Genomic DNA, 144,179 nt, shown 5'->3' on the forward strand with positions numbered 1-144,179 from the left:
ATAAAAAGTCACTCTTTCTGGAGGTGTTCACAGGGAGGAAAGTGACCAGAGTTCTGACCCCTTCTTGTTGAGGGACAAAGATGTTAAAACACATCTGAAGAGCCTCCAAGGCCTGCTCTGTGGCCCAGTGCCAAGATGAGGCCCCAGAAGGAGGTCTCTGTGAGAGAGCAAGTCTGGGCTGGGAAGTTGGGAATCCCATCCCTCAAACTCCCGGTGATGTCGAGGCAGGTTCTGGAGCTAAAAAAAAAACAAAAAAAAAAAAACAAAAAAAAAACAAACAAAAAAAACTATATTGCAATGGAAAGAACTGGCCCCATGAGGTGTGGGCAGGTGGCAAGGGACACCTCTGATTGACCCTAACTCTAACCATACTGGCCACATGAATCCAATTCCATAGTGAGGCCTGACTCAGGGTTGTGTGAGAGGGAGAGGGGATCCCCTGACTAGTACTGGAGCTCCAGGTGGTGACGTGGGCAGGGACACAGGGACTTTGTAGGTGCAGATGTGGTCTCCTTCTCTCCACAGGTGTGTGGGGACTAGGCAGCCAGGAGTGGCAGCTGTGGGGAGGACAGCGAGGCACTCAGATTCAGTTGAAAACATGATCAACTCTGAGTGTCAGGAAGACTAACCAGAGCATTGTTTTCTTAGGCAGTAAGATGCTAGTTTCTTAATTTAATTTTTAGTTAAAGGAATTTTTTAAATTGTATTTTATTTTTGAAACAGACAGAGAATGAATGGGGGAGGGGCAGAGAGAGAGGGAGACATGGAATGTGAAGCAGGCTCCAGGCTCTGAATTGTTAGCACAGAGCTCCATCCGGGACTCGAACCCATGAACCTTGAGATTAAACCTGAGCCGAAGTCGGATGCCCAACTGACTCAGCCACCCAGGCGCCCCTCAAACTAATTCTTGATGAGAAACGCACACATCCCTTATAAGGACTGTGCCCACGTCTTGTGTCCTGTGAGGCCTGAGCAGTGTTTGGTCATCAGCAGGCTGCGTGCTAACAAAGAGCGGACAGTCTGTGGGTTTGTAAATGGACAAGAGACAGGAGGACAGGTACCATTTCCCCACTTGAACTTCTCAGATGCCATCTGATAGCAGATTGAATGAATGTACCTCTTGTCTGACCCCAGGTATTGAGCAAACTCCAGCCTCCTTTGTGAGTTAGTCTGCAGGGTTGATGGGCTCAGAAAGCCTCTGTTCTTCCTCTAGTGGCCAGAAAGAGAATAGCAGGCCCAGGCGTTTCTGTGAATAGCCCTCCTCAGCCATCCCTAGTGAGCCCTGGGACTCAATGAGCACTCCCAAGGGGCTCAGGAAGGGTCCAGGCTATACCCCACATGGGAGACCACTAGATAAGATCCTCTATTTGTGGTGAGAGTGAGAGATGCCCAAGTTGTCCCCTCTGCCCCTGTCCAACAGGCCCAACTTCAGACCCTTGCAGGAGGGATGGAGAGATGCACCTGTTACAAGATCAGTTCCGGGCATTTTGGAAAGAGAGAGGAAGAGAACTCATTCCTGAGCGGGGGTGGAGCATGAGTGGGCTGTCCAAGGCCAGAGGTCAGGGGATAGAGGCACACCCTGAGCAGTGCTGTCCAGGTAGAAGATGGAGACCACATCCGGAGGAAGGTGCCTCAGGTGGGAGGTCATGTGTGGGAATGGGGAGGGGATGAGATGTTGGCGTGCAAAGTCCTGGGACTAGAGGGGCTGTGTGCCAAACCTCTGGGAGCCAACTAGCTTTCTGTGGCGAGTTGAAAGGAACAATATAAGAATCCCTATATAGTATTTGTTGTTTTTTTAAAGGGTACAGTCCCAGATATGAAATGACTCCTCCAATCAGTAGGGCATTTTTACATCTCATAGTACATAAAGCCAGATGGCTTTCTACAAGTATGATGTCATATTCCATTCCCATTAACCATGAGGTGACTCTTTTCCCCCCAACTGCACCCAGAGTTATTACCTTAAAAAACCAACAATCTGGGGCACCTAGATGGCTCAATCAGTTGAGCGTCCAACTCTTGATTTCAGCTCAGGGCAAGATCTCAAGTTGTGGGATCAAGCCCTGCATTGGGCTCCGGGCTGAGTGTGGAGCCTGCTTGAGAGTCTCTTCCTCCCTCTCTCTGCTCCTCTCCCCTGCTTCCTTTCAATCTTTCTTTCTCTGTCAAAAATAAAAATAAATAAAATTAAAGAGAAACCCTAACAATCTAATAGGGGAATGATGTCATCTGTTTAATTATTGCCCTCTGATGATTAGACATCAGGACCATGTCCTTCCAGTGGCCTCCAGGCCCTATGGTCTAGATCCCAGCCTTACCTCTGCAGGTCCTCTGCATGGCTGTTCCACCCAACTTGGGTCCTTTTCATGTGCTCACCCCTCTGCTTGGAAAGTAATCCGTCTGCACATTTCATTTCCTCACCTTGTGATCTGCATTTGTTAACAAAGCCTTCCCAGACCACCTTGCTTAAAATTGCACCCAGCACTTATTATCCCCCTTGGTTGCTTTTATTCTCTTCCAGTGTGAATCCTCATATGCATAGTTTACAGATTTTGTTTACTATCTGTCTCCCCTCCCCAGAATAGATGCCCCCGGAGGACACATGAAAAGGGGGAAAACTGACTCGTGTTTGGTTGCAATATCCTGAGTGGGCATCAGAGTTACCAGGAGGGCTTGTTCAAATGCAGAGTACTAGGCCCCACCAGTTTCTGAGTGGGTTTGGGAATCTGTATTTTTAACAAATTCCCAGCTTTGTTTGCCCTTGCCTGAAATTATCTTAGACCGTTCCTGAACAGGCTGCTGGTTCTGAGACCGTACTTTGAGAACCACTGGCCAGTTTGATTCCATTACTGGTATTTGCTGCCACCGCCTGGTGACTCTTGAGAATGGCACACTCTTTCTCTCACGTGCCAACTATGCATCCATTCACTAGCTCTTGGTTTTAATGTTTATTTCATTGAAAGTATCTTCACTGGGATGAATTATTTTCTTGAAAATTCCTTGATGATTTTATTTATTTTTTACAAAAATTTTTAAATGTTTTTATTTATTTTTGAGAGAGAGAGAGAGAGAGAGCAAGCAGGGGAGGGGCAGAGAGAGAGGGAGACAGAGAAACAGAAGCAGGTCCAGGCTCCAAGCTGTCAGCAGAGAGCCTGTCATGGGGCTTGAACCCATGAACCGTGAGATCATGACCTGAGCTGAATTTAGATGCTTAGCTGACTGAGCCACCCAGGTGCCCCAAGATTTTATTTACCCACTGGGCTTTAATAATCCATATCAAATTTCACCAGTATAACTTCTACCTCTGTGAATTTTCTTTAGGGGATGATTAATCCATTCTTTAATCAATTAAAATTTTTATCTATGTTGTTTTACCAATTGTATTTTGTGTTGACTATTTTTCAAAAATTTATCCCCCCCCCCCTCCGCCGCCAGAAATTTGGTCAAAATGTTGCTGAAGTTAGGGGCACTTGGGTGGCTCAGGCGGTTAATTAAGTGTCCAGATTCAGCTCAGGTTATGATCTCACAGTTTGTGAGTTTGAGCCCCATGTCAGGCTCTGTGCTGACAGCTTGGAGCCTGGAGCCTGCTTCGGATTCTATGTCTCTCTCTCCCTCTCTCTCTCTCTCTCTCTCCCTCTCCCACTTGTGCATTCTCTCTGTCTCAAAAATAAATAACTTTAAAAAATGTGGCAGAAGTAAATAGGCAGGGTCAAAATGTTCTGCTTTGTCTGGGTAATTTCAGAATTATAAAATGACCTCTTTCTGAGATGACTCAGGAAATCTGAAATCATCACAGTTGGAAGACCTAGTTTTGAATTTAGGATCTGCTGTTTGCTGGTGTGATTTTGGGTGAGTTATTGATATTCCATTTCCTGAGGATTTAGTAAGATGAGGTCTGTAAAGCCCTTGGCACATTGTAGGTGTTTTAGGATCTGCAAAGGCCTGGACTGTGTCTGTCCCTGCCCGGGCTGGGCTATGTTCTGATGCTTTGTTCTCCCAGAAATGGAAACAGCGTATCACCTGGAGACCAAGTGTAGTCTGAAGTTGTCACTCTTGTGTGCCCAGACATACATAGTACCATGTAACATCCAGGCATTATCTCCAGGGACAGCTCAAATTCAGAGACAATCCACACACATGGCTCTGGTCTGCAGAACTGGTCGGGGGGGTTGCTTGGCAATGGGCTGGGGTGGAGGGACTCACTGGGTTTTCCTGTAGCCCTAGTCAAGCCCCTCTAAGCAGCTGTTTCAGCAAAAAGTGGGGATTGTTCTGACCAACATCACCTTCTCTGGGGCAGAATTGTAGGTCCACAAAGACAGCTATGAGACATCTCCTTAGTTCTATTAGGACCATAAAGAAACAAGCTCTTTCCCTAATTTATTTAAGACATATATCAAAAGAGTAAGCAAGCATGTTTTTAAAAATGGATTATGTATGTCTTTATTATATGTAACACATTAAACTAGTCTTTAAAGAAAACAAGCGGAGTTTTTAAAGAAAGGAGCTTTCAAACATCTACCTGAAACAGAAGATATGTGTCCTCCTCCCTCAGAGCAGATTCGTAGACCACTTTTCTTTCAGAAATCACAGAGGTCTTGGTAGGTGTGCTTTGATGAAGGACAAAGGACACTCTACTGTCCATCTATCCCCATGAACGGGAGGATCACTTCCCAGCTGTGCTCAGCCCCAACCAAGGCATTTTCCCAGGCCTCTCAGAGCAAGGACCATATTATTTTATTTAGGCTTGGGGAAATGCTGACACTAAATGCCCAACTATTTAGTGATTGAAATTTGACTTTTGCTTGCCTAATTTCTAATTCCCTAAGTTCTTCAACTTCTGTCAGTGGGTGCATCATTTTATGAAGATATTTCAGATTGAGAATGAGGAACAGGGTCCTGTGCTACATTAAACAAAGTTAAACTTGGATTTGGAAGTCTTACTCTTACTGTTGTGATGTATTTTACTGCAGAACTTCTTGGAAACCTTAATGAACTAATCTACTGTCTTCTTTTTTTTTGAGAGAGAGAGAGAGAGCGAGAGCGAGTGCACCAGTGAGGGAGAAGGTCAGAGGGAGAGAGAGAGAGAGAGACAGAGAGAGAGAGAGAGAGAGAGAGAGAGAGAGAGAGAGAGAATCTCAAGCAGACTCCACGCTTGACACAGAGTCTGCCATGGGGCTCGATCCCACAACCCTGGGATCATGACCTGAGCCAAAATCAAGAGTTGGATGCTCAACCAACTAAGCCATCCGAGTGCCCCTAATCTAGTGTTTTCTAAACTTATTTGATCGCTAAGCCTTTCTACTTTTCTTGAGGATCATTTTAAGGGATTAAATGTTGGATAAGTGTTGGTGTGTTAAAAAAAAATGACTTGGGGATTGTTGCTCTGGGACCCTTCTGTGTTCTGAGGTTTCCAGTTTGATCCATGACCATTCATAGATCATCCCCAGCTCACACCATGGGGCTCTAGGGAGGGTCTCACACTATGGGAGAAGGTCAGAGGTTGGGCTTCAAAGGACAGATGTGCTTGATGGTCCATGAGGAATGAGTCTTCCCAAATAAGGAGCAGGACTTTATTTGCCTTTGTCTGAAAGTATCTTTTACTTTCATAAACACACCATGAGCAGAGCACTGAGTTAGGTGCTGGGGGCGAGGGTGAAGGTCAATAAAAGTGTGTGATGTGTATATCTCTTCACACAGTCCCACCATTTAGTGGGGTTGGTAAGACTAGCTCTTTGTTGAATTCTGTGTTTCATGGTACTATTTATGAACTGTCTTCCCCCATCCATTCTTGTCATGGCTCGCTGGTAGACTGTATTTCTCTGCCCACCCTGAGGTGAGGTTTGGCTGATGGAACTGTGATCAGAGGCTTTCATGTGCTTGCATGATGTAGTTGAGAATCTTGTGCTTCTGTCTTCTTCCTTGAGAAAATTGTGCCCCAGTGACATTTGTCCTAGTCTGGAGTCAACCCTACCCAATCCCAGATAAGTCACAGATGCCCACCACCTGGAGGGAGAAATAAATGCTTTATGCTATAAGCTGCTGAGCTGGGCTGTTGGTAAGCAGAATGGCTGTGATGGAAGATGCTAACCCCTCCTCTCCATGCGTCCTTGGAAGTGCGATGGGAAGCACTGTTTCTTATGAACCGAGAGCCCTTGGTCTCACTTTGAATCGACTGTGGTCCAGATCCTGGCCATGCCACTCAGAAGCTGTGGGATAGGTGCTCAGATGCAGAGAGCGAGTTGTTCTTTGAGTACCAAGGAAGGGGCAGCTACTGCAGTGTGAGAGAATCATGGATGGTTTCCCTGAGTTGAGACTTGGTCTGCACTCTTAAGTTTCTAGTTCTGTCTGTTATGCACTCCAAAATTTATTTTCTAACAAATTCTCTGATGATGCAGAAGCTGCTGGTCTGGGGCCACTTTGAGAATGAATGCCCTAGTTTCATAATTGAAGCTGGATCCCTGTCCCATCTGGGTTGCAGTCTGTGGGAAGGTGAAAGAGCGATGCTTCCCCTGATCCCAAGGCCCCAGTCTCTCTCTCTCTCTCTCTCTCTCTCTCTCTCTCTCTCTCTTTTTGCCATTATTCTCCACGCCCCTGTTGGGCTCTTAAGAGGATGGTTCTTTCCAAAAGGGGACTGCCCATGAACCTACACAATCCTCCAATGAGAGAACACATTGGCAATTACACATCTAGTATTCAGGGGTCACTTTTACTAGATGACCAGGCATTTTGTACCTTCTGTTAATTATCTCTCCTTTTTGGTTCAACATAGTCCAGCCATTGGTGGTAGTGGGTGCAAAACTAGGAAATATTGAAGATGACTACGTTCTTCTCTATGTGAACCTCATCTTTCAGGCTTCCTGTAAGTTCTTAGTTTGGAACAGGTAGGGCCTAAAGTAGAAGGCAGTTTTAAATTGGATGACTTCAGAGGTGCCTGGGTGGCTCAGTCAGTTAAGAGTCTGCCTTTGGTTCAGGTCATGATGTCACGGTTTGTGGGTTTGAGCCCCACATCAGGCTCTCTGCTGTCAGCACAGAGCCCACTTCAGATCCTCTGTCTCCGTTTCTGTCTGCCTCTCTCTCCCCCTCTCTCAAAAATAGATAAATAAACTTAAAAAATAAATTAGATAACTTCAGAAATATGATTGTTTCACTGTAATGAAATGGACTGCTGGGACTTATTTTATAGCCCAGAATGTTTTGGTAAATAGTTCCATGAGCACTTGAGAAGAATGAATACTTTGCTATGGAGCATTCTATACATGTCAACTAGGCCAAGTTGGTTGAAAATGTTCAAGTTTACTGTATCTTTGCTCATTTTCTGTCTGCTCGGTTTATCAATTATTGAAGGAGGAGTATTGAAATTACTGAGTAGAATGTGGATTTATCTATTTCTCAATAAAGTTCTATTGGTTTTACTCCACATATTTTGACTTCTTTGTATTTATGAAATGACCTTCTCCACCCCTGACATTATTTGCTCTGAAATCTTCTTTGTTTGATATCGATATAGCCAACTGAAGCTCTCTTTCATCTAGTGTTATCTTGGCATATATTTTTTCTCACCTTGATCTTTAATCTATTTCTGTCTTTATATTTAAAATGCATTTCTCTTAGCATGTAGTTTTGGTATTGCTTTTTACCCAGTCTGACAATTTCTGTCTTCTAATCGGAAGTGTAAACCATGTACATTTCATGTGATTTTTTTTATGTGGTTAAGTTCAAGTGTATCATCTTATGATTTGTTTTCTAAGTATTCTATCTTTGTTCCATTTTAACTCTTTTCATGTTTTCTTTGGATTGAATGTTTTCTAACATTCAATTTTGTCTTCTCTGTTGGCCTATTAGCTCTTTGTTTTGTGACATTAGTAGTTGCTCTAGGGTTTATAATATACATTTTTAAATCATCAGTACCTTCAAGTGATACTAAACTATTTCACATAGAGCGGTGGTTTTGAATGAGAGGCCATTTTGTGCGCCAGAGAACAGTTGGCAATGTCTAGAAGGTAGAAGACAGGATGCTAAAAATCCTTCAATGCATGTGAGGAAAATCCTTACAATGAAAAATTCCCTGGTCCAAAATGTCAATATTGGTATGATTGAGAAACTCTGACAGATGGCATAAAGAATCTCATAACAGTGTATTTACTATCTCCCCTAGTCTTTGTGCTATTGTCATATACTTTACATATGTTATGATTATTATAATACATTATCATCATTTTTGTTTAAACTATGTTATCTTTTAAATCAACTTAAATAAAAGAAAAAAAACATTACACATATAGCCATATAGTTACCTTTTATGACATTATTTGTTTCTCTGTATAGATCCAGATTTCTATCTGGTATTATTTTACTTCTGTTTGAAGGATACCCTTTAAAATTTCCTATATTGCAGGTCTACTCATGATACATTCTTTAAGCCTTCCTATGTCAGAAAAAGGCTTTATTTCACTTTTGTTTTTGAAAGATTCTTGTGTTGGGTATAAAAATCTAGATTGATGTTTTTTTCTATCAGTACTTTAAAGATGTTCTCCACCGTGCTCCTGTTTGCATTGTTTCCAAAAGTAAATCTTTGGTTATCTTTATTGTTGTGTCTCTGTACATAACATGTTTTTGTTTTCCTCTGACTGCATTTGAGATTCTATCTCTCTCTCTTTTTTTTTTTTTTTTTTTTACTTTTTTGAACAATTTGATGATAATATGTCTTGGTGTAGTTTTCTTCATATTTCTTGTGCTTGGGTTTGTCAGGCTTCATGGATCTGTGGGTTCATTGTTTTCATAAAGTTTGGAAACTTATCAGCCATTATTTTTCAAATTTTTTCTGCTCCCCCACTCTTTCAGTGACTCCAGTAACACACAGATTAGGTTGCTTAAAGTTGTCCAATAACTCAGGGCACCTGGGTGGCTCAGTCAGTTAAGCATCTAAGTTCAGTTCAGGTCATGATCTTGCAGTTCCTAAGTTTGAGTCCCACGTTGGGCTCTGTGTTGACAGTGCAGAGCCTGGGCCTTTCTTCTCATTCTGTGTCTCCCTCTCTTTCTGCCCCTCCCCTGCTTGCACTCTGTCTCTCTCTCTCTCTCAAAAATAAATAAACATTAAAAAAAAAATTTTTTTTAATGTTCCTATAAGTCAATGATGCTCTTTTCATTTTTAAAGTTCATTTTTCTCTGTTTTATTTTGGGTAGCTTTTATTGTTTATAAGTTCACTAATCTCTTTTCTTTATAATTTATATTCTGCCATTAATCCTACCCATCGTATTTTTCATTTTACACATTGCAGTTTTCCTCTCAGAAATTTAACTTGGGTCTCTTTCTAACTTCCTTATCCTCATTACGGATCATGTTTTCCTGCTTCTTTGAATGTCTGGTGATCTTTGAATGTCAGACATTATGAGTTTGCCTCCTTGGGTGCTGAATGTGTTTTATTATTATAAATCTTCCTGAGCTTTGTCCTGGGATGTAATATAATTTACTTGGAGACAGTTTGATTCTTTAAGTTTTGATTTATGATTTGTTTGGTGGATCTGGAGTAGTACCCAGTCTCAGATTAACTATTTGGCATTATGAGACGAGACTATTATCAGTACTTCTATCGTGAATTATGAGGTTTTCCAGTCTGCCTGGTAGGAACAGGCGCTATTCCAGCCACTGTATAAGCATAGGCATTATTTCCTCCAATCTTTTTGGATGGCTTTTTCCTCAGACCTGGGTAATTTACTTACACAAACATGCTGGTCAACACTCTGCTAAATACTCAAAGGAGACTGTAAGTCTGTAAGTCTCTGTAGTTCTCATCCTTTTCTGGTATTCTGCCCTCTAAATTTTAGCTGCTGTTGTTGTCCCAGATTCTCAGCTCCCTGTTGTCAAGAGTCTTCTGGTTCTCTTTGGGTCCCTCCTCTTTGTATTAAAGGCTGGAAATGCCCTCAAGGTGGAAAGCTGAGGCAAGTTTAGGGCTCACCTTGATTGTTTGCCACTTCTTAAGAATTTCTATATTTCATTGCCTGGTGTCCAACGTATTAAAATCCATTGTTTCTTGTTATTTTGACTGGATTTTTGGCTGTTCCATTTGAGAGGGTGAATATGGTCCTTATTACTCCCTCTCAAAATCTGGTTTTGTCATATTCTGATTTTCTCATTATTTCTGACTTCTTAGCGTCAAGTATAGGATCTGGAACTGAGAAAGTGATCAGTAAATGGTCACTGGATGGACAGGTGGGTGGATGGATGTTGTGTTGTGTATAGGTTAGTGAATAATTGGTTGACTAAAAGCAGAACATGGTCCAATTGAAATGCCAGGACCAGCACAGGGTGACAAAGCTGAGAACCAAAGACTGGGAAGAGGCTAGAGAACACTGGACAGTCAATGGAGTCCAGTGTAATGTCAGAGAAAAAGCCCACTCAGACCCAAAGAGCTGGCATGGACATGAAAACTAGCCAGGTAGCTCTGTGGTATTTAACAAAGGAGCAAGGCAAAGGAGCAAGACCATGAGAGTGTAAAGTCTGTGTGAAGTTCTGATGTGATGGGACTGTTCCACAGGCACCTCTGTGCTCCCTCTCAAGGTGATAGTCAGGTTAGCATCAGCAAGAGGTATAAACCAGCTACTAATTCTCATCTTTGGCCTTGGTTCTTTTATTTATTATATTTTATTTTTTAAGTTTTATTTATTTTTTTAGTAATCTCTACACCCCACATGGGGCTCGAACTTATGACCCTGAGATCAAGAGTCATAGGCTCTTCCAACTGAGCCAGCCAGGTGCCCATGGCCTTGACTCTTTTTTTTTTTTTCAACTTTTTTTTTTTTTTTTTATTTATTTTTGGGACAGAGAGAGACAGAGCATGAACGGGGGAGGGGCAGAGAGAGAGGGAGACACAGAATTGGAAACAGGCTCCAGGCTCCGAGCCATCAGCCCAGAGCCCGACGCGGGGCTCGAACTCACGGACCGTGAGATCGTGACCTGGCTGAAGTCGGACGCTTAACCGACTGCGCCACCCAGGCGCCCCATGGCCTTGACTCTTTTAAACAGATCGTATACTGGGGCTAGCTTGGGGTCTATGAGAATGCAAAAGAATCTGCATTATTTAAAAAAATAACGACTTAGGGGCACCTGGGTGGCTCAGTCGGTTAAGCATCTGACTCTTGACTTTGGCTCATGTCATGATCTCACCGTTCATGGGATCAAGCCCTGCATTGGGCTCTGCACTGACAGTGCTGAGCCTGCTTCAGATTCTCTCTCTCCTCTCTCTCTCTGCCCCTCCCTTGCTCTCACTCTCTCTCTCTCAAAATAAACACATAAACTTAAAAAAAATTGAATGAAAGGCTTTAAAAAATAGCAATTTATTTCTGTTTTCTTTTTTACTTAGTATAGGGAATACGATGTAGGACCTTGTTTAGCCAGAAGGAGTTGTATCTGTAATGTCAAATTTTAAAAGCCGTCGTACTTTGAGAAGGAGAGAGAGAGGGAGAGAGGGGTAAAAGATTTAAGCAGAAACATCTTACACAGTATTTCACACAGAAATAGGTTTTCAAAAGATTAATTTATCCCCCAACTTGACTCTCTTTTGTGAATTTCCTCCCCTCTCCTGTACACACACACACACACACACACACACACACAGACACTCACACCACACATGCGAGTCAAGTACTTAAAGCTCATGGGTGTTGTTGTGAACAACATGTGTTGTTAAAGCTCATGTGTTGTTGTTTTCTTGTGGTTTGTTCAAGACATGGGGGAACAATAGAGATGTTTGGAAATGACTGGGCTATTTTACCTGTTGAAATAATGGTTTCAGATTGCATGCTTTTTAACAAAATGTCCAAAAGTTACTGACGTCTCTGTCAACCCAACTACTTTATAGACAGCCTATTTTATCAATCAATGGGCAATCAGGACTAATGTTTGGTCTCAGTGTCTTAATGAGGCTTAGAATGATCCTTTACTCTTTCTTTGGCAAAATTTGTTTTCTGCATCCTTGGGGAAAATTCCGGTTCTCTGGCATGATCTTTGAATTTTTATGTATTTCTGTTTTTATTTTTTTTATATTAAATATGATTTATTGTCAAACTGGTTTCCATACAACACCCAGTGCTCATCCCAACAGGCGCCCTCCTCAATGCCCTTCACCCACTTTCCCGTCTCCCCCACCCCCCATCAACCCTCAGTTTGTTCTCAGTATTTAAGGATCTCTTATGGTTTCAGGCATGATGTTTATAAATTCATTCCTCTTTCCATTCTCCTCTCTCATTTAAACCTTCTGGGTCATTCCACTGAAAGTTTCTTGTTATCCGATGATCACTACAATTTCTTGTAGTCCTGAGGGAAACAGTACTGTGATTGTCCTTCCTTGCATAAAATCACTGGCAATTTGGGACAGAGTGGCCCACAGGGACACAACAGGAACCTCATGAGAGGCAGACAACATAGAGCCTTTTAATAGTAAAAGTGGACATTTGGGGCATGGCCCATAGGGGCTTTTGCAGACACCGTTCAGTTCTTGAAGCAGTACTATGAAGTGGGTGCTATAAAAACAATGGACCAGTCCCTAATTCTTGAGATACTCTCTTTCCTGGCTTTTGTGACATTTTCTCCTTCCCATTTTTTCTCCTACCCCAGTTTCTCAGTCTCCTTCGCTCGTTTGTCATGCTTGACCTGTAAATGTTGGAGGCTCTAGAGCTTGAGCCATCTTTTTTTTTTCTTAAATTTTTTATGGTTTGTTATTTTTGGGAGAGAGAGAGAGAGCGAGCACGAGCGAAAACAGGGGAGGGGCAGAGAGAGAGGAGACACAGAATCCGAAGTAGGCTCCAGGCTCTGAGCTGTCAACACAGAGCCTGATGCAGGTCTTGAACTCACGAGCTGTGAGATCATGACCTGAGCTGAAGTTGGATGCTCAATGGATTGAGCCACCCAGGCAGGCACTCTGATCCATCTTTTCTATTTATATATTGCTTTAGCGCCCTCGTGTTGGATCTCCTGGCTTCACTTTCCATCCACCACTTGAAGACTTCCAAATTTAAGTTTCTTTCTATTTCAGACCTCTTTTCTCACCTCCAGGGAATCAGAGATTGTATCTTTGTTACTTGCTGCTGTCTCCTTAGCGCCTAGAACACAGCAGGTGCACAGTAGGCATGGTAAATAGTCACTGAATGAATAAAAGATGAGGAAATCAAGGTTCCAAGATATTAACTCTTTTCCCAGGGCACACATCAGTGACTGAGTCAGGACATCAGGCCAGTCGTGTTGTCATATAGCCTCAAAGTCTGTGCCTTTTTATATACTCAATGACTGTCATGAGGAAGCGTCCCAGAAACCCCTCCACTAGTTGCATGAATGGACAGGGAGTGTGCACATGCCCAGGAAAGTGGACCAGATCTGATGTCCTTGCTAAGGATTCTGGGACCGGCCACTGGAGGTGGGGTGGTGGTGTGTGCCCAGAACGCTGCGTGCTGCAGCTGAGTCTTGCGGAATAAGCCAGGCATCTAGCCACACACAGCATGGCTGGCAGTGTGTGCAGAGGACTGGAGAGGTCAAGGTACCGGTTCAGATGCCAGCGCTGGAGTGACCTGGTGTGGTCCCTGCAGGGAGGACACCGTTCCCACAGAACCTAGCTGTGCATAGCAGAGGGGCCTGGCTGTTCTTTCAGGAGGCTTTAACCACGGAGGGACTTTCTAGGACTGATGGGAGTGTGCGGTCCACCATCAGCATGGAATCCGTCAACAGAGAAAAGGTGGATTTCAGCTTTTCAAACCGGGAAGTTTGGAAAGCAAAGAAGCTTTCCAAACCAGGAAGTACCTGGGGAGTGTATGGTCAAGAGGCCATGGTCTGGCTTGCCATGAAATCATGATTCCCTGAGGAGGAGGTTTGGTATTTTGATGGCTGAGGGTGGCAGGCGAACGATACCTGTGGCACAGACTACCTTCCAAAACAGCCTGCGATTTCCAGACAGCACATGGCCCTCAGCTTCTTCCTGATTGAGTCTGGGAATAATCAGACTGCAAAGGGAGAGATGTGAAGAGATTTTCGGGCTCAAGGGAAGCAAGGCTGTGTGTGAGCAGGTGTGGGTGCACAACAGAAAGGAAGGGCTAATTCTAGGTGGAGGCCGCCCACAGGATCTGATGACAAATGGGAGTGGAGAATCGGCAGCTCGGTTAGTTAGACACAAGGCCGTGACAAACCCTTTTCTCTGGGGGCTGGAAACTTCTGAAGGTCCTGCCTCATGGAGATCCTGTCCTGGCCATGCTCTGTGACCCTCCTCTCCCCAGTCTCCCAGAAGCTGATGCTGCATCCCAGGAAATCCCGGGGGATGATGTGTTTGGATGGAAACACTGTCTCCCTGGGAGCTCCGTGTGAATAGAAGGAAAGGGATCCCTGAGGGTAAAAGGTGCATGAACCCCCACAACTTTGATTTTCTCCACCCCAGCACCCAAACCCAAGTCTCCATAGAAACAGACCTAGGCAGTCCCAATGCAGCCCTTTTTCTATTTCTTCTGCTGTGCTAGGCCAAATATACCCAAGAGCTTCCCACCACCGTGCACTTGGGCAGCCCCCATTTTGCTTCTTCCGAGCATGCACAGATCTGACAAGCTACAACCTTGTATTTTTCAAGTTTTATGATGTCAAAGATGACTCATTAGGTCGATGCTGGCTTTACTGATTAATCTTACTTATGCACATGTCTTAGTTCTCCCTGAAGGTTTGCCGGGAGCATTTATTTCTGCTACACTAGGAACAAAATCACAGGCAGGTCTCTGGAGCATTGCATATTGCAGACTCCATCTCTTTGGCCCCCACATTAATTTCCTTCAAATGACACCAAGGGGCCAATATGTTGCACACACACCTTTGCTTTGACGAAATTTTTGCTTTCATTTCTAATCATTTGTGTTAAAAGCTCTGGTTTGGGTTTGTTTAGACCATTTGGGCAGGGAATTGATCTCCAAACCATTTCCAAATTGCTTCCACTTTGGAATCTTGCTGAGCCTGGCATTTTCTCCCCTGGACCAAAGGCCTCAATGCCTCTATCAGTCAGAAAAAAAACAAAACAAAATAAAACAAAAAAAACAAGACGCATACCACTCTGGCTGTGATTCCCAACTCCCATCCCCAGTAAGGATTTAAAAATTACAAATTAAAGCTGTGATCCCAAGGCAGTAATTGTTTGAGAGGGTTTTGCATTCTTTTCTTGAATGTTATTTTGTTAAATCTGGGATTTGCCCTGGGACCTTTGCTAATTTCTGTACCTTTGTTCCCTGGATCCCTACCTGTATCAGTTCTGTACTGACTCAGGCAGGAACAGCCAGCTACCAATAAAACACCACATCTCTTGAGTGGGAAATGTGACACAGTGTAACTTTGTGAACCATATTACCACTGGACTTCACAATAGTTTTTCTGGTGTGATAGGAGGGAGATAACCCAGAGATGGGGGAAAATGTGAGGAAAGAAAACAGCCAAACATGGGAGAGTCTCAGTGAGGATGAGAATGAAGGAGGAGAGGAATTTCCCTGAGGGTGGAGGGTTCAGAAATGGCTCCTCTGGTCTGGAGCTCTGGAAGCCACCACTCAGCACGTGCCAGGAGCCACAGGAGCCAAGGAGCTGGGAGACAAGCCTGTTGCCAGCCCACTCCTGGGGATTCCAGTTCTGGTGGCCTGAAGGGAGCCTGGGAATCGGCCTTTAACAGCTACATCCACGATGCTGATGCAAGTGTGCCTCACGCTACATTTTGGGAACCACTCTTCCAAGCTAAAAGAGTGTGCTAGACCCAGGAGGCAGAAGGAAACCCTGGCAGACAGACCCCTTTGGGACCCCACATGCCAGCTTCACATCCATCCATCTCATGAACACTAAACAGAACCACATCTGAGGCATGATTAGGCAGGGAGGATGTGGAGGTACAATGGGTTCTTTTTGTCCCTGCCTTCAGGCTGAGTAAGAAAGGAACACATTTGCAGGCCTTATAACACAGTGTGATCCATGCCCACACTAATAAAGCCATCATGCTGTATTTTTAAAGTATTATTTATGGGTCATGGAAACAACTATTAATCAAGAGAAAAAACAAGCGCCATGCTTATCTCCTCTGTTTCTTAAAATCTAGACTTCCAAATACTTGAAGTGTGAGTGGCAGATAGGGATATGGTTTGGAGCGTTTGGCAGGTCCCAATGGGTGAACTGAAATGCAAGCCCTTGGGATTTGGGGGCAAAGCCCTGCCATCCTCCACAGATAACTACTCTCTTCTTGAGAGAAAGCTCTTGGCCTGTTACTGGGTCTTAGCAGAGACTGAACACTTAACCATGGGCCACCAAGTTAGCATGTGATCTGAGCACCTAGTAAGAGCCAACCAATTCCTTGTCTTTATAATCACTACTTCTTTTGAACTTCTCAGAAGCCCTAGACATTGCACCTGTCATATCCTTTTCCCACTGTCCCATTCCAGTGCAGGACTGGTGAAATTTAAAAATTGCACTGAGTGAGCATACTAGGGACTGTCTAATCCTCCTGACCCAGTTATGGGGTCCTCATTGTCCTAAGATCCCGTTTTCAGGTCTGCTTCCTTGAACAACTCCTGAACCTGACTGTTTTAGGTCATGATCCCTGGGAACCAGACTGTCAGGCAGAGGAAGTTTATTGGAAAGTACTCTTGGTAACCCCACAGTATGGAAGTGAGGGAAGCAGGCAGAGGGAGGCAGTTCAGCTGGAAATGCATTTGCAAGAAAGGCAGCACTAATCCCTTCAGAGTCCTGGAGGTGGGCTGGCCCTTTGCAGATGTTTTGAACTGTGGCATAGAGGCTGCTTTCTGTGCACCTGCATGAGTCAGTCATTAGACGTTGGACAAAGTAGCTCCTGTCAACTAAGCGAACTATTTTTGTGGAAGGACTCACAGGCCCACCTGGCGGTTATTTCCCTAATCCCCAAATGCATATCTGGGAAGCATATACTTGATGGTTGATGAAATTCCCACAGTGGTTCCTTGGGCTATGGAGTACTAAGAGCTCTTGCAAAAGGGAAGGCCAACTAGGGGTTTCTGGAACCACTGCCCTCCCACCTCCAGGCAGGACAGTAAATCAAAAACAGTGTTGTTCCCTGAGGGAAGAGGCAAAAGGTAGCGTCCCAGGGCCTCAATCTGGAGGGCTATGCCAACTGCAAAGCTCCATGTAGAATAAGCCAAGGCCCATGTTGACACTGCACTGTGGTCCAGTTTTTCCCTCTGCCCAGTCTGGTTTCCTTCATTCTCTGTAAGTCTCCAATGCACAATCTCTGCTTTAGCACCTATTTCCTGCAGGACCCAACTTAGGATACCGCCCATGACCTTTTACCGAGAAAAGCAGTTTGTATAATTGCACCCATTGTAAAATCCCGTTTATGCGGGGCAGTAGAGAGGTAACAGTTAAGACTCAGCTTCTGGAGTCCAGCTGCCTGAGTTCCAATCCAGACTTGCAGCCGAGTGACCACGGGAAAATTATGCAGTTTCTCTGGGTCTCAGTGAATGTGCTGTAAAATGGGGATAAGAGCTATCCTTCTCATCGGTACATATGAATACGTAAGTACTCCTAAGTGTGGTAAGGATTAAATGTTAACATGTGTAAAGCGTTTTGCATAGTACTGACCCATGGCAAGCCTACAACTAAAATTAATTGTAATTATTGTGTCAGATTGTTTACTTTCATATTGCATAGATACCCGAAGGGTGTAAATGAAAGTTGACAATGGTTGTCTGTCAGGGTTGGGATTTCTGGGTTTTTCTTACTACTTTTTGGTGGTGACTTTTCTATAATAAAGGAAACATTTTATTTTATTTTATTAAGTTCATTTATTTTGAGAGACAGAGAAAGTAGGGGAGGGGCAGAGAGAGAGGGAGGAAGAGAGCATTCCAAGCAGGCTCCACATTATCAGCATGGAGCCCAACTCGGGCTGGATCTTACAAACCTTGTGATCATGACCTGAGCAGTAACCAAGAGTCAAGCGCTCAATGCACTGAGCCACCCAGGCGTCCCTAAAAGGAAACACTTGCAAGAGAACTGACCCCTGCTTGTACCCTGTCAGTGTGGTATACATTGGCTGGTTCCCCTCCACCTCCACCACAACTTGGACCTTCCATCTTCCTGGCCTCTGGTTTCTGCCTCCGCCAGGTGTTGACTTGAACTCCTCACAGGCACTACTTTTCAAATCCTTCTTCAAATATCTTGCTCTGTTGTTGTCAGGAAAATAGTGCCTGTCTGCATTAATTTCCTATCGCTGCACAAAAAATTACTGGATTTCTAGCAGCTTAAACAGCATCAACTATCAGCCACTTCTGTAGGTCAGAAGTCTGGCACAGCACGACCAAGAGAGCATGACTGTGCAGAACATCAGCCACTTCTGTAGGTCAGAAGTCTGGCACAGCACGACCCAAGAGAGCATGACTGTGCAGAGCATCATGGGCTGAAAATCAAGGTGTCAGTGGGATGGAGTTCTTGTCTGGAGGTGCTGGGGCAAACATCCACTTCTTTTTTTTTTTTTTTTTTAATTTTTTTTTCAACTTTTTTTTTGGGGGGGACAGAGAGAGACAGAGCATGAACGGGGGAGGGGCAGAGAGAGAGGGAGACACAAAATCGGAAACAGGCTCCAGGCTCCGAGCCATCAGCCCAGAGCCTGACGCGGGGCTCGAACTCCTGGACCGCGAGATCGTGACCTGGCTGAAGTCGGACGCTTAACCGACTGCGCCACCCGGGCGCCCCGCAAACATCCACTTCTATGCACATTCTTATTCTTGGCAGAATTCAGTTCCTTGTGGTTGTAGGACTACAGTCCTTGTTTCCATGCTGGAAGTCAGCTGGAGGTAGCTCCCAGTTCCTAAACACCACCTGCATTCCTCAACATGTGGACTTGTCCACATGTTGGATACAGTAGTGGCAGGTTGGGAATCTCTCCAACCAAAGAAAACACTGCTTTTAAAGGGTTCAGGTGATTATATCAGGCCCATATACAAAATCTTTCATAATGTCAGCTGTGCTGTATAACATAACCTGCTCGCATGGATAAAATCCAGTATACTCACAGCCCCGGGGACTATGCAGGGCATATCCAGCAGTGTGTTGGGGGAATCATGGGGGTCATCTTGGAATCCTAGCCTGTCACATTGTCCTGGTGTCCAGGCTCAGTCTGGGACTCCTACCTCTATAACCCCAAACTTCTGGACATAATAATGAGTGGAAAAATAAGGAAAACCAAGTAAAGAACATTCTTGGGCTTCTTCAAGAGCCATGGGAGCTGGATTGGGTGTAGGGCATGTGGGGAGAGCGCTGGGGAAAGAACCGAGCGTGGCAGCCAGCTGGATAGAGAGTTTAGAGTTGGCACTACTTGCCAGGCTGACGAGTTGCTCCAGGGCCTTGGAAATGACTTCAGGAAGTGTCCTCAAACTTGAATCAGCTCTGATGAGGTGGTGGGGACAGGGAACAGAAGGAGCAGTGGGAGAGACACTCTCCAAAATTCTCTCAACCATCTTCACACTCACATGTTGGCAAGAGCAGTGGTTCTCAGAATCTCAAACTCATCTGATCTGAAACACCCATTTCTTTTTTCTAATGTGTATTTATTTATTTTTTGAGAGAGAGAGAGAGAGAGAGAGAGAGAGAGAGACAGTGCTCGAGCAAGCATGAGTTGGGGAGGGGCAGAGACAGGAGGAGAGAAAGAATCCCAAGCAGGCTCTGCACGGTCAGCACAGAGCCAGACTTGGGGGTCCAACCTATGAACTGTGAGATCATGCCCTGAGCTGAAATGATGAGTCAGACGCTTAACCAACTGAGCCACCTAGGCACCCCCAACGCACCCATTTCTGTAACAAATATTTCTTCACACCCCCTACACACAGTGTTTAAAAAATTGGTATAACGCCCAAGCTGGGTAAAATACAAGGGAAGTAATTCATAATAAGTTAATATTCATTTCAACATGGAAATACCCCGGCAGGCCTACACTTGGACACAAACAAATAGTAACATGCTTATACCTGTGTGTGGAATCGCCTTAAAAGTGACAGGCTACAGGAGAACTCATGTAGGTGTTATACTTGAAATATAGAAATTAAGAGGGCTGTTGCCACTGGGGATGTGACTTTTAAAATGCTGCCAAGCAAAGTCCTAGCTTACCTCACTCACATGGTGGTAGCATGTCCTCAGTAAAATTGTCCCCAAAAAAAGGACTTTATGTTTACATGGAGCTCAGGTAGAAACCCAGATAATTATAAATAGCTTTTTTTTTTTTAACCTACACAAATCTTTGGGAGTATATTTGAAAGTCAAGTGGGATGGGGCGCCTGAGTGGCTCAGTCAGTTAAGCATCTGGCTTCAGCTCAGGTCATGATCTCACTATTTGTGAGTTCGAGCCCCATGTCACACTCTGTGCTGACAGCTCAGAGCCTATAGCCTGCTTTGGATTGTGTGTGTGTGTGTGTGTGTGTGTGTCTGCCCTCCCCCCACTCACACTCTGTCCTCTCTGTCTCTGAAAAATAAATGTGAGAAAAAATTTAAAAAAAAGAAACTCAAGTGGGATGTAGGACAATTCTCCCTTTTATGTCCCACATGCTGAGAATGTCAGAATTCCAGATCCCTGCCCCTGAAATGCCTGTCGTGCCCCCTGCTCCCCTCCACAAGGACCAGGACATTAAGGAGTGCCCTGTGAAAGCACGTGCCAAGGACACACAGAATGCGCATCCTGTGTGTTACTCTGTTCTTTCTTTCTTTTTTTTTTGAAAGGCCAGAAAACTGGAGCAGTTTCTGCAGAATTAATTAATAAGACACACTAAAATGGGGTTTCCACCAACTTGCAAATTGCACCTTGGGTGGAGGAGCTCTCTGTGGCCTCGTTTCTGCTGGCCCTACACTTCTGCTAAAACATCTCACTCGCTGTGTGACACTTTCATTATTTACTGCTCCGAGGCTCAGAGAGCAACGCGGCCAGGCTGGTCTCTGCTCACTCATTCATTAGTTTTAATTAAACCCTCTAATTTTATTTATGCTGCCACAAACTGATTAACAATTTGCCAGCCAAGAGCAGGAAGTCTTAAAAAGCATCTTGAGGAATCTGTGGGTCTCTAAACACAGACCTCACAGAAATGAGGTGGGTTGTGGGTAGGGGCTCTGCCAGGCGGGAGGAAGCGTGTTTTTGAAGCTTCACCACTTCCGACAACCTGAGAACAGCTGTTGGCTCTGAGATCTGTGGTCCCCAAGGGGCTGCTGCATTGAGAGTCAGCGACCATGTCTCTTTATCTGTAGCACCTGACGGTCCTTGTGGCTCAGAGAGAGAGGACAAAGCTGGGAGTGGCATCTGTGTCCCTGGAGGGAAAGGGTCAAAGTTGCAGGAGCAGCTGAGATGGAGATCTTGGGAAACGGATGGTGACCTGGCCAATTACAAAGCTATCTTGGGGGGTGGGGCGCGGGCGGCGCTGTGCTGAAGTTGAGGACAAAGAACAAGGAGAATTTCCTGCAGATTGAAGTTGGGCGTCAGGAGAGCTTTATGAAAGGGCTGAATTGAGCTAAATCATGGAAGACTCGTAGAATATCCATCACCACAGAGGAGAAGGACATGAGCAAAGACTCAGACATTTATTCCTCTGCTTTCCAAGGGCCAGGCACATGGCTAGCACCACATATTAGGGAGAGAAAAATGAGTGACAGAAGGTAATAGGCTGAATTGTGCAGTTTTAACTTAGCAAGGTACAAATGTGATTTTTGCTCCCCCTCTGATCACCATTACTATCAACTTTGCATTTTCAGGTTCTTTTGCTGTTCCTGAAAGTGGAGAGAAAGAGAAGGTGGTCTCTTGCCAGACAGTATTACCCAGGTCACATCTGGCCAGTATTCTAATGTGGCGTTAAAACCGTTGCGTCCTTTCGGGTAAATATGCAGGTTATTTGGGTGTTAGGATTCTCTGCCCAGGTCTTCAGAAGGAGCGGGCTGCTGGCAGAGGAAAGTACGTAGCATCCCTCCCTTCCGGCCTCCCCTCCCGGCCCCAGGTGTCTGCGCCCACCAGGCATGGCACAGGCATGTGCCTGTGCACGGAAGGGCCCCCCTTAAGGACCACCTGCTCTCAGTAGGGGAGGAGTGGTTCTCTTATTGTTTGCTCATGCCTGCATCCCCTTAGAATGTCAGCGATCTGTGCAGCCTTTGGAGTCCCCGTGGGTATGCTTGCTCTATAGGTAACAGTGCAGTGACCTGCGGGCTGCCTGTGCCTTTGTGTAAATGACACGTCCTCTCTGCTATGGTGAGCCCTCAGAAGCACAAAATTGTGCAAACATTACCATTACCACTAATTTCAGAACATTTTCATCACCCCCAGAAGAAACCTGTACTCTAGCAATCACTCTCCAACTCCCCTTTCCCCCAGGCCTTGGCAACTACTAATTAAAATGGTTTTGGGGGCACCTTGGTGGCTCAGCTGGTTAAGCATCTGACTTTGGGTCATGATCCCATGATTCATAAGTTCGAGCCCCACATCAGGCTCTACACTGTCAGCGTGGAGCCTACTTCAGATTCTCTCTCTCTCTCTCTCTCTCTCTCTCTTTCTCTCTCTCTCCCCCTCTGTCCCCTTTCCCCCCTCTCAAAAATAAATAACCATGTAAAAAAATAGTGGTTTTGATTTGCCTTTCTGAAAGGACTAATGATGTTGGGCATCTTTTCATGTGCTTCTTGGCCATTTACACATACATTTTTTGAGAAATGTGGATTCAGATGCTTTGCCCGTTTTTAATTATTTTGTTGTTGTTGTGTTGGAAGAGATCTTTATATATTCTGGATTCTAGTGCTTTATCAGATATGATGTGCACATATTTTCTCCTATTCTGTGGGTTGTCTTTTTATTTTCTAGACAGTGAGTGTTCTTTGATGCACACAAGTTTTACATTTTGATGAAGAGCAATTGATCTAGTTTTTCTTTTGTCGCAGTGTTTTTGGTGTCATATCTAAGAATCCATTACCAAATCTAAGGTCTAAGCTTTCTTCTAAGAATTTATAATTTTTGCTCTTACCTTTAGGCCTTTACTCCATTTGAGTCAACTTCTGTACATGGGGTAAGGTAGATTCCAATGTCATTCTTTTGCATGTCAGTATCCAGTTCCTCAGAACCATTTGTTGAAGAGACTATTCTTTGCCTATTGAATGGTCTGGGCACATGTGTTGAAAATCAATTGACAGCAGATATGTGGGTTTACTTCTGGATTCCTGATTCTATTCCATTAATCTATATGACTGTCCTTATGCCAAAATAATACTTTTAAAATGTAAGTTTATAATGTCACTTCTTTACTTAAAACCCTTCAATGGATTTGATTTGAATACAATAGAAATTCGAGTCTTTAAATTTGCTAGGTTTGTGCCTGTCTTAGCCTCTTTGCACTAATGCTTCCTGTGAAGAATCCTCTTCTACCTAATACTCAGGTAGTGATGTTTGTTTTGTCATTCAGATTGCAGCCAAAATGTCTCCTATTCAGAAACTATACCCACTAAAGAGGTATTCCAGTCACTCTCTCACACATAATCCTATTTTATTTTCCTTAATAGCATTTACTACTTTGTATTTTTATCTGCTTAATAAATTTATTGGGTTTTTTTCCCTCTCTGGTAGAATGGAAGTCTCAGGAGAGCACGGCCCTTGTCTGCCTTGTGCACCTCTGTGTCCCCCACAATAACAGAACACCTGGCTCAGAGAAGCCGCTCCATAAGATGCATCTCTTAGAAATGACATTACTCTAACCCATTAGTTGGTGTTCTGCTTTCCCTAGTGGCCATTTGTTGAATAGCTCTCTCTGCGAGTTGGCTGCTCAAAGGGGGCTTCACACATAACGAATAAACAAGTGCACTGCCCCACAGTATTCAGCATACTAAGATCACGTGATTCTTCTTTCTTCCGACAGATTTTATCTGGAATTAGATATCCTGTAGACATGTCCACATCCTCAGGTTATTCTTACTATTGCCAAATTCTTCTTTGCGTTATACTCTCAATTAGTTTCCACTCTTAGGAAGACTAGGTCAGCAATAACTTTTATTCTCATGTGTTCAGAGTCGTCATGATTCCTGTCAAAATCTCCTTAATGTTCAACTGCAGACCTTAGTTACAATGCTGGTTACTGCTGATAAAATTACACGGAGCTAGTGGAGTCTGCTAAAATCAGGGCACGCTGAAATTTTTTATTTTTTATTTAAAAAAAAATTTTTTTAACGTTTATTTATTTTTGAGACAGAGAGAGACAGAGCATGAACAGGGGAGGGTCAGAGAGAGGGAGACACAGAATCTGAAACAGGCTCCAGGCTCTGAGCTGTCAGCACAGAGCCTGACGCGGGGCTTTAACTCACGGACCGTGAGATCATGACCTGAGCCGAGGTCGGCCACTTAACTGACTGAGCCACCCAGGTGCCCCAGGGCACGCTGAAATTAACCTGTATCTTTTCCTAAAGTTTGAGCAGAGCGTTGTTCATACATATCTGTTCTTTTCTTCTTCTTTCCTATTTATTTTTCATTAATTTTATCATTTTTGTTTTTAATTTTTAATTGAAGCATTGTTGATATATTAGTTTCACGCATACCACATAGTGATTCGACAATTATATACATTATGAAATGCTCACTACTTTAAGTGTAATTACCATCTGTCACTATACAAAGTTATTACAACATTGTTGATTGCATTCTCTATATTGTACTTTGCATCTGTGTGACTTATTTTATTTTATTTTTTTAACTGTTTATTTATTTTTGAGAGAGAGCGAGCCAGCAGAGAAAGAGGGCCCAAACCCACAAACCGTGAAATCATGACCAGAGCTGAAGTTGGACACTTAACCAACTGAGCCACCCAGGTGCCCCCTGTGTGACTTATTTTTTAACTGGAAGTTTGTACTTAAAAAAAATTTTTTTTAAATATTTATTTTGAGAAAGAGACAGAGCACAAGTGGGGAAAGAGCAGACAGAGGGGGAGACACAGAATTTGAAGCAGGCTCCAGGCTCTGAGCTGTCAGCTCCCTCCCTTCTAGCGACCACCAGTTTGTTCTCTGTATTTACGAATCTATTTCTGGTTTTTCACTTGTTTGTTTTGCTTGTCTTGTTTTTTAGGTTCCACATACAAGTGAAGTAATATGGTACTTGCCTTTCTCTGTTTAACTTATTTCATTTAGTGTAACACCCTCCAGGTCCATCCGTGTTGTTGCAAATGACAAGATTTCTTATTCTTTTCTTTTATAGATCAGCTCTGGAGAGTAAGGTGCTTGCTGAAGACTACTGAAATGGCCCTAAAAGGTTAGGAAAAAAGCAGTGCCCAAAAATTAATCAGGGAGGGATTTGAGGAAAAGTCAGGGCAAAGATGAAGTTGGACAGAACATATGGAACAGTGAGACTAAGAGAGATAATGACACAGAATGCTATGGTGGAGGTGTGACCAAAAAAGCAGGGAAACTGTTACTCATCTCCACTCTGTACTCCCCCACCATATATACACATGCACATAAACACACATATATACATATATATTTCAATGGAATCATATAACCATTGTTCATTGTTATATATTATTCACCTTTAAAATTATTTGTTCATTTATTCAACATATATTTAACATTATTTTTTGTAGTGTTTGCTAATATAATTCTAAATAATATGCTTTCACTGCTATTTTTAGATTTATCAATTTTGCACAGTGTTCAATGCACTTCCAATATATTTCTATTGTTGTTTTCATTAGTTTTTCCATGTTTATGGGGGATGGGGAACAAAATTGGGGCGTTGACACTACCCTGAAGTTTTGAAAAATGGGAATCAACTTAGTCCTTCTGCTTTGTAAGCATAGGGAGAGAGTTTCTTACACTGAACACTAGATAGAAAGTAAAGGCACAATGAAAATTCTGGTCATATTTAAATGAGTTAATATTTGTAAACCATTCAGGACAATCTGGCCCATAGTCAGGGCTGTAAAAGTGCTTGTAACATAAAATGTGTTAAAATCCAAAGTAGTAAGTGCTACAGTAGAAATATTGAAAATACCGGTTCAGGGTGCGGAGCTGCTACAAAGGCCTATTTCTGTTTAGAGGGTCAGGGAAAGCTTCAGAACAAAAGAAACTTTGGGCTGAGTTTGGAATGGGTGAGAGAATTCCAGGAAGAGAGACCCATGTGCAAAGTCACATTGACCTGAAAATAACAAGTTAGGGTAGGCTGGGAAAAAATAAACTGTCCTCCTCCTACCAAAGCCCCTGGTTCACAGATTTTGGCTATTTCTGTAGTGTAAATACTCCTACATGGCCAAGTTGGAGTTTCCAATGTGAGGCCACTGATTCACACGTTGAGGCCCTAACCTCTAATGCGACTGTATTTAGAAGATAGAGCCTTTAGAAGGTACTTAAGGTAAATAAAGTCTTAAGAGTGGGGTGGGTTCTAATCTGATGGAGCTGGTGCCCTTATAAGAAAAGGAAGAGACACCAGAACTCTGTCCACCATGTGGGGACAGTGAGAAGGTAGCTGTCTGCAAGCCCAGAAGAGAGTCCTCACCAGAATTGAATTGCACTTCCCAGCCTCTAGAATCGTGTGAAAATCAGTATCTGTTGTGTAAGCCCCCTGGTGCATGGTATTTTGTTATGGCAGCCTGAGCAGACTAAGACAGTTGGGAAGAGGTGCACACAAACGGCTGTCTAGCCAGTCCAGCCGACTGCAGCACATCACAATTAGAGTAGTAAATACTTCCTTAAATCTTGAGCATAGGCATCCAGAGAGAAAAGGACAGAAAAATTAGATTGGGCAGGATAATGAAACGGCTTGGACAACATGTTAAACAGCTTGGGTTTTATCCTGTGGGGGTGAATCTGAGGCAGGGGAGAGACGTGATCAGAAGTGTCTGAAATCCCTCTGGTATTGGCATGCATGTGTATGGGTAGGGAACAAGACTGGAGGTAGGAAACCGGTAGCAGCAGTCAAGATTGAACAGAGGGGATGGAGAAGATGGGATAGGTGTGTAATCTAAGGCGGAGGCAAAAGCAATGGAACTTGGGGACTGAGTGGATATAGGGGGAGAGGAGAGAGGTTTTGGTTGACAAAACCACTCAGGCACCTAAGCTCATAAATGAGTATTATAAGTAAGTTACTAAAACCCTCACTTCTTGTATTCTTATGCCTAGCCCATCCAAGCTGCTAACAAATTACCACAGAATGGGTGGCTTATAAACAACAGAAATTTATTTCTCACAGTTCTGGAGGCTGGGGAGTCTGAGATCAAGATGCTGACAGATTCAGCGTCTGGTGAGAGCTGACTTCCTGGTTCACGGACATTCTTTTTTTTTTTTTTTTTTTTTTTTTGATGTGTCCTTGCATGGCAGAGGGGGTGAAGGATCTCTCTGGGGCCTCTTTTATAAGGGCGCTAAATTCCATTCATAAGGGCATGAGTGAAAAGAGTAATCCTGAGTATTCAGGTGGGCACAGGAGTCACCAAAATCTGAGTTGTTGCTGCTAATGTGACCTTATTACTACTCTCAGGCCACAGAGGTCAGGAGAAACTTGGCTTAGAGAAAGCGCATAGATCCTTTCATTAACTAAACACAAATTCATCTAAAAAGCTTTACTGAATTAATAGTAGCTCTGTCTCATCACACCTTCTCCAAATTAAAGGGATACTAAAGGGATAATTACAATTGTGTGGAGTATGATGCATATTTCAGTTTGATGCTCCAAACCTTCTCTCTGTCTCTCTCTCCCCTGCCCTGGGCTCTAAGAAGCTGATCTATACAGAGTGGCATCAACAGGCTCTGTTGCCCTCCGGCTTTGACCAATGGGAGGCAGCAGCAAATGAAATAATGGAAGAGTAGTGAGTTTAGCCTATTTATTTCCCTTGTTCCCCCCCCCCACCGAGTGACCACGGGTTGGTGCATTTCTCTCGTCAACTGGTTTTTCTCCATTTAACCATTCTCTTCTGAACCTATGTCTTCCCATTACGCTTTTCATGCCTAGCGATGATGTATTCACTTGTTAGTTCTGCCAAAAAATAGTACCACAGACTGGGGGACTTAAACAAGAGAAATTCATTTTCTCACAGTCTGGAGGCTGAAAGTCCGAGATCGAGGGTTGGCAGGGTTGGTCTCCTCTGAGGCCTTTCTTCTTGACTTGTAGATGGCTGTCATTTCCCTGTGTCTTCACATGGTCTTTCCTTTGTGCATGTCCATGCCCCAATCTCCTCTTCTTATAAGGACACCAGTTACATTGGATTAGAGCCTACCCTAATAACCTCATTTTAGCTTAATAAAAGTTTTTTAGGGTTTTTAGAGAAACTTTCTCCAAATACAGTCACATTTGAGCTACTGGGGTTACGATTTCTGTGGAATTTGGATGGATGCAGTCCAGCTCATAACATATAGGAATAGCTCCTGAGGTCTTGCTGGCCCCAGGGTACTGTGCAATCTTGAGTTGTTTTCCTAACCCTGTCCACACCTTTGTAAAAGTTATTAATTCTCAACTATCCAGTTTGAGTGTACCATCTGCTTCCTGTCCAAATTCTGATTGATACGTATGGGCTCAGCAAAATAATGCCCATTGAAAAGAGGATCTCATTCTCAAAATGGTTGGGAACCACTATACATCTGGGAGAAACAGCTTTCATACTCAAGCATTAAAACTAATATTTTATGAATGCCTTTCTATTCTCAATTATTGTATTCAGGAGATCACTAGAATTCTTTATTCCTTTTTTTAAAAACTGAGGTACATTTTCATGTGGGACGACTTGAAGTATATGTAAATTAACCTTGCTAACGGGAGTGATATGGGGGTATTACTGAGCATTACCAAGTAGTTTCCTAGCCCCCTTTTGCTATAGCCCGACTTCAGGCTTCAAAACGAAGAAGGCACTTCCCTACCCAGGACCCAAAGATCCTTCCCTAAAACAAAACAACAAAACAAAACACACACAAAAAAAACACACGCAAAGATTCTTACTCCCAGAGGACTTTCTGGCTTTGGTACCCTCTCCCAGCACTGGGATCCCTGGGCTGAGATGCTGCCTTGTTTGGTACCGTTACCACTGCGGCCAGACTACATCCTGGGCTATTCCTTAGGTAAAGATCAGTTTCCTCCCTTCCTTCCGAACCTAGGTGTGGACATTTTGTTTCTTCAACTGCTCCAAACAAAACTTCTCATTTTGGCTCAAAATTCTTTTTACCGCTTTGATATCAGGACAGATTATTAAACGATTGACTCATTAATGCAATGAAGACATTCATGTAAGCCTACTGTACACCGTCCCAGCCCAAGTATGTGTGTGGGAGGTGGAGGGGCAACAGAGATATACAAGCCCTCTCCCTATTTCTGGCGTGCTAACAGCTGTGCCAGATGACTAACAGGGATCACAACGTCTACCGCGCGTGGCTATTGAAAAGTAACACTCAAGCCAGCTCCCTTCCCAAGCTTACTTTCTTTGGACTTCACGGTTAATTGCAAGCATTTACATTCTTGTGGCACACGTGTACCTTTCTCTTTCTCTCTATGGAAACATGTCTTGTGTTTCTTATAATCGCCTTCCTAGAGCGGTATTTTTTTTGACCACGAGTGAAGCCCGGGCCCAAACCACACAGCCGACCGTTTGCCCAGACGACACTCAAGAACAACTCCAAGTCAAAACTGAAGGCTATACCGCACCCTCAAATCACGTGACCTCGCCCGCTGCTCCAGGGAGCCTGGCGCATGCACAGTAGGCCCCACCCGCGCACGCTCGTCGGGTCACGCTTGGGGGCGGTGCTTACGGCGGACTGAAGACGCATGCGCAGCAGTTGGCCCCAGTCTAGTTTCCACGGCTGTGGCGGTGGCGGCGTCTACGTTTCCGTACGGGTGGCCGCGCGGCCCTGGGGTGAGTGTTCGGATGGCCGGGCTAAATGTCGGTCAGGGGATGTTTGGGCCCTGCTCGGACTCCCAGGCACCCACGGCCTCGCCTCGGCCATCTGGCCGCCTTGAAGGATCCCATCCGCGGGGGCGGCCGGGAGCTGGCCCTCGGGCCTGACGCGCGCCTTCCGTGCCGGCGCACCTGCGGCCGGAACTGACGAAGTAGCGCGCGCCCACCTGGGGCGGCGGGAGGTAGCAACCTTGGGGCCGCAGGCTAGCCGGCCAGCCACGGAACATCACTTCTGAGCTTTGTGTGGGCTCCGGCGCGTAGGGTCAGCGCGGCCCTGTTTGGAGTTTGTTACTTGAAAGAGAGGATCGGGGTAAATTCAAGTCAGGCGCTTTGGGCATTGACATAGTCAAGTGGGAGTATGTGGAGGAGGATTGAGCCGTCCACATATAAATACTGTTACATTGGTTTCCCACGTAGCATCCATCGTCATAGCTGTCATCCTTCTCCAAGCTGCCGTCACTTTTCACCCGTGTGTCTCCCATCATCTCCTTGTACTGTTTCTTCTAATCCATTATCCATACAGTAGCCCAGGTGGTCTCTTACAAGCGTGAAATAGGTCATAACCATCATCACCCTGTTTAAAACCCTTAAAAATCATTCCATTGCTCTTGGAATAAAATCCAAGTTAATGTTTTCCCAGGTCCTTTGTGACCCAGCCAACTCCTCCATCTTCGCTTATGCCCCACTCCATCCCCAGTTAGGCATGGTTACAATAAAATATGCATACCACAATTCAGCTCTTCCCACAGAAGCCCCAGTGCTCAAAGGGGAGGATAATGAAGATACCGTTTTTCCAAGATGATTAAGGGTTGCAGAGTGTTAGAAGATATTCTGTAAGATTTACACAATGAATGGAGTCCTTATCAGCAACTTTAACTCAGTTACTCATATAGGATAAAGTAAAAAAGTTTCACTGTGTTCCACCTTTCTTTCATTTTCCCAAATGCCCCAGCTCACCAGCCTTAGAAATTACACATTTCTTTGCAATATGTTCACTCCACTTTTGGCCTGATTAATCCTGTTCATCTTTCAGATACTGGCCCGAGTATCACTTTATCAGCCTCCCTTCTCACACCTACCTCTGCCCTGTCAGTTAGGTTCCTCTGTTATTTTGTCCTGAAAAATCCTGTTTGTTTATAACAGTTACTGTAACTACATTTGTGTATATAATTTATATATGAGCATAGATTTTGTATGTGCAAATATGTATACGTGTGTATAATTCTTAAAATGTATGGTTTCCCCAAGAGACTCTAAAGTCTATGGGGACAGAAACTAGTTAACCTAGTATGTTGCCTGGCATAATTGAAATTGTTGAATGGATGATTTATTTCACTTCTGAAACCCTTTATCTTCTGATGAGAACCTCCTGGGTTCAGCTCTCATTCCCAGCTTGCCCTTTGGTCCACAGTCATTCTTCAAGTGGCTTCTTGATGTCTCCCTCTCTCCTTCCCTGTCTTCCTATTCCAGTCCCTTCTGGCCTCCCCCCACCCCCAGCTTGGACCCCAAGTTCAGTTACTTGAACTAGTCTCCTCCTCAGCATCTGTATCTATGCCCTTTTGTCCTCTGCTACTTCTGCTCAGAAAACCCCCAACAGTGACATTTCCCCTGGGACTGTTATGTTAATTACTGAAGGAGGAAATTGTACAGCCTTGGGGATTGTTTTGGGGGGCCCTCCACACCCATCACCAGTGTTTGTTCCCCATCAGCTTTTCTCTTCTATAGGGCATTTATTCCAGATTTTTATTCTTCTCCAGCCTCCATCCCAACTTTGTCCTTTGGCTCAGGAGATGCCCAAACTTCCTGCCTTGCAGGATATTTTCTCTGTGGTCCACCTCAGCTTTCCTCTTCTGCACTTACGGATTTAGATACATTAAGATCATTCTTCTGCCAGAGTTGGAGAAAGATGTTTCTTCTGTTTACATCTATACTTGGTCTTTCCCTGCTACTGTCTCCTGTACAACCTTCTCTGTAGGTTATCTCCCTATACAGCTCCTTGCCCCTGTTGCATTCTATAGTTTTTCTTGACTTAATTTCCCTCCCCCAACCCATTATTACTTTGTCATTCCAGCTGTCTCCCTTCCACAGCCAGGTTCCTTAGGGGGGGTAGGTTACCCACTTGTGGCCTCCATTTCTTGATCTACTCACCTAACTCACTGCAGTCTGGTTTTCGTCCCCATTGCTCCACTGAAACTTATTTTACTAAGATAATTAGTGACCTAATTTCCAAATCCCTTCTGGCTTCCTTACATGAACTTGCCATATCGTTTCCCATTTTTAACCATCCCTTCTTTTCTATTATTAGAAGTTTTTTCCAAACATCGTAATTTTAATTTTGTTTTTGTACTACAGTATTATTAAGATTTGTGATTGAATTAATGTCTTTTTTTTAAACTAAAAAAGGAATGTTTGTATATGTACAAATAAGAACAGTGACAACGGAATTATTAATTCCAGCCAGTATGAAGGCCCTGAGCCACGATCCTGCCCTCTGTGTTGAAAATGCAGGCTAGCTAATGATAGAGCACCAAGTTGATCCTTTCTTCTGAAATAATCAGAAGGCATAAAAAAGGAAGAATTTTTTACTCTGCTGTTCACTTTTAACCTTTGCAGTGTTAGCGTCTTACCCTCTGAAAGGATTTCTGGTACCTGTCATAGTCTTAGGATTCTTTGGGCTGTTTGCTCCGCTGATACACCCACATCTCCTTCAGACCTTTCTCTTGAGCCAAGATTTGCATTTCTGACTGCGTGCTGGACATGTTACCTGTGGCTTATAAGCTCTCTACCAGCCCCTCCTTCTGCTTCTCATCTGCTTTCTTTCTGAGATTCTCATTTTTATGACTGAATTCACCAGTGACTCAGTTGTCACATTGGACTTGTTATTTTAGACTCTTCTCTGAACCTTACTTCCATTCAGCACATATGGAGTATGTTCTGTGTATCAAACTTTGGGCCAGGTGTTCAAATTTTAGCTTGTATATGTTTGGTTTTTTGTTTGTTTGTTTGTTTTTGTTTTTGTTTTTAGTTCCAGACCCAATGGATTGTCCCTTCCTCTGTATCCAGGTGGCCTCTTGTTGGTGGCTCTTCTGCAGACCTGCCCATGTTGTTGACATGTTTCTCCTCCCCTAGAAAGTGAGCTACTCTGGAGGGGATGGTGCTAAGTTCCTGGCATCTTTGTATCCTAGTGTTTGGCCACTGGAATGGTTTTATTTAATGAGAAATCAGTGGGGCTTACTGGGAGATCTTCTGGTCATTTCATATGAATAAAATTTCAGTGGTGAAAGATACCTTCCTTTATTCACAGTTAAATAAAAAGCAAGGCTGTTGGTTATTGGATTGTTTTTTGATGTATTTATTAGATAGTTACGCAGTCAATATGGTGAATACATTTTCATTCAAGGAGTTCCTGAGTATGTGGAGTAAAATATAACAGCTTCTTTTATTCCTCCCTATTCCTTCTGCTTCCCCTTCCCCAATAGTTTAATATGTATCTCCAGATCACTTTGGATGCATTCCATACACACACATACAGATATACATTTTTTTGACCAACATAAATGTGTTCGTCCTAGGGGAATTTTTTTTCACTTTACAAGACTTTTATATCCTTGTCACTGAAAATACTTAATGCTTGTATTAAATTATTGACATGCTACAATACACATTCTTATATACATGTGAGTACTTCTCTGGAATAAATACCTGGTCATGTGCATTTTAAATCTTGATAGATACCGTTAAATTGCTTTCCAGAAGAGCTTTAGTATATCCCTACCAGCATTGTGTGAGGGTGGATCTTCCTCATCTGTACTGGATTATTATCAGGCCCAAACTGTTTTTGCCAACCTGATTTGCAGCAAATTGTATTGCACATTGAAATGGGGTTATTTTTGAGAGTATTTAATCTTTCTCAGATTCAGATTTGAGTGGTGCTCTTATGTCTTGTTTGTAGTTTGTGTTTATTAGAGTAAATGTTTAGCCTAAAAATTTCTAGTGTCAGAGTCATAGAGAAGCTTGTTCCTTACTTCACTAAATTTGCATATCACAGTTAATCATGCCACTGTATTGGGAATCTTTTGTGCCATAATGCAGTGAAAATGCTAACTTGGAAAGCAGCAGTCAATGACTTCAGTTGATTTGGAGAAGACACTCAGGGTGTCAGTCAAGATTTTGGTTGCCAGCTTTATTGGCTGGTTCTCCAAATGTTTTTTGTTGCTGCTACTGCATTTTTTCTTACTGGTTTGTTGCCGTTGTCGCCGTCGTTGTCTTCTTCTTCTTCTTTTTTGGTTAATTTTTTCTTATTTATTATCAAATCTCAAGAATATGTATAGCTTGTACCCTTTTAAGAAAAGTAGTATTTGGAAACTTGAATTTATCTAATTGGAGGATTATTATTTGCTCTTTTGAGAAATCAGGCTTCTTTAATTATAATTTTTTTTTTTAATTTTCCTTTTAAATGTTTATTTTTGAGAGAGAGACAGAGTGTGAGCAGGGGAGGGGCAGATAGAAGGAGACACAGAATCTGAAGCAGGCTTCAGGCTCTGAGCTGTTAGCACAGATCGCGACATGGGACTCGAACCCACAAACTGTGAGATCATGAGCTGAGCCGAAGTCGGACATTCAACCAACTGAGCCACCCAGGCGCCCCCTGTAATTATAAGATTTTTAAGAAACTATATAAATATCAACTCTTTATAACCAAAAAGCTTATTACATACCTTTTTTTTTTTTCCTTTTAGATAGTCTGTAGAGGATGCAAAATGCAAGAATCCCCCACTCAAGCCAAGCTCAGGAGCAAGACTGTTTACAAAGTCAGTGTGTCAGTGATAAACAAGAAATGACAATAAAACGAGAAAATGACGGCAATGCAGAGGTGGAGGAAAACCTCCCCTCTTGTTCCTCTGCCAGCGGACCATCCACTTCTGCCGAGGGCTGTTCATCAGAAGTTCTGAGGAGAGGGCCAGCCCTGCTGCACATCGACAGACATCAGATACAGACGGTGGAGCTGAGTGCGCAGGCTCTTGAACTGCAGGGGTTGGGTGTGGATGTGTATGACCAGGACGTGCTGGAACAGGGTGTGCTTCGGCAGGTGGACAGCGCCATTCATGAGGCCAGCCGTGCGGCCCAACTTGCTGATGCAGAGAAAGAGTATCGCTCAGTCCTGGATGACCTCACGTGAGTGTGGACCGTCTTCTCTGATTGCAGAATTTGTGTTTACATGTGACAGAGAAATTCAGATGATAGCTGTAGTATTCCAGAAATTTAGGAAATTGATAGAACCTCTAATTTGAAAGATGAGGTCAATTAGGGCAGTCTTTGGCCTTGTGTGTGAACCCTAGCCCTTTCCCTCAGGAGCAGCACTGAACATGGTAGTTAGGGTCCCAGTCCAGCCAACAATAGCCTGTGTATGCATAACGTCCTAGAGAGAAGTACTGTTCCGAGTGCCCCAAAACTCAAAAGCATGTGCACAAAATGGTTCTCAGGAGAAGTGTACCTAAAGGTGTGATGTGTCCTACTCAAGACACCAGGAACACACCCACCTCCCCTCGCATTTTTCTCTTGTCCTATAGTTTCTTTTCAGTTTCCTGTGTCTAAACCAAGTGACAGTCTTTTGGTAATTTTTCAGATTTGTATTTCTAGAAATAATGAGAAACAACTCCTTGTTTTTCCTTTCTTCTGTCCTACTTGTGACTCTGTAGGAAAGATGATGTCCTGTGGAGACTTCATTTGTGTTTTAGAGGAGAAACAGGCCCTGGACCTGGGCTAAAAGGTGGGGCAGGTGGAAGATTGAACTTCCTCCCCATTGCCAGTTTGCCCTGTCATGACCAGTTTTCTAGGCTGTGTCAGGCAAGCAGGAAGGAGGAGAGGAATGGGTGGAGGAATGGTGCAGTTTTGGATGTGGGTGGCTGGGGAGGGGAGAGGTGGGACTGTTGGCTGCCCTCAGTGGGGGAGGCTGAGGTACAGATGCTGTGGGAAGTTAAAGGACATGTTTTCTGCCAGCAGCTTCTTGGTGTGTTCTTTTGGCCTCTTGAGTAGCAGGCATTCTGGATTACTTGTACTCTGACCTCCATGTGTGAGGAGCTCTACTCCTTATAATGAACACACCTTTACATTTGACCTACTGCTTGCATAGGTGACGGCGGAGTGCTGCAGAATTACAACACAGGTTAACAGAGCGATGGTGACACGTGGTTAGACTGCCAGTAACTTGCATTGATAACATCTTTTATCCTGAAATCCACAAAGGTTACAAACAGCAAATTACCTAAGTGTCAAGATTGAATTTGTGTTTTGAAAATTGGGAGTTTACCATTCTGTGGTGTGTGTTTTAGGAGCAGCGTAACATAGGTTGAGTTTTTCCCCCTTCGCACTGTAAAATGTAATGCTACAGCAAGTAAGTCTTCCAATATTGTGAAAGAAAAATAATTGTCACAGATACCTGACTTGTATAAGAAAATGTATAAGCATTTCTAGTTCTTTCCCAAACTTTGGGTGCCTTCCATAATGGGACTTTAAAAACCCATGTATGGCTTGTTGATAATGGGAGAGGGTGTGTGTGTTTGGGGCAAGAAGTATATGGGAGTCTCTGTACCTTCCTTTCAGTTTTGCTGTGAACCTAAAAGTGTTCTAAAAAAAATAAAATCTTAAAAAAAAAAAAAAAACCAAACCATGTATACGCATTTTTTCGTCTAAAAGGGTAACTTACTGCACACTGTTTTAGCACAGTCTCTTGAATAGAGTAGACCCTTAGAATGCTTGTAGAATGAATGAAACAGCTTACAGATGGGAATGTGCTGGTTTAAATCAGCCAGATCAAAGAAAACGCTTAGCAGTTATCTTACCTTCTAACAGCCCTTCAAATTCAATATGTGGCCAAAAAGAATATGGATTCTGGTTTAGTTTCTTTTATCTTTTAGTTAATAAGTAAAAGGACATTGTTTTAGCATTTCTGTCATCTTACACTATTAAAAAAAAATGTTACCAGAGTGGAAAATAGACACTGTATCTTATTTTTCAGGTCGTGTAGGACATCCCTAAGGCAAATCAATAAAATTATTGAACAACTTAGCCCTCAAGCTGCCACCAACAGAGACGTCAACAGGAAACTAGATTCTGTAAAACGACAGAAGTATAATAAGGTGAATCCAAATAACACATTTAAGTATTGCATTTTTGAAAAAGTAATCATTTCTGTTCATTTAATATTTAGGAAGTATTCAAAAAGTAGTTAAAATATGTGAAGCATGTGTCTGTAATAAAAAATTTTGAATTCCTTTTGTATGTTTAATTTTTCAGCTGTTTCCCTTTAATATCTCCTGTTAAAGAACATTTTTTAGGGGTACCTGGGTGGCTTAAGCTGATTAAGTGTCCGACTCTTGATTTGGGCTCAGGTCATGATCTCATGGCTTGCGGGATTGAGCCCCGTGTTGGGCTCTGCACTGAGAGCTTGGAGCTTGCTTGGGATTCTCTCTCTGCCTCTCCTGCATGATCTCTCTTTTTTTTTCTCTCTCAAAATAAATAAATAAACGTTAAAAAAATATTTTTAAAAATACACATTCACACATGTTTGAGAAAGTGTTCCCTTCTTGGTGTTGCGTGCTGCCTTATTCATGTTTAGGATTATGGTCTTCCTTGCTTTGCCACTTTCTTTTACCCAGCTTAGACTCCTGTTTGGCATGCTGGCCTCTCATCCAGTCTCCTTGTGTGGTGTGAATTTCCTTTTTTTCTTCTGCTTAGCTCCTGCTTGTACTGATTGTGTATGCTGTGTTTCCTGTTGGTATAGCCATACTCCTCTCACACTCATGCTCACTGTTCTGAGAGGCCAGCATTAGGTATTGCAATCATCACCCAGCCACACTGATGGGTCTGCATTGAGGGTTGTACAGCTTCAGGCAAGGGAAGATCTGAGATTATGACATTGTTTTTATGAGGTTTGAAACAGCTTTTAGTATTTACTTGTGTTTTATGAAAATATATTGGAGTAGATAGGAATGACTAGTTTTGATCATTTGATCCAAAATGTCATCCAAAATGACTAGCAGATATTTTTGTGCTTGCAGTTGACCCACTGCAGTGAGTAAAGTTCTTACATATCTTATTTAAGCTCCACTAGTGGACGCATATAGACTCGGTTCCTCCTGCTTTCTGCTCACCAGTCCATTATCTTCACCACCCCATCTTCTCTCACCAGAATAGCAGCCCAAAGGTCAGAGCTCGCAGTGGTTTCAGGTAGCCAAGGTCTCCGCTTTGGGGACATCTGGCCTCTTGTTGGAATATGCAAATTAATGTGCAGAGACCTCTAATCTTGGGCTTCTGGTGAGCTGAGGTTTCAAGGAGCAGCGAGGACCAAATGTTGGGCCATTTTAGGTACTAGTGTAACTCAATTGTATATTCCTATCTTTCTAAAGTAGTCCTTTGATGGTTAGACTATTCAGAGAGAAAGGCTGTTTGTTTTGTTTTGTTTTTTGAGAATGGCTATCTTTGTGTGTGTGTGTGTGTGTGTGTGTGTGTGTGTGTGTGTGTTTAGAGAGAGAGAGCTGGGGAGATGGGCAGAGGGAGAGAGAGAGAGGGAGAATCTTAAGCAGGCTCCACGCTCACATGGAGCCCAATGCAAGGCTCTATCCCATGACCCTGGGATCATGACCTGAGCCAAAATCAAGAGTTGGACACTCAACTGACTGGGCAAGCCAGGTACCCTGAGAAATGAGATTTTCTCATTTTTAAATGAGATTTAACCTAAAATCTGTTTAAATGAGATTAAATGAGGGAAAGACTAAAAGAAAATGAAATGCAGTTTAGTATAACGTGGCATTTATATCCAGTGTTTCTCCTTGTCCTATACTCATATTTGGTGTTTAAACATTGACCTTGAGAAGAACCAGGTACCTTAGGCCTAATTAATTGGAGCGGCCCTAAGAATGGCTGCATAGCTGAGCTCTGGTGGTGTAGAGGGAGAAAAGACAAAGAGGTGTCATGGGTGGGAGGGTAAAAGGGTATATCAAAATGTGTATTCCTTTTTTTTTTTTTTAATGTTTATTTTGAGAGAGAGAGAGTACATGCATGAGCGGGGGAGGGGCAGAGAGAGAATCCCAAGCAGTCTCTGAGCTGTCCGTGCAGAGACTGACATGGGGCTTGATCCCATGAACTGCAAGATCATGACTCAGGCCAAAATCAAAAGTCAGAGGCTCAACTGACTGAGCCACCCAGGCGTCCCTATATTCCTTTTAAAATCTTGTGATTGGGTAGAATACTATAAAGGACAATCATAAGTATGGTAGATTATCAAAGGGGGCTGACTGTTTCAAGTGTTTGAACGTTTGTGTTTATGTTTCTTATTCCAGAGAATATTATTGACCTCATAGCCTGTTAGTTAGTAAGGTCAGAAACAAAAGTTTAATAATTTGCCCTGTGTGTAATGGGGGAAAACCGAGTAGAGCAGCTCCACCTCCCAAGTCAGTGGAGAGCCAGTGCATGTGAACATAGACAGCTGTGCTGCCCAGCCAAGAGAGGAGGTACAGACAGGGATGCCTGCCTGATGGAAATGCTTGGAGGCCTGCTTCCTGCTAGAAAAGTGGCAGTAGCTCAAATGAGGTTCTATCTAATAATAGTAACATACGGAATTTCTGTTTTATTTTGCTCTTGATTAAGGTTTTTACATTTATCTTTGGTATTTAGCAATAAATCATTTCTGTTTTCTGTATTCAATATTTACCATTTAAGGAACAACAGTTAAAGAAGATCACGGCAAAACAAAAACGTCTCCAGGCCATCCTTGGAGGAGCAGAGGTACAAGTTGAAATAGATCATGCTGGTCTGGAGGAAGAGGATACAGGTGAGGAACAGTGTCTCCTTGTTCTTGAATTGGTGCCTGATGCCTGAAGTTGGTGGAGGGTATCTCCTCAGTCATGGCCAGGGTTCCCCAAAAATGTGTTTCTTTGCCTTAGTGTTGAAACAGAATTAGGAAAATTTTATTCTCTACTTCTGCAGAACCAAATCTGTTTTAAGTCATGTGGGGTTTTTAAAGAATGAAAGTAAATGTTTAACTGCATCTACTAGAGGCTGCTGGTGCACATAATTTATTATGTTTAATAAATTAGGGAGCTTAGCCTTCTTGTGTAGTTAATTTTGTAGAGACAGCTAACATCTTGATCAAATTACATTTTTAAGCCCAACATCATCAGTCAACATTCATAGAATTGCTTTTACATATCTTTTTGGGACATGTTTGGCAGGCTTTCCAAGCATCACTTCTCGTTAATGAAAAGGCATCTTCATTCAGGTTATACTATGGCTGTAATTTTGTTTTAATTACTGCGTAGGATGAATGTCTTTTGGAAAACCTTTTGGGAAAATGCGTAAGCTCTGAAATGAAATATCTTTGTGGTCTGTGTGTATGTGTGGGTGTGTGTTTAGAAATTGTTGGTAGTGGCTCAGTCATTTAATACTTGAAATATAGATTGAAGCTTCTTAGCATTTAAGCTTTCCAAGCAAATGTCTTCTACCAGCTCCAGAAACTTATTCAATAAGACAGGGGAATTTTTATGAAGAGTTAGGGCAGTAGAAAAAAATACGAGACTGGGACACCTAGGTGGCTCAGTTGGTTAAGTGTCCCGACTCTTGGTTTCAGCCTAAGTCATGATCTCATGGTTCATGAGATCAAGCCCTGTGTTGGGCTCTGAGTTGACAGTGTGGAGCCTGCTTGGGATTCTCTGTTTCCCTCTCTGCCCCTCTTGTGCTAGTGTGCACGCGCTCTCTCTCTCAACAAATAAATAAACATTGAAAAAAAAATTAGAGACATGGACTTTTAAAAGTTCAGTCTCTGAATTCGTTGGGCTTGTAACCAAGGCTTTCTCCTGCTGAGGTTCCATGTTCTCGTTGTTCCTGTCCGGCTGCCTAAAACCTGCCACTGCATTGTACCTTCTCTTGCTTCTTTGGTAAAACTGCCCAGGATTAATAGACTTCCCCAATTCCAAAAGCCCCTTTTCATTCTTGTTCCACCTGGCCTGTCTGTAGCAGCTGATACTTCTGTGCCTTTTGGCCCTCTGACCATTTCCATAGTGGTTTTTTGTTTGTTTTGTTTTTGTTTTAGAGAGAGGGTGTGGGGTGGAAAGTATAGGGTGAGGGTGGGGGCATTAACAAGCTAATTCTAAAATTGATATAAAAATGTATTGGGCCAAGAAAAGTCGATTTAAAAAAAATTTTTTTTTTGATGTTTATTTTTGAGAGACAGAGCATGAGCGGGGAAGGGGCAGAGAGAGAGAGGGAGACACAGAATCTGAAACAGGCTCCAGGCTCTGAGCTGTCAGCACAGAGCTTGATGTGGGGCTCGAACTCATGAACTGAACCACGAGATCATGACCTGAGCTGAAGTCGGACACTCAACCAACTGAGCCACCCAGGCACCCTTCCCCCCGTTCTTTTTTTAAAGGTTATTTATTTATTTGGAGAGAGCGCATGAACCTGGGAGAGACAGAGAGAGAGGGAAGAAAGAATCCCATGTAGGCTCTGCACCATCAGCACAGAGCCCAATGTGGGGGCTCTATCTTACGAACTGAGAGATCATGACCTGAGCTGAAATCAGGAGTCAGATGCTCAACCGACTAAGCTACACAGGCATCCTGAGAAGAGTGTGTCTTGAAGAGGAACAGAATATCAAGGCCCGTGATTAAGGTGCAGTAAGTAAGACAGTGGGTATTTGCACAAGGAAAGACAAATAGATCAGTGGGACAGAATATAGGGTCCAGCAGACAAACCCACCCATATGTGATTAGTTGGTTTATGATGCATGTGGCAGTACAGTGCTATGGGGAAGTGTCGTCTTTTCGGTAAGTGGTTCACATGAAGGTAAAATGAGTCTTGGCCTGCTACTCTATGTAGAAAGATACATTCTGAAAGGATTATAAAAATATAAATGTGAGTGGTAACACAAAGCTTTTAGAGTATAGCGTAGGAAAGTATTTTCATGATTTTGGGGCAAAGACTTAACGAGGCACAAAAATGCTTTTTGTAAAGAAAAAGATTTGATAAGTGACCTATATCACAACTAAACTGTGCATCAAAAGATAGCATTAAGAGAGGAAAAAGACAAGCTGCAGAGTGGGAGAAGATATTTGGAATACATGTATAATTGAAGGACACAAATCCAGAGTGTATTAAAGAACTCTTAGGAAAGGGCTAAAGACTTGAACATTGTCTTCAAAAGAAGCTATTCAGAAGGTCAGTAAACCTATGAAGAGGTGCCCTAGTTCATCAGTTAGTAGGGAGACACAAATTACAACCACAAAGTGGTACCATTACACAACTACCAGAATAGCTAAAATGGTAAGAATTGAAACTCTCAAACACTGTTGGTAGAACTTAAAATTAATAGGACCACTTTGGAAAACCATTTGGCAGTGTCTGCTAGAGCTTAACATACCCAAAGAATTATGTATAAATGTATTTCTGAAGGAGGTGTACTGGAATATTCATAGCAACATAATTCATAGTAGCTAAAACCTGGAAACCACCCAAATGTCCATTAACAGTGGAATGGAAAAATTATAGTATACTTGTATAATATAATACTAACAGCCATGAGAATTAACAAACTGCAACGATATTCAACAATAAGGATGACTCTCACAAGCATGTTTATAGCAAAAAAGCCAGACGTAAGAGTACAAACATTTCCTTTTACATAAAGTTCAAAGCTAGGTACAGCTTGTTTGTAGTGTTAATGGTATGGTCAGTTATTAGGGGGGGTGGAGACTGGAGTGTGCCATGAAGGGTGGTGCATCTGGGGGTAGTAGTGATTTCTGTTTCTTGATCTGGATGTCGGTGTATGGGTATGTTTTTTTTTCTGAAAATTCACTAAGCTGTACATTTAGTATTTGTGCCCTTTCTGATGTGTATTGTTCTTTACTGCAAGTTTAGTGAAACACTGGTTACAAGAAATGTAGATTTTTAGAATATGGATTCTTCCTGTTCAGCCTTACTTACGTTTGTATTTTGGCTGTGGGTGAAATAATTTTGCCAGAGATTAAGTTCAACTAACGAAAGAGGGATGATATCTGGGTGACTTTATATTGCTCGGCAGAACTTCCAATTTTAGTTTCTCTTTTCTGTTAGTTAACTTTGCACATTTAACACAGTGCTGTCCAGTAGACCTGTTTGCAATGCTGGAAATGCTGTCTGTGTTGTCCATTATGGTAGCCATTAGCCACATATGGCTCATTGAGCACTTGAAATATGGCAAGTGCATCTGAGGAACTGAATTTTCAACTTAAAAAGCCACATGGTGACTATTATATTGGGCAGTGCAGAGTGAATGTTTATGTTTTACCTATGTAGGTGCATGCTGATTCTTTATGTTTTCTGTTTTACTATCTCTTGAATTTAAGTCCATGTGAATGTTGGTATTTGAAGTGACATGGAAACTTGGGAGATTGCTTCCTTGGGGGCTACTCTTTAATTGATGAGGAAACACAGAGAAATGTGTATGTTGTATATGAGTAGCTCTGTCTTTAGATACACAGAGAGTGTATTTATAATGCATTATTTTAGAAAAAGTTATTGAGAAACCACCTTTTTTTTTAAAATATGAAATTTATTGTCAGATTGGTTTCCATACAACACCTTTTTGACTAGGAGTGTATTGAACGTGGTATGATGAATGCTATAATAAATTTTATTTTGTTCTTTTATATACAATATGCTTTAGTACATCACGGTATGTTTTTTAAATGTGAGTTGTTTGTAGGTGCTGTTTATTGAATAAGTGAGTCCTTGTGTCGTACTCTTGGAAAGGTTCACACTAGTGCCCAGTGCATTGTCGTCCCTCTTTCAGAACCGGGGCCATCCTGTCTCGGCAGCATGCTCATGCCTGTCCAGGAGGCTGCTTGGGAAGAGCTCATCCGCACTGGCCAGATGACACCTTTTGGAACCCAGATCCCTCAGAAACAGGAGAAAAAGCCTAGAAAACTAATGCTCGATGAAGCATCAGGCTTTGAAAAGTATTTGGCAGATCAAGCAAAATTGTCTTTTGAAAGGAAGAAGCAAGCTTGTAATAAAAGAGCAGCTAGGAAAACTGCGGCCTCGGGCACCTCTGAGCTGAGCGCAACACTCAGTGAAAACAAACCAAGTGAGCGAAGCAAAGTTCTCTCGAAAGCAGATAAGCGCTTGAGGAAGCACATCAAGAAGCTGCAGAAAAGGGCTCTTCATTTCCAAGGGAAAGTGGGCTTGCCGAAAGGAAAGAAGCCTTTGGAGTCTGACGTGAGGCCGAAGGCAGAGGGCACCTCTGAGAGCGAAGAGTCCGAATACTTCCCCACGGAGGAGGAGCAGGAGGAGGCAGAGGGGGCTGAGCTGACCGGAGAAGGCCCTGACTCCGTGCTGAAACCTGTGCTCAAGCACCGGAAGCGGCAGAAAAAAGTCACGGTGCAGGAGATGGGGGATGACTTTTTTCCAAGTTCTGGGGAAGAAGCAGAAGCCACCTGTGGAGGAGGAGGTCGGAAAGTAGTGAGATGCCGAGATGATGGAGATGAAGATTATTATAAGCAACGGCTAAGGTCAGTCTGCAGAGATTGTAAAGAGATTGTACTGCTTGCTTTGTCTTAGGCAGCAGGTTTATTAAATAAGGATTCTAGATTCAGGTTAATGTATTAGACCCCCGTTTATCCAAGGTTGGACTTCCTGCATCCTTAGCCTCCTAAACCAGCAGAACCCCCAAGTCCCCAGAGGAGCTGATACGGAATGCTTCTAATTTCTTCGTTCAGATTTGGGACGAGTCTCAGAAGAAAAGCTTGGGGGAGGGCCAGGGCAAGATGCATGCAGAGGACTAAAGTCTGAGATGTATGCCTTTATACTCAGAGAGGTCACCTGTAACAAGGGTCAGGAGAAGACTGGCTTGTATAGTGGTGGTTTTTGTTTTCTTTTGAAGCAGGGAAATGATTGTGGAGGACTTTGTCCCAAAAAGAAGCTGAAATTTAAGCTTTGGTGTATGAAAGAATAAGCTTGTTTTCTTAAATCCCTCCTTCCTTGTCTTGAGAAAGTAGTCACCTACAGAATTATAAACCCGTCATGCTGCCAGAAGTGTATTTCATGCTCATTGCATACCCTTCCTTTTCACGGTCATTTTTATGCTGGAGATTGACTTTGGCTTTTTTCCATGGCTCTCTCAGTATAAGATGCAAATAAGATAAAAGGGAAGGTGAATGTGTTCATTCAGGAAGTCAGCTGCCATATATTTTTTCTGAGCCCCGGAAAAGGGTCTGTATGCTGCAGATACCAGTGTGTCCCACTGAGCACGACCCTGCCATGCCTCAGGTCTCCCACATGAGCTTACTAAGCACGAACAAGGTCCAAGGGAAAGGGGATCTGTTTGAAAGATAAATAAAACAGGTAAATAAGATAAAAAGATCCCCTTATTTATTCATTTATTTATTTATTAAAATTTTTTTTTAATGTTTATTTTTGAGAGAGAAAGACAGATCCAGAGTGGGGAGGGGCAGAGAGAGAGGAAGACACAGAATCTAAAGCAGGATCCAGGCTCCGAGCTGTCATCACAGAGCCCGATGCGGGGCTTGAGCTGTGAGATCATGACCTGACCAGAAGTTGGACGCTCAACCAACTGAGCCACCCAGGTGCCCCAGCAGATTACTTGTTAAGTGTTTGCTCCTGGGATGGCTTTTTCCCAGTCTTCCACAGTTTTTTCTTCTTTTCTATGTAGGGAGGTCTAGTTTATTGTTTCTTGTAGCTTTCCACGGGCCTTTATGAATACAGATTGTCCTGATATTTTTTCTTCTGTTACTTAGAACTGATGACCCACATCCAGATTGTCTCATACACTCCCTAACCCTTTTATCTATCTATCTATCTATCTATCTATCTATCTATTTATATTAAAAAATTTTTTGTAATGTTTATCTTTGACAGAGAGAGACAGCATGAGTGGGGGAGGGGCAGAGAATCTGTAGCAGGCTCCAGGCTCCGAGCTGTCAGCACAGAGCCTGATGTGGGGCTTGAACTTGTGGACAGCGAGATCATGACCTGAACCAAAGTCGGACGCTCAACCGACTGAGCGACCCAGGCACCCCATTTATTTATTTTAAAGTTTGTTTTTATTTATTTTGAGAGAGTGTGCAGGGTCAGGGAGAGAGAGGCAGAGAGGGTGAGAGGGAAAGAGAGGGGAGGATCCCAAGCAGGCCCCATGCCATCAGCACAGAGCCAGGACTTGGGGCTCGAACTCCTGAACCATGAGATCATGTCCTGAGCCAAAACCAAGAGAAGGATGCTTAAACTGAGCCACACACGTGCCCCTGCCTAACCTTTTAAAAGCAGAGGTGGCATAGTTTTTTTCACACGGTTTGAGGACCTGTGACCTAAATCCAGTTCTTAGAGCTGTTACACTTAACTGTGGTAGACCTTAAGTAGCATCCTTGAGGAGTGGCTTACATTTGTTACTTCTCATTGCAACTTTAACTTTACTTTGCACATTTAATATCTGTAGAGGTATTTGAAGGATATCACTGGATGCTCTTGAATGCTGAGTGGTGTCAGTCTCTTTCTAACTACTGTAGAGAATTAATAAAAGTGTTAATCTCAACATATTGATTGTAAATGAAGCAATACTTTCTTCCCATTCAATATTAAATTAATTTTTAAATGTATTAGTATCTTGATGAGAAGCAGTTTATTTTGATTGAATTTTAAATATGGGTTTAGTTTAAATTCATTGCAATGCGTTTTTCTTAATAATGTTAAGATTGTAGAACAATTATTTCCAAAGCCATACCAAAGCCAGTTTTTTGCTAAAGTTACAGTAAAATCTCAGATGAATTTCAGAAATATCAATAACTCTAATTGCCACCAAAATACTATAGCTCTTAAAATTTTATGGCCACAGTTATTACGGCTGTTAAACTGCAGATACCACATTGAAATGTTTGTTTTGCGTCTCCTTTGATACTCTTTGGATTGGGGGATGTTAAAAGAAAATGCTTTGGACTGAGAAGCGTTATTAAGAACATTTTAGAACTGCCAGTTGCTTTTTATATTTTGTTACTTCTTGTTGCTGATCTTTGTAGACAGATTGAAATTGTAATGGTATTCCCTTGAGTGAAAAAAAAAAAAAAGACTTTAGGTTTCTGTATCTTAGCAGTGGTTTGAGGATGGATAATCAGAGTAAAGCCCCATAGAGTTTGCAACACAGAAAATGAGTTTTTCTTAATGGTTAGAGTTTAGAAATGTGTACCTAAGCTAGGTGCCCTTTTTGAACTTGTCCTGGTTATAACCCTGTTAATTATAATGGTCATTTAAACTTAGAAGTGAAAGTGGGTCACTCCTAGACATCTCATCCCCTTTCTTCTCTGAGCTGGAGGGAGCATCTGTCTGAGGTCTTCCCTTAGCTCTAGTTCAGTCCCAACCTGGTAACTTTGTGTTTAGGTGTTGCTAAGTGCGAGTTTCCTATCAAGACTTTTCTACAACGTAACCTTTTCTGGAACAGGATAATAACTGTTAGGATCCTTCTTTTCTCTGACTTCGCCCCAAGACCTCAGATCAGTCTTGGAAGTGTTACCATTTTTTAAACTGCTCATGTGTCTGTCTCACATTTGTATCCTGCTTCTGTCTCTGCACTAAGTTGCATTTTGAGGCTGCCTCCTCAGTGGTGTTCCCTGATTTTCATACTTCTGGATATACCAGGAAGGATGAGCCAGTTCTTTGAAGTAAATATTCCGTCGGTTCCTATTCATGTCATTGGTGTGCAGATCCCAGAAAACATCGTTATTTTTTCATTTTAATTTTGTAGCAGCAGAGTTTCTATTAGGCTGTTGCTCTTAGTTGTGAGGTTTAGCTTTTCTTAAAATACATCGCTGTTGTAGAAAGCTAGGGCCTGGGAGCTCCAGGAGCCAAATAAAGACTTAATAGGATTGACACACATGCAGTGTTTGAGTGATAGGTGTCTCTGGTGAACACTTAGGTGTTACTTACCCACTCTGTACAGCCGGAATGGGTCAAGGGTGGCCTAGAAGACCAGACATTTCATATGTGCACCTTTCCCCTTGAGGTGATCAAAGATCAGCAGCCCTCGTTACCTCGGTGTTTCTGATTGATTTCCAGATGAGATACGAGGCAGCTCTCATTGTGTCATCTTTGCTCTCACTGCATGAATGTGTGTGTGCGCTCTAGGACTGGTGCTAGGGTTTCCGGAGAGGAATTTGTCTTTTAGGGGACATGGGCACAGATGGGCCCTAAGCAGTGTGAAGGGAATAATGAATTCAGACAGGTATTTGGGGAAGACTTTGTGGAGGAGATTCATCCCAGTGCAAGGCCTGGTCTGTTGAGTAGTTCAGATATGTTGAAAAAGACCCTAGGGTGCAGGTTATTGAAAAGGAAAATACATGCTTGCTTTGCTTTGGAGACACATTATTTCTCATTTGGATTGCCTTGGATAGTGGTGTGGTGGCTGTGGTCTGCAGAGATGTCTGGTTTCTAAGCAGTCACTGTAGGAAGGTAGGGCACAAGCCCTCACCTTACCAGACAGCTCCCATTTTAGGCAGTGGCAGTCTGTTCAGGGGGGGAGACTGAGGCCCTGTTTGGATTCTCTAGGAAAGAGTGCTACAGTCCGTTAGTGATGTCTACCATGGACACGGGGGCCTCAGAGGGAAGCAGCAGCATTCATGCCAGTTATATGCCAACCTGAGAGATAGCACAGACAAAAAATGTCACCAACTCTGGCTTCCTTCTCCAGCTGCAGTGAGCACTGCTTGGGTCAGACTTGGGTTGTAGGTCAGGTTGTATCCTAAGTGAGAGGATGTCCTTCCAAGTAAGTTTTGTTTCCTGTTGACACAACTAGGGCTAGCATTTATAATTTGACTTAAACCCATACCCTGAAGCTCTTCTTTCTATTTGTGTGTGCCAGACAGTATATAATAGTAACAGGCTTTATTTTCTTGGCAGTGAGCATAGACTGAAGCAGAGGTTCCCAGCCTACAGGCTGACTTTGCAGAATCACCTGGGTGCCCTGCCATTGGAGGTGTTGATTCAAGAAATCTAGCATGGGGCTTCAGGTCGTAATTTTTAAAAAGCTTCTCCAGGTCGTTCTGATGCACTGTCAACTTTGGGAATTACTTAATGTGTATAAGTAGGTTTTATATACTTTTCCTTTTTGAGGTGGTAGCTTTTGGCAGATTCAGTTTTTATACGTTACTTTTAAAAAAATATAATTTGTTGTCAAACTGGCTTAGATACAACACCCAGTGCTCATCCCAACAGGTGCCCTCCTCAATGCCCATCACCCATTTTCCCCTCTCCCCCACCCCTCTATCCACCCTCAGTTTGTTCTCTGTATTTAAGAGTCTCTTGTGGTTTGCCTCCCTCCCTCTCTGTTTGTAACTATTTTTTCCCCCTTCCCTTCCCTCATGGACTTCTGTTAAGTTTCTCAAGATCCACATATGAGTGAAAACATATGATATCTGTCCTCTGACTGACTTATTTCACTTAGCGTAATACCTTCCAGTTCCATCCATGTTGCTGCAAATGGCCAGATTTCATTCTTTCTCAATGCCAAGTAGTATTCCATTGTATACATAAACCACATCTTCTTTATCCATTCATCAGTTGATGGACATTTAGGCTTTTTCCCTGATTTGGCTATTGTCGAAAGTGCTGAGGTGTATATGTTACTTTAAAATCCTCTTTTGGGGCGCCTGGGTGGCGCAGTCGGTTAAGCGTCCGACTTCAGCCAGGTCACGATCTCGCGGTCCGTGAGTTCGAGCCCCGCGTCAGGCTCTGGGCTGATGGCTCGGAGCCTGGAGCCTGTTTCCGATGCTGTGTCTCCCTCTCTCTCTGCCCCTCCCCCGTTCATGCTCTGTCTCTCTCTGTCCCAAAAATAAATAAACGTTGAAAAAAAAAAATTTTTTTTAAAATCCTCTTTTATGTACCCTGCACAAGTGGGTTGTGTTTATATAGGAAAGGGCTTGGAGAGGAACTTTGAGGTCAGTTCATTCAGCTAAGTGCTGTGTAAAATAGATCATCTGCTTCTTATCAGAACATATGCTTCAGAATCATCTGGAAAGCATCTTCAGGACTCAGCTTGCAGTGTCTGAGGCAGCAGGTCAGGGGCGGAAGGAGCTGAGTGCTGTGCTCGTACTTTGGGCTCCCACTAATTCTGAGGCGAGGTTGGTGGCGTTCCTCAGTATTACAGGCCCTTACTATGTTCCCATTTAGGAAACCCTTGATGCAGTTGGAAAGAATTGTTGGTTAAGGACATTGGGGTTTGAAAATGTGATGCTTTTTTCTCTACTCTAGCCCAATGTCAGCTTGGTATTACCACTGCAATAAATCTCCCCCCTACCCCGCCCCCATTCCACCTCCACCTCAGTAAGTGAAACAAGGTAACAGACTTTTCAGTAGGTGATTCCTGAGTCTCCTCATATATCATCTAGTGGTACTCTAAGCTGCTGAGATCACAGCCTGAAACTGATTTGAGCTGCTACCTGCAAATAGTTTGAAGGCTTTCCACACCCCCCACCTTGAACTTTGGATGATTCCTTGTTTTTTTAAATAATGAAATTATGACAGTATTAAGATGGAAAAAAAAAAACTACTTACACCTCTTTTTTATGTCATTTGTCTACATTTCATTCTAGGCTTTGATCTTATGTATACGTACCTTTCATTTATTATAGTTATAGTAGGCTATTCAAACACTTGATCATGCCTTGTTCAAATTGATCGACTTGCCAATATGATCTGTTAAGAGGTAGAGCTGGGATTTGAAGCCAGGAGAGGGTTTTGTAAATGTCATTTTCCTTGCATTTGTGAATTGATGGAATGTGTAATATCTAGATGTGACCACAGGGTGGCACTAAGAATCAGCACTTAGCTTCTTCCCCCTTCCTGTAATGGAAACCAAACCAAAAACTTAAACCAGTTGGATGGGGACTTGGGGTGATTGTAGGGAGTCTAGAAGACTTGACAGGTATGGTGTGGATGGGGATAGAATTTGCCTCACGGTCTTGTGTAACCTGCATCTGTAGTCACGCCTGTTGATGTAACTTTTTTTTTAATGTTTATTTTATTTTTGAGAGACAGAGACAGAGACAGTGCAAGTGGGGGAGGGGCAGAGAGAGAGGGAGACAGAATCCGAAGTAGGCCCCAGGCTCTGAGCTGTCAACACAGAGCCCAACATGGGGCTTGAACTCGTGAACCGTGAGATCATGAACTGAGCTGAAGTCGGGCACTTAAACAACTGAGCCACCCAGGCACCCCTGTAACTGGCTTTTAATAAATACAAATATTTATTTAAATAAATATATTTATTTAAATCTTTAAACCTTAAAGATTTTTCTTTTCTGCCCCATTTTTTTTTTTACCTTGTTTTGTATGACTAACTTTGAGTTAGAGAAGGCTAATGACTCCATATATTATGTAAATCTTACAGATTACCTTCTAACACTGCAAGGCTTAATCATCTGGGTAAACAGTACCTCTGTTGTCCTTCCCCTTAAGCACTGGAGCTACTGGGGCCAGAGGCGATTTGGATCCTGGTTTGGAGGGTTTGGCTGTATACTTGCATAGTTCTAGAGGAGAAAGGCTGTCAGCATTTTCAGGTGCTTAGAGGGGTCAAGCCAAGTAGGATAAATGTTGGAGAAGTCTCTTGGATTTGGAAATTTGGAGGCCTTGATGGCTTGAGCAAGGGTGGCATGTGGGGGTTGGAAGAAAGGTTCTATGAGAACAACTATAGGTAGCATCACCTAACGCTTACTACTTAGGCAGTGCTTTGTGTCAGATGGGTTCTTTGGTTTAATCCTCACAAACCCTAGGAGATAGGAACCTGAGCCCAGAAAGCTGATATAATTTGTCCAAGACAGCAGTAAATGGAGAAGGCTGGAGAAGAGAAAGGGATCCGAGGAGGATTGGGTCAGGTGGGAGTGATCTATCAGCTTGGTTGGTGTGATGGACTGGGAGGAGCGTTGCCTCAGCAACAGGTTTCTGCCTTCACTTGATGGGGACCAGTTCCACACTGTTTGTGGGTCCCATTCCATGCCTGAAATGCTGCTGAAGGCTGTGCCTCCTAGAACCCTCTCCTAGCTGCTCTGTCTCCATTTTATTATCCCTACAGAGCCTCTGTGTCTTGTTTTGCCTAGAGCTGGCTCCCTTTGCACTGGGATTTTCTCATTTATTCTTCAATTGGATCTTTGTTTGCACTGGATGATGATTTAGCACTTTCAGGAAGGTCACATGTAGGAAAGGCCAAATTACATTGTAGAGCTTATAACTTTTTGTAAAAAGCATTTGATCTCCAAATCATTTGATGTCTAAGATCTGAATTTTTAAGTTTAATCTAGATTTATTCAAGAAACCTAAACATAATGATTTGAAGATTGTTCTTACTACCATCAGTTTCTAGGAGTTAATGTCTCAAGAAATAAACCTGTGTTCTTTTTCTCCCCCCCTAGGATTCTATATTTTAGACAGAAGGAAAAGTTACTCCCTTAAAGAGTTTTCTTAGAATCTTGGCTTCTTTGAAATGACAAAGCTAAGACACAAATGAAGACTAATTCTGCTTCGTGCTCTGCACACACCTCTCATTCCCAGTTTCAGTGCATAATTGTCTGCATCAGTCTTAATTTACTCGGTGAGATCTGGACTCCTAACTGAGGGTATTTCATCTGCTCAGATGTGCCAATTAAGTCCACCCAGATAGACCATAAAAAGGCAGATAAGAAAAGTAAAACACTGAGTATCTCAATTTAGCAAATTAGACTAATCTGTAAGGGATTCTTAGCTGTCTGAAATAGAAAACCTATTGCACTACAGAAATGCAAACTATATTAAATACCCAGCTTGGTGCCTTGAATATATTTTTAAAAATCAAATTGTACTCATTGTGCTTCTGTTGTAGATTTCTTTCATGGATATTGCAGTAAGTGCAGAATGAGCCAGAGATTGAAATTTCACCCTGTATTGAGAATGATTTAACAATATGGTGTGTGACTTTTCCCTCACAGTGCAGGTCTGAAGTGCTCCAGGCTTGGTGGCTCTTGCAGTGTAAAAATGAAGGCAGAGCAGTTAGGTCCCTTGTGAATTTCAAGCAGCTCAATATATGACTTCCTTGGAGTTTTGGAGCAGGCATGTTCATTTTCTTACTATACAGTCTGAAGCTACTAATGTTTGACAATTCCTATTGATAGGTATATTTTGCCTTTTTTGTGGGTTGGTATAGGCAGTTCATTGGTTTGTCTGTTTATTAAATATGTTTTATGTGTTTGCTCAGTCTAGATTATTTGTAGTCAAAAGAATTGCTAAGCTGATTTTACTGTTGAAAAAGTTGGCAACTGTGCAGTGAAGAGGGAGTTTTGACTCACTTTGTGCAATATTGAGTTTGTGCAATATTGAGGTAGGGAAGGACATCTTTTGAGACATCTGTGAATTGGACTTTTAGAACTTGGTTTGCTCTTGTACAGTTGTTTTCATTGTGTAGCCAGTAAACAAGCGATTATTGACTCTTTGGCTTGCACTATGAGAAAAGAGGTGGTTTTAGGGAGTTTGGAAAATACGTTTGAGAGACAAGATTATGTAACAGGAGTAGACTCTAGAGGTTGATTATCTGAGTTTGAATCTTCATGTTGGTGATCTTGGCCAGGCTACCTAATCTGTCCCTATTTTTCTTTAACTGTGAAAAAGATTAAATATAGTATCTGCCTCACAGGGTTTGCAAGGAGTAAATAAATTAATACAGGTAAATTGCTTAAAACAGTGCCCGGCACATGGTGAGCATCAGTAACTATTAGTTGTTGTCATTCCTTAGTATTTGTTTTCTGACTCTGAGTTTAAAAAATATATACATAATATGGATGTTTGTATGTGTAGTTTGAAAACACAACTGGTCCAGAGCTAGCTGTTGTTACTCAAGGAGGTGATATGTGACATAGGGGTTAGAAATCACAGGCCATGGAGTCCAGTGCCAGAGTCTCACCTAGTAACCGTGAGATTCTGTACATCTTTTCATCTGTAAAATGAGGGTCATAGCAGTACTTTGTTCACAGATGGTATGAGGATTACAAAAGATAATATGTCTAAGATATTAGGCTTATGTCAGGCGGTCAATAAATATTAGCTGTTCTTATTTGCATGCCCACCAGGTAAAACATTTACTACAAAGATTTCAACAAGTTGGAAGAGGTCTGTGAGAATCATGAAGAGCCTATAAATAATGGTATCTATGAAAAGGTGTCCTGTTTCTAAAGTAAAAGGCAGTTTAACAATTGGTATTAGTATGCATAGCCAGATCATTAGCTATTATATACTTAGTTTTGTTGATATTAGGCTTCTTTTCCCTTTTATACATTTTTTATTAATATGATAAGGTCCACTTAGTGATAAAAAAGTTGTACAAATATAAACACATTGTCAGTAGTTGTTTTGGGAGAAATCAAAAAATATTTCTCCTTTGAATGCACTAGGGGGCACTAGACCTCTGCCCAGGGGGCATTCTTCAAACTTCACAGCCTGCTCCTTGCTTCTGAGTGTGGATAGGTGAGGATTACACTTTGCTTCCTCACAGGTTTCTCTGTTCTAAGGTCCGTGTTCCAGATCATTCTTTTGTGCCTTGTAAGGCTTGATTTCCACACTCCTTGCTGTGCTAGATATGCAGGACATTGTTCCCTAAGTGGACTGTGATAATCTTAATCTTTGCTGATGGTATGGGTGGAATAGCGTGATGGCCTTCTAGACTAAGGAGCTACACCTAATTCCTGCCTGCCCAAGATTACAGTAGGTGTTTTAACAGTTATTTTGTATTCATATATAACCTGCAATTAACAAAAATTTCTCAGTTTTACTTTTTTTGTGTGTAATCTACCAATAATTAATTGCAAGATAGCATCTGATATGCATGTAGTATATAAAAAAAGTAGTTTCCCAAGGGTGTAGTACATATGTTACCATTTAGTGCTGTGTGAAACTTTTATTTGATTCATTTTGTGCCAGAGGAGACAAATGCAGTGGTGTTAAATGATGCTTCTAAAGTTCACACCTCTCCTTGCCAGTTAGAGACCTGAAATGCAGCTCTCTGCCCACATCTGGTTTTCACTTCTCAGTGGGTATCTTAAATCTGTGTTTTTTACTGGGTTCTCCGTTAGGGGCTGCCACCGAAGTCTGAGGAACTGTAGGAGTTAGAAAACCTCCCCAGTGAATAACGTACTTCATTTTATTTGGTTGCAGCTGTGATTATTACATATGTAGATTAAAGAAAAAGATGGTGGGACCATCAAAAACATTATTTCCTTTCTAGTATTGTCATTGTAGTTTAGGGCTAGTTAAATTTTTTGTTTTCCTCTCTCAGAAGATGAATTCTTTCATTAAAAAGTTGAATCTTTTGCCCACCCTTTTCCACCTGGTCCTAGGGAAGCTTCGATGCAAACTTGGGGCTTCTGATTCTTCCCAAGATCTGGTGTGCAGAAACCAGTGTTGTTACAAAGTGAATCCACTGGAAAACCCAAAACACAATTCAGGACTTGAAAATAACTTACAAAATTTTTATTAATAAAGGAGTTTCCTTTCCTTTCTTGTCCTTTTTTTTTTTTTTTTCCTCCTTATACAATCAAGAATTTCTCTGACTTTGTCCTTGTCATGCCTCATTCTTTGTAGTGGACCTTACTCATGTTTACCCAGTGGATGTATCTAGGAGTAGTTCTTTAACATCATACATGTAGAAAGAGCAGGAATGCAGCAGGAGGTAGGCTGTAAATGAGATAGAACAGGACACTTCCTAGAGTGCTTGGGTGGCTCCATTAGTTAAGTGTCTGACTTTGGCTCAGGTCATGACCTCACGTTTGTGAGTTCAAGCCCCACATCGGGCTCTGTGCTGCCAGCTTCGGATTCTGTCTCCCTCTCTCTCTGCCCCTCCCCTGCTTTCTCTCTCTCTCTCTCTCTCTTTCTCTCTCTCTCTCTCCCTCTTCCCCCCCCCAAATAAACATTAAAAAAATTTAAAAGGAACAGGACTTTTTTTTTTTTTTTCTGAGAGAGAGAAAGAGGGCACAAAGTGAGTAAAGGGCAGAGAGAGGGAGGAAAAGAGAATCCCATGAAGGGCAGAGAGAGCAGCAGGGCTCACCCGAAGCAGAGTTCGTGTTTACCCAAAGCGGGGCTTGAGCTCACCTGATGCAGGACTTGAACTCATGAATTGTGAGATCATGACCTGAGCCAAAGTCACATGCTTAACCGACAGAGCCACCCAGGCACCCAGAATAGGACAATTCTTTTTATTTATTTATTTATTTTTTTTTTAATTTTTTTTTTTTTTTCAACGTTTATTTATTTTTGGGACAGAGAGAGACAGAGCATGAACGGGGGAGGGGCAGAGAGAGAGGGAGACACAGAATCGGAAACAGGCTCCAGGCTCTGAGCCATCAGCCCAGAGCCTGACGCGGGGCTCGAACTCACGGACCGCGAGATCGTGACCTGGCTGAAGTCGGACGCTTAACCGACTGCGCCACCCAGGCGCCCCCAGAATAGGACAATTCTTAAACTCATTCTTGAATGACCCACTTTGACCATTTTCAGGCCATGCTTCTGTCTGTGATGTCTTCCTTATTTCCAGCCCAATTCTGAACCTCATTCATTCATTCATTCATTCAGCATTTACTGAGTATTTGTGTTTAGGTGGGCATTACACTGGTCTCTAGGAGTATGACTAAAACAGTCTGTGGCCTCAGGTGTCTCCCAGTCTAATGGGGAAGATTAGATACGATTTTCAAGTGGTGCTGAACACTTGGTGAGTACTCTAGTAGAAACACCAGGTGTGTCCAAGGTGCTGTGGGGTTGAGAAGGCACCTGGACGACAGGACACCTAACTCTGATCGAAGAAGGCATCTCTGGAGTCACGGCTTGGGCAGAGGTCTCAATGGTCCATGTGGGGTGGGGATATATGTGTTTGGGGGGAGCCTGGGGACAGTACAGGAATGCAGATAGCACAAATATGAGGAAACTGCAAGGTATGGCATAATGGCAGTTAGCTGTGTTTTTCCACTTACATATTTTAAACATTCTTGGTGTTTGGGAAATTCTTTGAAAATAAATAACCTTAAATGGTGGCAACTAGCTCTCAGGTGTATTCTTAGGGTTCTGTTGACAAGGTGCCCTAGCAACTGGAGGAAGTGTTGTTCCTGGTGTAGTTCAACTGGTTAGCTGTGCCTTGTTGCCAGGAGCCTGGCCCTGGGTCCGAATTGCTTCTGACAGATCATTATTGTGGTATCAGCCCCAGGCCCCACAGCCTGGGCCAGGTTCTCATTCTTGCATGAATGTAGCAAAGCCAGGGAGCATTTTCTCTGCCTGCATCTGATTGGAATTGTAAGTTTATGTTTATTACTGGGTTCTTTTCTAAGTGGCTGCCAGTGGAGTCGCTAGCAGGCTGACTGTGGCAGTCCCGCAAAGAGTTAGAAACCCTGCCAGGGAACACCAGGCCCACTTGCTTTTATGTGGCTGCAGCTGTGACTATTACATGTGCGGAATGTTTTTAAATGCGAGGATAAAAAACATGGAAAAGTTATTTCTTTTCCAAAAATGTAAATATTGGACTATTTACTGCCCCCTTCCACTTTTAAAATCCATTATCTGCCTTACTTATTGAAACACAGAATTTAGACGTTTTGGGACCATATCTGATTTTTAAGATTTTGAATCACTGGAGCCCAGATCTTAATCTTGAGCCATCCCCAACCAATTTAAGTCATTCTGTATCAATTTTTTTGTTACTGTCATATAAAAGGCAGCCATACTTCATGACAGTTTACTGTTTACAAATCTGTTACAGAATTTTTAAATTGAAGTATTCCAGCAGGTATCTTCTGATGGGTAAGTGTGTTTACTCATGTTGAGCATGGTACTCATAATTTCTGAGCATCCATTTGATTAATAAACATGGTTTTTGTTCACACATACTTGTTGAATTCTGTTAATAAACACTGGTGGTGCATTACCTTATCACAGATGAATTATATTGGGTTATATATTGCCTCCACTTCCTCCTCTGTACGTGAACATAGTAACAGCTCTGAGGATTGTGTTTGTGTGAGGATTTCAGTAAGCAGATATGATTACGCGTAATAGTGTAGTTATTTGTTAAGCACTTACATTCTAGGCTCATGCTAAGTGCTTTACATGTGACACCTCATTTAATCCTCCCTAAATCTAGGGAAGTAGATGCCATTGTTCTTCCCATCTCCTACTTGAGGAAACTTAGGTGCTGAAGAAGTGAAGTTACTTGCTGAGGGTTAAAGAACTAATAAATCACAGTCAGGATTTGATTCTAGACCATCCGGGTGCAGACTTCTGTGTTTTGGCCTGTGGTTATTCTGTGTGTTAAACCCAGTTTATTCATAGCACAGAGATCCCTTTACACCTGCTGGCCAGACAGGTCGCCCAGCCTGCCAGGTTGCAGGACAAGCAGGTTGAGAGCAACTTTAAGACTCTTGATAGCATCTAGGATGGGAAAGGCATCAGGTGAATGTGATACTCCTCCACCACCCCCTTCCCCCCCCCCCCCCCCCCCCCCCCCCCCCCCCCCCCAGTTTGCCATGTGGTCCTTCTTGTCCATCAGCACTAGGTGCTGCACTGTTTCAGTGGGCACTGGTTAGATGGTCAGAGGTCTGTTCTGGCTCCAAGCCCCATGAGGAATTACAGCTTTATATAACAGAAGGATCGCTTAGACTGAGCCGCATATGCATGTGGTTTTATAACTCTGGTATTTTCTGTCTTTAATATGTGTGGATGACTCTGCTGGGGCGATTTGTCTTCACAATGGTACAAATACTTGTAGGCAATAATGATTTTTCCCTACCATCTTTAGTCATCCTTTAGCCAAACTGAATAAATGTTTGGCTCTTCTCATCTTTATGAAGCGGAAGGTACTGGAATGCAATAATTTCTGTGGTGGCTAATGTGGTTTCCTAGGTGCTGTGTGCTGTGGAGACATGATGCCTGTACATTTTAGGAGGGAGGAGAAGGAGGAAGCTGAACCCTGTTGACACAGAGTGATGCAGTGGGAAGCTTAACAGCCCCAAAGATTTACTGGCTGAGTTGAAGGAAATAGCTGTTATCTATCAGTGGAGTTAAATATGTGATACTCTTGTATGTAAAATATTCAATGACCTTATGCCAAACTTGTGAAACCAGTATCTTCTGGTGTTTTTTTTTTCTTCCTGTAAAATTATCTTTGTGTAATTGCAAAGTAGAGTATTTTTAAGTGGATATAATTTTTGTGATTCTTATGAGTTATCTTTGTGTAATTGCAAAATGGAGTACTTTTAAGTGAGTATGGTAATTTCTGTGATTCTTATCAGTTTTGTATTATTCATAAATTTACTAAATAGAAGTATCTTTTGTTTTGCAGATGTTTGTTTTTGAGTTCTGATGGTAAGGAATTTGGATACTGAGGAATATCTCATGTGAAATTGCTTGCTTGCTAAATTTCACATAGTAGGTAGCAAGAATCCAAATATATACACAGGGAAATGTATGTACATTATTTTGATTTCTTTTTTTTTTTTAAGTTTATTTCTTTATTTTGAGAGAGGGAGAGGGTGTGCATGTGCACTTGCGCAAGTCGGGGAGGAGCAGAGAGAGAGAGAGAGGAGAGCAGGAATCCCAAGCAGGTTCCACGCTGTCAACACAGAGCCTGATGCTGAGCTCGAACTCATAAACTGTGAGATCATGACCCAACCTGAAACCAAGAGTTGGATGCTCAACTGACTGAGCCACCCAGGCACCACCCCTCATTTTGGTTTCTAAGTTCCAATAGTGGGTATACTGATCTACCAGGGTTTTTTATTTAGACTTGGCACTATTGACATTTGAGACTAGGTCACATTTTGTTATGGAGGACTGTCTTGTACATTGCAGAATGTTTAGTAGCGCACCTGGCCTCTACCTGCCAGATGCTAGTAGTATATCTCACTCCTCACAGCGGTTGTAATGACCAGATATGTCTCTAGACATTGTCAAATTAACTTGGGGTGGGGGGGAGGATGGCCAGATTGCCCCTGGTTGAGATCCAGTGCTGTATACCATTGCACTTAACTAAATTTGTGGATAATAGGAAACTCAGAAGAAGATCAAAGCCGATTATAGCCACTAAGGCGTACTTCATTTCGTCAGTTGCATGGAGATAATTTTTAAGGAAGAAAAAAAGAGAGGAAAAGATTGCCTTTAGAAGTTAGAGCACAAAAAGGTCATTACAATTTTTGTATAAAAAGACTATCTTACATTAAACTTCATGGCTATATGACCATTATTAGGCTCGGCTATAAGCTGCCTCTTAAATTTGCTGTTCTTCTCTGGAAATTACCAACAGTGCTTATTTGTTGGTACTTGTAGTGCCCTGAAGGAGTTTCAGATCATCAGCTAGTTCTTCCTTATTGATCACAGTTAAACTTCAGGTAGCCCCTTTGTTACTTGAAGAGTTAACATCCTCAACAAAGCAAGAATTTATCAGAGGATGTACTTGAAGGTCCTCCAGCAGCTACCTGGATGGGATTGCCTGTCACTCATGTATTTGGCCTCCTGTGCTAATTAATACGGAACACAACATTGATTTAAGTGGACAGTATGTGTGATATTATTTCCACTTTCTCATTTACATTTCCTCACGTATTCTCTTAGCATTCTTCCATAATCGATGGCGGATAAATGTCTTCTTATATATGTTACTGTTCTCATTCCCTTCCTGTGAGCTTTTGACTTTGAAGGCATTTATCTATATTGCTTTATCCTATTCCCACCATTTTGTGAAATTCACATTGCGAGCTGCGTGCATGCTGAGTAAGGTCATCCATTTATTTTGAGAGTGAGTAGAGTGTGAGGCTTTTGACGTTTGTATGTATATTTTTTAATTCATGACACCAATATTCATCATAGTTATTTGGATACAGAATTAGTCTGGTGAAATGGCTGCACTTTCTCAATAGTCTTGATGTTAAGACTTTCAGATCTTTAGGGGCGCCTGGGTGGCTCAGTTGGTTGAGCATCCAACTCTTTTTTTTTTTTTTTTTTTAATTTTTCTAATGTTTATTTTTGAGAGAGGGACAAACACAGAACCTGAAGCAGGCTCCAGACTCTGAGCTGTCAGCACAGAGCCCCATGTGGAAGTTGAACCCACGAGACGTGAGATAATGACCTGAACCGAAGTCAGCTGCTCAACCTACTGAGCCACCCAGGCGCCCCTAAGCATCCAACTCTTGATTTCAGCTTAGGTTGTGATCTCATGAAGCATGAGATCGAGCTGAGCGTTGGGCTCTGCGCTGACATTGTGGAGCCTGCTTGGATTTTCTCTCTGCCCCTGCCCTGCGTGTGCGTGTGTTCTCTCTCTCTCCCTCTCTCAAAATAAACACTTAAAAAAAAGACTTTCAGATCTTTTGACATTTTTTCGTTATACATACATGGCATCACCCTTCTGAAATATAAATACTCATCTTATTTTTTTTAACTTTATTTTTTATTTTTTAGAATTTACATCCAAATTAGTTAACACATAGTGAAACAATGATTTCAGGAGTAGATTCCTTAATGCCCCTTACCCATTTAGCCCATCCCCCCACCCACAACCCCTCCAGCAACCCTCAGTTTGTTCTCCATATTTATGAGTCTCTTCTATTTGTTCCTCTCCCTGGTTTTATATTATTTTTGTTTCCCTTCCCTTATGTTTATCTGTTTTGTCTCTTAAAGTCCTCATATGAGTGAAGTCATATGATATTTGTCTTTCTCTGACTGGCTAATTTCAGTTAGCATAATACCCTCCAGTTCCACCCACGTAGTTGCAAATGGCAAGATTTCATTCTTTTTGATTGCCGAGTAATACTCCATTGTGTATATATACCACATCTTCTTCATCCATTCATCCATCGATGGACATTTGGGCTCTTTCCATACTTTGGCTATTGCTGATAGTGCTGCTATAAACATGGGGGTGCATGTGCCCCTTTGAAACAGCACACCTGTATCCCTTGGATAAATGCCTAGTAGTGCAATTGCTGGGTCGTAGGGTAGTTCTATTTTTAGTTTTTGAGTAACAATTCATCTTATTTTATATCTTAAAAGCATCTTATTACTAAATTTATAACTTAGATTTTATTTAGTGGAAACATTTTTTCTAAGTTAATTGTCAGTCCTTTGATATTGCTGATGCCCCCTCATATGTTAATCTGATATATAGCAGTTTTGACCAAAAATTTGCTTTATGTTCAAGACACTATGCTGTTTTATGCTATGACTATCATACCTTTGGCACAGAAATAGTAATTATAAATGAAATCTATTTTTTGTTATACTGTCATTTTGGAGATTAAGTTATATTGAAATTTTCACTGAGTCTTTTCTAGAATTAAGTTCATATATCTTAGGAACTAGCATAGAAATTTCCCTTTAGGGTATGCCAGGAGAGGAACAAGTAGTTTTGATAATGAAATGGGACCTTCCAGAAATATTTCTAAAGCAGCTATAATAATTCAAATAAGAATTGAATTGAGAAAGAAGGAAAAGAGAATTTTTTTTTTTTTTGAGTATCAGTGTTTTGGATAATGATGGTAGTAGAAAGCTAAAAGACCATTCTAATTTTCTTCTTTTTCTTGTGCATTATCTAGAACTATATTCTAATCATGCAACCAAAATAATGGAAATATGATTTTTATTTTCATGGTAGGAGATGGAATAAGCTGAGGCTGCGGGACAAAGAGAAGTGTCTGAAGCTTGAAGGCGATTCTGAGGAGAGCGATGCTGAGTTTGACGATTTTAAAATCCCGGGTTTTCTGTTCAAAAAACTTTTTAAGTATGTGCTGTGTGTTCTTTCCTTTATGTCTGTCATCAAGCCATTGTGTACAAATTAATATTTCAGGAATTGCACAGTAGTTACCTGTGGACCCTTAAGGTACTTGCAACAATGTATTGCAGATAGGATACCATCAAATGAAATTTTAGCCACGTGCTGCTCATTAAAAGTAGATGATAATAAATTGACTAATGTTCACATTGGGCATGTTTGTAAGCTGCTGAGTCTATGTGGACCTGTCTCTGCAGCCTAGAAGCAACACATTTAAAAGCCATCTCCATCAGATTATTTTTTTGCTCTTAGTAAATTTAAGGGACCAAATCTCTAATTTCTTAAGTCAGATTAAGTAAGAAGAGATGTATATTAAAATCAATATTGGGGTGTGTTTTTTTTGTTTTGTTTTGTTTTTGTTTTTTTACTTCTGTGTAGAAATAAAAAACTATTGAGAGTAGTATCTAAGTGTTTTATATTGTACCTAAGAGTAGAATACTTCTGAGCTGACCAAATGTGCATCTAAATATTTTATGCAGATGTTGTTCTAATGTCAAAAGAGAAGGTATAGGCAAACACCTTTAGCATTAAGTTGCTATGTGAGACTATGTTTCATGTGTGAAGTGGCCAAGTGTTCCAGATAACTGGGAGCTGTGTGATAGATGCGTGCCTGTAGCCTACCTGGCCTGGGCCAGTCTCTTATGATGAATGTAAATACTGAGGCACATTTTCAGTCTCATCACTCCTGGGATTTACTTAACAAGATAATTTAGGAAGGCTTCTTCAATGCATAGAGGAAGTTAAACCATTAAATAGCTTTCTGTCTAGTAGCATCACTTGGTAGTTGGGTGCAGGATGTGAACTTAATTTCTTTGAGACAGTTATGTTTAATCTCCTTCATAGATTCACCTGTCAACCGTGCAAGATCTCTATTGAAAATAGTCTCTATTGAAAACTTGTGCAAGATCTCTATTGAAAAATAACATGCTTTTTATCTTTTCTCTCAGAGGTCTTATAGTTTCAGTTTTTATCTCTATGAGGAGAGGGTGGGCAGAAGGAGTTGGGAGTAGTTACTTTATCCCACTAATGTGTAGGAAAGCTGAAATCCTGAAAATGTGAAGTGTCTTGGTTGGGTTGTCCTAACTGGACAGAAGAAGACCTATGTGGAAATTCAGGCCAGAATCTCCCTAGTAATTTTTGCAGATGAATCATTTTATAGCCCAGAGAGGTAGCTTCTTTGTTTATTGCTTCTCCCACATGAAAATTAACTATGGAAGGGTTCATAAAGACAGCATTTATTGACAACTCTCTTTTGGTCGGCTCTAAAGTGATTGCTTCTTAAGGAACAGGCCAAATAGTATCAGTGTTGTACAAGCAAAAGGAATACCCAGATTATAAATTAAATTGATTTAACAAATAAGGATGCTTCTACACATGTAGTAAGTGAGTTGGCAAATATGCTCAAGAGTCAAGTTGAGTGCATTTTTGTGAAAGTGTGAGATTTTCTGTTAAGGAAATTTCACAGTCGATCCAAACTTTGATTACTAGGAGCATATAGGATTCAGGGTATTGACTATTAACCCTATAGTAGTTAATGTAAGTACGTTTGCTTGTTTGTTTTAGTCTTTTTAAGAAAAAAAATTGTTTATGTTTGTTTATTTTTGACAGAGAGAGCAAGTGGGGTAGGGGCAGAGAGATTGGAGAGAGAGAGAACCCCAAGCAGGCTCTGCACCGTTAGCGCAGAGCCTGATGTGGGGCTTGATCTCACGAACCGTGAGATCATGACCTGAGCCGAAACCAAGAGTCGGGCACTTAACTGACCTAGCCACCCAGACGCCCCTGTTTTAATTAGTCTTAATTGCCCATTTCTGGAAAGTATTTTGTGTTCATTTCTCAAAAACAGGTTTTTAAATATTTCATAAGTGTTATTAAACTTCTGTTCCTTTTCTTCTGCTGTATGAGAAAAATTAATAGGATTGATGTGTCTCCATTTTTCTTTGATGATTAAGTTTTAGCCAGGCCAGTTTAATTTTAAGCTGTAGATATATTTTTGCTGTATTTACCGCCCTCTGTGGAATTAAATTAACAGGGTATAGTTGTACACAAGGGAGTCAGAAGGTACAATTATCTATTTAAGTGCTATTTTCTGCAGGATCGTGTTTAACTTTTAAAATTCTGTTTTGAAAATTTGCCCAGCAAATGCATTCATCTGTATAATGTAGCAATCAAATGACAAACTTCAGTCTTCTGACCTGACTTTTAGCCACACTAGCAAATGCAGTCTTGGGTTAGTGTGACAGTGCCAAGAAAAACCAATTATTTGTGGTTATTTGGTGATACTTCAGTCTCATGGGGGAAGCACAGTATAGTCATTTTTTACTATTTTATAATAGCCTGTAAAAAATCTTTAACTTTTTCTGAAGGAGTAATTTTTATATGCTTTTTAAAGGTTCTGAAAACGGAATTGTGTTAACTTGCTTTCATTTGAAGTAACTGTTTACAGTTTTTATTAGGAAACGAAAGCAACAGAACCTTAGTCTGTCAGTGGTGCTGCCGAAACCAGAACCCAGGGCCCCTGACGCCTCAGCCAGCATATGCGGGTGCAGTCTGAGAGCCTTTGTAGAAAGTCGTGATACGACTTACAGGGCCACCTAATGGAGACTTTTCCTTAAACCACTTCTTTAGTGTTATTCATTTTATAAACACATAATCATATGCTATTCAGGTACCCTTGGAGATTACATTTGGAGGTGAGGAAACACCGGGCACGCTATTACTGCCTCTCCTGGGTCACATAGGATGCAGCTGTCTTAATGCCCTCCTAGACTCCCTTTGGAATACCATGCCGGTTGCCACTTTTTATTCCTTTGATGACTTCTCAAGTGCTCCTCTAGATTTTTCCTGCCTTAAGTTGATTGGCCCCAAACGAAGAGAGGTGTTGCACCCTTATTGGAGGGAGGCCATGTAGTTTAAAAGTGAAACACTAGAATGATCATTGGGAGATTGAGGTCCCTGCTCTGCCTGGAGGAGCTGGTCTCATAGTTGTTCTGCACCTCAGAAAAAGGAGGTTTGTCAGTATTTAGTGATTCCGATCGTACATCAGTTTTTTGGGGGAGTTTTTTGAACTACATCTTTTTTTTTTTTCTATTTTGAGAGAGAGAGAGCCAGAGAAGGGGAGAGAAAGAAGACCAAGCAGGCTCCCTGCTCAGCACAGAGCCCGACATGGGGCTTGACCCCACAGCCATGAGATCATGACCTGAGCTGAAATGAAGAGTTGGAAGCTTAACCAACTGAGGCACCCCAGCACCCCTGAACCACATCTTTATCCACAGCTGAAATTGGTCCAGTGTAACTGGTTCACAGCAGCTTTTAGCCTAGATCAGTGTTTCTCATCCTGAGCACAACTGACATTTTGGGCAGAATAATTCTTTGTTATAAGAATTATTCTGTGCATGTAGGATGTTGAACAGCATCTCTGGACTCAACCCACTAGATGACAATTATGCTTTACTAATTTTAACAGCCAAAAATGACTCCAGGGATTACCAAATGTTCCCTAGGTAACCAAATAACTCCCCATTGAGAACTGCTGGTCAAGATTATCTCCTAAGTGGAGTCACTTTGGAAGGAGAGGTTCTGGATTTCAATTCTGGCTTGCTCATTTTTTTTCCCAGCGGTGTGACTTTTGGCAAGTTATTTAACCTCTGTGCTTTCATTTCCTAACTATAAAATGGGTTGATCATCTTTATGCAGGATGGTTGTGGGGCTGTATCCAAACCACCTGGCCAGCTGCCTCCCCAGCAGTTGGCTTCTAAAGGAGTTGGTAGCCATCATTCTCTGTACATACCGTGTGTTAATAGAACTTGTCCTTCTTCCTGGATCTAAAGTTCTTTTATCCATACTAGACTTTACTATGTTTTGATTTTTAATCCTCTTCTTCAGGGGACATAATCAGTGTATATATTAACAAACTTAATGAGCAGCAGCATTCTTATTCAAAGTTTTCCTAATATGATAGTAACGGCAACAGCTAGAGTTACACTTTTGGAATTGATTTGCAAACTATTGGGGGGAAATTATAACATAATTAAGAAAAGATTAGATAAGTGTGGCTCAGCAAGGACTGGAGTTCACAGAGAGATTCTAGGTAGACAGATCACATACTAGACTAAATATTGACCCAGTAAACCAACAAGAAAACCACCTGTATTGTTTCTTTCTTAAGTTTATTTATTTATTTTGAGAGAGAGAGAGAGCAAGAGAGCATGTGCATGTGCGCAAAAGCATGGCAGGGGCAGAGAGAGAAGGACAGAGAATCCTAAGTAGGCTCTTTGCTGACAGTGCAGAACCTGACATGGGGATTGATCTCACCAACCACTGGGAGATCATGACCTGAACCAAAATCAAGAATCAGACGCTTAACCAGTGGCCACCTAGCTGCCCCCAAACTGTGATGGGGTGGGGCACTCATCAGCCTTGGTATTTTCTTTGGGGAAAAAAAAAGAAAAAAACTGTAGATTTTATTGTCCTGTAAGTGTTTTTTGCCTTAGATTTTTTTTTTTAAACTTGGTAATTTTCATACCATTCCATGATATTGTTTTTCCTTCACTCTCAGAAATGCCTCTTGCATTATTCCTTTTTTTAAGCTTCATTTTTAGATTATAAATTATGCCTTTAGTGGAGAAAGGAAAATACCAACTTTTTTTTTTTTTTTTTTTTTTTAGAGGGGAACATATTATTTCTTTTTGTTTTGTACTCCTTATTTAAAATTTTAATAGCTCTGGGGGCGCCTGGGCAGCTCAGTCGGTTAAGCATCTGACTTCGGCTCAGGTCATGATCTCGCGGTCGTGGGTTTGAGCCCCGCGTCAGGCTCTGTGCTGACAGCTCAGAGTCTGGACCCTGCTTTGGATTCTGTGTCTCCCTCTCTCTGCTCCTCCCCTACTCACACTCTTTCTCTCTCAAAAATAAATAAACATTAAAAAAATTAAAATTTTAATAGCTCTGATCTTTTTGTATTTATGATAAACTCTCTGAATCAAATTCTGCTTTAAAATATTAAAAAGATTTTTTGTATTGTCTTTAAACTGTTCTTTTTTTGCATCTGCTAATAATATGACAGAATCATCTGTCATGTACTAATTTTGTGAGCAGCCCTTTTATTCAGACTTGTTTATGGCCTCAAAATTCAATTAAAATTTTCCTATAAAAAGATAATGTAATTGTCAAGTGACTTTTCAACAGTATATGCTGTAAATTGTGGTGTTCTGTCTTGCTTTTTGATGCTGCTGAGATAGAAAATGTAAATGTTAATGCCTCTTTTTCATAGACAAATTATTGGACCTTTATATAACTAAAGATATGTGAGATTTTTTTCCAGAAAGATATTGAATAAAAGACAATAAATTTTTGCTTGTTTACTAAGCTATTTCTAATGTTGAAAAAGAAATGAAATAGTCCCTAATTACCTCATCTATCAGTTTAATTAGAAATGTGTTAATGTGTTCTATAAAGAAAAATTTGTGATTTTATGCCTAGGTAATCAAAAATGTATGACCTTATAAATATAATACTCATGTAAAACACACATCCGGCATGTTTCTCTGACTGGTACTAGAACCTAGTCAAATGATTAATTCATGAGTACTTTCTGTTATGATCTGTATTATCCACCATTTGCCATTTTCTCTTTCTTGTTGGTGTTTGTTGTTGTAGGTACCAGCAGACAGGTGTTAGGTGGCTGTGGGAATTGCACTGCCAGCAGGCAGGAGGAATTCTGGGAGATGAAATGGGATTGGGCAAGACCATCCAGATAATTGCCTTCTTGGCAGGTCTGAGCTACAGCAAGATCAGGACTCGTGGTTCAAATTACAGGCAAGTGCTCCTCTGCAGACTGTCAGTCTGTGGAGCTCAATTAATATTTCATCAGATGTATTGCTGTGGAGGAGGGTCTTGTGAATTATTGATGACATTTCAATTACAATATTCCTTTAATTCTTTTAGTGGGGGACATCAAAGGAAAATTTTTACGAGACAATGGAGCTGTAGGGCAGGAGAAATTAAACATGTAACACTTTTAATGAATTCCAGGCATTGATGCTTCATTTTGCAGATGAGCCCCACTAGATATTTTGGGTCAATACAGTGTCTAAGGTTAGCTTCTACAAATGGATTGTTTACAAACTCAATTATGTTAATATCGATAGTTTACACAATATGGAATTTTAAATTGGGCATAATACCTTTAGTTCCATTTATTAAATTTTACATTAAAATATTTTGTTCTGGCAGGAGACCAGGTGAGCATTACAGTAAGTGCAAAGTCTATTCATGGGGAAGGTTGGAGCTTTGGAGAAGCCATTCTGCCGAATTTCTTTTATAATCAGTATGCTCGATAGCATTTATAGATAGTGCTTTTTTTTTTTTTTTTTTTTTACATGAAATTACTTGTCTGCTCACTCTGCTTTCTTCTCCCTCTCCTAATCTTCAAGATTTTTATATCAATTCTAAAGCCAAAGCCTAAATGACTGCCTAAAATGATAGAAAATCATGTTTAGATTGCAATCTTTATTTTCTTTAGGAATTGAAATGAACTATTAAAGCTTTGGTATTCTGAAAGAATAAGCATTTAAACTATCAGTTCAGTGTGTTGGGATTGAAGTATTTTATCTTGAAATACAGTGAGCATTTATTTCTGTATTGAAGCTATAAATTGGCTCTATGTAAATCAGTATTGGTAAAACTAATAGTAGGTAAATCGTGTGGGGTATTTATTCTTGAACCCAAATAATCTGAGAGCTCCTTGTATTTGAATAGGTTTATCTAATGGGTAACAATAGCAAGATATCTACCAAATGGTTATGTTGTAGAAACCTCAGACATTTACTAAATAGGGTTTGGAGATACCTTTAACATAGTGTCAATGTGCTTGAAGTCAGCAACTGCAGAAAGTTACTGTCCTGCACTCTGGTTTATCCCCAGAGAAATGTTTAGTAGGGAGCCAAATGCAAACCGTAAACTATTGAGTAAAGAACTTTTTTTTTTTTTTTAATCTTCAGTAGTGCTTTATTTTTCTTTGTTACTCTTCCATTAATTTAACAGATCAGCCTTCTCATGAGTGTTACTTAAAGTTTTAGAATATTTTAGGAATATTTATATGACATAAGAAAGGGAAAAAACATTTGGAGATTTAAAAATACTAAATATTTTGTTATTACATGGAGGTTATACCGAAGCAGAGGTTTTGCTTCCAATATTAGAATTCTGTTACATATTTTGCTTGGAAAGGTGGAAAGATTCCAGCCCGAGGGAAAAGTCATAGTTGAAAATGAACAGTTAGTGTGTTTTCTTCTCTATGAGTGTCAGTTTAGCATTTTAAAAAGTGCTTTCTGTGTTCTAAATAAGCGCTTTGATTGGCTTGGCTCTGCATGTCTACATGGGTGTTTTTTTGTTTGTTTGTTTCTTTCTTTTTGGATAACTGGAATGCCCCAAGCTGCCCCTGATGGTTTCTAAGACTGTCTTTCTTTCCTTAAATGATATCTGGGATTTTCTTATTTCCCATCTCTTAATCTTTCCTTCCCTTTCTATTATCATGAAACTTGTGTAGAGTCTGATATGCTGGGCCTAGGAAAACTCAGGTCATCCCTGCAGTGTAGTTTTGATCTAAAAATTAAAACTTGCTCTCTGGAGTGGTGGCAGTCTGACGAGGAGGGAAATCAGGGTTAACAGTGAGCAGCAGCTGTAATCACTTAACCATCAATGCCCATATCCTCTGTTTCATAATGAAATAGTGTGGCATGCTGGACTATAGCCCAGATTGTCTTTATTAAAATAGTATTGGTAGAAGTGGCTTCCCAGGATGCAGTTGTGTATCACCCAAACCACCGGGCCCTTTATGGATAGAGGTGTACTGGGGAGCTTGGTCCCCTCCACTTCCATGTGCCAGACCAAATTGTATCACATTTTCCTCACAAGTTTATAACATGTCCACCTCTGTAACTAGATGAACTTGGAGTTCTTCTTTGTGCTTATGTCCTAAAGAAAAATAGACAAATGGTCACATGAAGTTCTGCATGAGCTGACATTGCTTCCTTGGCTATTTACATTTTCTCTGAACCCCTGCAAGCCGTAGACTTGGGGCCCTGACCTGAGATGGTCTTCGTGTTGCAATTTTATAGTCCATGATCATTAAAACAGTGTAAATCTCTGGGATGCCAAGAAGAAACTTGATGGTAAAGAAGTTCTTTTGGTTTTGTTTTTTAATGTATTTTGCATGTGTGTTTGGTTTTAAAAGAGGGAGTAGCTTATTACGTGCAGTTGTAAAAATCTATCCCAGATCATCATGTATACATACTACCTTCTCTTCCCGGGGCTGTTCCTGTTATAATGATAGGCCCCCTGAATTTCATGATGGAGAGAAAATAAATTACTTACCTTTCAAACTTCAGTTAATAGAGTCTTGGATATCATTTAGTAATTTTCTGGTTACCAATAAGTGGCCTGAAAAAATTAATGAACTTCCAAAGGTAAATATTTTACTTTGTAATTCCTGGTAAGTTCTAACCAGTGTATAGCAGATTTCCATCCTGCAGGTTGAAGTATTTGACTGTTGGAGCTATTGCCTTGCCCTAAACTCATTAGATAATCAATGATAATCAAAGATGAAAGAAATTTTAGCCAGTTTGGTAATTGATGCTAATCATTCTAGTACATTTAGCCTTTTCTTATGCTCATCTCACTGGTATTGAGGATTGGAAAAGGGTGATTCAGTTGATGTGACTGTTAATGGATTTGATTGACCCTTCTGTGGTTCAGGAACAATCTAGGTCTGTTCCTAGATTTCCACTCAGTGTGAAAATCTTCATAGTCTTCTAATAGAGGGAAAATGGCAGAAATTAAAGGGTATAGTAATGCCAGGTAGATGATTAGCTAGAATAAAATATTGGCCTTAAATGACAAAGTGTGAGTCATCAATGTAGCCGTTTGCAGAAAGCATGTGATAAAAAGAAAAAATGCTGTATAACTGAATACAGTGTGTATGTATATTCATGCTTACTTGAAAGTGAGTTTGTGAATATTTTAAAGAGGTTTTGGTTGGTTGTTTCCTAATCCCTGCTAAGTGCATATTGATGATAACTCGTGTTCCCCTTGGAGGATGTAAAGAAGCTGGTGCATTTAATCCTTTTAGAAAGGAATGTAGCCATGGAAGAGGCCAGAGCAAAGTCATGCCCTCCCCAGGGAGCTTGAGGTCCTGCATGGGACCTGCCCTTAGTGAGGAGCAGATTCTGGCTTGGGAATTCAGTGAGAAGTGTCAGTCTGTTGTAGCCTCTGACTTCTTGAGACCTTAATATGGAGCAGAGGGTCAGAGACAGTGACTGTAGCTGAAGGGTGAGAGGATTTAGAAGTGGGTGGAGGCATTTTGTCACATTGGAATATAAGGGTAAGCCTCATTTTGGTTATGGCTTGTTTTCTATTAGGTATTTTTGAGTTGTGCAGAAGATTATTTTTAATACATCAAGCACTGTGTGATTTATTCTGAGTAACCTACAAAAAATTTTTTTTAAGCTCAGGAATTATTTACTGAGCTGTAGCAAGAAAATAAAAATTACATGATTCCCTAACTCAGAAATCATCTCTTTTAACATTTCAGTATATTTTCCAACAACGTTTAAGAAAATGTTTTCATTTAAAAAGGCCAATATACATTATCTCCTGTGGTCTGGGCATTGAGATCATTTGAAGAAGAGGCCATTCCTACCCTCAAGGAGCTTAGGAAAGATCTAATACACATTTACGATAAGAGTGATATGTGTCACGGTAGGGTTAGTATGGGGTCCTGTCTAGTGTGGATATACCACAGAAGGATCCTTAACCTATCTGGAGGGAAAGAGGAAGACCCTGGAGAAGCTCAAGAGCTAAAGCACAAGTAGATGGCAGTTAAGAGGGTAAGAGGGGACAAGGGGAAGGTTGAGAGATCAGAGGAGTATGTACTTCGTAGAAACTGAAGACAGCACTGGCAGGTGGAATGCTGAACCACAGAGGCAGATGTTGGGATGGGGGCAGTGAGAGAGGTGAGGCTGAAGAGGTGAGCAGAGGTCAGATCCTTGTGGTCTCATAGGCCAGCTTAAGGTGTGTAGATTATTCAAGCGCAGTGGGCAAACATTAAAGGCTTTCAAGCAAAGGGATGAGACATTCAGATTTTGCCTTTCGGAAATGACTGTGCTAAAAAGTGTAGTAACCTAGGTAAGAGGTGATAGTGGCCAGAACTGGAGCATTAACAGTGTAGATGGAGAGAAGGGTGCCTTTCAGAGGGATTTAGGAGGTAGACATGGCATGAAGTCAGCATAGGTTGGGTATGGTAGAGAACAAGAGGGACAGATCAGTGAGGAAGCATGCATTTCTAATTCGGATACCTGGACAGTGGGTGACAGTTCTTTCCATTGGGTTTGGAAACATGGGAGGAGGGCGAGGTAGAGAAGAATGATGTGTGGTGCTGTGGGGACATCTAAGTCAGCCAGCAATTAGACATTCAAGAGTATGGTACTTTGCAGTTCAGGAAAGAGATCTGAGGTGGGGACCTAGATTTGAGGGCATCAGTGTAAAGGGAGAAATTACAACTATGGGAATTAATGAGGTAGCTTGGGGAAAGCATATGCAGTGTGCGGGGCAGAAAAAGGTGGGGGAGGGGGAGAGTGGCAGTGACTCTGCCCCAGAATGAGTGAGAGGTAAGGACAGGCAAAGGGATTGGTCAGACAAAAAAGGGATACTTTTTCCACTGTAACAGGGGGAAAGGGCAGGATGGTACACATGCAGTGAGTTACCTGTGGTGTGCAATGTATCAGGATATTTTTACTGCCAGTAAGGGAAACCTTATGTCGAGTCCGATGTTCACAGTACGTGTAGTATACCTAAGAACCTATGGAGGAGGTGGGCAGTGGACACAGTATGATCAGCAGCTCAGTGATGTGATCAGGGACCCAGGGACTTCAGTTTTCTCCTATGGCCAGTTCCTTAGTCATCAGGTCTCCTTGCACTGTAACCCAACTGCCCATCAGCCATTGGTAGGAGCACCCAAAAGAGCAAACTCTGCCCCAGCCTAGAATGGAAGTCCGTCCTTACCCTGAGTGAACCAGACTTGCCAGGCCCTGAGTGGAAGAGTGAGCATCGCCAGGGGGTACTGTGTGCTGACTGCTGTGCGTGAACCAGGGTTCCTGCTTTTCCCCTCTCGCCTCAGCCAGGCAGTCGTCAGTCCCATCAAGTACATGTGTGGGAAGGAAGAGAGGATACCTAACAAAATGGTGGTTCTGTTAGGAAGGAGAGAGGAGAGATGGATGTTGAGATAGTGGCCACCAGGACCAATCTACCGGCTCTCCGTGTGTATGTGAGATGGGATGATTCCATAATTTGGTTTTTTAAAAGACTTCTTATGAGTATTATTCCAGCTTTTTAAATATTCTTCAAAAATGATTTTAATGGTTATATGATATTCAGTCTTATTTAATAAGCTTGTAATATTTGCTATCTGGCCCTGTTGTGAGCATTTTACAGGTGTTAACTGATTTTATATAACTCTATATGATCAGTACTATTATTATTCCCATTTTAAGATGTGAAAGCTGAGGTTCAAAGAGGTTAAGTTGATGTGCCCAGGATCTTGCACTTTATGTGTGCAAGAGCTGGAGTCTAGACCCACTGGCTTGTGCTGAATTAAAGAAATGGGATGGTTTGTTCAGTCGTTGTCTTTATGGACGTTTAGGTAGCACTCACTTTTTCCACAATGTAAATATGCTGCGGTGCGTATCCTGGTACATCAATGTTTCTTCAGGATTGCTGGGTCAGTGGGTGACTGTCGTTAAGCCTCTTACCACGTAGTGCTCTGTTGCTCTCTGTGAGAACAGCGCAGCTGTGCTCGTGGCATGGGCTTTCCAGTGGAGGCGGTCACTGTGGTGCCCTCCAGAGGAGCGAGCATCACCACGCAGTGAAGGCAGGCTGTGGTGGGCAAAGACTGGCTCTAGGCCTTGCGGCGTCTGCTGGTAACCATGTTGCCTCAGGCGTGCCGGCCTCCAGAGCCCCGGAACACTGCAGCATTCCTGTCCTGCTTACTTTCTAGGGCTGTGCAGTTGATTGAAATTGTGTGAGTGAAAACTCTTCATAGGCTGTAAAGCTTCAAACAGAAGATTCTCTTTGGTTTGAAGAAACCTGTAATATTTTCCCTTATCTGGAGAAGAGGAAAGGAAAGTATTTTTGTTATGTAATTTTTGTTCAATTTCCATTTACTTTACTCTAGATTTCACTTACTGGGTTTTAATCTCAATAGCTTTTTCTTTAAAGAAAAAATAAATTTCCATAGCTAGGCTCTTCTTTTTTAAACTGTTAGCTTTCTACTTGTTTCCTTTTTTGTTTTTTAGTGCTTAATCACCCATATGCTGTCATTCATGGTTGTGTTTTCTTCTTGGATGTTTTGGGTGCAGGTTCAAGGGGTTGGGTCCGACTATAATTGTCTGTCCAACGACAGTGATGCATCAGTGGGTGAAGGAATTTCACACGTGGTGGCCTCCGTTCAGAGTGGCAATTCTGCATGAAACTGGCTCTTACACTCACAAAAAGGTAACACTATAATACTTCAGTACCTTATGGTTTGCTTGGTTTTAAAGTCTTCCATTTTACATATTTGTTTTCCCTCTGATGCCTATATTTCTCACATGTATGTTCGTATTTCTTTTCTGCATTAATCTTATTGTCACTGATTTAATTTAGATCTCTGTATTTTCAAAAACAATTAGGAATGTAAGCTTTATCATTCTAACAGTTCATAGTGGTGTTGAGACATGTTTGTTGTCCAGCAAAATACAACTGGTCACAGGGCACCACAAGCCTACTAGCATGAGTGGGACCGTACATCGGGGCTTACATAACAGTTAGCCAGCTGGATTTGGGGCATTAGTGGCCTTACACAGTTTAAGGAAAGAGTAATAGAACACCTCATTGGTAAATGCATTTAACGTGCTTTTAAATATATTCTTAGCGACGAAAGAACAATCTTCCTTTTTGTGAATTTCCTAATTTGTTTTGTTGCTTTTTAGTTAAGTTGCTTTTTTGGTCTCTGAATTCTTGGTCATCATGTAAGCATAACCACTGGATTTTGAAAGTTGAATTTCTTCACTTATTTGTAGTTGTAGTCACATTAAAAAGGAAGTTTACCTGTGCTCCAATGGGTAGCATAGAGAGGTTGTATTATACTTTTAAATTCTCATCTCTGACCATCCAGACTCTGCCTAAATGAATAATTACTCTTCTTTGCTGTGGGTTTGCAGGTTACATTATTGACGGGAAGTGGCAGTTTGTTATGAGTTCTTTCTTTCCCAAGTCTTTGGGGCTCTTGAGTGAGCTCTTGTGTTCCCCCCACAAGAGCAGCGTACCTGAAAGAGCTGCTGAATGTTTGCTTCACTGAGGTGGATGCATGTGAGCCACTAAACTCCACTTTCCGCGGGTTCACCCAGTACCCCTTTCCTCCCAGAGTCCCATTTTGTTCATGATCGTGAGTAAGTGGAACTTTTGATAGAAGTGAATAAGGACTGTTTATAATTTGGTAGCTCAAGGTTGGTGAGATGGAATCTTGCTTATAGTAGCTGCTGTTAAAATCAGTCGACTTTGCCCTGAATTTTTAGTGATGGTAACAAACTGAATTAAAATAATTAATGAAGTAGGGTTAATGCTGTGATCAAAACAAAACAAAAAAAAAATCCAGTGATTTTTAACAGCATGAAAATAACAGTTCAGATTGTTCTTTCTAGTCAAACTAAATTGTAACTATCTTTCTGTCAACCCTGTAAAACATTTTTGATGCCTTTTTTCACTTGTCTGTCTGTTGATGTTTCTTAATGTTTTATGTTGCAAACTCTTGCAGCAGGATTCATTAGTTGATGCTTCTCTTTAAGAGGTACACTTTTCATATGTTCCTCTTCAACCTTTTCTTTTCTTTTGAGATACTGAAGGGCATTTATTCACTTTCACCGTATATCGTGGCTTACCTGCATTTCCTCTTTTATTTTAAACTGAAGAACTGTCTTCATGTAAGTGTAAGGTCTCTGTTGGTGCGACTTGCTTCCTTGTTTGGAGGGCAGAACTTTAAAGAATAGATATTTCACTTTTGTTTACAGTGGTTTCATCTTCTGAGGTCGTTTTGCACACACAGACACCTGCATACATATGAATGTTCATAATTTTTTCAGTGCTTTACCATTTACCAAGGACCTTAATCTGAAGTTTCTTATTTAACTTTTGAGGAAAAGCTGTAGACTTGTGTTTTTCCTCTGACCCTTAATTAACTCTACCATTTCTTTTCCATTATGAAGTATTCCAGATCTCTAAAGATGTAAGTTGTTATGCAAAAGATAAAAAAGATGTTCATTTGCATCTTACAGACTAGTCTTGACTTAGAAACACAATCAGTTTATTACTCATTATTGTTAGTATCAGTTTGTTATTTGTGATGAGGACGCATTGAAAATACTTTAAATCCTTTGCACAGACCTTGTTACTAACACTTCCTGAGATCAGAACTCCAGCTGTTGGATTCAAACACCAAAGTGACATTTGATACCTTTGCCCCTTCCTTTTATATTTATGTGTGAAGATCTTTGTCACCACCCCACGCATTCCTGTTGGCTTACAGATAATGTGTTACATTGCAGTACAGTTTATGTTTTTTAATCATATTTCAAATATTCTGTCATTGCTAGTCTGACGTTTAACCCAGCATGTAATGCCTAACTTACTTTCTGTCCTTATCAGCTGAGATTCTTTTTCTCCATGGTGGGGCTTTCTGTGTCCAGTAGCTGTCCTATCTAAATGTGATAATGGTGCTCTGGCATAGGGACATTCAGTGATAGAGAAAATACAGAAGAGAAATTCTCTTTAGAAAACTTAAAAGTAATAATTCAAGAATTGTTCTCCTTATTCAAGTAGATTGTCTTGATTTTCCTAATGATTTGTTGTAGCTGATATGGTGTAAAAATTTAAAAACTAGAAAAAAATTTCATTTAGAGAACAGACATCAAATGATCAAACCATTTCTGAATGGAACACATCTATCATTCTTCTTCCTTACATTGCCTTGTAGCTTCCCACGTCTCTCACCATGTGACCCTATATTATCTTTGTTACTATTGTATTTGATTGACAGCATAATTTAGAATTATCAAGTGCAAACCCAGGAGCCATGCAAAAATATATGTGGCTAATATTTCAGCCAAACAATCAAATCAGATAAAGACATTTTCAGTCTTCTGAATCATCTTTAATGGTCAATTGAAATCTCATCTAATAGGAATCTAAGATTTTCCATTTCTCATTATGTTTCATGATCCCTTTTTTCTAACATAGAGAAACTTGATATGAGTCAATTAGCATACATTTGTTGAATAACTATAAACATGATATTGTACGTATTTGATGCTGTTAGGGCTCCAAAAAATGGATGTGATGTTTTTAACTGACCTTGAAAAGCTAACCATTTTCTTGGGGAAAGAAAATATATGAAAAGATAATAAAAGAAGGCAGTTTTGTGATACTTCTCACATAATTCACAGTGGGTGGTGGCGTCTTTAGCACTGTTATGAAGTTTAATTATTAAGGACCCTTTTTTCAATTTGTTGGAAGAAACATGAGAAATTTCATGCTTATATTCTGAAACAGTTGTCACTTTGTCTCTCCTACCTTTTCCTGCTATGTAGGATATAGTAATTATGTGGAATATTTTCGATAATTCAAAGAGTTTAATCTCACTTTGACAAATTTGTGGCACTTAGAGGCAGAAGAGTGGGAAATGCAACAATAGCTTAAAGGCTCCAAAGCATACATTTTGTCATTACCAGACTAGGGTTCCAATCTTGGATTTGTCGTTTGATAGCTTTGTGACCTTGGGCAAGTCATTTAGCTTCTCTGAGCCTAGTTTGATGTCCTAAAAAATGAGTATTTTTTGGTAATTTTGTGAAGAGTTATTGGGGTAATAGATGTACACAAAAGCTTAGTGTTGTCCTTGGCATGTAACTCAGTTAATTCTTACTGTTAGAAACAAAGAATGTTGTAGACTCCTTCTTCTCAGTAGTCAAGAAAAGATGCTCTGATGTTTCTGACTGATTGAGTATAAATACATTCTAGATAGAAGGTTCACACTTGCTTTATCAAACACGTTCGTGGGCATTCACTTCTAGACCTTTTTTTCTCACATCCAGATACGTTTGGCCCCAAATGGAAACAATAAAATAGCATGTTGAAATTCTTTTTGCAAAATGCAAGGTACGATTAAAGAACAAACCACAGGAAAACGTGGCTGTTTGATGAAACTGCCATCACGTGTTCTTTAAAAAAAGGCCTGTTTTCTGGAATGCTAGGAGTCAAAAGACTTGGCTTTTTAACGAGCTGGAAGGGAGTCAAGTAGAGACATAACAGATAAAAGTAGAAAAGGACCACATGGTCCCTCAAGCATCCTAAATATTTCAGACCCATTCCAAGTACACAAATTATAACACAAAGTGATGTAATTCCTATTAACTTTAGAGACAGTGTATACACCTGATACAAGAAATGATAGATGCTATGCTTGTTCTGTGAAGTATATTGTAAAATTATGTTGCTGGAGCCCTTTTTTCTTCATTGTCAGCACAAATCCTTGTTTATTAAAGATTTAGCTTGAAGGAAATTTTAATTAATTACAGGTGCAGTAAATCCTGCCCGGGAAGCTGCCGTGCTGTGTTTACCGTGAATGGCCTTCATGTGCCTGTGCTCCACTCCGCTCTCCCCGCTGCCTGACAGTGTGATTTATGGCTGTTGTTTTCTACCAGTCCACTGTTTGCCCTCTAGGAGGGATTGGTCTCCTGAGCCTCCATAATAACAGCAGCACTTCCACAGACATCTTTTAATGACAACAGCACTGCATTCAGTAAGTCAGGCTAATTGCAGATGTACCCTATTAATTGCAAAAACTAGGAGAGGTTACATATTTTACAAGCTTTTAATTTGAAACCGCCCGAGATGATTTGTCTTAAGTGTTTGGATAGAGACGTCCATAATATTCAACAATTCACCATTATTGAAACTCCAGTCTAGGCAGTTATAGAATTCTGAGATTGAATCAGGTGAAAACAAATAATCTTAGATGGTGTTTTTACCCAGTGGCTGTTAAGTGGAGGTTATATTTTCAATAGGGATATTTTTTTAAAATGATTCTTACTCTTTTTATAAAAGTGTCCTTTTGATTCTTAATCACTGTCATGTATCTTCTGAATATGGTAGAAATTCTGTATTTCTATAGCTTAACATTACAGAATTTTCCAAATAAACTTTGATCCTTATACCTGCAAAAGAAGCTGAACATGGTTCCACTGGTGTGTATTTGACGGGCTTGGCATCTCATTTGTTTAACTCTGTTGAAGTGATGTCCAGAATCCAGTTGGGAGCAGTATTCCTGGGGGGTTAATGGAATGACCATCCTGAATCTAACAGGAGTTTCAGGGTCATGAGCAAGTAGGCCTACATTTGCGGGGTTTGGCTACAATGCAGTGGATGTTTTATAAACGTGAGTGGTAATTTGACTTGTGCTGTTTTTGAAGCCCCAAACATTTGTACTTGTTTTCACCTGCCTCTTCTCTCTATGTATACACAGAGCTCCAGGTCTAGAGGAGAAATTAAGCACTCACGTTCTGTATTTCAGTTTGCTATCTTCCTGGGTCCTACCTGCTTCATGACTTTGAGCAGCCACTGCTCTCCTGGAGGGGAAAATGGGGGTAGAGTTGTGGTAGCTGCCTGTCCACAGTCTCAGGGGAAAATTTAGATGCAGAGGAATTATTAACATCTACTCGGGCTTCAAAAAATCGCAGGACTGACGGGATGAGGTGTTTGAGGTAGAGTAGTGCTTCTTTGGACAGCCTGCTTTTCTTCATGGGCGCTACTGGTAGCTGTGGTGGGGCCAGTGGCATTGGAATAGCAGCGTCGTAAGGGCAAAGTGGAGGGAGGTGAGTCCCAGGAGAACCTATATGTGTGTTTGTAAAGCTGTGAGCCCTGAGGTTTTTACTGTACATTCATCATAAGGTACAAAGTTGGGAAATGGTTAATCACGTGTGGTCTTCAGTGTAGTACTGTGCAGGCATTGAAAATTGGGAATAGGGGGATGGCAGAGTAGTAGTCATAATAATAATAATAATAATGATAATAATGATAATGATAATACAGATCTCCCGTCGAACCTTTAACATACCAGATATCCTAATTATCCTCTAAGGCAGTTTTATTAACTTGGAAGTTTTGAGTGTGTTATGACATGAGAAGGTCATTTCTCCCACTTTATATTTCTCTTTCAAAATTCTTCGGCTCCTATTGTACCCTTTATACTCTATTGAATTGAAAAATATTCCAATCCTAGTTTATTAACGTAATATTAAAGTCATTTTTGAAGATGTTGAGTTTTACAAAATTTGTATAATTGTGATTACATGAGTTATTACATCAGGTTTCCTAATATTTCGCTCTTGTATTCCTGTGATGAGCCTTATTAGGTTAATATACTACTAGATTTTATTTATAAAGTAATGGATCTCTAGTAGGGAGTGCACACACGTGTGTGTTGTGTCTATTAGTTTTGAAAACAAGGTTTTACTAGTCTTACAGTAATGAATTGAAATGCATCCTGTCTTTTCCTGCTTTTTGGAACAGTTTAAACAACAGGATGGATTCTTACTTATGAAACCCTTTGGGTCTGGTTGACTTTTGGTGAGAAGAGCATACCATCTTTTTCAAGTTCTTCAGTAATTGGTCTGATCAGTTTGTCTCATTTTTCTTGGGTCCATTTTGGTACTTTATTTTTTTAATAGTCATCTTCTGTCAAAGTGTTCAGGGTTTTGGCATTAGCTCACCAGTGGTGTTGGTGAGAATACATATTTGTGTATTGTCTACATCTGAGTTGTGTTCCTTTGACATTTCTCATGCTGTGCATCTGAGTCTGCTTTCTGGGCTGAGTTTACAGAGCTTTGTCTGGTCTTTTCAGTGAGCTGTTTCGATTTTTACTTTTTTAGTTCTACCAGGGTTTTTATTTTTTTTTAAATGTCCACTAATTTTTGTTTTTATTGTGTTCTCTCATTTTCCTTTTTTAGCAGATTGCATTGACTGCTTAGTTTGATTTCTGCCTCAGTGGCACGTAAAGAACGAGTATTCTCTGTGTGGTCAAAAGCTCTGCGGATAGCTATTACAAGGAGCTCATGGAGAGTGCACATCAGAACATTTGTATCTTAATTTTTGACCTTTTGTTTTCTTTAATCTTACTTTCTCTCTTCTGACCTGTCAAAAACTCTGGGAGGCCGTGGTCGGTTGTCCTGCAGGCTGTGGATGTACTGTTTCGTCAGTGCAGCTCTGAGTGCTTGTGCTCGTGGGTTGTTGTAGGGCTTTTTGGTAGACAGGTGCCTGGCCATGCCTGGCTCCTCTTCCTTGGTGTGTTGTCTCCTTTAAAATATCAAATGCTCCTCTTTTTTTCTGGTCAGTTCCTTTTGTCTGATATTTGTATTTCTAGATCTGCCCTGTTTCTGTTTGCATTTCTTGGGTAATTCCCATATTTTCAACTTTCAGTGCCAGTCTAGTTTGGGTCTAAGGGTTTGGCTGTGTGTACCCACCCGTTGGAAAGTCTCGCTGCTAATGACCTGCTATCGTTGTGGAGACCCCTGGTACATTTAGTCTGAAACCAGCTATTGTATTTTTTGTGTTCTATTTTCCAGACTTTTTTCCCCTGTTTTCTCTTACCTTTCCCCCTTGATAATTCTACAGTCTGTTTCTTTTCTTGTATTTGTGTTGAAGTAGCAACTGTGGAACAGTAGGTGGGCTTGTTTTTTACAAATGTAAATCCAACCTATTTTTCTTTCACAATTAAGAACCACACAGTGTGTGTCACCTGTGCCCCTTTCTGTCCTTAGACAGGGTGGCATTTTTAGTACACTTTTATTTTCTCCGGTACACACTCTAGGTTTTGTTAAACCAAACAGGAATTACAGTGACACTTAAAAATATATCCCTTTTTGTGTTTTAGATTTATTCTGAACAGTTTCATTAGCATTTAAAACAATGCTTTCATATTCACCTACTGTTTTAATACAGGTTTCCCCACTACCCAAAAGTAGAGCGTTCCCATAAAACCTTTCATACACTGAAGTGGCATGAAGTGAAGAAGCCCTTGCCATTAATTTATATGGAAAAACGAGCATCCCCAGACCGCAAAAATAACCTAAGGCTTTTCTGATACTTTAAGACACATCTTGCTAACATGCACAAAACAAGTCAAGATACAGCACCAAACGCATATGGACCCGCTTCCAAGCATGGCAGCTTACTGCCAAGATGCTGAGTGTAGTTCCTGGAGAAGGAGCCTGGTGGCGCCACTCTAGTTGCTGGGGTGCGTACTGCTTCTAGAATGGCTCCCTGCTAAACAAACACTGAACACTAATTTTGCTTTTCACCTTTTCTCATAAAAGCGAAATCCTCTTTGGATTTCTGTTGGTTGGCAAAAACAGATACTAATATAGGTCTTTCCTAAAAGTGAAGTGGCTAGTTTGAAGCAGAGGATACCTGTTATTTATATTGAGAACTGGTATATATATATTACATGTAATTTTCCCTTAAATTTTTTTTTCTTTTACAGTTAAGTATGAGGCAGCATTGCCTAATATTTAGTTAATACTAGCTTTGGAGTTGGCTGCCTTTATTCTTTCAAATCGTGACTCCTCCACTTACCAGCTGTGTGACCTGGTCTGTTACTGGTTTCCTCATCTGTAAAACAGGGGTTAGTAATAGGACCTCTGTCCTTTTTCATAGAGTTGCTGCAAGTGCTCTGTGTGTGATGAGCATTTCGGTTCAGGGAGCTCTGCTGTCGCCGTTCTGCAGAGTGCTGTGTGTTCTAGACACACTTTCTTCTGCCCTTGGAAAGGTACCATGTTCTTTGGTGCAGTCACCTCTCACTGGCTGGATATATAACATACCCTACCTAATCTGTCTCTAGCTTGTTTTCTGTTTCTGCCTGTCTGAAGGTGAATTTATTGTTTCTCTCAGGCATGACTGCTAGTCTGGATCAATGCAGAATTCCAGGGTCAAAGCCTTCCCCCTACAATTATGGAAAGATTGTCCCTTTGCTACCTTAAAAAAAAAAAATCATTGCTTTTATGTCCTTTTCTACTCTCTTCTCTCGGATTTCATGTTTTATACTGGTAGAGCTCCTGGATTTGTCTTGTCTCCTTGGTTTTTCTCTCATTTTCTTTTTCTGGTTTTAAAATAATCACTTCCCATCTCCTTGTTGATTTAAATTTAACAAGGATTGACATGGAATTTTTATTTTAGAAAAATAAAAATTGGGTAAGTGTTTACATATTATAACTTATTCTAGTCTTCTTTTGAGGCTCCCCCGCTTAATAGTAGATATGGTAGTCTGTGTGTACCACTTACAGATTAATGAAACATAAAGTAAACTTCCAGTGCTAATAATGTATAATTGGGTATATTATGTTTGTATACATATTTTAAAAGTGCAATAGATTATATCATGATTGAAAGGTTGCCACTTAAAGAGTAACACTCATTTAACTTATTTAAATGAGCTTATTTAAAACTGGCTTTTCCATTTTATATTTTAGGAGAAACTAATTCGAGATATTGCTCATTGTCATGGCATTTTGATCACTTCTTACTCCTACATTCGGCTGATGCAAGATGACATTAGCAGGCATGACTGGCACTATGTGATATTGGATGAGGGGCACAAAATTCGAAATCCAAATGCTGCTGTCACCCTTGCTTGCAAACAGGTATAACCTTTTATAACTGGGGGATTTCCAGGTGAAAAATAGTGTTTAATTGAGAGTAACACACTTAGGGGCTTTGCATAAAGGATTTGAAATACACATTTTGCTTTAATGCAGAAAATTCTTTATTCTTGCCCATTATCATATTTTTAAAAATTCTAATTGTTCACATTACTAAATGTCTCTTTTAGGGGTCATTTGTTAAGATGTAACCAAACCTGACTCTGATCTGTAGTATTCAGCTTGAACAATAAGAAAAATTCTTCCCTATTTATTTACATGTAATTGAAGAATTAAAATTGCATAAAGTGTCCATGTTTTGGAGATGACTAAAATGATATGTAAAAGTGTTACAATTTAACAGGATTGCATGGGAGTATTTTGGGGTTGGGATGGTAGTCATCCCTTGGAAAGTGAATTTAATAAAAAAGTGTTTTCTTTCCCGAAATAGTTCCGCACCCCTCATCGCATCATCTTGTCCGGCTCACCAATGCAAAATAACCTCCGGGAGCTGTGGTCGCTCTTTGACTTCATCTTCCCAGGAAAGTTAGGCACGTTGCCCGTGTTCATGGAGCAGTTCTCGGTTCCTATCACCATGGGGGGATATTCAAATGCCTCCCCAGTACAGGTAATGTATTGGGCAGGTAACACTTCAGGCATTTTAATATTTAAATGTGCCTACTAAGTACTATACTTTGTAGCCAAGTCATTCATAATATAAGGGAAATGGCCAAGCTTATAAACCAGTATCTGCCAAAAATCACAAAATCATTTGTGCTTGATAGCATATATTTTTCCAGATGAGTTTTAAAAACTCACGTAAAGTATTCAGGAGCAGTCAGAATTATGAAACAAGGATGAATCAGTTCTGGACAGTATATAATTTAGTACATCTTACAAGGTAGTGTAAAAGCTTAGAAAAGGGGAAGCCAGGGAGGATTGAGTTGTTCAGAGAGGACTTAATGCAACACTCAAGTGACCCTTAACCTGATTCTAGGAAAACAGGCTAAGAAAAGTGAGAGCATTCTTTCTTATTTATTTATTTATTTATTTATTTATTTATTTATTTATTTAATATAATTTATTGTCAAGTTGGCTAACATAGAGTGTATACAGTGTGCTCTTGGTTTTGGGGGTAGATTCCTGTGTTTATCACTTACATACAACAACCAGTGCTCATCCCAATAAGTGCCCTCGTCAGTGCCCATCACCCATTTTCCCCTCTCCCCTGCTTCCCCCCCCCCCGCCAATCAACCCTCAGTTTGTTCTCTGTATTTAAGAGTTTCGTATGGTTTGCCTCCCTCTAAGTAGAGCGAGGGCATTCTAGATTAGGGCAGCAATATGAATGCAGCCACGTTATATGGCCACGGGCAGTGAAGAGACATGCCTGATTGCACTGGAGATGCTTGTGAGATATATCACAGGGAAGGTGCGGATGCCAGAAATGGGGGCCATGAAAGGGATGCAGGCAGAGGTGCTCAGGCAGCAAAGAGCCACAGAAGGTATCCAAGTAGGAGGCTGAAAGGAGGTTGCTCTCGGAGAGTCACCCAGGCTGCAGATGGTTGTGGGAGGGAGGCTGGCTTTGAGGGACCCTCGGGAATCATTAGGAGTGAGGGTGATGAGGACTTGGGCCTGGACTTGGGCAGTGGTTCTTAGGAGGAAGGTGAAGAGCAAAAGCTCTAAGTGGCATCTTTGTAGGCAGAAGAAATAAGATGTGGGGGCCGAGAAGATAAAGGAAATGGAGCGGATGTGGTGAGCTTGCTGCAGCAGACCCTGAGGTTTTAGGTCTGGGTGACTGGGAAAAGGGAGTTGCTCCGAGAGGAACGTCAGGAGGCTGACCTGAGGGCAGTTTGTGGCACTTGGAGGCAGGCTTCGGCCTCGGTGAGGAGCAGGGTCTCTGCACAGACCTCCTGCGGGACTTGTACCTGCCAGGTCATGACTGACCCAGCAATAAAGCCATCCACCAAAAGAGACATTTACGTGTTTTAAAATATTTAGAGAAAGAATTTTAGCCCTTTAAAATTAGAGGATTGTTAAAACCATTTTAATACCTTTTACATTTTGAGATGGAATGACTTATAACTAACTTTTATAAGAGCCTTCTTCCTCCACTGAGTTCTTGTTGTCCATCATTTATACCATTCTCTTAACAAATTTTTACTTTGAAATAATTTCAAACTTAACAGAAAGTTGCAAGAATTGTAAAAAGAACTGTTACACTCTTCACTAGATTCACCACTTGTTAGCATTTGCTGACATTTTGCCACCTTTGTTAGGTCTTTCCTTCTCTTTCTCTTCCCCATCTCTCTGTACATGTGCATGCAAATTTGTACGGATTTGTGTGAATCATCTGAGAGCAAGTTGCAGACATTATGCCCTTTTCCTCCAGATCCTTCAGGGTGTATTTCCTAAGAACATAGCCACAGTAAAAACATCAAAATCAGAAGGAAATTCAACACTGGTATAATTCTGAGGTGTAGTCATTCACATGTTGCCAGTTGTTCCAGTACTTTCCCTGCTTAGTCCTCCTTTAATCTGCAACAGTTCCTCTGTTTTTGTTGTGCCTTTCATGACTTTGATGATTTTAAAGACTATAGGCCTGTTGTTTTGTAGAAAGTGCCTCACTTTGGGTTTGTCTCACATTCTCTGTGACTTGCGTTTCTCAGTTCTTCACATCTGGAGGCTCATGCTGTTGGCCTGTCCCTTCATTGGTGGTGGTTGTAGTTGGTGGTGGTGGGTAAGGTGGGTATTTACCAGATCTCTAAACTCTTTGAAGTTAACCACTTCCTTCGGAATTAATAAATCACTTATGGGGAGAGACTTTGAGACCTGTAAACATGGTCTTGTTTCTTCTTTGAAGGCCTTGTTTCAGAAGTTTGTGTACTTCTCTTTTTTCCTCTTTTTTGGTTATGAGGTCCTTGGGAGCAGAGGTGTTGTTTTTACATTTGCTTTTATACGTCCATGGTTGCCATCAATTACTGAATCCCAAGAAGATAGTCTGTCAGCAGATAATTTATTGTGTCAGGCTGGGGCTAAAATGATGAGAAGTGGCTGGCAACCAGAACCTTACCTTGAATAGTATCCACTCCAGTGGTGGGTGCACAGTGGGAACGTGATAAACAGATGATCGTAGTACAGGGTAATGAGGACTGTGATCAGGGGAGATAATGCAATATCAGAGCTTGTGGGAGTCAAGAAAGGCTCCCTGGGAGAGAGAGGATTATGCTAGGCTGAGGAAGGTGAGGGAGAAGAACATTAACTGCCAAGAATATGGACTGCTTCTTGGATTTGCATGTTAATAAGCTTGTGTGGGGATTTTAGAACTGAAAAGAACCTCCTCATTTCTTGCTCAAGGTTATTGAGACTCGGTGGTTTGGTGACTGGCCTAAGGTCACTCAGCTCTGGAACAGGCAGAACTGGGGAGTGATAATCACTCCACATTGACAGGAGTAGGAAGGAAGCACGGGCGTGCTCAGCTAGGTCTCCATTTTCCATGGTACTAGAGAGTTGGGAGGGATAGTTAAGAGAAATACAGTTGGATCCCCACCATGTATGTTTATTCACAGAGAGACAGAGAGGCAGATGGGGAGTAAATATAGAATCAGCTTTATTCCATGAAGCACAGGATAGCCTAGGAAAGTTGCACTGAGAACATGGCTTGACATCCAGGCTAAAATTGGGTTTCTTGGTGTTCCTTGCTCTCCCATCTCCACCCCATTCCAGAGCTTTAGATCTTTCTTTGAAGAGAGTTGGGTATGAAAAACAGACCCATCCCCAGCCACTCTGAGGTCTGACCCCTGTGAGTTCACCACAGTAGGCCAGGAGCAGGGAGGGGTGGGGGAAGGAGAACTCTCCGGAGGGGTGGACAGACAGAAGAAAGAGTGGGAATGAGTAGCCAGGCGACCCACCAGCCCAGCCCTGGTTTTCCCGAATCATCATCCACTCACCCATGCTTCTGGAGATCAGAAATGTGGGTAGAGGTGGGGATGTGGGGACAGTTTCCTTAACATAATGTATATATTTTTAGGAAGAATTTAAACCGTGCACTTGCTTCCTTGGTGGGACTATAATGTCATGTTAAATTTTGAAATTTATCATCTCTGTATTACAAACAATAATATGTTCCTGATCATCATCTTCAGGGTAATTTTTATCAGTGTCTGAATGATACATTTATGAGGTTACCTATAATTAAAAGTTGTTTATTGAACTTGTTTGTTTATTGTCTACTATTCCAAGTAAATCCTGTTTTTATATTTATATATGCCCATACACACAAGATACACACACATACATGCACATAACATGTCTACAGACTCGAGTAAGGTGTTCTTAGGGTCTTTTAAAATGTTTTTTACATGTTACTTTTTCACATAAGTTTTTCTGTATGTATTACACAGTCATACTCTTTTTATTGCCCTTCATTTTGCAGCTAACTCTGTTAAATTTAAACTTTGTTTGGAATTTTTCTTGTTTCATTAAATAGTCCTCCTTACTAGGTTGTTAAGCCTATTTAGATTTTTCCAGGTATCAATAATTTATTGAATTCGTTGTTTGCCTGTAAGTGAATTGCAGAGGGAGTGTTTCCTGAGCTGTGGGTCTTTGTTTTTCTACATAACAGTTAATACCCATCTCATGTGGCTATGCTCCATTACAGAACCATATGCTCTGTCTTAGGCTAGAGTGACCTTTTATTTCTGGGATCATAGGGCTTTTCTTGAACTTACTCTCCTAAGTCCCCAGTGGGCAGTAATCTCAGCTTATTATCTGGTTGCTCCCATTGCTGCAGCTTTCCCCCAGAGTTAGCTTTTGATCTTCAGTCTTGCAGGGCAGCAGTTTCTTTGTAGCTTTTGGAGAATGCAAGATTATAAACAGAGATTCATTTGAAAGCTGTTTTTTCCCTAGAGGGTAGTCGAGAACCAAACCAATCTCTACTTTAAAGTCTAACTATATAATAATTAAAGCAAAGTATGGAGGAGAAATAGGGCACAGAATTACCAGTTCTTTTTTGTAAATTTGATTAGTAAGTTTTTTTTACTGATGAGATCTTATGAAATCTGCCACCTAATGGAATATATGGAGCTTATCTAATTTTTCCAAACCATTTTCCAGCCATTTCCAGCCCCTTTTGTACAACCAGAGGTCATTAAAAAATTTTGTTTTAGGGGCGCCTGGGTGGCGCAGTCGGTTAAGCGTCCGACTTCAGCCAGGTCATGATCTCACGGTCCGTGAGTTCGAGCCCCGCGTCAGGCTCTGGGCTGATGGCTCAGAGCCTGGAGCCTGTTTCCGATTCTGTGTCTCCCTCTCTCTCTGCCCCTCCCCCGTTCATGCTCTGTCTCTCTCTGTCCCAAAAATAAATAAACGTTGAAAAAAAAAAAAACTTTAAAAAAAAAAAAATTTTGTTTTAAACATTGGAATCAGTTGAGAGGTAAGAACAAATGTATTTCTTAAACATAAGTAATTGTTTACCTTTTTCTCTTATTAAAGGTTAAAACTGCTTATAAATGTGCATGTGTCTTACGAGATACCATAAATCCATACCTACTGCGGAGAATGAAGTCAGATGTCAAAATGAGCCTTTCTTTGCCAGATAAAAATGAACAGGTCTGTAAATCCAGGAGTTACCAAAACATTTCTGAAGCGTGGGTGTGCCTGTCTGTTTACTTTTCATGCGCAAAGTTGGCGAGGCTGACAGGTGTGGTCGCTGGTGCTGCTGGGCTGCTGCTTTATGTTTGTATACATCTGTATGTGACAGGTGAGCCTGCTGTGTCATCTGCCCTTGGCAGGACTCTTCCTCTGTCCACAGGCTTTGCTCTTTTGCTTATTAACACACATATTCCTGCAGCTGCACTTGTAAACTTCTCTATTTTCCTCAAGCCCCAACTCATTCTTGCCACAAATCATAGTAGGTGCCAGTCACATTCCTGGGAGATAGCAATGAACAGAGCAAACGCTCACTCTCATGAAACTCACATTCATTCTTGAGGAGGGGAGATAGTCATAGGTAAATATGTCACATGGCAGGCAGCAGTAGTGTGGAGGAAAAAATGAGCAGGGTAAGGGGGATGGGGTGAGTAAGGGCGAGGATTTGGGGAAGGGGGCTTCTTGTAAGGGATGGTTAGAGGTCTCCTCTCTGGTAAACAGACATTTAACAGAGGCCTAAAGAAGGTGAAGGAGTGAATCATGGAGTTTTTGGAAGAAGAGCATTTTAGGTAGATGGAAGTGGAAGGGCCTTCAAGGAAGGCATTGTGGCCTGAGGGCAGGAAGAAGGATGACAGTGGTCAGAGGGAGAAGTCAGATGGCTGGCCAGATCAACAGGGCCTGCTGGTCACGCTGAAGACTGGATTTTACTGTGAGGGAGGAGCTGGTTCACAGGGAGATACTGAGCCAAGGAATAATGTCATCTGACTTAGGTTGTAAAAGGGGCATCCTTTTTTTTTTTTTTTTTTTTTAATATATGAAATTTATTGTCAAATTGGTTTCCATACAACACCCAGTGCTCATCCCAAAAGGTGCCCTCCTCAATACCCATCACCCACTCTCCCCTCCCTCCCACCCCCCATCAACCCTCAGTTTGTTCTCAGTTTTTAACAGTCTCTTATGCTTTGGCTCTCTCCCACTCTAACGTCTTTTTTTTTTTTTTTCCTTCCCCTCCCCCATGGGTTCCTGTTGAGTTTCTCAGGGTCCACATAAGAGTGAAACCATATGGTATCTGTCTTTCTCTGTATGGCTTATTTCACTTAGCATCACACTCTCCAGTTCCATCCACGTTGCTACAAAAGGCCATATTTTGTTCTTTCTCATTGCCACGTAGTATTCCATTGTGTATATAAACCACAATTTCTTTATCCATTCATCAGTTGATGGACATTTAGGCTCTTTCCATAATTTGGCTATTGTTGAGAGTGCTGCTATAAACATTGGGGTACAAGTGCAAGGGGCATCCTTTTAAAGGCCATCCTGGTGGTCTGTTATCTCCACCAATGACTACACCTTCTTTTGAAAGTAAGTACAATATAGATTCTCAGTGTTGAAAATATAAAAGATCTTGGAGATCTGTCACCAAGGCTTTTCTATCCCTGCCTCTTCCCTTCCCCCAGACTTATTTCCAAACTCAGCCCTTGATCTTAGCATTCCCCTTGCAGGTCTCTCTTTCCCACCAGTGTCTCAGGCCACAATGCTCTGTTCTTTGTCTAATTCCAAATCCACCAGTTGCTGTGCTGTTTTATTTGTCCTTTTTCATGCTTTCGCTTCTTTGCTCTACATCCTCCTAAATTAATGCAGCCAGTGTCTGTCTCGTTTCCCACCATTGATTGGCACTCTCCTCAGTATTGCATAGTGTTGCTGGATTAATTTTTCCAAGGCTCATCTTCCTGCCAGTTATCTTCAATGTCCCTCTTCCCATCAAGAATACCTGATTTAGCTTGTTTGCACCAATTTATTTTTGCTGTGGAGTCCCAGAATGTGTCTTTTTTATATTCCATGTAGTAGCCAAGGCAAATCACTTCTTGTTTTCCAAACATGAGCCACTTGTCTTTCCATGTGCTTGGATGTTCCCTCTGCCTGGAGGTTTTCCACCCCACTGCATCCATCCATCCCACACTCCAGCAAACCTACACACAGGAGTTTTAAGATCCCACGAGGCTCTTGACTAGAATTCCTTGAGGTTGGGACTTTGTCTTACCCATCTTAAAATGCCACGTAACACCTAATACAGTGATTTGCGTACATGAAGCATCTGGTGAATAATTTGTTCAGTTAACTTTGTAATATAACAGGAAATGCTTTTCCCTGTTGCCTTTGTATTCAAAGGACTGAAATATGAGTTTAAGAAATCAGGAATTACATATACTCAGGTTCATATTTTAGGAAGATTACTCAGGCAGCATATGAACGCATTGGAGGAGAAGGAAAATGGAGGCACAGGGATGAGTTAGCCGGTCCTTATAGAGTCTGAGGGGAAAGATGAGTCTGAACCAAGGACGGGTTTCCTGTGTAGTTGATGGGATGGATCTTCTTGCAGAGGCTTCAAAGGACAGAACATGGAGGAGACAGCTGACGAGTTTAATTTGGGTCGTTTGAAGCACCCACGAAATTTCTGCCTGCTTAAAAGGCAATTATAAATGAGTCTTGGGTTCTGAGGAGAGTTCTAGGCTGGGATGTAGTTGTGACCTCTGAGCAGGGAAGGGGTGAAAGTTACAAGGAGGGATGAGTTTGCCTGAGGCCCATGCACAGAACGAGAAGAGAAAAGCTGCAGTGTTGTGGAGAGGGTATCAGGAGGGACTAGCCAGGAGGATAGGAGGCCTACGTAGAAAGGCAGGAGGTAGGTTAGGGGAAATGGATCATGAGGTCTAGGGTCCCTGTGTGGCCGGCTGCCAGGAAGTTATTAGTGACCTCATCCACGGCAGTTTCCTGGTGGATGTGCTCCAGGCTTGTGCTGGGTCCAGGAGAGGATGTGAGGATGGTGATTGTACATAATCCATTCAGGGAGTTTTCCCCCTCAGATTTTGGAAAGTGTAAGGTGGTGGAGCATTGTCCTAAGGAAGAGGAGAGGGTTTTCAGATCCAGTGTGAAGGTCAAAGGGTTGCCCTGATCGCAAATAGGAAGCTGTTCTGAGGATAAAGGAAAACCAGGTGAGGTGGATAAAGTAGATGAATTTTAGGAAGTGAAAGTCAGGGAATCACGACTGATAGCTTCAGTTTCTATTTTTGATGTTTTGTCCGTTTGATTGCTTTTAAGTAGAGGTTGAGACAAAGGTGGGTAACAAAGGTGGGTAGGTGGGAGGCTTGGGGAGAATGAGGAGTGTTGTCACAGTTGTTCTAGGTTTACAGAAGGTGCTGAGCGGGGAGTGCATAGAGACTTCCCCTGGAGACCAGGAGCAAGAGTGGCAGGACACTGCCCCGATGGGTAGTGTTCTTCAGCAGTGCTCAGTACTTTATCAGAAAGGATTAGAGAAGGCAGGTGGTTGAGTCAGTCTTCATTTGAAAGTTTACAAGGCAGACATAGTGGGTGGCAAAGGGGTAGCTGAAGGAGAATGTCTTGTTTTAATGACTAAGGAATAGTGTCAAGCCGTGAGGTGGCAGCAGTGGACGTGGAGAAAGGAGGATTGAGAGGCAGAAAATCAAGGAATGTTCTGGCATGGAGTAACAGGCACAGTTGGGTTGGGAGGGTGGGCGAGTCTGGTAAACTTACGGACCTGTGCTTCCATCTCCAGGAAAGGGAACAAGTCAGGCGAGGGTAGGATCCCTGGTCAGGTCTGCGGAAGTGAAGGTGGGAGCGGGGCACAGGTGGTGACATGGTCTGAACTCTTGGAGGCTAGGATGCAGGAGGCTCTGTGCACCTGTCCCTGAACTTTGTTGTGGAGAGGAAGCCAGTCTTCAGGGACTGTTGGGAGAGTGGGTAGGAATCTGGAGGTGGATGGATGACAGAAATGGAGGGGCTGATGTAAAGGGGTGACTGTGTTTTTGCTCAGCTTGAGATGTGGCACAGTTTTGGCTTTTTAAAATAAGAGGTACATTGTTAAAATTGTATGTGTTGTGCTTTTTTAATTGGAAAATTTTGTTGATATTTTAATTATTTTCATAGTTTTTAAAAAAAAATTCTCTTTTTTTTTTCTCCCCTATAGGTCCTATTTTGCCGTCTTACAGAGGAGCAACTTAAAGTCTACCAAAATTTTATTGATTCCAAAGAAGTTTACAGAATTCTTAATGGAGATATGCAGGTCAGCTAAATAATGGAAAGTAGAGAAATGAATTGTGGAGCAGGGAAGCAGGGGAGGAAAGGAAACTAGGACTAGTCAAGGATTCATGGTTACGTCTTAGAAACATTCGGGTGTGCACCGTCACTTAATTCAAAGCCCTTCCAGAAGTAAGAGAACATACAGTTCCATTTGAGCATGCTTCCTTTTGCCTGTATTGAGCCCCACGTCTCGTGGTCCAGAAGAGTAGTGCTAGACACAGGGTCTGTAGTGGTGAGTCCTGCAGGGATGTCTGGTCCTTTGCAGAAAGCAGGGAAGTGGCCCTGGACTGCTGGGGTTAGCAGGTGCATGAAGGAAGAATTAGGATTATAAATGTTTGTGTGAGTGATAACATTTTAGTTACTGGCAGTACTCAGCAGTAGATGGGGGTAAAGGTTTATTCAATAAGCATAGTGGCTTTATAACCAGCATTTAGTTTGAAGCTCCATATAAACTGTTCAATTTCATTGTGCTTCAGTGTCCTAAAGTGTGAATTGTGTTTTGTTTATTTGACACATAAAACTTCCTTAGTCTTTGGTCTGTCCTCATGGGAGGTACAGCTGAGTGGCAAGCACCTTACTCTCCGAAACACACTTCCCTGCTTATACACAGAGGTTGACAAAGAGATGAGAATGGGTGACGGGCTGCCCGTGTCCTGTACTGTCTGCGTGCTGTTTCTTCCAGATGAAGTCATTTCAGTTCTTTCAGCCATGGCGCACAGTTTCTTACTTCATCTGTCTTTGGCATCTATGGGAGGTTCTTCAATCATTCACATTTATTCATCTCTCCAAAATCGTCCCTTAACTTAGCTTCGTGTGCCTCTGAATTGGGAAGCCGTAGGTGGTCTAGATTAGCACCAACCTGTAGATACACAGTGCCAGCTGCATATGGGATTTTAAATTGTCCTAGTCACATTAAAAAAGGTAAAAGGAAGTGAAATCAATTTTGATAATGAATTTTATTTAACCTGATGTATGTATCTAAAATGTCATTTTAATACATAATCAAACATTGTAAATTATTAATGAAATATTCTACCTTTTTTAAAACTACATCTTTAAAATTGGATATTTTACATTTGCAGCACATCTCAGTTTGGACTACCATGCTTTATTATTTTTTTAATTAATTTATTTTTGAGAGAGATAGTGCGAATCAGGAAGGGGCAGAAAGAGAGAGAGGATCCCAAGCAGGCTCTGCACTGCCAGCACAGAGCCCGATGTGGGACTTGAACCCATGAAACCGCAAGATCCTGACCTGAGCTGAAACCAAGAGTTGAATGCTCAACCCACTGAGCCACCCAGGTGCCCCTGGACTAGCCACACTGTGTGTGCATAGTAGCCCTCTGTGGCTTGTGACCACTGTATTGGAAGCACAGATCTAGAGGCAGACGGGGAGTTACAGATGACTCTTTGGAGGAATTTTGACAATGTTCCTGAATTTTTTATTGTTTATTTTGTTTAACTGTTGTTTGCTAGTTAAAACTACCATTGTTGACTTCACTTATGGTTCATCTTTTTCTACTTGAGCTTTTATACTCCTGAGCTTGATTTGAGTCATACTCAGAAAGCTGTGAAGGATGCCCTTCTGCTGGGAGCCTGGAGGGCAGGCACTCCTGGTCTCTTCTTATGCCCTTCTGCTGAATGAACCACCCTCATGTCTTTCCCATTTGCATATTTTCCAGGCAGACACGTTTTCTGATATTCTAATACAAAAGTAAATGGAACTTGGGGCGCCTGGGTGGCTCAGTCGGTTAAGCGTCTAAACTTTGGCTCAGGTCACGAGCTCATGGTTCGTGGGTTTGAGCCCTGTGTCGGGCTCTGTGCTGACAGTTCAGAGCCTGGACCCCGCTTCAGATTCTGTGTTTCCTTCTCTCTCTGCCCCTCCCCTGTTCGTACTCTGTGTCTCTCTCTCTCTCAAAACTAAATAAACATTAAAAAAAAAAAAAGTTAAAAGTAAATGGAACTTCAACCTCTGACTCATGTTCAACTGCAGAACTTTCAGTGAGGTGTACTTAGTAATATTTAAATGCATTTGTTCAGTCACCTGCCTGATTTCTCCAAATTTAGATGGGCATTTTTTTATTCACATAAAAGATGAGTCAGTTTTTATATGCTGTGAACTGCATACCTTTTTTTCTAGTGAGAGAAAATAAATCATCAGTAAATTAAATATGACCAGTAGATGTTCAGTCCAATAGGATGTTTTTGTTTCTAGAGAACTTACTTACCTTAGCAAGATAGAAGATGAATGAAGGTTGATTTTTTCCAGCTCCTAATATGCTGTGGATGTGGAGGAAGCTAAGAAGCTGGTGAAGAATTCCTTTTTAATCTGTGTTACATACTGAATATCATCCTTCCCTCCCTTTCCAAGCGAATGTTATTTAAGTGGGATAATTCAAATGCACGTAATTCTTTTATACCATAGATTTTCTCTGGACTTGTAGCCCTAAGAAAAATCTGCAACCACCCTGATCTCTTTTCTGGAGGCCCCAAGAATCTCAGAGGTATTCCAGATGAGGAACTAGAAGAAGATCAGTTTGGATACTGGAAACGTTCTGGGAAAATGATAGTAGTTGAGTCCTTGTTGAAAATATGGCACAAGCAAGGTCAACGAGTATTGCTATTTTCGCAGTCAAGACAAGTGAGTATACAGACCTCATACAAGAAACAACAATTCTTTAAGACTTAACAACCAGTAATTTTAAAAATGAGATGTAATTTAAAATAATGATTTTAAAAGCAAATTCACCCCCTGATCCTAAGGTGGAAAGCCTACAGATCTCTTTGGGAGCTTGGATCTTTCTCTAGAGTTGGTGCCTAGAAGTTAGCTTTTTAAAAAGGTTTACCAAAGGGGCGCCTGGGTGGCTCAGTCAATTGAGTGTCTGACTTCGGCTCAGGTCATGATCTCGCGATCCGTGAGTTCAAGCCCCACATCGGGCTCTGTGCTGACAGCTCCGAGCCTGGAGCCTGCTTCAGATTCTGTCTCCCCCTCTCTCTCTGCCCCTCCCCCACTCATGCTCTGTCTCTCTCTGTCAAAAATAAACATTAAAAAATTAAAAAAAAAAAAGTTTACCATGTGATTCTAGGGTGTGGGTAGGTTTGGGTCTGAACTCAAATAGATGTCCTGCTCTTTACAAAACTGAGAAGAATTAATAGTAGAGAAATGCCAAAAATACTCTTGTAGTAAGTATTATATTTATCTGCCTCAGAGCAAGAAGCCCCTTTTAATTTAAGCCTGTTGGGGAAGGTTTGACTGTTTAGAGAAATGTGAGAGTACTCACTGCAAGTGTATTTTTGATTTTTAAACTCTTTTCCCCTCCCCCCTCTCCTAAACAGATGTTGGACATACTTGAAGTATTCCTTAGAGCCCAAAAGTATTCTTACCTCAAGATGGATGGTACCACTGCAATAGCTTCAAGACAACCACTGATTACAAGATACAACGAGGTAACCAGTGTATATAACAGTAAAACCAAGTAGTGCTACTCCGTGCAGAGGAAGGAAGGAGAATGGCTTCACTCACCTGAGCCATGTGTACATGGGGAATAGGCAGTGGATAGGGAGAGACTTACTGCTTTAAACTCTGTGCATTTCTGTATTTTGTGTATGTTTGTGCGTCTAAACAAAGAATGTGTATTCCTTCTTGAAAAGCCAACTCTGAGATATTTCTAATATAATTGATACTAAAAGTAGGAGTTGTGGGATGAGATCTTGACTGACCCACGGTCTCCAGGACATAACCCATTTTTTGTATTGGGAAGAGGTTTCCATGTGTAGAGTATGTAAAGACAGAGGTGAAGAGCTGTAACTAGTCTTAAATGAGCATGCTAAATGTTGCACATCTTACCTCTAGGACACATCTATATTTGTGTTTCTTCTGACCACTCGGGTGGGTGGCATAGGAGTCAACCTGACGGGGGCAAACAGAGTCATCATCTATGATCCCGACTGGAACCCAAGTACAGACACACAGGTAAGGGAGTGTATTAGTGGCATACAGGTGAGTGGCCAGCACTTGGGAGTGTCCTTCGGCGCCCCTGTCAGCTTCTGCATGGAGCTGACATCTTGGTTGTTGCCCAGTCTTCAGCGTGGAGGAAGATACCGTCTGGCCTCACAGACAGGAAGAGTCTCCAGCAGTTTATCTGTAACATTCATCGCTACACTTGGGGTACAGAGAGAGAGTGCACAGTTACACACATTGTTTTTCAGGTGGAGATGGCTCCGTCTGCCTTTGTCACCTGCCTATTCATCTTCCTTAATAGGCCTTATATATATTTTAGCATCAGTAGCCAAAATTTTAGCTTTGGCAGGGGAAGGAAGCAACCGGCTGTCTCTCTTTTCTTTCGGTAAGTGCTTGTCATTGGGAAGGGTGCTTGTTACCATGCATCTCTCTGCCGCAGGCCCGGGAGCGAGCCTGGAGGATCGGCCAGAAGAAGCAAGTGACGGTGTATAGGCTACTGACTGCAGGCACCATCGAAGAAAAGATTTACCACCGGTCAGTACAGATGGCTGCTCGCTCCTTGACTGGAGACTGCTCTCCCCGCTGCGGCGTGTGCAGGATGTAGATCTAGAAGTATGCCTCCAGGGCTTGGAGCTGGGAATTTTTTTCATGCATTGCTTTAAGAGTCTTTTCATCTTAGAGCACTAGTTGCTGTAACTTAAAGGATATGTGGGGGTTTTGGGGGGTTTTTTTGGTTGTTGTTTTGGTTTTGTATTTTTTCTTATTAAAGTAAGCTCAGATGGCTTATTTTGAGTTTTTAGAAAACGTCTTTGGGGTCCCTGGCTGGCTGTCAGTAGAGCATGAGACTCTTGATCTCGGGTTCATGGGTTCAAGCCCCACATTGGGGATGGAGTTTACTTAATATTAAAAAAAAAAAAAGTAAAAGTCTTTGAACCTGAATGTCTTCGTACCTTATTAAACATCAAGGACTGCTTATGTGTAAACTTCATGTTAACTGTTATTTAAGAGAAACGTACCTATCTACTATAGTGTACCATCTTTTTTTCAAAAATTTTAAGAAGTGACAGAGTTGAAATACATACTGAAATTTTCACATAACATGCAGGTGTGATCAGCGTGGGGTAGCCTGTTTCAGATGCCCCTGAGAGACAGGTTGATACCTGTTTCTTTTTCCATCTCTCTCTACAATGAGTAGGGGTTTGGGCAAAGGTCGCTTTAACAGTGGGGTGGAGATACTGCCACCTTCTCCCCCCTCCTCTGCTGAAGACTTTATTCTCAAACTGCACCCTAGCTCTTAAAGCAAGGCTCCCTGCTTTCTACCCTGCACTGGGTTACTGCCAGATAGGTATGTGTTCTTCAAGTCCTTATTCTTTTTTTTTTTTTTTTTTGTAATTTTTTTAATGTTTATTTTTGAGAGAGAGAGAGAGAGACAGAGTGTGACTGGGGGATAGGCAGAGAGAGAGGGAGACACAGAATCTGAAGCAGGCTCCAGGCTCCAGGCTCCGAGCTGTCAGCACAGAGCCCAACGCGGGGCTTGAACTCATGAACCGTGAGATCATGACCTGAACTGAAGTTGGACACTTAACTAACTGAGCTACCCAGGCGCCCCCTCAAGTCCTTATTCTGAGAGGGCTGGAGATGAGCTGAGTCCCGTGAGGGAGAGCTTCCTTTTAGAGAGACATGTTGTAGCCTGGGTGATAGAGGCAGGACTGCTTTGTGGGGACGTCTGGGCAGGGGTGATGATGGTGTGGAGCTTCAGCATAGAGTGAATCAGCAGGCAGAAGTGGGTGAGATGGCTTCAAGTACAAAGCTCAGTTAAGAGAGTTTCCTGAATGCCATCATGGAAAGGTCCTGAAGAGGGCAGGGCAGGGGACCTGCCAGGAAGCTGACTCCTTCCAGCTCAGAGAGGCTGTGAATCACATGATTACATGTAGAAAAGTGTTGTCTGACATGTGATGAATCTTGGAGGTTGAAAAAGCTCACTGGGTATAAATAATACGACATTCTTTGTATTTCAGAGTCTATAAAACATGGGAGACCATCCAATGTTTTATGTACTTTCTGAATTGTAATTTTCCAAGGCAAGAAGTTTGGGTATTATTTAGACATTTGTTCAGCTGCAGTTATCATATCAGTCATAGTTTTATAATTAGGATTTTGAGGCACGGCTAAGCATTGTTTTATACGAGTTTAATTTTTATCTTTTTAGACAAATTTTCAAGCAGTTTTTGACAAATAGAGTGCTGAAAGATCCGAAGCAAAGGCGATTTTTCAAGTCCAACGATCTTTATGAGCTGTTCACTCTGACAAGCCCTGATGCATCCCAGAGCACTGAAACAAGTGCTATTTTTGCAGGTATTACATAAAATAACTTAACTTAGAGTAATAAATCGCGGCAGAATTATGTAGTGTAACTTGAGTGTGCTTTTCCCCTTTATAGGAACTGGTTCAGATGTTCAGACTCCCAAACGCCTTTTAAAAAGAAAACTTCTGCCAGCCTTTGGAATAGACCCTAATGTTTCAATATGCAAAAAGTGCCCTGATTCTAATGCATCTGCAAATGATGCCACATCATCTGAAGAGAAGTCTACAGCGACAGGAGCTGAAGTAAATGCAGTAACATCTGATCAAGTAACATCTGATCCTTTGAAAGATGCCCCTCGAACGCCTAGAGATCTGACTGGTGGTGATGGGCCTGGAGAAGAGGCGAGTGCAGTGTCTAGACCAGAGGAGTCATCAGTGATTAGTGGACATGGGGAATGTTCAGATTCTCCAGGAATCAGCAAAATGGATGGACTGTCTAGTGAAGAAAGCATCCATGAAAAACAAGGTCTTTCTGACAAAAGAGAAAGCTGCCAGGCTGCAACAGGCCCTCTTCGGGAGAATAAGCAAACGGAAAATAATTTTTATAAGCACAAGTCTAAAACAAAACATAGTGCACCAGAAGAAGAGACCCTGGAGCACCATCGCAGGCTGAAGCAAAAGCCTAAGAACTCTAAGCATCGCAGAGATGCCAAGTTTGAAGGAACTCGAATTCCACACCTTGTGAAGAAAAGGCGGTACCAGAAGCAAGACAGTGAAAATGAGAATGAGACCAGCCAGCAGAGCAATGACGATTATGTCTTGGAAAAGCTTTTCAAAAAGTCAGGTAATCTTTTTGCTGAATGTGCCACAGGTGTGCTAGGAACAGAAGATGGGTAGGCTCTTTGTAGCAGTAGCAGCCTTTACTCACAGGGCCAAATGGGCTCTCAGCTGGAAGTAGTTTTTCTTCTAAAATTCAGATTTGGAATATAGTGACATTTTGAAAATCTTATTCACCTCTCTTTTCTGAAGACCTCAAAGAAATTGAACCTTTGGGGAACAACAGTACTTGACTTACAACCACATACAGGAGGGGTGCAGTGCTTTAAGTAGATTTGTGTGACCTGAACACTAATAGGAAGTTTCTGGACATGCTGTATTTATGTCATTTTCCAGCACAGGAGATTAAAGTAACCGTCATAGGGGAGAGGCAGGGACGTGGCCAGAGGCAGGCACTCTGGAAGTGGGAAAGCTGATCACTAATATCGAGGGAGAACAATCAGGAAAGCAGATTCCACAGTTGCTCAGGACCACGGAGGACAGGCAGTCCTGCACAGTGTAGTCATCCCTGGGAATGTTGTCTTGTTCAGGCCTCTGCAGTCATCGCGTTCACAGTGTGATGGCCCAAGTGACCAGAGATCACCATTTGTGGGTCTCAATTCGGGAGGGCAGGTTTCTGTATGGCATTTCAGAAGGAAACCCTCTGGGCCTCCTACCTTCTATTTCTTTTTCATTTACTGGTCTGTTTTCCTAGGAAATGATCTCTTTTGTTTAGTTTTCAAGTTTATTTGCATAGAGGCATTGAAAATGTTATTGTAATTTTTTAGAAACTTGCTTCTGTTTCAAGACAGTTGCTCCCTTGTCATTTCTAATTTTGTAGATTTCTGCCACACTTTTTTTTCGGTCAGGTTAAGCCAGTGGTTTGTTTGTGATTTTTTTTTTTTAAATCAGCATTTTGATTTATTAATTAGGTCTATTGTTCTCTACCTCATTAATTTTTGCTTTTATCTTTATTATTTTCTTCCCCGTGCTTCCTTTATTTTATTTTATTTATTTATTTATTTTTTGCGTTTTGGTGAGTTTTTTTGGCTTAATTTTTATAAGACTGACTTAGAAATTTGTTAATTCATTTGGGGCGCCTGGGTGGCTCAGTCAGTTAAGTGCGTGACTCTTGATTTTGGCTCAGGTCATGATCTCACAATTGTGAGATCAAGCCCTGAGTCGGGCTCCGTGCTGGGCGTAGAGCCTGCTTAAGATTCTCTCTCTCCCTGTCCCTCTGCCCTTCCCCACCTTGTCTGTGCATGTAGGGGACAAGCCCAAGGGTACTCTCTCTCTAACTCAAAAAGAGAAAAGTGCTTTTTTAAAATAAAAAAAGAAATTAATTCATTTTTATTCTTTCATTTTTATTGATACATAAATATTTAAGGCTATGAATTTACCACTGATAACTTCATTAAATTCTGATAAGTGGCATTTTCATGATCATTAGTTTTTAGAAACTCTATAATTCTGGCTTATATTTTTACATTTTTCCCTTCAGTAAAGAATTAATAGATGGTTTTAAAAATTTCCAGGTAGCAGATATGTTGAGGGTCGTTAGTAATCCCCACATACCTTGTAGGGTGGTGATGAAGGTGACTAGCAACAGCATTTATAAAGTTCCTGGGTCGTGATAGTCAACTTGGCAAATGGCAGCTAAAAATGTTCATTGTTTTTCCTCCACCCACAACAAGACTAGCCAATATAGAAGAAAACATATTGTGTACAAACCGGAATAACACATTACTGTTTCCTTTGTTCTTGCTAGTTGGTGTGCACAGTGTCATGAAACACGATGCCATCATAGATGGGGCCAATCCAGATTATGTGCTGGTGGAGGCAGAGGCCAACCGAGTGGCCCAGGACGCCCTGAAAGCGCTGAGGCTCTCTCGTCAACGCTGTCTGGGAGCAGTGTCTGGTGTTCCCACCTGGACAGGCCATCGGGGGGTTTCTGGTGCACCAGCAGGAATAAAGTAAGAGATTGCTGCTCTCCCATGCATGTGAGCTGGCCAAACCGCCTACGCCAGGAATAAAGCCAGGGCAGGCGTGGTAGAAAGTCTTGCAGGGAGGGGTTGGGTCAACCGGATTTGCATGACTTGGGGAAAAACATTTATAGTCTTACGTTTTTCCTCACACTGTCTCCTGCCTTCCAAAGCTGAGTTTTCAGGGAAGGCGGCATGATCTGTTTTGCTCAAGAGATGTTGTTAAAAATAAGAGATACAGAATAATAACTAAACTTAAGTAAGATGATTAGCCAGTGTTCAGCAATCAGTAACTACTATGCTATTCGGTTCATTTGTTCAGAATAATCTTTCTACCTGGAATTTATGGGTAGTTGCCATCACTTGTTGAACAAGATACTGAGCGGTTCTTACTTGAGATGCAGCTGTGACTTCCCAGGAGAGCAACGTAGAAAGACTGAAGGGGATGAGCTTCATGGTTATGAAAGAGTAACCATGAAGAAGAAAATTTTCCAGCAAAAGATTAGGTTTTGAAAGGGCATTTTCATCTCTAAGTCCACAAGAGCAAACATTTCATCTACTGTGGCTCTTTTCCTTATTTAGGAGTAGATTTGGTCAGAAAAGGAATTCCAACTTCTCTCTGCAGCATCCTTCTTCAACATCTTCAAAGGAGAAATGCCAGGTAATATGATAGCCTGTCTGCTTTTCGTGTGTGAGTCTTAATTGATAGAACTGCTGTGAAAATTTAACCTGATTCAGATGTGAAGAAAATCGCTGGCATAATGGCCCCTGGTATCTGTGTTGTATGCTCTGATTAATGAAGCATCTTCATGTGAAACTGAAAGGACCAGCCAACTTTGTAAAAGTCTTTAACCCAAATCTACAGCAGAATCTCTGTTTTGCCCTCAGAAAGTTAACACAGGGATAGAGGATGTGGGAGTTGCTGCCCCTGCAGCCTGCTCCATTCAGTGGTGATGTACCAGTTCTGGAGAGCCCTACCCTCTAACGTGAAGGTTGAGAAAACCACCTGGGATGTTGTTTGTAATTTACTAGCCACCAGAACCTTGTGCCCATCTCTCCCTGTCCTGTAGCCCCCAGATGCCCTGAGTGCTTCACTAAGTAAAGACTGGACCAGACTCTATCATTCAGTGCTCTCTTTGGTCTTTGCTAGTTAAGGGTTATGTTACTGATAAAAGTTGAAAACTCCCCAAGTTCAGACTCCTGTTTCAAACTTAAAAAAAAATTTTTTTTTAATGTTTATTTTTGAGAGAGAGGTACAGCATGAGTGGGGGAGGCACAGAGAGAGAGGGAGACACAGAATCCAAAGCAGGCTCAAGGCTCTGAGCTGTCACCACCAAGCCCGATGCGGGGCTCGAACTCACAAACTGTGAGATCATGACCTGAACTGAAGTTGGGTTGATGCTCAACCAACTGAGCCACCTAGGCACCCCTCAGACTCCCATTTTAGATTAATATGAACACATGTAGAACAGAGAACGTTTCTTTGACTTTCCATGTTCTGTTCTTTTAGCAATAGGGATGTGAAAAAGGTTAGATTTGTGTTGTTGCTCTAGGGAAACTCACATGAAGTGTAAAGTAGGAAAGAGTCAAAAGATTTAAAAGTGAAGAGAAGGAAGTGCAGCTCTACGATTGTTCTTAGCCCACGGTGCCTGGATCAGGGTGGGCTCTCGAGGAAGGGCAGGAAAAGTCTGCACAAACCCGCACCTCCTAGAGCCGGCTTTCCCACCCAAGGGAGGCTGCAACCCCCGCCCCCTGCCCATCCCCCTCCTCTCACCACACAGAAAGGGATGGAGTGAAGAGTATAGTTTGGGGGAATTGGGTTTTTAAAAAAATGGTATATAATGGCGGGTGGGTTTCAGTGCTTGACATGCCCCCTGCCCCTTTTTGTTCGATGCCATCTCATTCTTTCCTGTCAGCCTCACTACCCTGGGCTCTAGTATTTGCTTATGGCTCCTCAGTGTTTTGGGGAAAGTAGTAGGAGCGTGAATTAGAAGCTGGCATATCACTGCAGTGGTCTTCTTTCTCCAGGACGGCGTCACGAGAAAGGATGGAAAGGATAATACTTCTGAGCACTTCAGTGGAAAAGTGGAAGATGCAGAGTCTTCACCCGGGGCCCTCCCTTCGTCTTCACTGTTGGCTAAAATGAGAGCTAGGAACCACCTGATTTTGCCAGAGCGACTGGAAAGTGACAGTGCGCACCAAGAGGCATCCGCTCCGCCATCTGCCACCACGGAACACGATGATCTGCTGGTGGAAATGAGAAACTTCATTGCTTTTCAGGCCCGTGTTGATGGCCAGGCCAGCACTCGGGAGATCCTGCAGGAGTTCGAGTGCAAGTTATCAGCCTCACAGTCTTGTGTCTTTCGAGAACTGTTGAGAAATCTGTGCACTTTTCATAGGACTTCTAGTGGTGAAGGAATTTGGAAACTCAAGCCAGAATACTGCTGACATTACTTTCTAAACTTTTGATTGACTTTTCCTAATGGAAATTTCTGGTTATTAATCCTATAACTAATAATCATGTTTGTCAACAGAAGTTGGCCGCATTTGATGTTTACTTTGAATGATATCTACCTCATAATTTAAAATTTCAAGGAAGAAGACATTCATCTCCAAAACTTAAAAGTTTTAAAAATACTTGGGTTGATGTTTTCATTTTGGCACTATGAATTATGTTATAAAATCAGGGACCTGATAGTTAATCTTTGGATCGCATTTGTTCCTCTACCCAAAAGATGCTGTCGGGGAGCACATTACTGCTCGTTTAGATGTTTGTAGACCAGAAATCTCAAGAATTCTTTTATTGGTGCTAAAAACATGTCTTATATTCATTCAGACCTGTTCAATAAATTAGTTCATCAATATCTGGTAACAGATACTTATTTTGGAGGCATAGGTTTTAAACATTTAAACTTATTTGTTACCCATAAAAAATGAGATTTGGTGTCTTATGGATATATCTGTCTCATAGTCTTCCTTTTAAGATACTGTTAAATCAGCAGGCATTTTCATTAGTAAAGCATGAAATAGCTTGGTAATAAATAAGACCTATACTTGCAAAAGGTTGTAGTGTTACTAAGCTTATGTTGGCTTTACTTTAAGCCAAGTGCATCTTCTTCCCCCCTACGGGGACTGTCTTTTAGGAATATAAAATGTGTTATCTTAAAAAAATACACAAAACTTTAAGCAGAACCAGAAGTAAGTACAAATGAAACCACCAACATACACGTGCACACAAATGTCACTCCAGACCACAGCCGATATACCATGATTACTGTGTAATGACCACCCTGGCGGCCTGCTCCCTCTGTTCACATGCCGAGCGGTAACTTGGAGCATTTTTTATTTTATTTGTTGTTTGCTTTCTGAGGATGCTGATTACTTTGTGTTAGGCACCGTCGTTCCCCTTGTGTGTTGTGTTATCTTCTGTCCAGCGGTTTTCATCTGTCTTTGTGCTTTGCATTTGCTGTGACTCTCCTGCTCCAGAGGTTTGCTTTGTAGCTGTTTCCTGGCTGTTGTGATGGTGTTGTTCTGATCCTCTGTTTTCTTAGCCTTGATTTTCTTGTTTCCTGCCCTTTGTTTTATCATCTCAGCTCTGAAATCTTGTTTTAAGTTCGTTGTATTGCTTGCATTTCTTCTAGAGCGGTCACAGTGCAGTTTGTTTCTTGGATTTGTTTTCTCTGGCCTGCTATATTTCCTGTCTGCTTTTTCTGTATCATGCTTGCCTTCCTCCTATGCCATTTCTTTACATCTTGCTTCTGCTGCAAGAGAGCCGCTCTGCCCATATCTGTATGTTCTTCCCTGTGACGCAGAGGGAAGGGAAAGGACTTGGGTTGGGGGTCTGGGAGAGCCTCTGCTGGGCACCACACAGCCCTGGTTGGAGGATTTGCATTTTACCTCTCTGGTCTGAGGTTCTGTTTGATAGCCTGGGCCCAGGCATCCCTACCCATAGACAGGAGATGGCAGAGAGTCATTCCCGCTAGGATTTTCTGCTTTTTAAAAAAAAAATTCTGTCTTATTCATCTTATTCTGTTTTTAGAGTGATTTATATGTTAGAGGAAGAAGATGCTATTATTTTCTTTAGTCTGCTGTCTTTATCCAGAAGTCATAGATGGGATTTTTAAACAGCTCAATAAATCCTGAACTTGAGAATTTGGCTCAGAAGGGAGTTAAAACTCCCTGGGAAGTTCTGGGAAGAACTGGGAAGTTCTTTTTTTTAATTTAATTTTGTAATAATCAGCCTATAAGAAAACTACTTCCCCCTTGTTCTTTGATTGAATTTAGTTCATTCTATCTTTCTTGTCTGAGATCTGAACTCTGCTGAGCAAGAGAAGTTGCACCCTTCTTGTCAAGTAGAAAATGCTATCAAAAGGGACGATGCAGTCAAAGCAGGGTGGTCCTCACTCCAGTTCTTGTCTCAGCACTACCACTGGCATGCTGGAACCTCGGGCAGGTCGCTGCTCTGCCTGTGTCTCAGTGTGACATCTATGAACACTGTCACCATGCCTCCCAGGTGGACAGGCTTAGAGGACGATGCTCTAAGTGTCATGATTTTAATAATAGTAACTTATTCATTTAGATAAAATCTACTTTTTGCAACTTTAAAGGTTTTGTACAATGTAGATAGATTTAATGTATTTAACATGTTATATTGGTATCAAGCTATAAAATTTTCTGAAATTTTAAAACTTCCTTAATTTATACATGAATATGCTATCACTGTGTAAAAAATTTCAGGCAATACTTTGTCTCCTCACTGTTCTTGCTCCTGTCCCAGAGATAAGTACTGTATGTCGTGTGTATTCTTCCAGGCTGTGTCCCAGGCATTTATAAATACCCATGGCAGAGACTGCTGCTCTCATGTGCATTTTCCCCTTTTCCTTTACTGACAAGATTTCCTGAGTTTTACCTGGGTACGTGACTACTCAGCTGCAGACTTGACTTCCCAGCCTCCCTTATAGTTAAGTGTGGCCCTGTGACTGGGCAATGGGATATGAGCAGCACTTCCAGATTGGGCCCTTAAATAAGGGACTGGTGTACACTCTTCTTGCCGAGATGTCCGGGGGACCTTAAGCAGTGACATGGGATCGACATAGGTCGTGTGTTGAGGCTGGAAAAGCTGGCCTGCCAGCCTTGAACTGCTTTCTTTTTACCTGTTCCTTAAGAATAAAATAAATTCCTGATTTAACCACTGCCTTTTACAGTCTGTTTATTACAGCCTCCAGTTTTGTTTTGGATATGTGATCTATGTAGATTATGTCATCCTTTTTGCAGCTAGCTTTTCATTGGACATTATATGCAAGATATCTTTTCATCCCTACAATTATGGCTTTACCTTCATGGAACTGCTGGTTTAAAACTTAGATTTTTTTCAGGGTGCCTGGGTGGCTCAGTCAGTCGGGTGATCCCAAGGTCGTGGGATTGAGTTCCGGATTGGGTTCTGCACTGAGCATGGAGCCTGCTTAAGATTCGGGGCGCCTGGGTGGCTCAGTCAGTTAGGCATCCGACTTCGGCCTAGGTCATGATCTCGCAGTTCGTGAGTTCAAGCCCCGCTGTCAGCTGTGCTGACAGCTCAGAACCTGGAGCCTGCTTCAGATTCTGTGTCTTCCTTTCTCTCTGCCCCTCCCCTGCTTGTGCTCTATCTCCGAAAAATAAATAATTATTAAAAAAAAAAAAGATTCTCACTCTCTACCTCTGCCCCTCTCCCTGACCTACACTCTCTCTCAAAATTTTTTTAAAAATTACATAGATTTTAATTTTAATGGATATAGTGAAACTGCTTCCTTCCGTTTATACTCCATCCATGAAAGGACCCCATTCTCCACACCCTTGCCAACAGTAGGTAGCATCAATCTTGGGAGGTTTGTTTTGTTTTTGACAAGTCTTGTGTTTGAAAATACCTTGTTTGAGCTTGAATTTCCCTGAAAACCAAAGATTTTCATGTTTTTTGACCATTTGTAGATTCTCTTGAGTGTTGCTTGTTCATATCATGTTTGTCTAGTTTTACAATTGGTTATTAATCTTTCAGGGTCCCTCCCCCCAAAGAAAAATGAAGAGGCAATTGCCCCAACTATTATTGAACTTTTTCATTCTTCGTTCTTTTCTCTGTTCATTCTTTTCTCCACTGATTTGAAATGCCAGGTTTATCATATGCTAAATTGTCTTTTCAAGGAGAATGGATCTAGATGTCTATTCTACCAACCACACTCTTCACTGTCATTTGATTTTGTACTATGTTTTGCTTTCTATAGGCAAGTTCCTAGTCCTCCCTGCCTCTGCCCCCATTGCCATCTTGTATATTTCCTGTTTCAGGTGAGTCTTAGAATCAGTTTATAATGTCACTAAGATTGTATTGTTCTTTTGATTGGGATTGCATTAGTTTATTGACTTGAGGATAATAGACTTCTTCAAATTAATACAAATTTTCCCATTAGGATCATGATAGGTCTCATTTTGTTAATTAAAGTTTTTTATATTCTTGGATAAATTTTTAATAACTTTCTTCATAAAGATCTTGCCACTTTTCATATTAAGCTTATTCCTAGGTATTATATAGATTTTTAGTTTTCGTTGGAGATCTTTCTTTCATAAAAATTTGGAGAATCAGAACATTCATGTATCTACTTTCCTTATGATACCATTTATCATACAGAAGTTTTAAATTTAAGTGTAGTCAAATTCAGTCTTTACATATTTTTCCTTATTTGAGGATCCCTTTCCTAACCTGATGTCATTATTACATTCTCATAAATTGTCTTGTAAATTCCATATGGATAGTTATTTTTCTAGCACGTTTAAAAAAAATAGCTCATCCTTTCCTGATTTGTGAGGCTATCGCTATGATTATATCCAATTTTCATGTAACTATGGGAATATTTCTGGGCTTCTGTTAAATTGGTCCACCTATCTAACTTTGCCAATAACCCACTGTTTTAATCATTGTAGCTTTATAATTGGTTATTGTATATGATAGAATGATTTCCCTCATCTTCCAAAAATGCCTTAGTTCCTAGTTCCATATTTTAAATAGGGCATTTTTAATACATATTTATTATGAAGACATAATTCCACCGGGTCTTTCACTTACAATAAGATCATATGCATCTTACATTTATTTCTAATTATCCTATAGTTTTGGTTGCTATAGTAAATAACATTAGAAAGACATTTTCTAGTTGATAAGAATACTGTTGATTTTATATATTGGTGTGTATGTAGCAACCCTGCTAAACTATTTTACTAATTAGTCTATAAATTGTCGTGTATGTAACAATCGTGTCAACTGCAAATAATGACAATTGTGTTTCTTTCATTCCAATTCTTACATACTTTAAATACTTCCAATATGATAACCTGATAATGTAGGTGACAACCATTGGCATCTTTGTCTTATTCCTGACATCAAACTTCTAAAGTTTTACCATTAAATATGCAATTGCTGTTATTTTCTAGCACATGGTCTTTATCAGGTTAAAAAAAATGCTCTTTCCAGTCCTAAATCCAGTGCTGAATTTTATTAAATGCTTTTTCTGCATCTACTGATCTGTTAGTTTTTCTCCTTTAAATATCTCTCTTAGTGTCATAAAGTACAGTCAAGTTTTCCAGCATTAAAATATCTTTTAGACTTCCAGATTGACAGTGTTAGGGAGTCCATGGACCTGCTATCCAGAAAGCAACTATAACTGGACAAAATATCAAGAGAGCCCCCCTCCCCTGCCAGATCAATTAATGTTTCTGGAAATAGTCCTAAGGACATACTGCAAATGAAGACACAGTCAAGAAAATCAACTAAATCTTGGTAAGAACAGCAAGAGTCTGTGACTCTTGAGCCACAACCCATTTCTTCCCTGCCTTTTCCCACCTCACTGTGATGACAGATGCTGTAATCCAGGTGGATTTAGCCACGAAGACAGGGCTCCCTTCGTCTGTTCCCAAAGGGTACAGTATCTCACTGGGAGGAGTATGTGACCAGCATTTCTCATCCCCTCCAGCTCCAAGTTGCAGGGATTAAGTTCATGGAGTTAAAAAGTACAATAACAGGAGTGCCTGGGTGGCTCAGTCAGTTAAGCATCCGACTTTGGCTCAGGTCATGATCTCACAGTTTGTGGGTTCAAGCCCTGCATTGGGCTCTGTGATGACAGCTCAGAGCCAGGAGCCTGCTTCAGATTCTGTCTCTCCCTCTCTCTGCCCCTACCCGGCTGGTGCTCTGTCTCTCAAAAATAAATAAATGGTAAAAAAAATTTAGAAAGTATAATAACATTTAAAAATTTAGATGGGCTCAGCAGATTTGAAAGGGAAGAAGGGTCAACCAACTTACAGATAGATTGATAGAAATGATGCTATCCAAAGAACAGAGAAGAATAAGAATGATGAAAAATGTACAAAGCCTCAGAAAAATGTAATACACCATTAGGTACACCAATGTGTGCATAATGGTAGTACCAGAAGGAGAAGAGAAAAAGAAAAAATATTCAAAGAAATATGGCTGAAAACTTCCCAAGTTCATTGAAAAACATCCATGAAGCTCAAGGAACTCCAAGCAGGGTAAGCACAAAGGGACCTACAGGCACATCATAGTAAACATGCTGAAATCAAAGACAGAACATCTTGGAAGTAGCAAGTGAAAGATGACGCATTATTTACATGGGAACTTCAGTAAGATGACCAATTTCTCGGAAGAAACAATAGAGGTCAAAAAACAGGGACAACACTCAAAGTGCTCAAAGAAATAAAACTATCAATCAGGAATCCTAGATCCAGCAAAAATATTATTCAAAAATGAAATACATACTTTTCCAAATAAAAACAGGAAGTTTGTTGCTAGCAGTCCTGCCTAGCAAGAAATACTAAAGGAAGTTCTTCCAACTGAAAGCAAGTGATTTCAGATAGAAATGCAAGTCCACATAAACAGCCCCAGTGAAAGTAATCGTGTCATTATAAAAGACACTATAAATGCATATTTTTTCTCCTTTCTTTCCTAAACTGATTCAAAAAGCAATTGTATAAAATAGTATGTGTGTACTGTATTGTTGAGCCTATAACATGCAGAAATGTAATATAGGTGCAACCCTTTGCCAATAACAACACAAAGGAGGTGGGTGGGAGCAGAGCTGTAATGGGCTAATGAAATGGTGACAGGTGACAAAATAATAATTATAGCAGTGTACTGTTGGGTTTGTAACATTAATAAATCTGTATAACTGTAATACAAAAAAGAGGAAAAGGCAATAGAGATATAGAGGAATAATGTTTCTATACATCATTGGAATTAAACTAGAAAAACAATCTTGAACAGATTCTGTTAACTGGTATATGGTAAACCCTAGAGCAACTGCTAAGAAAATAACTAAAAAAATAGTGAAAAATCATTAATGAAATTAAAATACTACATTACAAAAGAATTCAATGCAAAAGAAGAGTAAAGGAGGACAGATGAATGGATAAACAAAATATAGCATGCCCATGACATGGAATATTACTCTGCCATGAAAAAGAATGAAGGCCCGATACATGTTATCACATTTGAGGGTGAACCTCAAATATATTACGCTAAGTGACAGCAGCCAGACAGAAAAGACTATATATTGTATGATTCTGTTTACATGAAATGTCCAGAATAGACAAATCCATAGAGCTAGATGTAGATTGGAAGTTACCAGAGGCTGGGAGTAGGGGAGTGGATGTGGAATGACTGCTTAATACGTACGCAGTATTCTTTGGGAGGTGAGTAGGATGTTTTGGAACTAAACAGAGTTGGTGGCTGCACAACATTGTGAATGTACTAAAGGTCACTGAATTTTAAGTGAAAGCACTTAAAATATTTTCAGGTGTTCAATATTGCTTTCAGTCAATATGGTAAGTTACATTTTTTTCTGCAAAATCGTGCATTTTATCTAAGTTTTCAAAGCTGTTCCTTTGTGGGTATCATCTCTTTGTCATTGGTGTTCTGCATTTCATTCTAGTTTGTGTGGATTTATTTTGATCTTATATGGATTTTGTGCTTCCTGAATTTGAAGATTTGTGTCTTTCAATAATTCTGGAAAACTGTAGGCATTATTTCTTTGAATATGCATCTCCCAGTTTTCTCTATTCCCATCCTTGTGGAACCCTTTCTTTCTAGTTTTCTATTAAGCCATCCATTGCATTTTTAGTTTTTTATTTTGTAACTCCATTTTTAGTTTAAAACTAAAATTTTTATTTCTAAAGCTGCTCCCCACCCCAAACCTTCCTGAGTTTGTTTCACATTATCTTTCTCTTTGAATTTTTCTTTTATGGTTATAATTTTAAGCAGTTGTTTTAAAGACTGCATCCAATTACCGCAAGGGCTGAAGTTTTTGGTATTTGTCCTGTTCTGTGTTGTGTCTGTTGGCTCTTCCCCACAGTGGATTGTTTTGTGTGGTTTCTAACGTTGGATGCGAATTCTCTTCAGAGGGATGGTTATCTGTGGGTGTAAACCATGCCTCTCCAATGTGGTTTTGCATTTGTTGATGTCCCATGATATTATCAGCCTGAGACCAATTTTTGTGTTAATTTCTTGGCTTGAAGCTTCCTGGATCACATGGTAGTGTGTAAATTTGAACTCTAACCCATGTGAGCCTATAGTTATAAATTTTCAGAGAGTGGGTGTAGGGGTGAGGTATGAGGAGAGGAAAACACCCCCAGGAAGAATTCAGGCTCGAGAAACGCTTCTTTGTTCCAGGAGGAGCCCATTGTTTTTCTGAGGATTGTGGCTATAATTGGGGGTCCTGCTCTGACTCCCTTGTCTCTTATCCATGTTTTGGTGGTAAATCCAAATTTCTAGATTTCAGGAACAGCACTTTTTTTTTTTTAAGTTTATTTATTCACTAAGAGTGCGCGAGTGAAGGAGAGACAGAGAAAGAGGGAATGAGAGAGAATCCTAAGCAGGCTCCACGCTGTCAGTGACACTGACAGCGTGGAGCCCAACGCAGGGCTCAAACCATGAAATTGTGACCTGAGCCGAAACAAGAGGTGGACGCTCAACGGACTGGGCCCCCCAGGTGCCCCCAGAAATAGCACTTTACACTGTGCATGCACTACTCTATATTCTTCAGGTTCTTTTTCATTTGTAGGCTCTCACATTTTACTTTGTGAAGAGCTCAGCTTTTACATTATAGAATGTTTCTTATTTACAAAGACCTTTAGATGATCCTATGTGTTATATTGCTGAAACTATGGTATTTTCTGATTAGTCATGTTGGTAAAAAGGGTTTACAATAGTGCTTGGCACAAAAAATAAGAGCTTAGCTGTTATTATTTTGTTGTTGTTGTTGTTACTGTTGAATTATCTTTATAGTTCTAAGATTTTGACAGCTGATTCTCTTATATATTCTGGGTCTTTCAAATATCATCTATAAATAATGACAGAATTTCTCTTGCTTTTCAATACTATCACCTCTTATTTTTTCTTACTTAGTTTCTCAAGCCCAGTGATAGCCAGGATTGGTGATAAGGGTGGCCACTTCCCATATTTTAAGAGTATTTGTGCTGTTTCTGGTTGATACTTCTTTTTTTTTAATGTTTATTTTTATTTATTTTGAGAAAGAGAGAGCACGAGTGAGGGAGGGAGAGAGCGGGGAAGAGAGAATCCCAAGCAGGCTCTGTGCTATGTGGAACCCAACACAGGCCTTGATCCCATGAACCGTGAGATCATGACCTGAACCAAAATCAAGAATTGGATACTTAACTGACTGAGCCACCCAGGTGCCCCTCTGGTTGATACTTTTTAATGCATTAAAAACTTTTATTCCTATTCCTAGCTTACAAATTATTTTTTATTAAGAATGAATGTTTAATTTTTCATTTGCATTTTCTGCATTTACTGTGATGACAAGACTTTTCCTTAATTTGCTACAGAAATTAGTATAGTAGATCTAGTTTTTGTTGAATCAATTCATTCAATCAATCCTGGGATGTTCTCAATACTGGGTTGGAGGTGGGGGTTCCCTATCAGGTCATGATAATAGTTTGCTTTTAAATATATTGCTGGGTTTCAGTTGGCTGACATTTATTTGATTTTTAACCCTTTAGTTCATAAGGAAATTTGCTCTACAGGTTTTTTTCTCATTTTTTGATGTGTTCTCTGTGTGTGTACGTGTGTGTACATGTGTGTGTGTGCGCACATGTGTGTGTATGAAGGTTATATTACTCTTGGAAAATGAATCGGGACACTTCTCACCTTGTTCTAAGAAGATTTCATACAACATGGGAATTTATATGAACATTTGATGGAATGCTTGTAAAACTCTTTGGGTTTGGTCCTTTTGGGGGAATGTTTCTGCTTGATCCTTCCATTCATTAAATTGATCTTTAGCAATGTTAATTCTGTTAGTCTGTCTATGCCCTGCTGTGTGTCTTCTAACATCACAAAATACTGCTCATTTCTGAGATTTGTCATTGGTCCTTCTTTCCTAATATCCTATTCCTTTGTCATGGATGCATTAGGCTCTTTTATCCCTCCAGTGTGTTAATTATTTTTAATATCTCCTTTCATTGCTTCTAGTCAGTTCCTTTCCTTGAACTCCAGTGCTGCAGTTCATTGTTTTGGTACTAATTTTTATGGTGCTGGTTTTCCTCTTTGATGATTGATTCTTAGTTAATGTTTGCATCGATATCTCTGAGCTCCTCTGTCGGTCTGTCTACAGATGCTCATGTTTATCCTAACCTGTCTTGAGCACTGTGGAGGGAACCAGGCTCTGCTGCTAGGGAGGGAGTTCCAAAGCAAGTCTCAGGTGCATGCGGGCCCCATTTCTCCTGACTGCTTCCAGCAGAGGGCATGGCAAAGCCCCTCTGTTCAAGTACCTGCCTGCAAGGCCACAGTAGGGGTGGGCGAAGGTCGGGGGGAGAGGGCCCAACCTCTGCCTCATCCTAACAAAATGACCTGCTGCTGCCTGCAGAACCGCTGACTGTGGGCTCAGCACCCAGCCACTCCCACACTGGCAGCCGCCACCTGCTCTCATCCCATTGTGTCTGCCCTTCAGGGATGCTTCATAATTTCTGATTCACAGTGGGCCCTCCTTTATTCATCTTCCAACACTTATTGATATATCTATTTCATACAACTATATATAACTATTTTTATATGTGTATATATATTTTGTCTGGAAGGGGTGTCAAATATTTATGCTCAGTCTACCATTTCATTCAGTCTCCATGTAATGACTCCGATTTAACTTCTTTAACCTAAATGTATTAACATTTAATTCATGGGAGTAATTTTAGAACATATTTTTTATCTGAATCTTAATTTACTGCCCAAGTGGGAATGGTTCTTTCAGAAGTTGAATTTCACTTTCCCATTCAGTGTCCTCTGTTGTTAAATCTCTGGGAGCTTCATTTATGCAGTGAGGGAAGGGAAGGTAACCTCCTGATGATCCAGTCACACCAAGGGGACATTTTATACCTCCATTGGCACAAGTGTCTGAAGTGAATGCAAACTAAGTAACTATCTACAGGAGAAGAATGTCAGCTAACATTTTTAGTCTGTTGGACATGTTTTAATCCTCAAATTAATGCCTGGAATATAATTTTGAAATTGTTTTCCCTGGAATATAAAAATTTCATTTTGTTAAGCAAGTAACCTGAGAGTAAATGGAAAATACTTTTCACTAACTATAGGAATGAAATTTGGGAGGTGAAGAATCTAACAGGACCATAATCAGTTCATCCCCACAGAAGAGGCTCTTTGCAGTTCTACGACCACCTGCCCCCTGGTAAGACCAACCCAGCAAGAGTGTGGGAGACCTGTGCCCCCAAACCTATGTATTGCATCTGTGTATTGTAGATTTCAGATCTAAAAACCTTTGTTCTGCCTATTTCCTTTACCTGTTTTGTGGATTTCAGATTTGAAAAAAGTCGAAAACCAGCTTCGATTTAGATTATGGCTTTGGATAGAGTCTGAATTTAAGACAAACACATCTTTACATCTGACTGATGCATCTCATTAGTATTGTCACTGTCAATAACTTCTTCTAAGCTGCTTGTTAGAACACGCTGCTTCTTTGGAGGAGAAGAAAGGACAGCGCCTTAGCTTGAATCTTGGTTTGAGAAACTGTGTATCTGAATATTGGCCACCTCCATTTATCATTTTCTTTTCCGCAATGAATTTGGTGCTTTCAAGCTTGTAGGCACTGTACAAAGAAATCTACAAACATTTTTTGTTTTTCACGACAGGGTAGACCAGACCACTCCCACTCAACATGGGGACCCTCAGGGAGGAGGCCCAGAGAGGAGGGTGGTTCACATTCTCTGGTAACCTTGACCTTAGGGCTCTAACTGTAATTTGGAAAACAGTGATACGGCTTCTGAAAACTAGGCGTTTAACTCTCCAGCCTTGGCCGGGGGTCGGGGCGGTGGGGGAGGTGGTGGGCGGTGTGAGGTGGGGAGGTGGGGGGGGGTGGGAGTTAGACCTTTGTAACTGTGGCTGTCCACTTAGTTTGGGGAGAGGCTGACACCTCCAGGGCAGGGGTCTTGTTTGGATACAAACACCAAGGGTGGGAGAAGATGGTCAGCAAGGGACAGAGGTGCCTCAGGTTTCCCTTGCTCCCAGGAGACCATCCTGGCTTATCTCACAAGGTAAAGTTTTACTTTAAATTTGAAACACCATCTCTCCCCGCTTTCATTTGTTTCTTCCTCGTTCTTTCACATTTCTGCCTCCTCTCCGTTTGGTTTTTAGTGGGTCATAACCAGTAATCGCAATAACCAAAGCTCCATTTTTAAACCCATGATATCAGGAAAATGGCTTTGTAAAGCTGTGCTGTAGTCGGTACAGGCTGCTGGTGCTGTGGATGGAACTCAGCCCCGAGGGCGCTCAGGGTTGGAAAATCTGTGCCCTGGGTGACACCTGGGGTGCACAGAATGTCCCCCTGGGAGAGTGGCTGCAGAGACCCTGGGAACTGGGGGACCACACATTTCACTGTTAAGAAATCAGGATGCAGAATTGTGCACCATATAAGATGAGTTTGTATCCAGGTAAAAGGCAGAGGAACAGGGAAAGATGTAAACAGCTGTTCTGCCTTTAAGAGGACAAAGTGGGTTTAAAGTTCTTTTTCATTTGTCGAACTATTATAATAGGTCACATTTTAGAATAATTTTAATTTGCATTAAAAAGGAGTCTCCCTCCATTTAATAACCACACTTTGGAACCTCAAACATTTTGAGATATCAAGGCAAGAATGTGATATATATAATTTTAATGTTTATTATTTTGAGAGAGAGAAACAGAGCGTGAGCGGAGGAGGAGCAGAGAGAAGGGGAGACACAGAATCCAAAGCAGTCTCCCAAGCTGTCAGCATAGAGCCCAGTATGGAGTTCGAACCTATGGACGATGGACCATAAGATCATGACCTGAGCTGAAGTTGGAGGCTTAATTGACCGAGCCACCCAGGTGCCCCAGGAAGGTGGTATCTTAATAGTGTTTCCAGCTGCTTCTCTCTGCCTCCACCCAGGTAACTCTCTGCCTTACTGCTCACCTGTTCTTCAGAGATTTCAGCCCCGACTCTCAAGCTTCTCACTCCTGGAGATAAATCTTCATTTGTATGGTACTTTCCCTACCCCCTGCATTTCCCCTTTTTCTAAGTAGATTCTTACTAGTTTTCAATGAAGTACCTTTTAAGTTATGTTCTTTCATGAAGGCAGAATATTTTGCCGAGCTTTTGCAAATGTGAAGATTATGCAAAATTTGTTTCAGATCTGTTTCTTAGAGAACTAAATGTGACAAAGGAATCCACCATCTCAATTCCTTTTCACTTCCTCTCTCCGAGGTAACTAGATTCCTAATGTTGGCATATGTTAACCCTCTAAAATTGACCTGTGTTCTTCCAGGCATATTTTTATTTATTGACTATATGCCTAGCCATACACTAAATGGAATTTTTTTGTTCATTTTTTTTGTTGTTGTTATTTCTTTTAAGAAGGAGGGAGAACGTGAGTAAGAGAGGGGCAGAGAGAGAGGGAGAAAGAATCCCAAGCAGGCCCTGGTGCTGTCAGCACAGAGCCCAATGCGGGGCTCTAACCCACGAAACTGAGATCATGACTTGAGCTGAAGTCAGATGCTTGACCCACTGAGCCACCCAGGCACCCTCTGAGTGATTTTTAAAAATTTTTTACTTATTTTTGAGAGGGAGCGATAGAGAGCACATGAGCCAGGGAAGGGCAGAGAGAGAGGGAGAGAGAATCCTAAACAGCCTCTGTGCTGTCAGCACGGAGCCTAATGTGGGGTTCGACCCCACAAACCGTGAGATCATGACCTGAGGCAAAAACAAGAGTCTGATGCTTGACTGACTGAGCCACCCAGGAGCCCCTAAAATATATTTTAAATGGATAGATAGTGAAATTGTATCTCATTGTTTTATTTTCATTTCTCTGATTACTAGGAACGTTGAGCATCTTTTTATTTGCTCAAGAGACTGTTCATGTTCCTTTTCTGTGAATTGGCTGTTTATATCATTTGCTTATTTATATTACTCTTTTCTTACTGATTTTAGGACTGACTTACATAGTCTAGACACCAGTCTTTCTATCTGTATGTTGCAAAAGCTGCTTCTGAGTAGACTGTGTTTTTACTTTGTGCAAGGTATCTCTTATCAGAGAAGTTTTCAGCTGTTAGTCTTTTTATTTAGGGTTTGAGTCTATGTTTATTAAATCATTCCCTCTCCCCAATGTCATAAAGATCATCTGTATTTTCTTTTTTTTTTTTTTACATTTTTTTTAATGTTTACTTATTTTTGAGAGAGAGAGAGAGAGAGAAAGCATGAGTGGGGGAGGAGCAGAGAGAGAGGGAGACACAGAATCCGAAGCAAGCTCCAGGATCTGAGCTGTCAGCACAGAGCCAGACACGGGGCTCAAACTCACCAGGTGTGAGATGATGACCTGAGCCAAAGTTGGACACTTAACCGACTGAGCCACCTAGGTGCCCCCCCTGTATTTTCTTTTTTTAAATTTTTTAAAGTGTATTCACTTATTTTGAGAGAGAGAGAGAGAGAGAGAGAGAGAGAGCAAGCAAGTGGAGAAGGGGCAGAGACAGAGGGAGAGAGAAAGAGAATCCCAAGCAGGCTCCACACCACTGGTGCAGAGCCTAACGTGGGGCTCAAACTCGCGAACTGTGAGATCATGACCTGAGCCAAAGAAGTTGGATGCTTAACCGACTGAGCAACCCAGATGCCCCAGATCATCTGTATTTTCATTTAAAGTTTTAAAGTTTTTTTGTATTTAGGTATTCAATCTGTGTGGAATTTGTTTTTGTGGATGATGTGAGACAGGAACCTGATTCTTTTTCCATATGGGTAGCTGATTGACCCAGAATAATTTATTTATTTCTTCTCCTCAGATAATTTTACCTCTGTCAGATAACAGGTTTTATATACACACACATACAATATATGTGTACATGATATTATATATATATTTATACATATATAAAATATATAAATATATATTATATATAAAAATATATATAAATTATATATATATAAATTATATATGTATATATATATAAATATATATATAAATAAATATATATATATATATAAAATCTCATGGTTTCAATTTCTGTAGCATTGTGGTAAGACTTGATATGTGAAGTAGAAAGTCTATCATCTCTATCTTTAGAACAGACTTGGCTTTTCATGTTGTTGGTTTTTTTCCTCCCATTGGAATTTTAAGATCAGCTCTTTGGGTTCTATGAAAAATCCTGTTTGGACTTAAGTTAGAATTGCATGGAATTTATAGATTATTTTAGTGAGAATTGCTGTATTTATGATTTGAATAGTCCATTAATCATGGTATGCTCTCCATTTATGTAGGTCTTTTATAGCCTACTGTAAAGTTTTATACTTTTAACAATAAAAGTTCATACACATATTTTGTTAGATTTAGTCAAACATATCTATAGATTTTATTGCTTATTGGGATTAATACCTTTTAGAAATGTACATTTTCTCATTATTTAATGTATTTATCAGCTGGTGATTGAATCCTCTGATTAGGTCTATTAGTTTTATCTGTAGGGTCTCTTGCTTTTTCCTCTGCAGAAAATTCTTATTCCTTGTTTTAAAGGTAATGATTTCAAGGTTTCACTATTATGTATGATATTTGCTTTAGGTTCTGGTAGCTGGCCTTTGTCAGACTAAGGAAATTTCCTTCTCTGATTTTACTAAGAATGGTAATCACAAAAGGGTTTTTGAATATTATCAAATCCTCTTTCTACATCTGTTGAGGTGATTGTGGTTTTATTTCTTGCTTTGATCTTTTCATGTGATGAAACACACTGCTCTGATGTCTAAGGTGAAACCATCACTGTATTCCTGTGATAAATCCCGCTTTGCTACTATGTTTGAATATACTGTTAGGTACCATTTGCCACTATTTTATGTAGGGTAGTTGCATGTGTGTTCATAAACGAATCCAGAGTATGACTCTCCTTTTGTGCACTATTCTTGTTTAGAATACATGTTGGTTAGGATAGTTTTCTTGCTTTTTCAACTCTTTGGAGTAATATGTGTAAGATTATCTGTTCCTAGAAATTTTGAAAGAACCCACCTGCTTTACTGTATATGTCTGTATTTGTGTGAAGAGTTTCAACTATTGATTCTACTTAAATAGGTACGAATCTATTCTGCATTTTCATTCCTTTTGTGTTACTTTATTGTTATAGTTCTGTAGAAAATATATCATTTTATCCAGGTTTTCAAATTTATTGGCATAAACTTAACTCATCTGATTTTCAAATGGTTATTTCAATTTTGACTGTACCTGTAATTATGGTCCTTTGTGTTTCTGAGATTGTTTTTGTGTTTCTCCTTCCTTAATCTCACTATTGTGCTAGAGGTTTGTCTCTTTTATTAGTCTCTTCAAAGAACCAGCTTTTAGGTTTTGTCATTCTCTCTATTATTTCTTCGATTACTATGTTATTAACTTTCTAATGGACCTCAGGTGCTCAGAATTGGATAAGCGAGAATTCTTGGCTCAGGATGCTCATCATTATCCTGCCATGGCCTGTTTTATTGTGTTTATGTATGTAATAATAATCAGGCTGGAGCCCACTGCTCAACATTAGAGAGAGGACAACCCCAGTAGTTCACATCTACCCATTTATTCCTCCCGCCTTCCCTCAGCTTTCTCCTCCAACTGAGTACTACTATTCCGGACCATGTGCTTTTCATTTTCTTGCTTCCGTATTTGTGTATATTTCTAAAAGAACATTGTTTATTTTGGGGTGCTCTTAATGTAATAAAAAGGGAATATTGTGGTACGTGATATTCTGGGACTTATTTTTTATGTTTATTTATTTATTTTGAGAGAGAGAGAGAGAGAGAGAGAGAGAGAGAGAGAGAGAGAAAACGTGGGGAAGGGCAGAGACAGAGAGAGAATCCCAAGCAGGCTGCACGCTCAGTGGGGAGCCTGACGTGGGACTTGATCCTACCACCGCAAGACCATGACGTGAGCCAATATCAAGAGTTGGACGCTCAACTGACTGAGCCACCCAGACACCCCTCTGGGACTTTTTTTTTAGTGTTTATTTTTTATTTTTGAGAGAAAGAAAGTGTGAGCAGGAGAGGGGCAGAAAGAGACAGGGACAGAGGATCCAAAGTGGGCTCTTCACTGACAGCAGATAGCCCAACATGGGGCTCGATCCCACGAACCACAAGATCATGACCTGAGCCAAAGTCTGATGCTTAACCCACTGAGCTGCCCAGGTGCCCCGGGACTTGTTTTTTTTAAGTCAATATTATCAATATTATACTACTGTGTCTCATCCATTGTTGCTACATGTAGCTGTACTTCTTCAATTTTCACCATTGTATGACATGCCATTTGGTGAATAATTTATTCACTTATTGAAAGGCATTCAGTTATTTCCAGGTTTTTAAAATTATAAATACAGTACCTATCAATATTCTGATATATGCTTCCTGGTATTACATGAGGAGGGCTGTCTCTTAGACATATTTTACTGGACAATAGCCAGGAATGCAATTGTATGAATTGCTCCAAAAATCATCCCTTCAAGCAAAGTATAAGAAATCCCATTAACTCATATCCTTTCCAACAGTTGATGCTATTGACGTCTTAGATTTTGTGGATCAAATGAGTATAAAATCTCCTAATCTTAATTTGATTTTCCCTTGATCATTGACTCACAAATGATAGGGAACATTTCCTAATATGTGTTTTCTTTCTTCTTCATTTATTTCTCCTGTTCATTTTTATTGGGTTGTTTGTCCTTCTCATTGATTTGTAGGAGTTCTTCATATTCTTAATACTAATCTAGTGTAGGCTGTGCATGTTACAAATATTCTCTCCCAGTTAGCTTGTCTTTGCTCTTTTTTTAAGGTGTTTATTGATAAACATAAATTCTTAGTTGGATACAGTCAAATTTATCAAACTTTTATTTTAATGCTGGTACCTGCTATCTCCTGTTTAAAAGATCTTTTCCTACAGCAAATTCAGAAAGATGTTTACTTACATTTTCTACAAAAAATTTTAGTTTGCCATTTAAGTACTTAATGCACCTTGGAATTAATTTTTATGCATGGTGTGAAGTAGAGGTCCAATTTCATTTATTTCCCCAAATGAACTTGTTTTTAAAAACCATTTTCTTCTTTCTATGCTTTTGGAGTTTTAGCTTTTATTCTTTTAATAACACTTTGAGTTGGATTCTTGCTTCATGAGTCTTCAATCTTCCTTGTATTTTAGTGCATGCAGTTAAAGCTATAAATTTCCCTCTAAGTGCTACTTTAGGTGGATCCTAAAGTTTCTAAGCTTATATAGTCATCATTGTTTGGTTCTAATTTCTTATTTCCAGTATTATTTCTTCTTCACCTCATAAGCTATTTAAAGTGTTGAATTTTCAAATACATTTGCAAGGTTGACTGTCATTGATTTTTTTTTAAGATTTATTTATTTTGAGAGAGAGAGAGGGAAAGCATGAGTGGAGGAGAGGCAGAGAGAGGGAGAGAAGAATCCCAAGCAGACTCTGCACGAATAGTAGGGCCCAAACCCACAAACTATGAGACCATGACCTGAGCTGATGTCAGATGCTCAACCAACTGAGCCACCCAGGCACCCCTGTTATTGATCTCTAATGTTATTTTACTGTGGTTGGAGACCATGATCTGCATGGTATTGATTTTTTTTGTATTTGTTGAGGTCAGTTTTGTTGTGTAGATGCTGATTGTTGGGTATACTGTAACTGTTTGTCAGATAAAACCTGTAAACTGTGTTGTTTAAATGTTCTGTGTCCTTACTAATATTTTTTTCCCTCTACTTTATCAATTACAGAGTGGGGGGTTATAAAATTCTATTATGATGTGGAGTTTTCAATTTCTTTTTATAAATGTATTGATTTTTTCTTTGTTTTATAACTATGTTGTTAGAAATGTACAAATTTGGATTTTTTATATCTTTATGTTGAATTGTTCTCATTATCATCATGTATGATTTTTTTACTCTAATAATGCTTTTTGTCATGTCTATTTGTCCAATATAAGTATGGCTACAGTTGCTCTCTTTTGAATAATATTTTCCTCCTATATTTTCTCACCTTTTTACATTCATCTGTTTTTGTGTGTGTCATAGTGTTTAGCTGCATCTCTTACAAAATAGCATATAGCTGGGTTAAAAAAAATCCCATCTGAAATTGTTGTATTTTAATGGGAAAATATAGTCAGTTTATAACTGAGGTTACTAATAAATCTGTATTTACTTCTTTTTTTCTATTTATTATTATCATGCTTAGTTTCAATCCTCAACTTCATTTTTTGTGTCCTGTCCTCTATGAATTAACCGAATTTTTGTTATTCCCTTTAACTTTTATTTACTTGTTATATAGTTTATCCCTATTCTTTAAAAGTTGAATATGCTTTTTAAAAAATCAGCATTTTTATAATTTTTCTGAAAAATAAAAGAGCCACAGGACCTTGAACTGTTTTTGTATCTCTCCCCCTAACTTGCATGCTCATTGTCTTGCTTTTTGGTCTGTCTTGTTTCCAGTGATGCCCACTGATCATAGTGTTACTTTGTACAGCTTAAGCTCACTTAGATGTACCTGCAGATCACTCAATTCTTTGTTCATTATTGCTGTGAGCATCTCACTCCTTACTTCTAGGTCCAGTGTTTTTGCTTCAGAAGTACATTTCTAAATAGTTACCACAGTGAGTGAGTAAATGAGTGACTGTAATGGCATGTTCTACTTGAATGAAAAATTACTTTATTTCCCCTCATTCTGGAACTATTATTCTACACCAGGGTATGGAATGCTAGGTTAATAGGTATGTGCTTCCGGTGTGCTGAAGATTTCCTTCTCTTGTCTTATGGCTTCTTCTATTGCTCTTTCGACACCTGCTGTCAGTCAGATAGATGGTCATTGCCTTGCAAGGTCATTGGTCTTTCCTCTCTGGTTGCTCTGTAGACTTTCTTTTTGTTTTTGCCTTTTAAGTGATTCTTAGTGAGGTATAGCCATGGGTTCATTTTTCATTTTTCCTGCTCATGACTGTTTCTGCTTCCTCAGTCTGAGGATTCACTTTTTGTTTTAAATAATTTCTTAAAGTGACCAACCTCTCAAAGATCGCTTCTCCTCCCTTCCCCACATGCCTTCCTTCCTGAATGCCTATTGATATGTGTCAGTTCTACTCATCCTAGTGTATAGTTCTTGAACTCCTCAAAGAGTTCCATCTTTTCTTTTCTTTTTTTTTTTTCAACGTTTATTTATTTTTGGGACAGAGAGAGACAGAGCATGAACGGGGGAGGGGCAGAGAGAGAGGGAGACACAGAATCGGAAACAGGCTCCAGGCTCTGAGCCATCAGCCCAGAGCCTGACGCGGGGCTCGAACTCAGGGACCGCGAGATCGTGACCTGGCTGAAGTCGGACGCTTAACCGACTGCGCCACCCAGGCGCCCCTCCATCTTTTCTTTAACTGTGATGCATGCTGGGTGATTTCCTCAGAGCTGCCCCTCTCACTCATTCTCCCCCCACAGGCATTTAACTCACTTTTAAACCTATTGCATTTTGAATTTCTGTGACTTACATCTTTAAATATTTTATTTCATTTCCTTTTTGTTAGGTAATATTTCAAAGTTTCTTGTTCTTACAGGACTTCTAATTTCTTTTTTTTTATTTTTTAAATGTTTATCCATTTTTGAGAGAGAGACAGACAGACAGACAGAACATGAGTGGGGGAGGGGCAGAGAGAGAGAGGAAGACACAGCATCTGATGCAGGCTCCAGGCTCTGAGCTCTTAGCAGAGGTTGACGTGGGGCTCAAACCCACAAATCATGAGATCATGACCTGAGCTGAAGTCGGACGCTTAACTGACTGAGCCACCCGGGTGCCCCTCTAATTTCTTTAATCATTTAAAACAGTCTCTCTTTAAGCTGGAAAAGGAATAGCAAATAAAACCCTAAACGAGCAGATGATGGAAAATAAAGATTGGAGCAGAAACCAGTGCTATTGAAACAAACAAACAAAAGAACAGAACAGATAAATAAAACCAGGAGCTGGTTCTCTGAAAGAATTAAAAAAAATTGATAAACTCCTAGCCAGTTTGATCAAAAAGAAAAAGGAAAGGACCCAAATAAATGAAATCAAGAATGAAAGAGGAGAGATCACAACCAACACTGTAGAAATACCAACAATGATAAGAGAATATTATGAGCAATTATACTCCAATAAATTGGGCAATCTGGAAGAAATGGACAAATTCCTAAAGACATATAAACTATCAAAACTGAAACTTAAGAAATGGAAAATTTGAACAGACCCATAACCAGTAAAGAAGTCGAATTAGCAATCAAAAATCTCCCCCAAACAAGAGTCCAGGGCCAGATGGCTTTCCAGGGGAATTCTACCAAACATTTAAAGAAGAGTTAACACTGATTCTTTTGAAGCTGTTCCAAAAAATAGAAATGGAAGGAAAAATTCCAAATTCTTTCTATGAAGCCAGCATTACCTTGATTCCAAAACCAGACAAGGCTCACTAAAAAGGAGAACTACAGACCAGTTTCTCTGATGAACATGGATGCAACAATCCTCAACAAGATAATAGCAAACCAGATCCAACAATACATTAAAAGAATTATTCACCACAACCAAGTGGGATTTATACCTGGGATGCAGGGCTGGTTCAATATCTGCAAAACAATCATGTGATACATCACATCAATAAAAGAAAGGACAAGAATCACATGATCCTCTCAATAGATGCAGAGAAAGCATTTGACAAAATACAGCTTCCTTTCTTGATAAAAACCACCAGGAAAGTAGGGATAGAAGAATCATATCTCAAGATCATAAAAGCCATATATGAAAGACCCACCACTAATATCATCCTCAATGGGGAAAAACCGAGAGCTTTCCCCCTAAGGTCAGGACCCAGACAGGGATGTCCACTCTCACCAGTGTTATTCAATATAGTATTGGAAGTCTTAGCCTCAGCAATAAGACAACACAAAGGAGTAAAAAGCATCCAAATCAGCAAGGAGGAAGTCAAACTTTCACTCTTCGCAGATGACATAATACTCTATATGGAAAACCCAAAAGATTCCACCAAAAACTGCTAGAACTGATCCATGAATTCTGCAAAGTCGCAGGATATAAAATCAATGTGCAGAAATTGGATGCATTCCTATATACCCAACAATGAAGTGACAGAAAGAGAAATCAAGGAATTGATCCCATTTACAATTGTATACCAAAAACCATAAAATACCTAGGAATAAACCTAATCAAAGAAGTGAAAAATCTATACACTGAAAACTATACAAAGCTTATGAAAGAAATTGATGACAACACACAAAAAAGGAACATATTTCATGCTCATGGATTGGAAGAACTAATATTGTTAAAATGTCAATACTACCCAAAGCAATCTATATATTCAATTCAATTCCTATCAAAATAACACCAGCATTCTTCACAGAGCTAGAACAAATAATCCTAAAATTTGTATGGAACCAGAAAAGACCCTGAATAGCCAAAGCAATCTTGAAAAAGAAAACCAAAGCTGAAGGCATCACAATCCTGACTTCAAGATGTATTACAAAGCTATAATCATCAAGACAGTATGGTACTGGCACGAAAACAGGCACTCAGATCACTGGAACAGAATAGAGAACCCAGAAATGGACCCACAAACATATGGCCAACTAATTTTTAACAAAGCAGGAAAGAATATCCAGTGGAATAAAGACAGTCTCTTCAACAAATGGTGCTGGGAAAAGTGGGCAGCAACATGCAGAAGAATGAACCTGGACCACTTTCTTACACCATACACAAAAATAAACTCAAAATAGATGAAAGACCTAAATGTAAGATAGGAAGCCATCAAAATCCTAGAGGAGAAATAAAGCAACAACCTCTTTGACCTCTGCTGCAGCAACTTCTTACCAACATGTCTCCAGAGGCAGGGGAAACAAAAGGAAAAATGAACTATTGGGACTTACTTCATCAAGATAAAAAGCTTCTGCACAGTGAAGGAAACAGTCATCAAAACTAAAAGGCAACCGATGGAATGAATGGGAGAAGATATTTGCAAATGACATATCAGATATAGAGTTATTATCCAAAATCTATAAAGAACTTATCAAACTCAACACCCAAAAAACAAATAACTGGTGAATAAGTGGGCAAAAGACATGAATAGACACTTTTCCAAAGAAGACATCCAGATGTCATCATCAGGGAAATACAAATCAAAACCACAATGAGATACCAACTCACACCAGTCAGAATGGCTAACATTAACAACTCAGGCAAGAAGAGATGTTGGCAAGGATGTGGAGAAAGAGGATCTCTTTTGCACTGTTGGTGAGAATGCAAACTGGTGTGGCCATTCTGGAGAACAGTATGGAGGTTCCTCAAAAAATTAAAAATAGAACTACCCTACAACGCAGTAGTTGCACCACTAGGTATTTATCCAAGGGATACAGGTATGCTGTTTCAAAGGGAGACATGCACCCCAGTGTTTATAGCAGTGCTATTGGAAATAGCCAAAGCATAGAAAGAGTCCAAATTTCTGTTGGCAGATGAATGGATAAAGAAGATGTGGTATGTATGTACAATGGAGTATTACTTGGCAATCAAAAAGAATGAAATCTTGCTATTTGCAACGATGTGGATGGAACTAGAGTGTATTATGCTAAGCGAAGTTAGTCAAAGAAAGCCAAATATATTACTTCACTCATATGAAGAATTTAAGATACAAAACAGATGGACATAAGGGAAAGGAAGCAAAAATAATATAAAAACAAGGAAGGGGGACAAACATGAGACTCTTAAATACAGAGAGCAAACTGAGAGTTGCTGGAGGGGTTGTGTGTGGGGAGATGGGCTAAATGGGTAAGGAGCATTAAGGAAAACACTTGTTGGGATGAGCACTGGGTGTTATACCTGGGGGATGAATCACTGGAACCTACTCCTGAAATCATTATTGCACTATATGCTAACTAACTTGGATGTAAATTTAAAAAAAGAAAGAGAAAGAAAGAAAATAGTCTCTCTTTAGAAACCTTTTCATGTTGTCCTCACTCAAAATTGGTGGGGGAGGGGAGGCTAATCCTCTTGTTTGATATGACTGCTAATTTTTACTCATCGTATCTCATTTCCCTGTGTATTTTGGAATTTTTAAATTGACACCTTCTACAAAGCAGGGATTTCATTTGTTTGTTTTGAATGTAGGAATCTTTGGGCTGGGAAATTATTCCTAAGGACTGGTTTTGCCTTTGTTTTCTCTAGCATGCCTGAGGTCTCACCCAGTCATGACCAATTCTCATGTTCATTTTTCGGTTTAGGAATTTCCATGTTTCCCTGACTGTGTACATGGGGACTGCAAGCCCATGCGTGATGTAAGCTTAGGTTTTCACTTTGCCTTGGGAGACTCCTCTGTCTTCCCCTGACTTCAGAGCCCTGTGCATGTACCAGCTACTCTGACCTCTTTTATGCTGCTGGGCGGGATTTTATTTGTTCCCCTTTGACTGTAGTGCCCCCGCCACTGCGAATCCCAGCTTTGTGCAGTGGTTTTAGTTCCAGCTTTCTGGCTTGAGTGGGCACAATGAGTTTTCTACTGTCTCTTTGTGGGATGTTAAAGCATAGGGGTAATTATCTCTGGTAAGCAATAGAAATGTACCAAATACAGGTAGGAATCTTTTTAAATATTAAATCACTGGTGAAATGAAATGTACACTCTAATGAGGGGACAGTCCCACAGGAAGGTCACCCATAGAGTTGTGGGCATATGTCTTCATCCTAGGATGCGTCCTTGGAGGAGGAAGAGGGATGTGTGGGTGGGATCGTGGGGAGACCATCTATAGCTGCACTTTACAATATGTAACCACCAGGCAGATGTGGCCGGTGTCAGCTGAGATGTGCTTCAAACTTAAAAGATTTCAAAGACTTAGTGTGAGAAAGAATATAAATATGGAAATAATGTAAGAATAATATAAAATATTTCAGTACCTTTTTATATGGATTATGTGTTGAAATAATAATGTTTTCATGTATTGGTGTAAAGAAAATATCATTTAACTAAGTTAGCCTCCTTTTACATTTTAAAAATGTGGCTACTAGAAAATGTCTAATTTAATCTGTGGCTCAGATGATATTTTCGAGAGCCTTACTAGTCAAAGTGAAGTCCTTGGGCCAACAGCATCAGCATCACCTGGGAGCTTGTTAGAAGTGCAGGACCTCAGGCCTCAGAACCTGTATTTTAACAAGATCTCTGTGATTTGTGTGCATGTTAGAGATCAGTGGTTCTGAAACTTGAGTGGGTATCACTATGTCCTAGAGGGCTCCTTAAATCAGAGTGCTGGTCCCCACCACCAGAGTTCCTGATTTGGTAGGTTTAGGCTGGGCCCAGAATCTGCATTTCTAATAAGATCCTAGGTTGTGCTGAGGCTTCTGCCTGAGGACCTCACTTTGAGAGCCACCTATTCTATATATATTCTGGAAGATAATAGCCAGATATATCCCTGGAACTTAGGTTAGAGCAAAGTTCTGGAGATTAGTTGTTCCAAGAGTGGGATATTGTCTTCTTTCCTCTCCTTCATACCAGGCCCTCCCTCTGAGAGCCATCCCCAAATCCCTACTCTTTCAAATGGATTGGAGCAAAAATCCACTTTGAAGGTGGATTAGAAAGTTACAGGAATGTGAAAAAGGTTTTCCTTCTCTCAGAGATGGGAAAGAGCTTCCGAGCCTCCATTCACCACCATTCACACCACCATTCACCACTCTTCACCAGCCACCATCCCCCTCTACTCACCATCCCCCTCTGCTCACCATCCACCATCCACTTTCACTCACTGTCCACCTCCACTCACCACCCACCATTCACCATCCACCTACACTTACCATCCACCTCCATCCATCATCCACTACCCACCTCCATTCACCATCCGCCATCCACTATCTGTGTCCATCCACCATCCACTATCCACCTTCACTCTCTGCCACCACTCACCTCCATTCACTTCCACTTACAATCCGTCATCCACTTCCACTCACCATTCTCCATTCATCATTAATGTCCCTTCACTCTCAGTCCTTACAGCCTGTATGTAGGTTTTCTTCTCAACATAAGGATGAAGAAGCTGAGGCTACAGGAGGTGAGCAACTCACTCAGTGTTGGGGCAGAGTGGGTGTGTTTCTTTCCCTCTTTTTAGAGCCTTCTTTCAGCAGCACCATTGAACATGGGTGCAGCAACTTCTCTCCATGCTGTCACTTCCATTGCCTTGTTCACTGATGATGGAGAGGTTGCTGTTCCAAAGACAGAGCTGAATCCTGGGTACACAACACACCCAGGCACTTGGGTCATCAAACACTTTGAGATCGTAAAGATGACTGGAAGTCTGCATTCTTGGCTTTCAAAGGTGGTTACTCATGCCCAGAGAAGTTAAGAAACATTCTTCAAAGCAATGTAACAACTTAGAAAATGAACCAGAGACATCCAGTTAGAAAGTGTGGTTGAGGTCACAGCGCTCTCGCCTCCTTCCTGAAGCCATGGTGTAGACCCACAAGGGCATGAGAACAGAAGAGGAAAGAGTAGATGAGAAATACCAAAAATATTTTCTTCTTCTTTTTTAATGTTTATTTATTTTTGAGGGAGACAGAGCACGAGCAGGGGAGGGGCCAACACACACACACACACACACACACACACACACACACACACAGAATCTGAAGCAGGCTCCAGGTTCTGAGCTGTCAGCACAAAGCCCAGTGCAGGGCTTGACCTCACAAACCGCGAGATCACGATCTGAGCTGAAGTTGGATGCTTAACCAACTAAGCCACCCAGGCACCCCCAAAACTGTTTTTAAAAGGCGACACAGATGAGGGAGGGTAAGTAATTTGGCAGAATAAAGTTGAAGGGGGAGGAAGACAGTATGCTGAGGATGGCCAGAAAGGCTCAGAATTAGAAACACAAGGGCCTGCTGGAGACTGAATGCAGAGGAATCTCCTCCAAATCAGGAAATGCCAGATCCCTTCTGCTACCCAAGCAGTGCAGGAGCGTTGACCTTCTGCAGAAATGAACTGGAGGACCTGTGGGCTTTGGGCATCAAGCATAGCAGAGACTGGGGGTACAGAGATGTCGGCAAGATAGAAATCAGGTGGATGTCTGTGGAACTGGCGAGAGCCAAGCCACTTTCTCCAACCTGGGCCCAGAGTCCCAGTGGCCAGAATTCATCCCCTAGACAAGAAATTGGCAGAATCCTCTGGAAAAGCTGAATGACCAAGATAAAAGACCTCACTCTTCATGTCCTTCAGGATGGAGGGGCTGCAAATAGTGGGGGCCCCTCCTGGAAGACCATCACCCAGCCAGCTCTGTCCTTGCACATGGAGCTTCCACTTTTGATACCTCTTTCTGCTGCAGTAAGAACAGGCAAGTAAAGATCCAACATTTGAGGACAGCGTGTATACCTGTGTACTCCCACCCCGATGAAGGCATACAATGCTTTTGTTTAATTACCAGCTTTAGAGTCGCGTTTGACTTTTAAAACATATACATATATTGCTTTGTTAAAAAAGAAAAGTTAAAGAAAGACAAAAGAGCCCCATTGCTCTGAGGGGTTCTTTCATCTCCAACCACACATGGACTCCCTCGAGTGAGTGGTCCCGATACAGCTTCAGCATCCATGTCATACACCCATGGGACCCCGTCAAAGTGAGCTGGGTGTGCATGGAGGATGGAGAAGGGACGTGGTATCTGCAGCCCTACCTCCTGCGGCACCCGGGCTGAGTCTCATGACCTTGTCTGGGCTAGTGGTGAAGGCTGTGGGGGAAACCCAGGGCCCAGGGGCTTGTTGATTTGGTTATATAAATGAGGGCTGACTGTGCATGGAGAAGCCAAGAGAACCCCCAAGACTGAACTGAAGGTATCCCTATGGTCGCTTGGTTTTCTCATCAACAGGCCCTTTCTGCCTGCAGTGAGTAGGGCCTCGCTGGGCTCTCTGGGAGAGCTGAGAGGCTGAGTGTGTTTCCCTTCCTCAGGAGCTTGAAGTGAGGTAGTCAGATGAGGGATAAGATGGAGAGGAAGGGGCCCAGGCTGATTTCTGGTGTCCCTGTTGTACAGCACACTATGGCTGGGTGAGGGGGATCAGTGAGGGTTTCCTTACAGAAGAGTGTGGTCTAGAAACAGCTGTGAGAGGAGCAAGCCAATAGGGCAGTTATCACAGTGTGAGCAGGGCCTTTTGAGGGGGGGGTGTCGCCCACCAGTGATAGGTGGGGAGGCTGCTTGCTTCTCTGTACCGGTCTCAGTTGAGCTGGAGGGAGCGCGTCTGGAAGCGGACAACCAGCCTCGGCCTGTCCAAATACACTTCCCTGGGGCTCTCAGGTTGCTCACAGATTGTCAGCCCAGAGGCAGGTGGGTTCCCACTGAGGTTTCTGGTGAGAAACCATTTCTGAGGGAATGCTCTCGCTCTTGGGTTGACTTGGGAGGCCTGTGGGGAGATAAGCCATGGACGGTTTCCTACTTAAGGAGACAGGATAGGTAGGCATCTTCAGCAGCAGGAATCCAGGAGGTGCAGGGTGGGTGCTCTGTGTTTCTGGGGTCAATTTAACAAGTCCCCAAATGCACCTTTCCTTCCTTATCCACCCCCCCCCCACTTCCTCTCTTTCATTTGGTCATGTTTATTGAGTGTTGACTGTATGTACCATTTTTTTAAAAAAGTTTATTTATTTATTTTGAAAGAGTGAGTGGGGGAAGGGAAGAGAGAGAGAGGCAGAGAGAGTAGATCTCAAGCAGGCTCCACACCACCAGCACAGACCTTGATGTGGGGCTCCAACTCACGAAACCATGAAATCATGATCTGAGCTGAAAGCAAGGGTCCGATGCTTAGGCGACTGAGTCATCCAGGTGCCCCGACTGTATGTGCCATTAATCCATCCTTAGGGGAAAAGAGGGTAAAGACTCTGTCCTCAGAGACCCTAATCCTAGGGGAGACAGGCTCTCAATGAACCATCAAGAGGCAGGCTGTACCAATGCCCTGGTGAGAGTCTCAAGAGAAAGGCGGCAGATGGATTGCAACATGGATTCCGAGGGAGCTGGTGTGGGAGACGCCATTGTACTCATTCATTCCACAGTCCTCTATCAGGCAGCATCCCTGGACAAGTTCCTGCCATCTGGGCTGGCCCTGAGATATGCATAGATGCTACTAGGCAGAAAAGGGAAGGTATTCTAGGAAGGGGACAGGGAAAACTGTGCAGGAACATGAGTGGGGTGGTGGGTTGGAAGTAATTGTAGAAGGTCTGGAATGAGAACAGACTGGACTTTATTCCATAGGTAATAAGGAGACCTATGCTCACTGGAGGAACTCTGGAAGTTATATAAAGTATAAAGAAGAACCAGTAAGAATATCCATAATCATACTTCTCATGGGCAACTTTAACAATTTCTAGATGTGTTCATGTCCAATCTTTTTCTCTCTCGTGACTATTCTTTTATAGCAGATTATATTTTACAAATATGTTTTTCATTTGATGTTTTCACTAAATTATTTTCCCATGTTAAAAATTCTTCTGGTCACATAATAGTGTATCATGTAGATGTGTCATAGTTAACATCAGTTTCCCATTTCCTCCTGTTACAGATAATACTGATGGACATTTCCAGGCACGAAGGCTTTATCTCCCCTCTCACTCTGGATTAGTTTCTTGGAAGGATTCCCAGGTCAGTGGCCCTTCAACTTCTCCAGAAAGGAGGAGGCCAGCTTCCTAGTTGTCAGAGCTATGGCATTTCTTGGCATCTGGGTTTTATTTCTTAATGGCGCCAAGGGCAGCCTCTCTCCTCTTTTGGGAGTATGAGCACAGCTTGTGGCAGGTTGGCATGTCCTCATGTATAAGGCCATGAGATCCTGAGATTGACCCCAGAGCTGGAGCGAGGGAGTCTCCCCTCAGCCGGGGATCTGCCTGTAACACTGGCTGGTGCTTGATGTCACCTGGATGGTAAGGGGGCAGGGTGTCAACTCCCTGGGTTGGAAGAGCTTGGGGGCAAGGAGGCAGCATTGCTGGGTACCAACGGTGTGCCAAGCACTGCTCCCACTGCTACCGTATACACTGTCTCAGGTGCGTCTCCTCTAGCCTTCTCCAGCCTGAAGCCCAGACTTCTATGGTTCCAGGTCCCAGGTGGTGCCATCAGGCTTGGAGGTCTCTGGAGACTGAACATGGGTGCTGGGCCGCAGGGTGCCCACTGGCCACACCCCATTTCCACTCTTTCAAGGATGCCCAAAGCAGAGAATCAGGGTCAGCACACAAACACCTTTAATTTTAAAATATTTCTATTTTGAAATAATTTCCAACTAACTGAAGAGTTATGAGAATGGCAGAAAACTTCCATGTGCCCTTGACCCAGATTCACCAACGGTTTACATTTTTGCCCCATTTGCTTATGTGCACTCTCTCTCTCTCTCCACACACACACACACACACAACTATTGCTCCTGAACATTTGAGAGTAAGTTGCAGACATCATGCCCCTTTACCCCTAAATATTTCAGTGTGTTTTTCCCAAGAAAAAGGAAAATATCTCTGTTATCCACAGTACACTTACCAAAGTCAAAAATTTCATATTGATATAATACTGTCACCTGACACAAAGCCTATCTTCAAATTTTGCCAGCTGTCCCACACTGTCCCCGGAAGCTCCCCCTGCCTACCTGTCCAAGACCACACACTGCCTTGTGTCCTCCAGCCTTTTAATTTCCTTCAATTTTTACATTTCTGTCTTTCCTCTGCCTTCATGATAGTCCCAGACTGAACTTGGCAGGGTGTCTCTCCACTGGGGCCTGTGGGTCCTCATGGTAAGGGCTAGGTGAAGCATTGTTAGCTGAGGTGGTGTGGTGTCCCCTCGGGGCATGGCATGGGCAGGTGCGAGGAGCCTCTGGTCCCATGTAGGTCATGCCAACTTGACCACTGGGGATGGTGGGTTCCTCCACTCTGCACTACTCTTTCGTTCCCCCTTTGAGCTCAGTAAGTAATTTGTGAAGAAGTTATATGAGATTCTGTGGCTGTTTCTCATCAAACTTGCCCAGTATTTTCAATCTTCATTGAAACGTTTCGCCTGAGTCCGTGACTACTACGATGGTTGCCAGAAATGTTCTAACTCCGCCATTCCCTCTATATTTATTATTGGCATTTACTGGAAGGAAGAGCTGTCACTGCTTATGTATTTATTTACAGCAGAACGAACTCATAGAATTTTATTTTGTTCAGTAAATTATAATCCATTAGTATCCTCATTTATTTTGATGCTCAGATATTCCCAGTCTTGGCCAGGAGCTGCTTTAAGTGAGCTCTTGTGGCCTTTTGACATGTTCCTATCATTTTTGGCCACTTTCTTACCTCCTGGCACAAGAAGCTCGTTCAGGCTCATAGTGTACTTTCCTTGCCTCAGTTGGAATAGCCATTTCTCTGAGGAATTCTGTTCCTCTCTCTCTTTCCATTTTTTACCTTTTATTTTTTCTGAAATAATTTCAAATTTACATAGCGTTCATAAGTCTGGCTCTGTTTTAGTGGGGAATGCTATTTAGAAACCAAGTAGTAAGTGCTCATTGCTACTAGAATATTGTTTGTATTCTGTATTCAGTCTGTCCTCATGAACTGAAAGATAATGGCTTTATGATAGTGCTTTAAAGTGTTCATTTAAAATAAATTTTGGGTTACCTAGATGAGGCAATTTATAGAAAAAACTGAAGTCGATAGTAAGCCCTGGATTTGTATCACATCGTATAGGTGGGATATGAATCAGTGCAGTCAGGAAAGCCCCAGATCATATTGCCGTGGACTTGGTTTTGAACACCAAGGGGCACTTTGGAGTACTCCTCCCCTACCCCCATAAAACACTGAATGCTGAGAATGCCCAGCTCATAGGAAAGTTGGCTTAGGCTAAGAAAAATAGCTCATTTATACCAAGTCATAGGAGTTAATGCTCTCAGCAGGACTGTGAGGCTTATACCATTCTTACTGCTATCATATAGATGGGGAAACTGCAGCACAAAAGGCTACTCAGTGAGGCAGGGCTCCTTGGTGCTGCAGTAATTCAAGTCCATAATGGTGACCAGGGATGCTGATCTCTGCTTTCCTAATCTGGGGTATCAGATGTGGGGCTGCATGAAATTTCAAGTCTCTTATATTGCTAATATTCAAAGATAAAATGTTCATTGGAGTTTCTTTCCATTCAAAACATACATTGACTTGGGTCTGTTTAAGCAGAAAATTGTGACTTGCTCGCTCAGTTTGTCTTAAGGCGAAGTGGTACATATTAAGGACCTTTTACCTGTCTCTACATGTCTCACAAGTCTCAGATTCTTTATATATAAAATGGGGATAAATATGGTTCCTATTTCATGAGGCTATTGTGAGGATTGGTTTCAGATAATGCACATAAACTATCAAGTGTCTGGCACATAGTAAGTGCCCAGTAAATACTAAATATTAAAAGAAAACTACTCTGCTAATAAGAGCCAGAGTCAGAGTTTGGACCCAGGCAGTGTGGCTGAAGGACCATCCTGTTGAACCCCTACCTGTTTGGCCCCTGGCACTTGGATGCTGTCTCCCAGTGACTACCTGGATGCAGACAAAAGCCTTGGCCAGGAGCTTTCTGGTCCTGACCACAAAGGATGTGGGCAAGCCCAAGAAGTGACCAGGAGTGGGGCAGGAAAGGGAATGGGAACCTTTTGTAGGTTGCCTACACCAACAACAGGGGCAAGAAGCCCCTTGGGGGACTGCCCTGCCGGCTGGTGAGGATGAACCATGCTCAGCCTGAGTGAACGAGAGCTCTGTTGACAGTGTGCTGGGTGTCACGGGACCATCCGACAGGCAGGGGAAGCATCAGACATGAAGGTGGCTTGGTGGGCCAGGAGGGAGGCCCAGCCAGAGGGTGACACAGAGCCCTGGCATCAGCAGGCAGCCCTATGATGCGGCCCAGCCGCAGTCCATGGGCAGCCTGTGCATTTATGAAGCCCTTCAATATCCCCCCTTTTTGATCATACATACCAGCAGGAAAACTCTGCCAAGAGGTGGTGCTGTCTGCATTTTCTGCATTTTACACATCTGACACTGAGGCACCAAGAGGCCACCTGTATGAGGTAGTGGTTAAGAACGTGGGCTCTGAAGCTTCACTGCCTGGGTTCAAATTCTAGCTCTGCCATTTACTGCCTGATGACTTGGTGAATCTACTCACCCACTCTAACCTTCATTTCTTTTTGCAAAGACTGGGGTCAGCTTGGGATCTTGTGGGGTTGAATGAGTTATCGAATTAAGCTCATCCACACCAAGTCAAATGACTTTAATGTTCTCAGCAGACCTTTGAGGTTTATGTCATTGTTGTTACTATTGTACAGGGGAGGGAAACTGAGGCACGAGAAGGCCAGAGGCAGAGTTTGAATCCAGGTGGTGTGGCTGCAGGGCCATCCTGTTTAACTCCTACCCATTTGGACCCCAGCACATGGATAAAACGCATGGACCATGCCTGACGCTTGATTGGTGTTGCTCACAGCCACCCGGCAGGGAAGAAGTGGACCCGCACCTGAGAGACAACAAGAGTGCTTTGTCACAGGTAAAGTCCTACCTGTACCTACTGGCCCCTGGAGAACAGAGGTGGAGGGTGAGGGCTGGGACAAGGGCAGGGAGGTGAGGTGCCGGCGAAGGCTAGGTGCACATCCTCTACAGCTCCTTCTCACATCACCACTGGCCACCCAGGGTGGGGGGCCTGTGGAGTGCGAGAGGCAGCTCAAAGGGGCCTATGACCTGCCGGAAGCACCTCTTCTACGTGGACCTCCAGGATATCAGCTAGTGGAGGCTGGGTCATCTTGCCCACCCCAGGTCAACTACTGCACGGGACAGCATGTCCATCCACTGGGCCATAGGATCTGTACTTCTAATCACACCTCCTTCATGTCCTTCCTTTCCCACTGTAAGGTGAACCCCGCCATCTCCAGGCCTTCCTGTGTCTCCAATAAGCTCAATGCTGTCAGCTCCCTCTACTGCAATGAGCAGAAGACACCTCACCATGACGGTGTGCAGGCATGTTGGTGGAGAATTGTGGTTGCCAGTGAGGCAGGGATGGGTGGCAGTTCTTCCTGGGGCCTCACCCTGGCATAAAAACTTGACTCCCTTGAGTAGGGGGAGCAGAAATCAGGCACAGGAGGAAAAAGATCCACTTGGAAGCCCAGAGCACCAGATCTTGCCTAAGGATGCATTGAACTCCTTGTGTGACAGGCAAGGCATAGACTCTCCCTAAGCCTTGCTTTATACATCTGCAAAGTGAATCTGAATTTTGATTGACCTCACAGGATGAGACAAGGACTTGGGAATGGTACTGGCTTGGGTAGGAAAGGGTGGCTGGTTCCATTCTGGGAGGGGCTGTTATTGCTTGTGTCATCCTCTCCTGCAGGGTCGTTCACTGCTGGGTCCCTGTGGACCACATAGGCTGGGCACAGAGTCAGTCCTTGATAGTACTAAATCAATAATAAATGAACTGGAGGCTTCTGTAGTCATTCTTACCAGGCCATGTCTGGAGGAAGCAGGAGGAAGGGTTTCATGTCTTCCCTGCCTTCTTCCATCTCCTCCACTGCTTGGGTCCTGAGTCCTAGCTTGGGGTCTTTCCCTCTCCCAGTTGGCTGGACAATGGATGGTGGGGGCTGTCCATCTTAGAAGGTGGATCACCAATGGTGTTTATGAAGCTTAGGGAAGTAGGTCACTGGCACAGCTGAGACCTTGCAAAGCCAAGGGGCCAGGGGCACCTGTGTCCCTGTGCAGCTGAGAGAGCAGTAAAGCAAAAGGTGTCTTTGATCCTCACTCTTCTCCTTGACAAACTCAGCTGGATCCCAGATGAGATCACCAGAGGTCTAATGAAATCAGAACAAGAACTTTGCCTTTCCTGTAAGCTACCACTCTCAACCATGTAGTGGAAAGAGAAGTAAGTCTTCCTCTATGGTCCATTGTAGGTGCGTGGTGTTGCTTAGATGAAATGAAGCAAACAAGAAAGAAAAAACTCCCGCCAGAAAATTCTTTAGTATGTTATCAAGGAGAAACCATTTGGAACATTTAAGAATAGGTGTGAACTAAATGTCCATTTCTAGGGCACTAACTGGTGAATGAATGACCTTCCTTCCTTCCTTCCTTCCTTCCTTCCTTCCTTCCTTCCTTCCATCATCCACCCATCCATCCAGCATCCATCCATCCACCCATCATCTACCTATCCACTCATCTACCACCCATTCATCCACTCTCCCATCCAAGTTATGGAGAAGAAATAGAAGATGATGTTCATAGCAAGATGTTCACAGCATCACTGGATGAAAAAAAATGGTTACAAACTGGTTACAAAAGTTGGTTATTGAGATCTTGTGTGCTTTTTGTTTTCTTCTTACTTAACTATGTTTCCCACCTTTTCTACAATAAAGATATTAACAAGAAAAAAACAACCATTTTTAAAACAAAACAGATGTAGTCTCCGATTTGGGCAGCATGGAACACTGACCAAGGGAGATGTGTGTCTCTGCAGGAGGAAGCAGGGAGGGCCAGGGACACAAGCCTTTCCTACAAGCCTGCGGTGGGCTCCTGCCCGGTACAAATGAGGATCTGGTGACCTTGAGTCTTTGCACAACTTGGGTTTCCCAGATCAACCTAAGATCCCGTTCAAGGATTTTTTTTTCTTGGTGTCCTGCAGACCTAAAAATGAGGGCTGTTGGCTTACAGCCCTTTGCACACTGAGAATGTGGTCAGAGTCCTGTGTCTGAACCCAGCTCTGCCCCTGGCCAGCTAGCTGTGTGACTTTAAGAGAGTCACCCAGGTTTTCTGAATGGCAGCCTCCTTATCTGTAAAGAGAGGGAAATGGCACATCTCTCAAAGTGTCAGCAGAGGGGCAGACGCACAGTAAGAAAATAAAAGTAAAGGGACACTCTGGTGAGGGAGATGAAACAAATACTAGTTCACAGAAAAGGTGGCAGAGAAGATGGTGTGGGGCCAGGCCAGGAGCATCTAGGAGAAGATTTCACGGGCCCCTCTTCTGCAGGGCAAAGTGTGGCACAGAGCTGGTGTTTGGGACTTGTCTACTAGTTAATGAAGACATGGGATGAAGAGGAGAAAGACATGGGGCCTACACATGCCTGGGGTAAGGAAGGCATGTCAGCAGAGGGGCCATTAAAGCCTGGCACACACTTGGCCCTCAGTGAATACGTGTTGGATGAATGAATGGACGGATGGGCGAGTGAGTCTAGAACAGGGTTTCTGGATTTCCGTGCTGTTGATGTTTGGGGCCTGATAGACGAGTCTTTGTTGTGAGCACGGGACTCCTCTGCATTGCAGGGAGTTTAACAGTATCTTTGGCCTCTCCCACTAGGTGCCAGTAGCAGTCCCTTACCCCAACAGGTTGTGACAACCAGAAGCATCTCCAGAGGTTTCCAAATGTTCCCTGGGGATAAAATTTCCCCAGTTGAGAACCACAGGTCTAGAAGGATGCTGGGAGCTCTCAAAGGTAAGAGGGGAGCAGGTGCTGTGGAAAAAGTGCTCAGTTTTCCTCAGACGCCCTGGGCTCGATCTCTCCCCGCTCTTCAATCACCCCCTCCCCTGCCCCCCAACGCAGCCCTACCTGCTGGGCCTGCTGGAGACAGGACACAGTTCCTGAGCCGCAGAGCTGGGTTTTGCCCACCAGTCTGCTGTGATGGGGTTGGGGGCTACTGGCGGTGCCTTGCCCTGCCCCAGCTCAGTCTCTTCACAGTTCTGTGGTTTTACCCTCTTGTCCCACCTTCTGTGAGTCTGGGGCCTGCAGGGCAGCTTGCTGTCAGAGGCCGTGGCCCATGGGTCCCCCAGCTCTCAACCACCAGCATCCCCTAGCCTGCACCCCAGACAGAAGCTTCATTATCCTGCATAGGCAGGAGTCTATGGGAACACTGGCCGTCTGCAGGGACAACAGGCACAGATTCCTTCACAGACCTCCAGAGCCTGCTGCTATTTGATCCCATAGGTGTCCTGACAGCAGGACACCTCTGGGTATGTCTAGGCCCCTCTGGCCTGGTCCACATTATTGACTGGTTAGGTGACAGCATGCACAATACCCACTGTCTTCAGATAATCCCCTGACCACAGTTAGGGGCCAGACTTGCCTCTGTGCCCTTTCAAGTTTTTGTGTGCCCAGGACCAGCATCTGGCTGCACCTGGAAATGCTGTGGGGGTGGGGGTGGGACCTCCCTTCCTCCCAGGACTCCAGCTCCAGGGCCAGGTATGGCTCTGTAGAGCCCAGTGTCACCTGCAGCCTTGGCTATTTCCAAGGCTCCCCCACCTTCTCTGCAGCTGACGCTCCCCAGATCTCACCCTCAAACTCTGCTTTGCTGGTGGGCAAGGGTTGAAAGGAGGCCCCACTCTTCCATTCGCCGACTGGCCGCAGGGTATTGAGAAGTCTTTCTGGGAGCCATCAGGCAGGGTGCCATCATGTGGGGTGAAGACAAGCCATCATGCGGGGTGCTCTCCAGGGTTCCGCTGGGTCCTTTGCCTGGATATTTGCTTTCCCCCGAATTCTCTCACTGTTGCCCAGAGATGTTTTTTCCCCAGTCTCCTCCAAAGGAGAAACAAAGATTCAAAGGAGGCAGGAGCCTGAATGTGGAAGTAGAATAGAGTGTTTCTACTTCCTAAAGCTGGAAAAGCCCGAGTGGGGAGCACAGGGTAGAGGAGGGACAGGGTCGTCCTGGGGGTTGGAGAGGAGGGGGTCGTTCTTCTTGGGCAGCCAGGGAACCATCCCCTGAGTGAGGAGGGAGGGTGCTGCCTCCCACCGACTCCACACACGGGGGTGGGGCCATGGAGGGACCACTTCTGCCCTCACCAAGGCCAAAGCACAGAGTCACTGGGATTGTCCTGTGAACGGACACACCGCCACTGGTGCGTGATAAACCAAGAGAAACGTTGGCCACGTGGAGGCCAAACAGAAGAGTAAAATCTTATGGCATCCAGAGCTCTTACAAAGCATTAGTACTCCAGTAGAAATTTTGAAACTTCCAACAGAAAAACAGGCATGGAATGAGAAGCCCCGCCCCCCAAAAAAAGAGCCCCCAAAGAAATATAATACAATATAAGCAATATAAGTGTGGCAAACTGTTTAACACCATATAATGATTTAAAGAGAGAGAGAGAAGAGAGCATAGAAAAAGATGTCTTTTATGTGTGGCTTGTCAGACTGTCAAATTGTTTTAAAAGTTTCCCGCTGCCTCAGTGAGCATGCGGGAAGACGTCCAGGTACCCGGCCCACCGGGATCTTCCGCTGTCCCCCTGGTCCCCGGGCTCCTGACTGTTCTCCATGAGGGTGGACATCCTGCAGGGGTGGCAGGCTCAGAGCCAAAGGCAAAGAGGGATGAATAAGTGATGGGTTTCTGGGCACAG

The 144,179-nt window shown here is 41.7% G+C and overlaps 1 protein-coding gene across 3 annotated transcripts; it reads left to right on the forward strand.

The window, feature by feature from the left end:
• The first annotated feature begins 29,756 nt into the window (after positions 1-29,756).
• Positions 29,757-108,498, forward strand: ERCC6 (ERCC excision repair 6, chromatin remodeling factor). Of its 3 annotated transcripts, none has more exons than XM_030334469.1 (21): positions 29,757-29,841; positions 34,623-35,058; positions 36,902-37,022; positions 39,604-39,715; positions 43,712-44,429; positions 62,558-62,683; positions 68,387-68,545; positions 75,142-75,277; positions 84,337-84,507; positions 84,956-85,132; positions 89,992-90,108; positions 94,130-94,225; positions 96,668-96,883; positions 97,579-97,689; positions 98,096-98,215; positions 98,643-98,737; positions 100,413-100,558; positions 100,644-101,351; positions 103,092-103,296; positions 103,888-103,966; positions 105,334-108,498. In XM_030334469.1, the coding sequence occupies exons 2-21, from the start codon at positions 34,637-34,639 to the stop codon at positions 105,751-105,753; spliced, it is 4,455 nt and encodes a 1,484-aa protein (XP_030190329.1). In that variant the 5' UTR covers positions 29,757-29,841; positions 34,623-34,636; the 3' UTR covers positions 105,754-108,498. The 3 variants fall into 3 exon arrangements, with proteins under 3 accessions (XP_030190329.1, XP_030190331.1, XP_030190330.1); XM_030334470.1 differs by having other exon boundaries at positions 29,775-29,841; positions 34,627-35,058; XM_030334471.1 differs by lacking the exons at positions 103,092-103,296; positions 103,888-103,966 and having other exon boundaries at positions 105,334-105,448.
• Positions 108,499-144,179: the final 35,681 nt, after the last annotated feature.

Source organism: Lynx canadensis, chromosome D2, assembly GCF_007474595.2.
Source record: "Lynx canadensis isolate LIC74 chromosome D2, mLynCan4.pri.v2, whole genome shotgun sequence".
NCBI classification, from domain to species: domain Eukaryota; kingdom Metazoa; phylum Chordata; class Mammalia; order Carnivora; family Felidae; genus Lynx; species Lynx canadensis.

What these genes read in the sequence shown, in the direction of transcription:
- ERCC6 (XM_030334469.1), top strand. Translation starts at nt 34,637, where the DNA reads ATGCAAAATGCAAGAATCCCCCACTCAAGCCAAGCTCAGGAGCAAGAC. An exon ending in TCTGGAGGAAGAGGATACAG is followed by an intron (nt 39,716 to 43,711) that starts GTGAGGAACAGT and finishes TCCCTCTTTCAG; the next exon opens with AACCGGGGCCATCCTGTCTC. An exon ending in TTCTTAATGGAGATATGCAG is followed by an intron (nt 94,226 to 96,667) that starts GTCAGCTAAATA and finishes TTTATACCATAG; the next exon opens with ATTTTCTCTGGACTTGTAGC.